Source organism: Mesoplodon densirostris, chromosome 19 (assembly GCF_025265405.1).
Source record: "Mesoplodon densirostris isolate mMesDen1 chromosome 19, mMesDen1 primary haplotype, whole genome shotgun sequence".
Taxonomy (NCBI): domain Eukaryota; kingdom Metazoa; phylum Chordata; class Mammalia; order Artiodactyla; family Ziphiidae; genus Mesoplodon; species Mesoplodon densirostris.
Window position 1 is genome coordinate 38,266,045 of NC_082679.1, and position 102,066 is coordinate 38,368,110.

At 40.8% G+C, this 102,066-nt stretch overlaps 2 protein-coding genes across 3 annotated transcripts; one reads left to right on the top strand and one right to left on the bottom strand.

The window, feature by feature from the left end:
* Positions 1–5,572: 5,572 nt before the first annotated feature.
* Positions 5,573–51,653, bottom strand: PSME3IP1 (proteasome activator subunit 3 interacting protein 1). Its single transcript, XM_060084561.1, has 7 exons — positions 51,432–51,653; positions 40,774–40,915; positions 40,178–40,276; positions 39,643–39,764; positions 34,268–34,401; positions 25,521–25,585; positions 5,573–6,377 (listed from the first exon to the last, which is right to left on the bottom strand). The coding sequence occupies exons 2-7, from the start codon at positions 40,898–40,900 to the stop codon at positions 6,160–6,162; spliced, it is 765 nt and encodes a 254-aa protein (XP_059940544.1). The 5' UTR covers positions 40,901–40,915; positions 51,432–51,653; the 3' UTR covers positions 5,573–6,159.
* Positions 51,654–51,897: 244 nt separating this feature from the next.
* On the top strand, positions 51,898–98,925 carry RSPRY1 (ring finger and SPRY domain containing 1). Of its 2 annotated transcripts, none has more exons than XM_060085107.1 (15): positions 51,898–52,032; positions 66,747–67,251; positions 71,655–71,707; positions 72,398–72,510; positions 73,539–73,665; positions 74,456–74,514; positions 76,415–76,481; positions 77,475–77,606; positions 78,507–78,622; positions 79,567–79,710; positions 84,682–84,793; positions 89,297–89,399; positions 89,751–89,903; positions 93,426–93,530; positions 97,386–98,925. In XM_060085107.1, exons 2-15 carry the CDS (start codon positions 66,902–66,904, stop codon positions 97,480–97,482), a joined length of 1,731 nt encoding a protein of 576 aa, XP_059941090.1. In that variant the 5' UTR covers positions 51,898–52,032; positions 66,747–66,901; the 3' UTR covers positions 97,483–98,925. The 2 variants fall into 2 exon arrangements, with proteins under 2 accessions (XP_059941090.1, XP_059941091.1); XM_060085108.1 differs by lacking the exon at positions 51,898–52,032 and adding an exon at positions 52,127–52,369.
* Positions 98,926–102,066: the final 3,141 nt, after the last annotated feature.

Below are 102,066 nucleotides of genomic sequence, written 5' to 3' on the forward strand. Positions count from 1 at the left end.
GGTATAATCACTTCTACTTGGGGACATGCATTCCACACAAACAGTAATGCAGCTGTTAAACTGGCACAGAACTTGGCACATCGTACACGCTCAATAAATATCTGTGGGGCAGTGAAATGCACGGTCCCTCCCCAGCCTTCTGGGCCCCAGCAGAGCCCATGCTGGCCCAGCCAACAGCACACGGTACCCCACCCTTCTTCCTCGTGGTCCACGCTGTCTTATGTACCCCACTCCACCACAGCAGTGGCAGTCGCTGCCACCCATGTGCTCCTCCTGCAGGTCTCCCAGGCACTGGAGTACACCCTGTGGTCTGCAGCATGTGAAAGCCTCTCTGGCTTCAGGATGCTCAACAGGGCTGCTTCTGTCCCTGCTCCAGCAGCCGTTGGTTTCTATCGCACACCCCACCCTGGGCTTGGGCCCAACCTCACGAAACCAGCTAGGCGACGCATCTCTGAAACCCCAGCCGTCTGGCCTGTTCCCTTCTCTCCTCCAAAGAACACATCTTTCTCTTTTGTCTACCTCCTCCTTAGAGCTCCAGTCAGCCCCTTTGCCACAGGCTCATGTGCAACCAACAACTCACATTCATATTAATAAGCACATTACAGGCATAATCTTGAACCTTTCCACCAGCCCCTGCCTGTGACCATTTCAGAGATGAGGAAACAAGCAGAGAGGCTAATCGAATCTATTAGAGGCAGAGCCAGAACTTAGCTCCAGGTCTGGCCAACTCCACAGAGCCCACACTTGTTCCACTGCACTGAATGTCTTCCCGTGACTATGAGGCAGTCTTCTGCTCAACCTGCTGCTGAATTTGTCCTCCCCTCCAATGAAACTGGGCAGTCAGACATCTCGACCTACTCTCCCAGGTCAGCAATTCTTACCAGTGGTCTGCTAGGCCTGGCTGGTGCGCCAGGCAGGTTCCTAGCTCCAGGTGCGTGGTAAGCTGAGGAGCCGGTGTTTATCTGGTGGGAGCAAGCGAGGGACATCTGTATCCTAGGCTTCCAATGCCTCTTCTGATTCCGTGGCCACCAAAAACCAGCTGAAATATCCTCGAGGGACACCTTCACTTCTCCTGAGAGGGCTGCAGGACTGAAGGGAGCCGTGATTTCCTCAAGGACCTTTGGGAAATCACAGCACAGCAGCCCAGAGGCCAGCTCGGCACTGTGGGCAGAAACCCAGGACCAGCGCATCTGCCTCCTCTGGTTCACACCCAGCCCTTACTCAGGACAGCTGCAAGACTACGTAATGGTTGAAATAACACCACATGACTGCTTCCTTTACCCTCCCGTTTGGTAGCTGAAGTGTCTAGCTGGATGTCAGATCCAGGGAAGTTTGTATCCAACTCAGCCTGTCAAGTTCTGATCGACCAGAGGCCTCTATAGTGGAACAGCCTTCTTCTCCCAGCCCCACATCCCCTCCTTAGCTCTCAGGGGATGGGTGTATTGGGGCGACAACTGATGCAGACCTCTCCCTTACACCTCCCCATGGGAATAATTTACCAGATTGGTGAAGCTATGGAGACTGACATCTACTGGGCCGGGTTAAGGTAGACTCCCTGTCTTGCATCAGGGCCCATCATAAATGCTCCAACTCCAATGAACCACCTACCTCAGTGTGGTGCCGGCAGCCCCCACTTCGCAGCTGCACGAGGGAGGAGACCCAGCCATCTTTCTTCCCCCTTCTCTGCCTGAGGTTGGGTGGATCAGTCAAACAAGCCTTCTACTCCCAGCTGGTTTGAGTTCACCAGGGAAAGGAATGTCCTGAACTCCTGACCAGGCAAATCACCACTTAAAAAACAAACCAAGATAAGTAAGTCCTGGGGATGTAATGTGCAGCATGGTGACTATAGTTAATAATAGCAGATTGTATATTTGAAGGTTGCTGAGAGAGTAGATCTCAAAAACTTTCATCACAAGAAAAATATGTTTTGGTAACTATGTGTGGTGATGGATCATTTCACAATATATACAATTATTGAATAATTACATTGTACACCTGAAACTAATGTTATATGTCAACTGTATTTCAATAAAAACAAACCAAGCCTTGGTGCTGCTATTTGGTTCTTGCACATGGATAGTAGGATGAAAAGTGAACTTGGAAATCTGACTAAAAGGTTCCTTTACCCTTGAATCACCTCCACTGAGGCGTGGGCACTGGCATTTGTTTTAAAGTTTCATTGAAACCACAGAAAACCAGACTTAGAATTAAAGGCTCAAATTAAAATTCTGGTTCTGATACTTACCTGTGTGACCTTGGGCAAGTCACTGAATCACTGTGAATTTCAGTTTCCTCTATAAAATGTAGAGAAGGGCTGTTTCACAGGACTTTTTTTCAGGATGAAAGACACTACAGTCTGCAAACATCTCAAACAGTGCCTGGCTCGTCCATAGCGGACCCTCAGTAAATGCTCACCAATAAACAAACTGATATAAGGGATAATGATGTGCATGACCATGTCTAAAACAGTGAGGGAGATGCCCAGCCGATGGCTAAAGCTCACAGTGGAGGTTGTCTCTGGGTTGTGCTGCCCATGGCTCTGTCAAACTCTGATGCTGGGCCACCTTCTGCCTATTAGTGCTATGACGCTCCCTCTTTCCCTAAACCATTGCTCCAGCAGGTAAGGGAGCAAAATACCAGCCCTTGCCAGCGTCACTAAGGCATAAATGTGCGACTGGCTTCTTGTGTTCAACACTATGAAAGTGTTGCCAAGATCTAGCCTCCCACCGAGCAGAACTTGCATTCCATACTGTTACGTGTAAGTGGGCTGGGCATGCCAAGAAATTAAGAAAGATCCAAGTCCAAGTGATGGTGCACTGCCACTGAGCTCTCTGTCCTTTTTGTTTTTCTGGAGGGGCTTAAGACGACAGCTGAGCCACATACCCACGGTTAGGACACCCGAGCCAAGGAACTGGGTGTGCCTGAGCAATTAACATTTAGCTAAGAGGGAAGCACACGGCAGAAGTGGGTGGTTGGAGCTCTGATGACCAGATCTGACCTGTCGTCATGTCAGTGTTCTACCTGCAACTGAGAAATGCCAGTAGGATGGATAAACCTGCCATAAACCACCACAGAAGCTCTAGACAATCTACCCAGAAATGGGGGAGGCCGAGGGTACAGTACTAATGAGGACGGCTACCATTTTCTGAGCACCAGATACCACACCAAGTACCTCTTATAGATCCTCTTTCACCCTCACTAGGAAGTTGGTGTCCTATCTACTGAGGAGGAAACAGAGGCCTGGAGAGGTTAAGGACTTTGCCCAAGTGATCCAGCTAGCAAATGTCTGGCTCCAAGCTCATAGCCACTGTGGTGTAGCCACAGAAGGAAGAACCAAGTTGATTCCTGAGAGGTAGCCAGAAGGGAAGAACCCACGAGGTGGAGAGGGAAAGAAATGAGGACGCAAGAGACTAGCCTAAGCCACTCCTAGTTAGGGACTTTCAGTCTAGAGTGCTCCTGAAAAAGTCTAGAATGCCCTCCCAACTCTGTGTTTGAGAAGCCAGCTTTCTCTCCTCCTGGGTCTGGGCCCAGGGAAGGCAGACATAAACAGGTCACCAGCCAGCTCTGTGGGTCCAGTCACATTGCCCTCCCTGCTTTTTATAAATGGAAAAATGGATGCTTTGGATTCCATGCTCCCTTCCTCCCCACCCAGGCGGGTGACAGGGCCAAAGGTAGATGCTAGCAGGAAGTGCTTTAGAGAGAGGCCATGGTATGACACAAGCTAGATAATCCAGATAGAGCTGGCAATAGGATTCCTCAGAGACAAGCTTTCTCCCTCACATGGTTCAAAGCTGTAAGAAGACTATCACTCAGGACAACGCAAGCAGGTTTTAAGAAATCACCCCAAACCTGTTTTTATCCCTTATTACCTAGTTATAAAATCCCAATTATCTATTAAGGCAGGAGAGCTGCATCTTGTGATTTAAAGCAGTGTTTCCTTCCAACCCGGGTTTTCCTATTCTTCTTTGGGTTTGAAACACACAGTCTACACTAGATGTTTTCCAAGGTGACTTCCTCTACTGGGAGACCAGACTTCCTCCACTGGGAGACCTGCTTTGCTGGTCATGGTTTCTACAGAGCCCGTGCCTCAGCTCCAGGGCTCTCCGCTAACAGGTACAGCGAAAGATGAAATGATCACCGGTGACTCTCAACTTTTTCTGAGATACCAAGAGCAGAAATCTCAGTCTGATGAGTCTCAACCTCCTTGACACAATCTAGCTGTTACAGTAGATGGGGACGGAGGTGGGAGCACAAGATCCAGTACAGGAAAAGCAAGATCTTATTCTCTGACAGGTTTATTAGCTTTCAAATTAATGTAGGTTTTTAACCCCTGCAACCCTTTGTCAACTTCTCCCAACATCGACAGAGGCAATGAGGTATAGTAATGGCCTCTTAAAAGTCAAACCAGGGACTTCCCTGGCGGCCCAGTTGTTAAGACTCTGTGCTCCCACTGCAGGGGGCATGAGTTCGATCCCTGGGGTCGGGGAACTAAGATCCCGCATGCTGTGTGGTGCGGCCAAAAAAACCCACCAAAAGTCAAACCACATAAAGATGGTGACTTTGGTTCCTCGGTCTGCCTCCTGAAATGATCTGACGCTGCTCTGGGTACGGGCTGTAACAGCAACAGCACGATTGCAGGATAACGAAGCAGAGGAGCAGACGGTGCCACACAGTTTTACCTCAACATCTTGTTTGTAAGGATGGAGCTGATGTGCCTGTACTGACAGTCAGGAACAATCAGCACAGAGTAGCTCTGAAAAGGAAAAAGAATTCACAAGGCATCGGTTATGGGTGAAGGGAAGTCACCATCTGCCAGCGGGCACCAGAGTGTCACTGCTTTGGGAGGGAAAAGGAGTGGGTTTGGAGGAGATCCAGGGGCCTCTCTGCCCACGTTAAAACTGAGTAGCTTCTCTGCCTGCCAGCATCACAGTGTCAACACATTCTGTGTGTGTCTCTCTCCGTCTCACACTCAAGGAAGTAGAAACAATTGACGTAGGAACCCAGCGGAAGAAAGAACCGCCCAGGCTCACTCTTCTGAAGCAGGGGAGCCTACAGCTTTTTGCTGTTGTTGTTAAAAGCTCACCTCTGTTAAAAGGCCTACCTCTGTCCTCAGGGCCTCCATACCTTGTCTCCCCCTGCCCTTCCCTCCCTCCCAAAGGGAGAGCCCCTGCCTCCCTTTAGGGGATGGAGGTGGAGCAGCACCTCTGTATGGAAAGGGAAGAGCAGGAAGGGCAGAAGGTCAAAGCAGAGGAGAGGACAAGTGTAGCACCCTTAGTCTAGAAACAGCTTCCATAGTTAGAAGCCACAACTAGAAATGTAGCCAACAGAGAGGGGCCTCAACAGGTTATAGCTAGAATATGCAGGTGGGTCCCACTGGCTTGCAATATTAGAATTCCAGGAGCTGCCAGAAATAAGTCACCTCATCCACACACCTACCAGCACTTCTGATCTCTGGCTACAACAAAATAAGGCCTATGTTTGTTACTCTAAGGTTCAGAGTCTTAAATGGGATTAGGCGGAGGCAGAAGGAATAGCCAAGGGTAAGGGAAAACTTCACAATGAACGATGAGTGTTAAGTGACACCCCCTGCGGATGTAGTTTAGAACCTTTACTTAGTCACACAACATCAAGAATAGGTTAGTTCCAGGGCAGCGTGCCATTCCATCACCTGGGACCTTCTCTTCCCCCTGCACAGTCCACAACGCAGTATAGTCAAACGGCACCTTCGTCTAGAATAGAATGTTTAAATGATACCTGTTCAATAACTGTCCCTGCTTCTTTGTGGCGTTGGGAAAGGAAAAAAAAGAAACACAAAAACCAAAAAAGCAACAGAACCCAAACCCTTTGCAAGCCGCTTGGCACCTATCTTCCCAGGGCATTCTTAGTGGAATTTCTTCTGGGCCCTGACCTCTGCCCTACTTCATCAGTGAGCACAGAGGCCGTGGGACAGGTCTGGGCATCCGTACTGGAGTAGAAAGAGAAAACAAACACAAGTCGGGCCACAAGTGGATTCTGGCACATTTTTAGATGAGGTTAAAAATGTCACGGTGTGCACAGGGCGCAGGTAAAGGACTTATCTGTGGGAGGTAATGCCTGTAGGCAGAATAAACTGTCCAGTCTACTCTTGGGGAGGAGCTCCCTGCGGTGAGGACAGAGGAACTAGGGGGCCTCGAGGAAGGTGTTGGTTCGGAAGATGGAGGAGACGATCTTGCCGGTGGCGTTGATGGTGCCTTCGCTGTCTGAGCTGGACTCAGAGTCACTGCTCCCAGAGTAGGCGCCCAAACCTGGGAGGATGCCAATACAGACGGCAGCGGAGGGGCAGTGGATGGAGGGACCACTCAGAGATGTGCTTCCAAGAGACACGCAGGAAGGGGCTTCTGCAAAAAAGGAGGCACAGGACTGTTACTTCATCACCCTTTTCCAAAGGTGATGGTGTGCTTTCCATGTGTAGAGGGCTTTATGTTGGAAGCCTCAAAACAACCCTATGCAGTCGACACTATCGCCATCCTCATCTTAATGTCCCTCGTTTACAACTGAGAAAACTGAAGCCACAGCAGAGAACATTTTAAGACCATGCAGAATATCACCAAGTAGCTGGGGCTCTTTTCGCCCCAGGAAACCCAGAGTCACAGCAGCACCTCCATGACAGAAAGCCTCAACCTAGAAAACACAGGACTTGAAGGTTAGAGGAAAAGTTAAGAACTCTCCTCCACCCCTTCTTCCCTGTTTCCAGCCTCATTTAATCACTACAACAACCTGGTATAGAGAGATCCCCCATTTTGCTGATGAGGGAGGTCCAAAACCCGGCTAAGGTTAAAGGCCACTTAGAGTAGAAAACATAAACTAAATTTGAATCAAAAGATAATGTACTAAAATGATCCCAGAGCTCACTGCAGAACAGAGTAAGGGTTGGAGTTCAAACACTGTATCAGGCTGACAAGCATATTACCTTCTAGGGTTTTGCCTTAACAAACCCCTAACACTTCATGTAAATGTGAAAAGGATACATGGTTCCAAGTATATGAAATCAGGAGTAAGCAAAAAATATCACTGAGAAGCAAAGAGAGATCTCCAACAGCCAGTATACATAGTTCATTTGCTTATACAGGAAGTACTAATAAGGGGAGGAAGCTGCTAAAAATAAGTAATGTGAAAACATGGAGATGTAGAAAGTGAGAGCTCACAATGATTGCAGAGGCTACAAGAGGTAACAAGGCTACAAGAAAACAGGCAAATATTTACAATAAGTATCACAAAAGCTAATTTGTTTACGATATAAAGAGTTCTTCCAAAACCAATAACAAACCAACAACTGAACAGAAAACTAGACAGAAGACATAAATAGTTCACAGAAAAAGAAACAAATGACTTTTAAACATAGGAGAAAAAACAATATATGGAGGAATAGGCATCTATATATGTTGCTGAGGGAATGTAGGATAATTCGGCTAAGTCCTTCACACTTAAATGATGTTCATGCAGCACTGTTGACAGTAGAAACCAAAAGGTTCATTAATAGAGGACCAGTGTAATGGACAGGTATTCAGCCATTAAGAATAATAAAGCATCTCTGTGTGTAATGGTATTGAATGATCTCTAAGATACCATGTGTTAAATGAAAGAGGCAAGGGTGAGTACAAGTTATAATCTGGGGGGGGGGACATTAAATATGCATGATAATGTATGAAAAAATACATTAAAAACTGGTAACAGTGGCTGCTCTGGGGAGAGCAACTGAGTGGCTGAAGACCAGGGAAAACTTAACTTTTTATTCCACACTCTTGTGTCCCTTTTCAATTTACTATTAGGTATATATAACTACCTATTTAGACAACTTTTAAGAAAGCCAAATGCCACAATTCAAAGAGTATCCTAGGCCATTTAATTCAGAAGGAACAGCCCCTCTTACCTCTGTAATCCCTGTATTATAGCCAGGAAGGCTGTAGAAGACTGACAGTCCTAATGGCTATCTTCTCCTTATCCATATTCTCCTCATCCATATTCTCCCCAGACTATAAGTCTCTGGAGGGTAAGGGCTCCTTCTTCTCTATCCCATCCCCTGGGCATAGAGCAGAGGGCCTGGCACAGAGCAGGCCAACATTCACAATGTGTGAGAATGCAGGAAAATGCATAACAGAGTTTCACTGCAAATGGCTAAATTTTGGGGGTGGGAGTGGGGGTGGGGGAAATGTGAAAATTTGGGACATAGCATCAAATTATAAACCATTCATTACCTGAACATTCATTGTATTACTATTTTCACACATACAAGGATACTTTCAGTATTCTGTGAGAAAAATCGGGTTGTTTTTAAAAAAAAAACAACCCTGATATCATAAGGGTAAATCAGTTACTTGGAAAAGTAATTTATGTGAAGTTATTCAGTGAAATGTGTCCTTTTATTAAGTATTTCAAGGGTGAATTGAATTTTAGGGTCTATCTTAGAAAAGAAAGATCAAGTTCAGAGTACCTGTGGAGGACTAGAGCCGGCCTAAGGGAAGGATGGAAGCCAGCCACAGAAATGTAACCAAAGGAATCTGGACCACAGGGGCATTAGCAGAGTTTAAGCAAAAGGACCAAATCTCCCAATTATCTAGGAAGTTTCAAGAAAGAAAAGAGATTGCAACTCTAACAAATTTCATTCCAAAAGCAGTTAACTGGGACTTCCCTGGCAGTCCAGTGGTTAAGACTTTGCCTTCCAGTGTAGGAGGCAAATTTGGCAATATTTTTCTAAGTTACAAATGTATATCTGACTCAATAATTCTCCTTCTAAGTACTTAACCTGACATATTGCAAATGTGAAAAATGATGCATGTTACAGGGTTATTTAATGAAACATCATAATAGAGAAAGAATGGAAACAATCTAAATTGTTCATCAATAAAAAATGAAATAAATATACTATGGTACAACCATACAATGGATTACTACACAGCCTTAAAAAGGAATGAAGAAAAAAAAAAAAGGAATGAAGAAGCTCTTTATGCACAGGTATGCTATGATTCCCAAGGTAAGTAAGCAATGAACAGAAGAGTATGTTAATTAAAATAATGATGATGATAGGAAATGCAAAACAACATATTAAGTAAATCCTGCCAAAAACTCAACGGTGAATTGACCAAGCTCTAGACCTAATTACCATTTTACAGGAAACACAGGATATAAAGGAATCCCATGGGGATGCAATTAGCAAAATCTAGAGTGCAGGAAACTCCACAGGGCAGAGGCCCAGTTTCTTCACAAGTAAAATATAAAGGAAACAAAAAATAAATTAAGAAAGAGGAAGAACCCATAGGTTAGATGAGACTTAAAAGACAGATTAGCCTACTGTTAAGATGCAATAAAATGGCAATATTCCCAAACTGATCTACAGATTCAAGCAATCCCTATCAAAATCCCAGCTGCCTGAATTGACAAGTTGATCCCAAAATTCATATGGAAATGCAAGGGACCTCAAATAGCAAAACAATACTGAAAAAGAACAAACTTGGAGGACTGATACTTCCTGGTTTCAAAACTTACTACAAAGCTAGAATGATCAAAACTGTGTGGTAGGGAATTCCCTGGCAGTCCCGTGGTTAGGACTCCGTGCTCTCACTGCCAAGGGCCTGGGTTCAATCTCTGGTCGGGGAACTAAGATCCCACAAGCCGCGCAGCACGGTCAAAAAACAAAACAAAACAAAACAAAACTGTGTGGTGATGGCATAAGGATAGACATACAAATCAATGGATGAGAAAAGTGAGTCCAGAAATAAACCCAAACATGCTGTTCAACTGATTTTCAACAAAGTGTCATGACAATTCAGTGGGAGAAAAAACGGTCCTTTCAACAAATTATTGAGTCAAAAAATTAACACAAAATGGGTCAAAGATCAAAATGTAAGAGTTAAAACTATAAAACTCTTTGAAAAAAATGTAAGCGTAAATCTTCATGACCATGAATTAGGCAACTGTTTCTTAGATATGACACTTACAGTACAAGCAACCAAAGAAAAAATAAATTGATGTCATCAAAATGTAAAACTTTTGTGCTCCAAAGAACACTATCAAGAAAGTGAAAGTACAACCCCACAGAGAGACAATATTTATAAATCATCTATCTGACAAGTGTCTAGCATCCAGAACATATAAAGATCACTTACAACTCAAAAATAAAAAGACAAATAACCCAATTTTAAAATAGGCTCAGGATATGAGTAGATATTTCTCTAAAGAAGATAAACAAATGGCCATTAAGTACACAATGCCAACATCATTAGTCATTAGGGAAACCCCAATCAGAACCACAATAAAGTATCACTTCACACCCAATGGATGGATATAAGAAACACAATAACAACTGTTGATAAGGATGTAAAGAAACTGAAACCCTCATATACTGCTGGTAGAATATAAAAATGGTGCAGCTATGGTGGAAAACAGTGTGGCAGTTCCTCAAAAAGTTAAACATAGATTTACTGTATGACCCAGCAATTCCACTCTTAGGTATATACCCAAGAGAACTGAAAACAGTTTTTCACACAAAAACTTGGACATGAATGTTTATAGCAGCATGGTTTGTAATAGCCCAGACGTGGAAACAACCCAAATGTTCATTAATTGATGAGCGGACAAAAAGGTAGCATACCATAAGATGGGATATTATTCAGCTGTAAAAAGTACTGATACATGCCACACCATGAACTATGAAAACATTATGTTACATGAAAAGAAGTCAGACACAAAAGGCCCTATATTGTATGATTTCATTTATAAAAAATGTCCAGAAAAGGCAAATCCATAGAGACAGAAGTTGATTGGTGGTTGTTAGTGGCTGTGGAGGGAAGAATGGGGAATAACTGCTAATGGGCATGGAGCTTCTTTTTGCGGTGATGAAAATGTTCTGGAATTAGATAGTGGTGATAAATACACATTCTTCTGAACACATTAAAAACCACTGAACTGTATCCTTTAAAAGGGTGCGTTTTATGGTTTGTGAATTATATCTCAATCATTTTTTTAAGCCATATAAGCCAAATACAATGTCTAATCCTTCCTTGGATACTAATTTTTAAAAAAAACAGTTGTCAGATCGGAATAAAAATGGTGGGGTAGCAGGATGTGGAACTCAAGCTCTTCCCACAAATATATCAAGAATACATCTACAAATGGAACAATTCTCATAGAACACCTACTGAACACTAGCAGAAGACCTCAAACACCTGAATGGACAAAAAAGATCTCCACGTACCCAGGTACGACAAAAGGAAAAAAAAAAAGAGAAAGTAGGACGGGTCTGGCACCCCTGGGAGGGAGGTGAAGGAAAGTAGAGGTTCCTACACCCTGGGAAGTCCCCTCATGGGCGGGGAGATCAGCTGGGACAAAAAAGAAGCTTCAGAGGCTCAGAGGGACAGCACAACAACTAGTTAGTGGCAGGCAGGACAGAGAGAGACCTACACAGTGTGTGTCACCACTCTGCACACCCCAACCTGAGAAGCATGTCCACTGGTATGGGCAGGGGATGGGTGCTGGAACACAGGGTTTAGAGGACAGACCTGGGGAGAGGACTGCTGTTGGCTGTGCAGAGACAGCCTGAAGGGGCTGGAGTGTGGGGTGCCGCAACCAGGAGTGTTCGTGGCAGAACCCTGGGCTGCCAGAGAAGTGAAGCGCCATTGTTAAGTGGCATGCAAAGGGGAGGGGTGGGGCCATCATTGCAGCCTCTTTCCCCACCTGCCGTCTCCTGCTTCCTTGGGCTCCATGCAGGGCCCCACCCCAGGCCAGCTCATGCATCCAAGCTGCTCCGGCCCCCTCCCACCAGAGCAGGCTCGCATGCTCTGGCCACTGCCTCAGCGGTCTTGGGAACAGATGCCAGTGGGTTGCCCACACGCAGAGGTAGGGCTGAAATCACAGCTGAGCCCCAGGGGTCATGCAACTTAGGAAGCAGAGCTGAAATCTCTCCCCACGGCTGTGCAAACCGCAGATTTACACCTACACTGCCGGCTTTGTGAATTCAGTGCCTGCGGAACATCTGAACGGACAGCTGGTGCTCCCGTGGCTGGAACAGGTCTGGTCTTAGCAGCTATGGGCTTTGAGGGTGGGTACACACAGGGGTTGGGCCAGGCCAGGGTCTGAGCTGCCTCCATAGCTCCCACAGCAGGTCCAGGTGTGCAACTACTGCAGTCCTGGGACACAATTTCAGTGGATCTGTGCTGGTGGCCTTGTGAAAACAATGTCTGAGAGGCACCAGGGCCAACTGCCGGCATACCCACAACTGAGGTGGGGCCTAGGGCAGTGCCAACAACAGCGTACTTTGTGAGCCCACACAACGGATGAAAGGTGACAAAACAGAGCACACTCACAGGTGAACGGCTCCAGCGGAGGAATACTCAGTGGCTCCTCTCCCAGTGGAAGCACTCCAATCCCGCATACCTCACACCACAGATCAGAAACACAGCTCAGAAATGGAGCTGGGGGCTTCTACTCCAACAACTAGGGAGCAGGCCCTGCCCTGGACAGGGCAGTGACAACCACAGAGCAAAGAGGAGGCCCTGCTCAATAGCCAGTGCAGGCTCTAATTACCACAGCATCAGTCACACCTCCTAGCAAGGGGATAATGGCCTGCATACACTAAGAAAAGAGGTGGCAAGCAGCCATACTAAAAGCAGCCCTCACACCAAAAATATTAAACCCACAGAGGCTACACAGGGATGTTCCCACTTAAAAATAGCCCTCTAAGACCACAGTAGATAACTGTTTCTCCTAAACTCATAGAGCAAGAGAAATATAAGTAAAATGAAGAAGCAGGGGAACCACTCCCAATTAAAAGATCAAGAGAATTCCCATGAAAAAATAAACAATTAAACAGACATCTTCTGTCTAATAGACACCAAGTTCAAAAAGGAGATAATGAAAATACTGAAGGAATTAAGAAAGGCTATCAATAGAAATGTAGATTACTGTAAAAAGGAACTAGAAACTATAAGGAGGAGCCAAGAAAAATTAGATATTTCACTTGAAGAGATGAAAGCTGAAAGGCTATGAATAGTAGAATGAATAATGCAGAAGAACAAATAAGTGATCTAGAAGATAGAATAATGGAAATCATCTAATTAGAACAGCAGACAAAAACCCAAATTTAAAAAAAAAAGAAAGCAATATAAGAGACTTATGGGATAATATAAAGCATGCCAATCTATGCATAATAGGGATCCCATAAGAAGACAAAACAGAAAAGGGGATTGAAAATGAAGAAATTACAGCTGAAAACTTCCCAAACCTAAAGAAGGAAACAGATATCCAGATACAGAAAGCATAGAGGATCCTGAACAAGGTAAACCCAAAAAGACCTACACCAAGACGTATTATAATAAAAATGGCAAAAGTTAAAGAGATGATTCTAAAGGCAGCAAGAGAAAAACAAAGAATCACAAGGGAACACCCATAAGGGTACCAGCTGATTTCTCTACAGAAACATTGGAGGCCAGAAGGGAATGGCAAGGTATATTCAAAGTCCTGAAAGGGAAAAATCTGCAACCTAGGATACTCTATGCAGCAAGATTATCATTTAGAACAGAGAGAGAGATAAAGAATTTCCCAGACAAGTAAAAACTAAAAGAATACAGCAATACTGAACCTATCTTAAAGGAAATATTGAAAGGTCTTCTCTAAATAGAAAGTAGTAAGAATCTATAGGAAAGAGAAAATCACAATTGGAAAGTAAATCACATAAATAAGACAGTACACAGATTAAAAAAAAATCAAAAAATTTCTGTGAAAGTGATGATAACCACAATGAACAGCAAAAGGATGAACATGAAGATGCAAAAGGGGACATTAAAATCATAATATGTGGGGAGGAGAGTAAGAAAATGTAGATTTTTTTTTTTTTTCTAGAATGTGTTTGGGCCTATATGACTACCAGTCTAAAGCAAGTAGACATAGGAAGGGGTTAACATACTTGAAAAACAGGGCAACCACAAATCTAAAACATACAATAGATTCACAAAAACCAAAAAGAACATAAGCATAATACGAAAGAAAATCATCAAACCACAAAAGGAAAAACAAAAAGAGACAAAGAAGAAATATAAAATCAACAGGAAGACAAGGTTTAAAATGGCAATGGATACATATCTATCATTAAATATCTTAAATGTCAATGGACTAAATTCTCCAATCAAAAGACACAGTGATCATCCAAACTGAAAATAAATAAGGGAGCCTGAACCAAGATGGCAGAGTAGAAGGACATGCTCTCACTCCCTCTTGTGAGACCACCAGAATCACAACTAGCTGCTGGACAATCATCGACAGGAAGACACTGGAACTCACCAAAAAAGATACCCCACATCCAAAGACAAAGGAGAAGCCACAATGAGATGGCAGGAGGGGTGCAATCACAGCAAAATCAAATCCCATAACTGCTGGGTGGGTGACTCACAGACTGGAGAACACTTATACCACAGAAGTCCACCCACTGGAGTGAAGGTTCTGAGCCCCACGTCAGACTTCCCAACCTGGGGGGCCAGCAACGGGAGGAGGAATTCCTAGAGAATCAGACGTTGAAGGCCAGTGGGATTTGATTGCAGGACTTTGACAGGACTAGGGAAAACAGAGACTCCACTCTTGGGGGGCACACACAAAGTAGTGTGCACATCGGGACCCAGGGGAAGGAGCAGTGAACCCAGGTGAGACTGAACCAGACCTACCTGCTAGTGTTGGAGGGTCTCCTGCAGAGGCAGGGGGTGGGGTGGATGTGGCTCACCGTGGGGACCAGAACACTGGCAGCAGGAGTTCTGGGAAGTACTCCTTGGCGTGAGCCCTCCCAGAGTCTGCAATTAGCCCTACCAAGCAGCCCAGGTAGGCTCCAGTGTTGGGTTGCCTCAGGCCAAACAACCAACAGGGAGGGAACCCAGCCCCACCCATCAGCAGTCAAGCAGATTAAAGTTTTACTGAGCCCTGCCCACCAGAGCAACACCTAGCTCTACCCAACACCAGTCCCTCCCATCAGGAAACCTGCACAAGACTCTCAGATAGCCTCATCCACCAGAGGGCAGACAGCAGAAACAAGAAAAACTACAATCCTGCAGCCTGTGGAACAAAAACCACATTCACAGAAAGACAGACAAGATGAAAAGGCAGAGGACTATGTACCAGATGAAGGAACAAGATAAAATTCCAGAAAAACAACTAAATGAAGTGGAGATAGGAAACCTTCCAGAAAAAGAATTCAGAATAATGATAGTGAAGATGATTCAGGACTTCGGAAAAACAACGGAGGCAAAGATCAAGAAGATGCAAGAAATGTTTAACAAACACCTAGAATAATTAAAGAAAAAACAAATAGAGATGAACAATACAATAACTGAAATGAAAACTACACTAGAAGGAATCAAGAGCAGAATAACTGAGGCAGAAGAACAGATAAGTGACCTGAAAGACAGAATGGTGGAATTCACTGCTGCAGAACAGAATAAAGAAAAAAGAATGAAAAGAAATGAAGAAGCCTAAGAGACCTCTGGGACAACATTAAATGTAACAACATTCACATTATACGGGTCCCAGAAGGAGAAGAGAGAGAGAAAGGACCCGAGAAAATATCCGAAGAGATTATAGTCGAAAACTTCCCTAACATGGGAAAGGAAATAGCCACCCAAGTCCAGAAAGCGCAGCAAGTCCCATACAGGATAAACCCAAGGAGAAACATGACGAGACACATAGTAATCAAATTGGCAAAAATTAAAGACAAAGAAAAATTATTGAAAGCAGCAAGGGAAAAACGACAAATAACATACAAGGGAACTCCCATAACGTTAACAGCTGATTTCTCAACAGAAACTCTACAAGCCAGAAGGGAGAGGCATGATATACTTAAAGTGATGAAAGGGAAGAACCTACAACCAAGATTACTCCACCCAGCAAGGATCTCATTCAGATTCGATGGAGAAATCAAAAGCTTTACAGACAAGCAAAAGTTAAGAGAATTCAGCAACCACCAAACCAGCTCCACAACAAATGCTAAAGGAACTTCTGTAAGTGGGAAACACAAGAGAAGAAAAGGACCTACAAAAACAAACCCAAAACAATTAAGAAAATGGTCATAGGAACATACATATCAATAATTACCTTAAATGTGAAAGGATTAAATGCTCCAACCAAAAGACACAGGTTTGCTGAATGGATACAAAAACAAGACCCATATATATGCTGTCTACAAGAGACCCACTTCAGACCTAGGGACACATACAGATTGAAAGTGAGGGGATAGAAAAAGATATTCCATGCAAATGGAAATCAAAAGAAAGCTGGAGTAGTGATACTCATTGGATAAAATAGACTTTAAAATAAAGAATGTTACAAGAGACAAGGAAGGACACTACAGAATGATCAAGGGATCAATCCAAGAAGAAGATATAACAATTATAAATATATATTCACAAAACAGGGCCTCCCTGGTGGCGCAGTGGTTAAGAGTCCGCCTGCCGATGCAGGGGATACGGGTTCGTGCCCCGGTCTGGGAGGATCCCATATGCCGCAGAGCGGCTGGGCCCGTGAGCCATGGCCGCTGGGCCTGCGCATCCGGAGCCTGTGCTCCGCAACGGGAGAGGCCACAACAGTGAGAGGCCCACATACCGCAAAAAGAAAAAAAAAAAAAAAAAAAAAAAAAAAACAAGGAGCACCTCAATATATAAGGCAACTGCTAACAGCTGTAAAACAGGAAATCAACAGTAACACAATAATAGTGGGGGACTTTAACACCTCACTTACACCAATGGAGAGATCATCCAAAATGAAAATAAATAAGGAAACAGAAGCTTTAAATGACACAATAGACCAGATAAATTTAATTGATATTTATAGGACATTCCATCCAAAAACAGCAGATTACACTTTCTTCTCAAGTGCACAGAGAACATTCTCCAGGATAGATCACGTCTTGGGTCACAAATCAAGCCTCAGTAAATTTAAGAAAATTGAAATCATATCAACCATCTTTTCTGACCACAATGCTATGAGATTAGAAATGAATTACAGGGAAAAAAACATAAAAAACACAAACACATGGAGGCTAAACAATACATTACTAAATAACCAAGAGATCACTGAAGAAATCAAAGAGGAAATCAAAAAATACCTAGAGACAAATGATAATGAAAACACGACGATCCAAAACCTATGGGATGCAGCAAAAGCAGTTCTAAGAGAGAAGTCTATAGCTATACAAGCCTACCTCAAGAAACAAGAAAAATCTCAAACAATCTAACCTTACACCTAAAGGAACTAGAGAAAGAAAAACAAACAAAACCCAAAGTTAGCAGAAGGAAAGAACTCATAAAGATCAGAGCAGAAATAAATGAAATAGAAACAAAGAAAACAATAGCAAACATCAATAAAACTAAAAGCTGGTTCTTTGAGAAGATAAACAAAATTGATAAACCATTAGCCAGACTCATCAAAAAAAGAGGGAGAGGACTCAGATCAATAATTAGAAATGAAAAAGGAGAAGTTACAACAGACACTGCAGAAATACAAAGCATCCTAAGAGACTACTACAAGCAACTCTATGCCAATAAAATGGACAACCTGGAAGAAATGGATGAATTCTTAGAAAGGTATAACCTTCCAAGACTGAACCAGGAAGAAATAGAAAATATGAACAGACCAATCACAAGTAACGAAGTTGAAACTGTGATTAAAAATCTTCCAACAAACAAAAGTCCAGGACCAGATGGCTTCACAGGTGAATTCTATCAAACATTTGATAGAGAAGAGCTAACACTGATCCTTCTCAAACTCTTCCAAAAAATTGCAGAGGAAGGAACACTCCCAAACTCATTCTATGAGGCCACCATCACCCTGATACCAAAACCAGACAAAGATACTACAAAAAAAGAAAATTACAGACCAATATCACTGATGAATATACATGCAAAAATCCTCAACAAAATACTAGCAAACAGAATCCAACAACACATTAAAAGGATCACACACCATGATCAAGTGGGATTTATCCCAGAGATGCAAGGAGTCTTCAATATATGCAAATCAATCAATGTGATACACCAGATTAACAAACTGAAGAATAAAAACCATATGATCATCTCAATAGATGCAGAAAAAGCTTTTGACATAATTCAACACCCATTTATGATAAAAACTCTCCAGAAAGTGGGCATAGAAGGAACCTACCTCAACATAATAAAGGCCATATACGACAAACCCACAGCAAACATCATTCTCAATGGTGAAAAACTGAAAGCATTTCCTCTAAGATCAGGAACAAAACAAGGATGTCCACTCTCACCACTATTATTCAACATAGTTTTGGAAGTCCTAGCCACGGCAATAAGACAAAGAAATAAAAGGAATCCAAATTGGAAAAGAAGAAGTAAAACTGTCACTGTTTGCAGAGGACATGATACTATACATAGAGAATCCTAAAAATGCCACCAGAAAACTACTACAGCTAATCAATGAATTTGGTAAAGTTGCAGGATACAAAATTAATGCACAGAAATCTCTTGCATTCCTATACACTAATGATGAAAAATCTGAAAGAGAAATTAAGGAAACACTCCCATTTACCACTGCAATGAAAAGAATAAAATACCTAGGAATAAACCTACCTAGGGAGACAAAAGACCTGTATGCACAAAACTATAAGACACTGATGAAAGAAATTAAAGATGATACCAACAGATGGAGAGATACACCATGTTCTTGGATTGGAAGAATCAATATTGTGAAAATGACTATACTACCCAAAGCAATCTACAGATTCAATGCAATCCCTATCAAACTGTCAATGGCTTTTACGGAACTAGAACAAAAAATTTCAAAATTTGTTTGGAAAAACAAAAGACCCCGAATAGCCAAAGCAATCTTGAGAACGAAAAACGGAGCTGGAGGAATCAGGCTCCCTGACTTCAGACCATACTACAAAGCTACAGTAATCAAGACAGTGTGGTACCGGCATAAAAACAGAAAGATAGATCAATGGATCAGGATAGAAAGCCCAGAGATAAACCCACGCACATATGGCCAACTTATCTTTGATAAAGGAGGCAGGAATGTACAGTGGAGAAAGGACAGCCTCTTCAATAAGTGGTGCTGGGAAAACTGGACAGCTACATGTAAAAGAATGAAATTAGAACACTCCCTAACACCATACACAAAAATAAACTCAAAATGGATTCGAGACCTAAATGTAAGACCAGACACTATAAAACTCTTAGAGCAAAATATAGGAAGAACACTCTTTGACATAAATCACAGCAAGATCTTTTTTGATCCACCTCCTAGAGTAATGGAAATAAAAACAAAAATAAACAAATGGGATCTAATGAAACTTCAAAGCTTCTGCACAGCAAAGGAAACCATAAACAAGACAAAAAGACAACCCTCAGAATGGGAGAAAATATTTGCAAACGAATCAACGGACAAAGGGTTAATCTCTAAGTATATAAACAGCTCATGCAGCTCAATATTAAAGAAACAAACAACCCAATCCAAAAATGGGCAGAAGACCTAAATAGACATTTCTCCAAAGAAGACATACAGATTGCCAACAAACACATGAAAAGCTGCTCAACATCACTAATTATTAGAGAAATGCAAATCAAAACTACAATGAGGTATCACCTCACACCAGTTAGAATGGGCATCATCAGAAAATCTACAAACAACAAATTCTGGAGAGGGTGTGGAGAAAAGGGAACCCTCTTGCACTGTTGGTGGGAATGTAAATTGATACAGCCACTATGGAGAACAGTATGGAGGTTCCTTAAAAAACTAAAAATAGAATTACCATATGATCCAGCAATCCCACTACTGGGCATATACCCAGAGAAAACCGTAATTCAAAAAGACACATGCACCCCAATGTTCACTGCAGCACTATTTACAATAGCCAGGTCATGGAAGCAACCTAAATGCCCATCGACAGACAAATGGATAAAGAAGATGTGGCACATATATACAATGGAATATTACTCAGCCATAAAAAGGAACGAAATTGGGTCATTTGTTGAGATGTGGATGGATCTAGAGACTGTCATACAGAGTGAAGTAAGTCAGAAAGAGAAAAACAAATATCGTATATTAACGCACATATGTGGAACCTAGAAAAATGGTACAGATGAACCGGTTTGCAGGGCAGAAGTTGAGACACAGATGTAGAGAACAAACGTATGCACACCAAGTGGGGAAAGCCGCGGGGGGCTGGGAATGGTGGTGTGATGAATTGGACGATTGGGATTGACATGTATACACTGATGTGTATAAAATTGATGACTAATAAGAACCTGCTGTATAAAAAAATAAAATTAAGTTTAAAACATTTTTTAAAAAGGCACAGGGTGGCAGATTGGATAAAAAAACAAGAGCCTACAATATGCTGCTTACAGGGGACACACTTTAGGGCAAAGGACACACACAGATTAAAAGTGAGGTCATGGAAAAACATCTTTCATGCAAACAGAAATGACGAGAAAGCGGGGGTCACAATACTCAGACAAAATAGCCTTTAAAACAAAGATAAAGAAGGACACTATATAATGATAAAAGGATCAATAAAAGGAGAGGATATTATACTTGTCAACATATATGCACCCAACATAGGAGCACCAAAATACATAAAACATATACTAACAGACATAAAGGGAGAAACTGACAGGAATACAACAATAGTAGGAGACTTTAACACCCCACTCATATCAATGGACAGATCTTTGAGACAAAAAATCAATAAAACAACAGAGGTCCTAAATGATAGAATAGAACAGTTAGACTTAATTGATATATTCAGGACATTACATCCAAAAAAAGCAGAATACACACCCTTTTCAAGTGCACATGGAACATTCTCTAGGGTTGACCTGGGCACAAAACAAGCCTAAACAAATTTAAGAGTACAGAAAGTATTTCAAGCATCTTTTCTGACCACAATAGCATGAAACCAAAAATCAACCACTGAAAAAGAAACAAAAACAAAACAAAACAAAAAAACAATTACGTGGAGACTAAACAACATGCTATTAAAAAAACCAATGGATCAACAATGAAACCAAAGAAGAAATTTAACAATACTTTGAGGCAAATGACAATGAAAACACAACCATACAAAATCCATGGGATGCAGCAAAAGCAGTTCTTAGAAGGAAGTTCATAGCAATATAGGGACCTTCTTTAAGAAACAAGAAAAATCTCAAATAAACACCATAATCCACCACCTAAAAGAATTAGAAAAAAAAGAAGAACAAACAAAACCTAAAGTCAGCAGAAGGAAGGAGATAAGAAAGATCAGAGAGGAAATAAATACAATGGAAATTTTTTTAAAAATAGAAAAAAATCAATAAAACCAAGAGCTGGTTCTTTGAACGGGTAAACAAAATTGACAAGCCTCTGGTCAGGCTTGACAAGAAGAAAAGAGAGAAGACCCAAATAAACAAAATAAGAAGTGAAAGCAGAGAAATCGTAACAGATATCACAGAAGTGCAACAAACCATAAGAGAATACTGTGAACAATTATATGCCAACAAATTTGACAACCTTGAAGAAATGTTCAACTTTCCTACAAACATACAGGCCACCAAAACTGAATCAAGAAGAAACAAATAACTTGAGCAGACCGGTCACTAGAAATGAAATAGAATCTGTAATAAAAAAAAATCCCTACAAACAGAAGTCCAGGACCAGATGGCTTCACTGGGGAATTAACCAAATATAGAAAGAAGAACTTATAGCAATCCTTCTCAAATTCTTCCAAAAAACTGAAGAGGAAGGAACACTCCCAATGGGGTGACATTCTATGAAGCCACCGTCACCCTGATACCAAAACCAGACAAAGACACTACAAAAAAAGAAAATTACAGGCGAATATCTTTGATGAATATAGACGCAAAAATTCTCAACAGGGGCTTCCCTGGTGGCGCAGTGGTTCAGAATTCGCCTGCTGAAGCAGGGGACACGGGTTTGTGCCCCAGTCTGGGAAGATCCCACGTGCCGCGGAGCGGCTGGGTCCATGAGCCATGGCCACTGAGCTTGCGTGTCCGGAGTCTGTGCTCCACAACGGAGAGGCCACAACAGTGAGAGGCCCGCATACCGCAAAAAAAAAAAAAAATTCTCAACAAAATATTAGCAAACCAAATCCAAAAACACATAAAAAAGGTCATACACCACGACCAAGTTGGATTCATCCCAGGGTCACAAGGATGGTTCAACATACTCAAATCAGTATGTGGGAGTTCCCTGGTGGTGCAGTGGTTGAGAATCCACCTGCCAATGCAGGGGACACAGGTTTGAGCCCTGGTCCGTCCGGGAAGATCCCACATGCTGCAGAGCAACTAAACCCACGCGCCACAACTACTGAAGCCCGCATGCCTAGAGCCAATGAAGTTAGAACACACCCTCACACCATACAAAAAAATAAACTCAAAATGGCTTAAAGAATTAAATATTAAATATAAGACAAGACACTATAAAGCTCTTAGAAGAAAACACAGGCAAAACACTCTCTGACATAAATTGTACCAATGTTTTCTTAGGTCAGTCTCCCAAGGCAATACAAATAAAAGCAAAAATTAAAAAATGGGACCTAATCAAACTTACAAGCTTTTGCACAGCAAAGGAAACCATAAATAAAATGAAAAGACAACCTATGGACTGGGAAAAAAATATTTGCAAATGATGTGATGGACAAGGACTTAATTACCAAAATATACAAACAGCTCATACAACCAAACAACAAAAAACCAAACAACCCAATCCAAAAATGGGCAGAAGACCTAAACAGACATTTCTCCAAAGAAGGCATACAGACATGAAAAGATGCTCAATAGCACTAATTATTACAGAAATACAAATCAAACCTACAATGAGGTACCACCTCACACTGGTCAGAGTAGCCATCATTAAAAAGTCTACAAATAACAAATGCTGGAGAGGGTGTGGAGAAGAGGGAACCTTCCTACACTGTTGGTGGGAATGTAAATTGGTGCAGCCACTATGGAAAACAGTATGGTGGTGCACGCGCACACACACACGCACATGCAATGGAATATTACTCGGCCATAAAAAAAGAATGAAATAAAGCCATGTGCAGCAACGTGGGTGAACCCAGAGATTATCGTACTAAGTGAAGTAAGTCAGAAAGAGAAAGACAAATACCACGTGATACTACTTATATGTGGAATCTAAGATATGGCACACATCAGCATAACTATGAAACAACAAAAGACTCACAGATATAGAGAACAGATTTGTGGTTGCCAAGGGTAAGGTGGGATGGGGGAGGGACGGATTGGGAGTTTGGAATTAGCAGAGGCAAACTATTAATATATAGCATGGATAAACAACAAGGTCCTTTTATATAGTACAGGGAACTATATTCAATATCCTGTGACCAACCATAATGGAAAAGAATATGAAAAATATATATGTATAACTGAGTTACTTTGCTGTACAGAAGAAATTAACACAATATTATAAATCAACTCTACTTCAATACAATTTAAAAAAACAATTAAGTGATCACAGTGTTGCATTTCAATCTTAAAAACAAAAATCAGGGCTTCCCTGGTGGCACGGTGGTTGAGAGTCCGCCTGCCGATGCAGGGGACACGGGTTCGTGCCCCGGTCCGGGAGGATCCCACGTGCCGTGGAGCGGCTGGGCCCGTGAGCCGTGGCCGCTGAGCCTGCGCGTCCGGAGCCTGTGCTCCACAACGGGAGAGGCCACAACAGTGAGAGGCCCGCATACCGCAAAAAAAAAAAAATCAACTGTTAAGAAAAAAATGTATGGGAAAACTGAGGAAAATGAATACTAATCTGATACTTGATAACATTTAGGAATTATTATAATTATTTCAGGTGTGATAATAGTATTGCAATTATGTTAAAAAAAACAAAGAATCCTTATTTTTTTAGGGATACATACAGAAGAATTACAGATGAAATAATGTGATGTCTGAGATTTGCCTCAAAATACTACAGTTGGGAGATTTAAATGAAATAGGATTGGATGGGGAATTCCCTGGCGGTCCAGTGGTTAGGACTCAGCACTTTCACTGCCGTGGCCTGGGTTCAACCCCTGGTCGGGGAACTAAGATCCTGCAAGCCGTGCAGCGCAGCCAAAAAAGAATAATAATAATAAATAATAAATAAAACTTTCTTTAAAAAAAAAGATTGGACATGTGTTAAAAATTGTTGGGACTTCGCTGGTGGCGCAGTGGTTAAGAATCCACCTGCCAATGCAGGGGACAAGGGTTCAAGCCCTGGTTTGGGAAGATCCCACATGCCACGGAGCAACTAAGCCCGTGAACCACAACTACTGAGCCTGCATGCCACAGTTACTGAAGCCTGTGTGCCTAGAGCCCATGCTCCACAGCAAGAGAAGCCACTGCAATGAGAAGCCCGCGCACTGCAACGAAGAGTAGCCCCCGCTCACTGCAACTAGAGAAAGCCCGTGCGTAGCAACAAAGACCCAATGCAGCCAAAAATAAATTAATTAATTAATTTAAAAAAAACTGTTGAAGGTACATGATGGGGTTCATTATACTATCATCTCAATATTTGAATATATTTTAAGTTATCTATAATAAAATACTTAAAAAAAAAGAGAATATGTGTAATTGCTTATACATACATAGAATAGCTCTGGATATATACATACATACATTAAAAATATATAATACTATTTCCCACTGGGAAGGAGAATTGGATGGAAGAGGACATACAGGTAGAAGGGAGGCTCTTCACTTAATATCTTTTTCAAAAGTAAATTCTAGAGTAAAAAGATATCAGCAACAGTTCACCACTACTGGAGTTCAGTGGATATACTTTTTTAAATAATCATAATTTTTTTGAAAGAACAAAATATATTTTAAAATATCCATTTTTTTGTGTGACAGAGAAATAAATGTAAGCCCTGTTTTATCGATGACCCTTTGAGTTCAGCTCAGAGTCTCAATTCCACAGGGAGTCAGGAGTAGAAGAACTGAAAACACTCTTGAATTTCTTATCCTTGATTCAGTCTTGAGTAACACTCACTTTCACTTATAACTTTGTGCCACCTAATACAGTAGCAGATTTGATCAAATAAAAGGAACCACCAAAGAAAGTGTACTCCTGGAAACTGTATTTAGTAGCCTCTTGGTTCAATCCAATCCAACCAACAGCAGGAGCCAGGCATTCTACCTCTCACTGGTAGCCAGCCAGGTGAAATGAAGAAACTTGACATTTAAGGGAGACAGAGAAAAACTCTTTGTGAGTAGAGGTGATATGACCAGGGCTTTGGCTTTGTAAGCGCTCCTGGGACAACACAATTGTCATTTATCAGTTCCACTGGTTTCTAACATATTACTTTGCAGGGCAGCTGACATATTGCTAGGTTTAAATCCTGCATGGTCTAAAACAGTTTCGTAAGTTAAGTTTAGGTAGGTTTGCTTAGAGATGCACGCATTCCTCCACAGATACAATGCATTCCAGCCTTTTACCATGGTTCACGTATATGATGAGTAAAGAACGAAATGAAAGCTGCCACCCACCTTGATTCTTGTCATCTGGGTCAGGGTCCGATTTCAGTCTTTTCACACTGTTGCCACTCTCTGAGCTGTAACAAAAAAAATATGGTGATTTGAGCTGGGTCCAATCTTGGGGATCAAACTTTGGGAATCAGGAGCTCCAATGACTATTTATATGGGTCTTAGGCAGCCTCAAGGAGCTGAGATGATCTGAAATGAAAAGTCTTCATTTCAGGTTCTTAATCTCCTTCCAGTTATATTATTGTTATAAAGATAATTTAAACCTCTGACCAATTCAAGGGGTGAAGCATTACATCTTCAAGCATCACCAAAACATCAGATTCTTTGTTGTCATCATTCATCTTGGTTAGAACCACAAATGGACTTCAAGAATATCTGGACATGTTTATATATGACAAAAATTTAGTTATTAAAGATTGAAGGAAATATCTTTAGTGACAGGCTAGAGATTCTGAAAGTCACCCAAAAGACCTTCACTAAAAGAATATCTAGAGAATTTACTTCTCTCGCCATGCAGCTAGAAGGCACAATGCTCTCCAGCTCCACTGTTACCACTAATATTAAGTAATGTTTGTAAATTCTTACCTAATAAAAAATTTAGGTCAAAAAAAAAAAAAAAAAAGAATGCACTCCAAAGAGGTAGGAAATGGTCCCAGGAGGAAGGCCTTAATCCCAGAAGGAAGGGATGGTGAACAAAGAAACTTGTAAATAACAATCTAAACAAACAGTCTATATAAAAAAACAGCATCTAATTTGTGGTGTTAAACATGACCATGCTAAAGTTCTGGACAGCATGTAAGGAAGGAAGAAGGTGACTCTAGCTAAAAGTTCTAAGGCCCATGGATAATTTTGCAGGGAAGTAAGATAGCTATTTACTTTAGGTTTTACTAAGTATTCTTGATAAATTGCAAGGTAAGCCACCAAATGAATAGAAATAGAATACAAAAATCCAAACAAGTAGAAAGAAAAGAAAATGAATAGAAGATTTTAAAATTGTAATCAATTTTTATAAAAAGAATACATGGAAAAACAATTTTTAAGTAAAAAGACAAATAACATTAAGATAGTAGAAGCTGGGGAGTCCCCTGGTGACCTAATGGTTAGGATTCTAGGCTTTCACTGCCACGGCCCAGGTTCAATCCTTGGTTGGGGAACTGAGATCCCGCAAGCCATGTGGCATGGCCAAAAAATTAATTAATTAATTTTTTAAAAAGATAGTAGAAATTGTATAAAAAATCCTAATACGTCCAAGCCTACCTATAAAGAGAGTTTACCAGACTAAAATTTAAATCAGCTATTTATGAGACACACCTAAAAATTTAGAAGCAAAACAAACAACTTAAGACCCAGAAAGACTGAAAGTAAAGGAATGGAAAAAGAGTTAACCACGGCAAACACTAACCCAAAGAAGACTGGGGTACCTATATTAATATTAAGGAAATAGACTTTAAGACCAAAAGTATTATAAGGGATAAAGGAGGTTAGTTTATAATGAAACAAAGTTTAATTCACTATGAAGAAATAACAATCCTGAACATCTATGCTTCTAAAAGAGCTTAAAAATATACTATGTTGGGCTTCCCTGGTGGCGCAGTGGTTGAGAGTCCGCCTGCCGATGCAGGGGACACGGGTTCGTGCCCCGATCCCGGAGGATCCCACATGCCGCGGAGCGGCTGGGCCCGCGAGCCATGGCCGCGGAGCCTGTGTGTCCGGAGCCTGTGCTCCGCAACGGGAGAGGCCACAGCAGTGAGAGGCCCGCGTACAGCAAAAAAAAAAAAAAAAAAAAAAAAAAAAAATATACTATGTTCAACAGACTAAAAAAAATCAAGAAATCATTACTATACTGGGAGATTTCAAAAACTCCCCTCAAGTACTGATAGAACAAGCAGACAAATATGTAAAGAAACAGACGATCTGAACAATACAATCAATTAGTTTGTTTTGTTGTACCTACATAGAACCCAGAACAAACAATTACAAAACACAGATTCTCCTCAACTTGGAACATTCACAAAAATTAATCTCAGGAATAGGTCACAAAGCTAGTCTAAAGCAATTTCAAAAGAATCAGCACATATAAACCATAATGCAATTAAGGGAGAAACTGATAACAAAAGATAAAGATCATGTTTCATAGACTCTAAGACACCACTGACTATAAGGTATTAAAATGTGAGGGAGAGGCTTCCCTGGTGGTGCAGTGGTTGAGAGTCCGCCTGCCGATGCAGGGGACACGGGTTCGTGCCCCGGTCCAGGAAGATCCCACATGCCGCGGAGTGGCTGGGCCCGTGAGCCATGGCCGCTGAGCCTGCGCGTCCAGAGCCTGTGCTCTGCGACGGGAGAGGCCACAACAGTGAGGGGCCCGCGTACCGCAAAAAAAAAAAAAAAAAAAAAGGGAAAAAAAAGTGAGGGAGAAACAGGTTCATCTTAGAACCAGTGAAATATGGTTAAGTTACTTCAATATGTTTGGAAATTTAAAAAAATATTTCTAATTCATGAGTCAACAAAGAAATCATAACGGATATTTAAAAGTACTTAGTTGGAAATACAAAATTGTATACAATGAAAGCTGAGGAAAAATTATAGCTTTAGATGCTTATAACTGAAATGAGCTGAAAATTAATTAGCTTGGTATCTGACAGTTGTTTATAACAGAAATAATAAAAGTATAAGTTTGAAGAAAGTAAAGAATATTCCAAAGAAGGTAGAAGATATTAAAGAGCAAAAATTAATAAAATAGAAAAAAAAGAAGTAAACCCAAAAGATCTTTGAAAAGACTAATAAAACTGAGACTACCCTCTCATGAAAATAGTGAAAATAAGAATAAAAGTATAATTCATCAATATTTGGGATGAAAAAAGGACAATTACAGACAGAACAGCAATCAGAAAAAGAAGGAATACTGACAATTTAGCTAACACACTTGAAAAAAGACAAAATGAGCAAATTCCCAGAAAATATAACTAAATAAAACTGACTCAAAAAGACATGGAAGGGCTTCCCTGGTGGCGCAGTGGTTGAGAGTCTGCCTGCCAATGCAGGAGACACAGGTTCGTGCCCTGGTCTGGGAGGATCCCACGTGCCGCGGAGCAGCTGGGCCCGTGAGCCATGGCTGCTGAGCCTGCGCGTCCAGAGCCTGTTCTCCGCAACGGTAGAGGCCACAGCAGTGAGAGGCCCGCGTACCGCAAAAAAAAAAAAAAAAAAAGACATGGAAAAACATAGATAGTCCTATAATCACAAGTTAAAAGAACAGGGACCGGGGCTTCCCTGGTGGCGCAGTGGTTGAGAATCTGCCTGCTAATGCAGGGGACACAGGTTCGAGCCCTGGGCTGAGAGGATCCCACATGCCGTGGAGCAACTAGGCCCATGAGCCACAACTACTGAGCCTGCGCATCTGGAGCCTGTGCTCTGCAACAAGAGAGGCCGCGATAGTGAGAGGCCCACGCACCGCGATGAAGAGTGGCCCCCGCTTGCCACAACTAGAGAAAGCCCTTGCACAGAAACAAAGACCCAACACAACAAAAATAAATTAATTAATTAATAAACTCCTACCCCCAACATCTTAAAAAAAAAAAAGAGAGAGAACAGGGACCAAAGTGATTTTATAGAGTTCTACCAAACTGCCACAAATGAACACTACTATCCTATAGAAACTCCTCCAGAAAACAGAAAAAGAAAGAACACTCCCTAAATCATTCTGTGAAGCTAGGTTTAATCTACACATCAAAATCAGATAAAGTGGGGGAAAAAAAAATACAGGCCAGTCTCCATCATGATTCCAGATGCAACAACCTATACAAAACATTAGCAAACCAAATCCAGCAGAGTTTAAAAAAAAAAAGAAAAGAAAATACATCACTACAAGTTGGGTTTATCACCAGGAATGCAACATTAGAAAAATCTTTATTTTTTCACTGTAACAGTAAAAAAGAAAAATTTATTTTATCAATTCAAAAGCACAAAAAAATTGACAAAATTTAACAACTCATGGCTACCAAAAAACCTCTTATTTGAAACTAGGAACAAAACTTCCTTAACCTTAAAGGATATCTGAAAAAACAAAAACAATAAATATTCTTCTTAGTGGTGAAAAAGTTAAACATTCTGTTTAAAATTAGAAATAAAACAAGGATGTGTGCAGTAATTGTTTCTTTCTAACATTTTACTGGTGGTCCCAGCCAGCACAATAAGATAAGAAAAAGGAACTAAAAGGTATTAAGGAAGAGAATAAAACTGTCATTATTCACAAATGGTGACTCTCTACATAGAAATTTCAAAGAATCCACTGATAAATTATTAAAGTTAATAAGAGTTATTATTAAAGTTAATAAGAATTGCAAGGCTGGATGTAAATATCCCAAAATCAATTGCACTTTTATACACCAGCAACCAAAAAAATATAAAATACCTAGGAATATGGGCTTCCCTGGTGGTGCAGTGGTTGAGAGTCTGCCTGCCGATGCAGGGGACACGGGTTCGTGCCCCGGTCCGGGAAGATCCCACATGCCGTGGAGCAGCTAGGCCCGTGAACCATGGCCGCTGAGCCCGCATGTCCAGAGGCTGTGCTCCACAACGGGAGAGGCCACAACAGTGAGAGGCCCGCGTATCGCAAAAAAAAAAAAAAAAAAAAAAAAAAAATCTAGGAATAAATCTAACAAAAGACGTGTACAACTTTTTTTGGGGAAAAAAAACAACAAAACTATAACTTTATTGGATGACTTTAATTAAAGGAAACAAATAAATGTAGATATATGCCATAGATAAAGACTCAAATCCATAAAGATCTGTTCTCTCCATAAATTTATCAAGCAATTTAATAACATTCCAATAAAAATCCCAATAGGGATTATTAAAGAATTTAAACTAAAACTAAAATTTATATGGAAGAATGAAGTGGCCAAGAATAGACAAGACATCCCTGAGAAGAATGTAAGGGGACTTCTTCTACCAGATATCAGTATCTGTACAAAGCTACAGTAATTACACAGAGTGATACTGGTCCAACAGATCCTAGGAACAGAAAAAAGAATCCACAGACAAACCCGTATAGGTATGGAAACTTGTTATAAGACAGAGGTGACACTGAAGATCACTGAGGAAAGGCAGAAGTATTTAGTAAATTGCTAGAAAATTGGCTTTTCATTTGAAGAAAAAATTGCAATGTGATCCCTACCTCATACCCTTCACAAAAATCAATTCCAGATAGATTAAAGACTAATATGTGAAAGACAAAAATTCTAAAACTTTTACAAGAAAAACTATATTATGACCTCAGGGTAGAAAGAATTTCTTGAACAAAATATAAAAGGCTCTAACCATAAAAAGAAAATATTAATGGATTTGACCACCTTAAAATGGACCACCTTCAAAAGGTACAAACTTCCAGTTATAAAATAAATAAGTACGGAGGATGTAATGTACATCATGGTGACTATAGTTAATGATGTTATATTGTATATTTGAAAGTTGCTAAGAGAACAGATCTTAGAAGTTCTCATGACAAGAAAAAAAATGTGTAACTATGTGTGGTGATGGATGTCAACTAGACTTACTATGGGGATCATTTCACTATATATATATGTATATATATCTCATATTATTATCAAATCATTATGTTGTACACTTGAAATTAATGTGTTACATGTCAATTATATCTCAATTTTTAAAAACTGACCACCTTAAAATTAAATATATTTGACCACTTTAAAGTAAAACGATAAGCTATAAACTGGAGGAAAAAAATATCAGGACTATGTTTAAAAACAAACAAAACCTATGAATCAATAAGAAGAATACAAATAACCCGGTAGAAAAATGGCAATATAAATGAACAGACCTTCCACACAACAGGACACATGAATGGCAAATCAACATATGATACGTCAACTACATTTGTTAACAGGGGAAAGCAAATTAAGACCATAAGGAGATACTATTTTATAAATCACTTTATTGTTGTATTTGTGCTGTCCAGTAGGGCAGCCACAAGCAACATGTAGCTATTTAATACTTAAAATGTGACTAGTGTGGGGCTTCCCTGGTGGCGCAGTGGTTGAGAGTCTGCCTGCCAATGCAAGGGACACGGGTTCGAGCCCTGGTCTGGCAAGACCCCACATGCTGCGGAGCAACTAGACCCGTGAGCCACAACTACTGAGCCTGCGCGTCTGGAGCTGTGCCCCGCAACAAGAGAGGCTGCAACAGTGAGAGACCCGCGCACCGCGATGAAGAGTGGCCCCCACTCGCCGCAACTGGAGAAAGCCCTCGAACAGAAACAAAGACCCAACACAGCCAAAAATAATATAAATAAATAAATAAATAAAATGTGACTAGTGTGGCTAGGGAACTGGATTTTAAATTTCATTTAGTTTGCATTAATTTAGATAGCCACAGGTGCCCAGGGACTAACATATTGGACACACAGCTCTAGAGAAACAGAGGTACATATGTAACAAAGCATGTCCTTGACCTGTCAGCACCATCTGTCATAATTCAAACATTCATTCACAGGAGAATGAACAAATTCTGGTATCTCAAATAATGCACTATTATACAGCAGTGAAAATGAATGAATTATAGCTGGACATACACATACATACACACACACAAAACTGTTTCAATCAGAGAAACAATTTGATTGAAAAACCAAATTCACAGAAGGTGGTGTGTATATAACGAAATCATTTTTTATAAAGTTCAAAACAAGCAAGCTATTATATTGTTTATGGGTACCTATATAGGTAGCAAAAAACAAAAACAAAGAAAACCCCAAAACTACTAAGACTAAAGAAAGGCGGGCTTCCCTGGTGGCGCAGTGGTTGAGAATCTGCCTGCTAATGCAGGGGACATGGGTTCGGGCCCTGGTCTGGGAAGATCCCACATGCCGTGGAGCAACTAGGCCCGTGAGCCACAACTACTGAGCCTGCGCATCTGGAGCCTGTGCTCCGCAACAAGAGAGGCCGCGATAGTGAGAGGCCCACGCACCGCAATGAAGTGTGGCCCCCGCTTGCCACAACTAGAGAAAGCCCTCGCACAGAAACGAAGACCCAACACAGCAAAAGTAAATAAATAAATTAATAAACTCCTATCCCCAACATCTTCTAAAAAAAAAAAAAAATAGAAAGGCAGAAGAATGGTAAACTAGATATAGGAAACTGGCATGAGGATGGCAAGGCACAGAGACAGAATGGGGAGGAGCACAGAGGCAGACTCATATTGTTGATATGCTCTAGGTCTTAAGTTGGGTGATGGGTTCAGGGGGGCTTGTTTTATTACTATGTTTCATAACATACATCAGGCATCAGACTTTCACCAAGCATCGGAATTATCCATGGAACTTTAAAAATTAGACTTCCAGACCTCATTCCAAACTTACTGAGCCACACAGAATTCGTGTGAGGCAATCTACAGTATTAACAAACTCCCAGGTGACTCTAATAATCCCAAGGCTGGGTAGATTAGGAACTCCTGCCCCAGGAGATTAATTTATCACCTTGCTACACAAAACAACAATAAATGATCTAATAGAAGTTGATCTAAGGACTAAGAGAGCTACTTACAACACATTCTGCTAGAAGCAAGACACTGCCTTGCAGTGAGAGGTAACTAACTGACCACCTAGAGAGCCCTTTCTTGGTATAGCCCAGTACAACTGACCCACATCCAAATCCTCAAAGACACTAGGCCAGCAAGAAAGCTTATATGAAAACTTGAAAGGAATAATTCATGGCTGGGGTAACTGGCCCTTTTCAGGCTACTGATAGTCCTCCCCTTGGCTGCTATATCATGACAACATTTTTACATGTAAGCAACGTTCCTAGCAATGTTCCTGGGAACATCAGCAGACAGAAGGTGTGCCAAACCACAAAACTGCATCAACACACTTTCTTCAAAACATGTGGCTGGTCGCCAATATACCATATTGATTTTCCTAATAGTCTGCACTTAAGCTTAACATCCTTTTGCCTGTGGTAGGGTTGGTCAAATTGAAATGACCAGATTTAATCACTTTGGTGCCATTTCAAGACTTGAAAAGAGAGGAGCAAACAAGGCAGTGCTGCCACCCACACCAAACAAGCAGAGCCCCGGCCAGGTGTGTAACCCTGTCACAGCTGCCATGTTCTTACAGATCCTAGTGCCCTTGCCCCAGCTCTTCTCCCTTCCTGGGATATTCTGCTTCCCCGTCTGCCTGTCAAAGCCCTAGCTGTCTTACCTAATCAATCTCTTCTTTCTAAGGCCTTAACTTCCCCAACATGAGCACATATATCCACCTCCAGGCAGTTATTCCTCCTCCATGATCTCATTACACCCTATATAAATCCTTCCATAGAACTTGCTACCTTGTTTGCCTAGAAACAGATGCTCAAGTACTGAACTCCACCTCTCCTGCTACTTTGTGACCCTGGACAAAGGTTCTCAACCTCTGAGATTCTCAGTCTCTTCATCTGATAACAACTTGTACTTCACAGACTTGTTGAGAGGAATGAAAGAAATCATGCATGGAAAGTACTTAACACAATGCCTGGCACATGGCAGGCATCCAATGAAGAGTAGCTATTATGTTGAATGAACAGAGAGACAAGGGTCAAAGGATATAGAAGACACCAAATCTGGTAGGGGAGAGAGAGGTAAGACCACCAAAGAAACTTCACCAAGACCTATGCTTAGGTAACCTTTTGCTCTGGCTACCATTAATCTGGCATTTCAAAGCACACAGTCAGAAGGAGATTAAAGTTGTGTGAATTCGGGCTGACCTCTTATGCTTCACAGCTCCTGCCAACAGCTTTGCCTGGGAGAACTTGGTCTTGGTTTCTGTGGGTTTCACAGCCACTTTCTTCTCCACTTCCTTCTTGTTTTCTTGAGAAATTCCAACCTTGTTGAGATTACTGTGAGTTACAGGTTAAGGGTCAAACTAAGCAAAAAGAAGAGCTACAACAGGACAATGATAAATCAAGAGATGGAAGGCAGATATAACCCGTGAGCACTTCAGCTCTGCCATGGAATGTTCAACCTACTTATTTTAAAAATGCCCTCCCCTCCTTATTCTGCCAGTCAAATCCAGCTGATTTAAAAAGAAATGAAGGGGGGCTTCCCTGGTGGCGCAGTGGTTGAGAGTCCGCCTGCCGATGCAGGGGACACAGGTTCGTGCCCTGGTCTGGGAGGATCCCACATGCCGCCGAGCGGCTGGGACCGTGAGCCACGGTCGCTGAGCCTGCGCGTCCGGAGCCTGTGCTCCAACAGGAGAGGCCACAACAGTGAGACACCCGCGTACCGCAAAAAAAAAAAAAAAGAAATGAAGGGACTTCCCTGGTGGTCCAGTGGTTAAGACTCTGCACTCCCAATGCAGGGGGCCCGGGTTTGATCGCTGGTCAGGGAACTAGATCCTGCAAGCCGCAACTAAGACCCGGCACAGCCAAAAAAATAATTATTTTTAAAAATAAATAAAGGTGACTAGGAGGAAAACAGCAAATCAAGCCCAAAATAATACAGAGAAGCAAACTTTTTCCCTTTGATTCTCAATGAAAATCTGAGTACGGCCAGAAAACCTGCTATTACCAAAGACATGGCCAATATCATGCTTGCTGGAGAAAACAAAGACCTTGAAGAATGCAACAGAAAAAATGTAGCTTCCCTGAAAACATAAAAATATTTGCTTTTTCCCCCAAGGGTAAAATCAAATTTTGCAGTGTCCTATGACTACCAGTGGCATTCAATTTTAGACATCATGAAGACTAACTCCTACTCTGCTGGTGCAAGACAACATCAGAATCACCTTAAGGCTCATTAAAAGACAGAGTCCCTCCCCTGTCCCAAACCTACTGAATAAGGACCTCCAGAGGCCCAGGAACCTGTTTTAAACACTCTCAAGATGATTAAATGAGAAACCCCTGTGCATATGCAACACAACACAGGACTGAAAAGTTGTTTTAAAAGCATAAAACAACCAGTTCACTTGTAATATACTTTTTTCATGCTTGATGTCAATCTCTGGCCCTCAAGCTTTGCCAGTTTCTTTTGTTCTCTCAACCAACCCCCTCCCCTCCTTCCCTTTCATGCTCTCCCACAACATATCAATCAACAGATAAGTACTGAAACATGTATTGGAACATCTTACTTAAGATGCAGTAATGCCTTGCTGGAACAATAGTGACATCTAGTGCCCAAGATATCTAAGAAGTATGTATTATCAGCCCAAAAGGGTGGGGGTAGGAGTATATGGTCTAAGCTATTCCTGTATCTTTGAATAATGGAGAAATTGGGTACCAGAAATTAGGAAATTCTAATTCTGATCACTCTTCAGACACTAACTCGGTTCTTATGGGCACCAGTTATCTTAAACATTTGTAATATTCAATACAGATTATGCATAATGCTCAGTACTATTCTGAGTTTCATCAATTTAATGTTTTTAAGGTCATCATGGAAACTGATAATATGTTAATACTAAATGTTCATTTTTTTAGAATAAAAATGAAGGAAACAGAAATTTCATCCTTCTAGTACAGAATACCAAAACCAATGAGCATGCTGTGATTTTTACCTACAACTCCATCACTAAAGGAAAGAAACTCTCAAAGAAAATTCTTAATATTAAATATTGAAAAATAAAACAAAAATGGAAAAAATATAACAAAACCACACATTTATAATACCAAGACAAAGACAAAAACCAACACTTAACTTTCTATTCTTTTGAAGTGAAGAAAAGCCCTCAACCTCTTCTTTTTTGGTGGGCAGGAAGGGAAGTGGTAGTTATATATATATATATTTTTTTTTGCGGTACGCGGGCCTCTCACTGTTGTGGCCTCTCCCGTTGCGGAGCACAGGCTCCAGATGCGCAGGCCCAGCGGCCATGGCTCACGGGCCGAGCCGCTCCGCGGCATGTGGGATCTTCCCTGACCGGGGCACGAACCCGCGTCCCCTGCATCGGCAGGCGGACTCTCAACCACTGCGCCACCAGGGAAGCCCTATATTTTCGATCCATATCCAAAGCATAAGCCCTTTTTTCCCCTAAGTCCCTCTCTCCCTAAAATGCTTTAAATACACAAACACATCTCAAAAACCTCATGGAATGCATTAGATGAGCATTTTTTTAAAAATCACATTGTTTTAAAACACACATAATATTAATAAATACTGCTCTAACCTGAAAGAAACAAGAGTTCTGTTGTTTACACTGGCACAAACCATAGCTTATTTGTATTCACAAGTATCACATTACAAAATGTATCATTTTATAGCAACCAAGCAAAGCCAAGAACCAGCTCCTGATGTAGAGCTTCAATAAACAAATGTCTAATCCTTCAATTCCTATTTCAACATGACTCTGGCTACATGCATGCTTGGGATTAGCACATCAGTGGGTTGGAAGGCTTGCTTTGCTTCAGTTTTTCTAGACAGTCAGAACGTTCCAAGTTTCCAATAAAAACTAATACCCTGGGCTTCCCTGGTGGTTCAGTGGTTAAGAATCCACCTGCCAATGCAGGGGACATGGGTTCGAGCCCTGGTCCAGGAAGATCCCACATGCCGCGAAGCAACTAAGCCCGTGCGCCACAACTACTGAGCCTGCGCACCTAGAGCCTGTGCTCCGCAACAAGAGAAGCCACCGCAATGAGAAGCCCCCACTCTCTGCAACAAGAGAAAGCCCGCGCACAGCAACGAAGACCCAACACAGCCAAAGATAAAAATAAACAAAATAAATGTGTATATATATTTTTAAAAAGCTAATACCCCTGAAGCCTCTTCAATATTGTGCTGTAATGTTACCAGGACAGAAAAGTATCTTTGGCCTCATGGCTGCCCTGTTCATTCTTCCCTTTGAATTGAAAACCGAAAGGCCTCTCACACTCATACCACACCAACAATACTCTCCAAAATGCTGCTTCGGGAGACACTCTGTCTTATTTGCTTGCCTACCAAATTAAGCACATGAAACAAGACATAATTCAAATGAGAGTGTAATATATTTTTCTCTAGAGGAAAAAGCCAGGTGCCTGAAACAATGCAATACATGTATCAGCCCATCTCAGATATATCAATGCATAATATCATCCTGGGGTCACCACGGAACGGAGTTCGGGAGGGAAGCTTCAGAAAAATCAAGCTCAATCCTACAGTTGGGATGGAGGTGTGACTTTCCATCAACTCCTATCTTAGTGTTATACCAGAATTCCACAAGAAGAACTGGGACTTGAAGCCAGGTCTTTCGCTACCAGTTCAGAGCAGGCTTTGCGGCACCGTGCTGCCGCCTTATCTCGATCACCGTCAGTCACCTTGTCTTAAACCAGATCCCTGGGAATCTGTCCACATTTTTTCCTACATAACTTTTTAATGGAACCTACTGCACACTCTCTGCAAAGAATACCAACTAGCACATACACACAGTCATATCATCAATCTTGGAGGTAAAGCCTGCTCAGTCACACTAGTGAGGTTATTCAACATACAAGCATGAAATACTCAAATTAGCTTTCTCACAGAAGGAAAAAGCTAAGGTGGCCCTTTTAACCTCTCCTATGAGTCATTCATTAATATATTCACATATATACTGAGAACTTACTATATGCCAAGCACAGGAGAAACCAGTGGTGATCAAGTCCTTGTTCTTATGGAGCTTACTTTATATTCCAGCAATAATGAAGCACACAAACCAGTAAGCATATAAATTAAGATTTTCAGGTAGTGACAGAGACCATTAAAAAAATGACATTATAGGGCTTCCCTGGTGGTGCAGTGGTTGAGAGTCCGCCTGCCGATGCAGGGGACACGGGTTTGTGCCCCGGTCCGGAAAGATCCCACATGCAGCGGAGCGGCTAGGCCCGTGAGCCATGGCCGCTGAGCCTGAGCATCAGGAGCCTGTGCTCCGCAACGGGAGAGGCCACAACAGTGAGAGGCCCGCGTACTGCAAAAAAAAAAAAAGTTAAAAAAATAAAAAATAATAAATGACATTATAGTCAGTGATGGGTGTGGGTACAATTTTAGATGGGGTGCTCTATGAGTAACGGAGCTGAGACCCAAGTGTCATGAAATGCCAGCCTTGTAAACTGTGAGGGCAGAGCATTCCAGGCTGAGGAAATAGCAAATGCCTCACAGAGCTCAGTATGAGAGGAACATAAAGAAGGCCAGTAGGCTGGAGTATAGTAAACAGGAGGAAGAGTAGTTCAAGATACAGCAGGGTGGTGGGTTGGCCAAAATCATGCAGAGCCTTGTAGGACCTGGTAAAGAATGCAGACTTAAGACTAAATGCAACAGGAAGCCACTAATGTTTCAAACAGGAAAGTGATATGATCCCACGTATGTTTTCAAAAGTTCCCCAGACTATTGTCTAGAGAATGGATTGTGGGGGAGGAGAGCAGAAGCAGAGACAATTAGATGGTCACAGTAGTCCAGAGAAGGTCTACGACGACTGCAGTGGCAGCAGAGAAAGCAAGAAATGCAAGATTTGGAGTACATTTTGGAGGTAGTTTTTGGCCCAGGCACCTGGGGGTATAGGAGTACCATTACTGAGATTGGGAAGACCAGAAAAAGAAGAGATTGGGAGTGGGGTGGGGAGGGAGGTGGTGTGATGAGGGTCGGGGTAATGAGGCACGGAATTGAGAATTTTGATTCAGCCAAGTTACATCTAGGATGTCTATTAAGACATTCAAGTGGATGCCAAAAAGGCAATAGTGAACCAAAGCAAAGTTCTCTTGGATGCTTTCTCTACCCACCTATGGGGACAAACCAGGCTGTGTCTGTAGGGAAGGTCTTACAAAGGACACAGGAGGGCTGCTAAACATTTCCTTTTAAAATGTAGAAGCCAGTTTCTCCCCTGGATGAGGTTCACTGCATCGCCCACCTGTTTCAGAGTCTAATCCCACAAGGCAAGAATACCCTGGTTCTGACTATCAGGATTTAGGCCTTTAGTTAATCCTAAAGGATCTGGACTTTTGATTGCAACAGATTCCTGCGCGCAACATAACTCTACATATCACTACCAGTTATTCAGAGTCCTAGGAACATCAGTGTTGAAAGGGAACTAGAGATCACCAGGCAGAAGACCCTCATCCTACTTATGAAGAAACTAAAATGCATAGATGTTGATGAGAAACTGACACCTTATACATTCCTCACAAAGTACAAAGGATATTCTGTATTCCTTCAGTTCTTTCAGTTCTTCTTCTCTTCGCTGCTTTTCTATTAGTTCCTGCTGCCGAGAAACCTCATCAAGGAAGTTGGTCTCATCTTCATCTAAGCCTCTTACCATGTTTTCTGAGGAAATAATTAAACAAGGAACACTTAACAGGCTAAAGGAAAAATATAGTCAAATAAGAATTTTCCTTGTCCTATTTTTTAATAAATAGCAGATACTTCAGGGGATTAGAAGAAAGAATTTGTAAACACCAAAGCTTTTGGATAACATGACATAAAATCAAGGCATCTCTCCCATTACTAGATATTAGCATAAAATTAAAATGGGTATCTTGAGTTCTAAACAAAAATGTTCATTGTGGTCTAGATGGTAGAAAGTTGTCTCTTTTCCACCAAATGAGCATCTAAAGACAATTTTATCTAAAGATAATCAAGACAATTTCATGGCTGGTTAATAAAAGTGTTGCACAGGGCAAAAGCGCACCAAAAAGGCCCTGCAGAGTCCCTTGGACACTGTGTTTTCTGAAGCTTACTGAATTTGAACTGTTCTTCATACTCCTGCTGCTTCCTATCTTTCTGTTCCTGTAGCCTTTCATATAGAGACCGAGGGTCATAAACCTCCTCTGGGCATTCTGAAACAAAGGGAGGGGGAAAAAAACATACTTTAGAATCCTTTCATATTATTTTGGAATCACAAAGGATTTTAAAGATAAAGTCAAGTCTCTGCATGATCTGAGGGCAAAGATAACACAAAAATAGTACAAAGTCCACAGCTTCCCTTTGGACCTCAGAGAGGGGCCAGCAGTTCTCAAAGCCAACTATCAATGTTAATAGGCCCATGGCCTGAGACAGTTAACTGGATGAGGGATCCACCCAAACCCTGCATGGTAGCAGCAGTCTCAGCTGTTCAGATCCTGGATCCACCTGAATAGATGGAATAGACTAGCGGAATCTCCTGGAAGACAGTGTGGCAGAGTGGAAAAGGCAAAGATGTGAGGACCCTGGTTCTGCTCCCAGCTATGGAGGCCTTACACAGGTCCCTTGAGCCTCAGTTTCTCTACTCTAAAGCGAAGACATTAATACCCACTTTGCAGGGTTGTAAGGATTAAAGGTCTACAAGCCTCTATACCTTCTGGATCTTCAGGTTTTCGAACTTTCTCCCATTCTTCTTGCCTCCTTTTGCGCCGTTCATCTAATTCTGCCTCAGACACAAACCTCTTTTTGATAACAAGGTTACCATCATCCCCTCCATCCATAATGGAACAATCAGTCTACAAAAAAAAAAAAAAAAAAAAAAAAAACATTTCAAGTGAGAACTGCAATTAAAATTCTAAAGAGAAACAAGAAGATTGAGCTCTGTCTCCCCCAGCAACAGACTTCCTCAAAATTCCTTTCAACCTTGAATTGAGAAATCCTCAAGCAGTTTAATTTACAGACCATTGATGAAAGCACATGATTACATTTTCCTAATGTATCAAGTAGTTTTATCAACATCTATGTTATCTACAAACTCAGCGAGAGGACCTGGAATAATTCTCATGATATGCCACAGTAAATTTTACATTCCAGATTTTTCTCTGTCCCTCTAATATACACAAATTGGCCTCCTGGGCGCGCTGACATTGTTCCTTCTTGAAATTCCTGTTTCATGGATATTACACCACCTTGATTCACCTGTTTTTATTTCCAAGTAGATTCCGAAAGAAGAAACTCGGATATTCAACGAGGCTTAGAGATGAGTCTAGTCCATTCGGCAGGGAAGTGATATGCCTAGAGGCACACAGACCACGAGTGGAGAAAGTAAGACTAGAAGAACCCAGATCTCCCCACTTCAGGTTCCATGTCCTCTGTACTCTACTAAAATGACTCCTCTTTCATCTCTTCCTGACCTTCCTCCCTGTAAACTCCAAATCTGCCCCAGTTAAGATTCTATCCTCCATCCTTCTTTTTTCTCATTCCCACAATCACCTCAACCACTTTATGCACTTTAGGCCCAGAGAAGTTAGGTCATTTGTCTAAGGTGATAAAGGTGGTGAATGGTGGAGCTGAGAATCAAAGCCAGGCCTGAGAGCAAAAATTCATATTCTTACCCACTTCACCATACCCCTTCCCAGAAACCAGGGATCCTCCTTGAGAAGAAGGACATGTCAATTTCAGCTTTCTTCCTATATCAAATTCCAGTGCTGAGAATGTTCATGAAACATTTTTCTCTAGTAAAGACGAAAATGGAAACTGAGAAAATAAATCCAAACATGCAGAACAAAAGAATAGTCTCCGCCTAAATCCTACTGTTGAAATTTAGTTCAACGAAACAACAATGAGAAAATTTTTAAATTTACTAGAAAGAAAACCAAATCAATTGACAGAAGCTGTTGCTCCCACCTAAAGCCCACAACCTGGACACTTCTGATTTAGCATTACTTGATGTCTCCAGCCAGAGGCCTACTACAGAGACAGAATTGTTCTGTCTCTGTGACCATGCCAAAAATTCCTCAAGTTCTGCATAATGACCTCTTATGGAACAAGAGCCAACATTTTCTTAAATCTCTCTGGCAGAGAAAACATCAACTATGTAGAACTCTAATGGATGGGAGAGACATATTGGGCCCTCAATGTCCCCTTTCTTAGCTGTAGCTCTCCTTTCTCACCCTAAATTGGCTGTCCTCTCACACTTATTTCCTGGTAAATAATTCAGAGTGCAACGGGTCCTTAGAGCCCACCTCAAACAATTCTCCATCTGGCAGCAGAACCCACCATCCATACCCAGGAGATTTTCATCCAAGCCATACTTTAAAACTGTACTCCCTTCCAGGCAGCTGACTCTCTCTCTGAGCAGATCTGACTGGTAGGATAGTTCTTCCTTAAACTGAACTGAAATCTGTCTCCCTATAAATTCCACACACAGGTTCAATCCCTGGGGACTACACAAAAGGAGCCAAATCCCTTTTTCAACATGACAATGCTGCAGTTGTTTGAAGACAACTCCCATTTTCCTCCTAATTTGTCGCTTTTCTAGGTCAAACATTTCTAGTTCCTTTAATCTTATAAAATAGAGAATAAAAGTGTCTCAAAGCAGTGAACTTAACAAATTGCACATGATTTAAACCTGGGAAATAAATTTTAGGATATGGTAATGCAACTGGTATGCCAACAAATGCATCTCTTCACTCTCATTACACTTAAAAAATGAAAATATTAATACTGAAAGAACTCTTCTAAAAGGCCAAAATAAAAACCTAGAATCTTACATGCTTCAATCTAAATAAGAATTCAGAGACTCTTAAGATTATTCTTATAATGTAAAATTAAGGAAGTAAAACCATTTATTTAATTTTATAGCCTGTTGAGTTTTTGGAAAAAGAAGAACCTACCTTCATTTAACAAAGATCCCTGAAACTCAAGGGGCAGAGCCTTTAGGATACATGTAAACAAGGGTTTGAATTTGAAACAGAAACTCTAGAAAAATAAGAATCTTCCCAACATTTATCAATTACTTTTGGGAAAAGACAAATTTATGGGATTCCAAGACATTCTTACTCTCCTTTTCATCAATCTTTTTCTCAAAAGTGTTAGAATTCGGGACTTCCCTGGTGGCGCAGTGGTTAAGAATCCGCCTGCCGAGGCAGGGGACACGGGTCGATCCCTGGTCCGGGAAGATCCCACATGCCATGGAGCAACTAAGTCCGTGTGCCACAACTACTGAAGCCCGCACGCCTAGAGCCCGTGCTCTGCAACAAGAGAAGCCACCGCAATCAGAAACCCGCGCACCTCAACGAAGAGTAGCCCCCATTCACCACAACTAGAGAAAGTCTGCACACAGCAACAAAAACCCAACGCAGCCAATAAATAAATAAATAAAGAGATTTTTTTTAAAAGCGTTAGAATTCAATTTCTACCCAAAGAGTTTAGCCTGTACTATTTCCCCATCTTTCACAAATAAGGACAAAATCAAGGATCACCATTGGCTAATGAAAATGAAAACAAGGCAGAAACACATCAAAAAAAGGAAATTTAAAGACAATGGATTTAGAATTTGACAGAGAAACTCTACTTCTCTCAAAGGGTTGATTTCCTGAGAAAACACTCACACAGTAAAAACTAATGAACACTTGTAAAAAATCTGTTCTTTATTTTATTTTTTAAATAAATTTATTTTTTAGTTAGTAGTTTGTGGGCTCCAGAGCACAGGCTCAATAGTTGTGGCGCACAGGCTTAGTTGCTCCGTGGCATGTGGGATCTTCCCAGACCAGGGCTCAAACCCGTGTCCCCTGCATTGGCAGGCGGGTTCTTAACCACTACGCCACCAGGGAAGTCCAAAACTCTATTCTTTTTTTTTTTTTTTTTTTTTTTGCGGTATGCGGGCCTCTCACTGTTGTGGCCTCCCCCGTTGCGGAGCACAGGCTCCGGACGCGCAGGCTCCGGACGCGCAGGCTCAGCGGCCATGGCTCACGGGCCCAGCCACTCCGCGGCATATGGGATCCTCCCAGACCGGGGCACGAACCCGTATCCCCTGCATCAGCAGGCGGACTCTCAACCACTTGCGCCACCAGGGAGGCCCCAAAACTCTATTCTTTAAAGCTAATATAATCCTGACATTCCCTCATTCCCAAAATAAAACTAGATGACCACACCTAATTATAATAAATTTCTGTGAGTTTAAAAGGGCCAAGACTAAACCATAGACTGCTTTATCCATCTCTTTCTTCAATTTGCACATCTTCTGTAGGTCCTCATTCCCTGGCACTTCAACTACTGTTGTTCCCTTCTTGCCTTCAATGCCACCAGTGGCCCTCTGGCTAATTAATTTTTATATTAGGAGAGGTTAAAGTACAGAAAATGTTCATGAACAAGTGGTCATACTCTGGAGTATTCTGGATAATATTCAGAATATTTCTTCTCCAGAAATATTCAGGTCTTTTCAGGATTCAAAACTTCACTGTCAATAAATATTGCCAAGAAGTCAGCTTAACTTCAGACACCTTTCACTACAACCTAATCTAATTCAACCAATATATAACAAATACCTTCTGTTGCAGTCTCCTTACAAGAGGTAATGATACAGGTAATGATGAAGACAACAGACTCTGAGATCAAGAGACCTCAGTTCTGCCACTTATAAGTTGTATGATCCTGGACAAGTCACTTAACTCCTCTGAGCCTTAGTTTCCCAATCCACAGACTGCACTCACCAACGGGGATTAAAATAGTACTGCACAACATAAAGCTTTTGTGAGGATAACAAAAGAATTCATGTAAAGCACTTAGCACAGTGTTTGGCACCTGCTTAAAAACGCTTTGAAAGGTTTGCCATTACTTCAAAGTGCTATGCTAAGCTCTGGTTATGGGAGTGAGAGAAATACTGTCTGCACTCAAGGAGTGCAGGAGAAATAAATCAGTGATATAAACAACCATGATATGTGAAGTGGGAAAGGGACCACAACAGAGATTAGGAAAAACGTACATGTATACATATTTGGTAATTCTATATTTCCCCTTTACTGTGGTTCTCTCTTTTACTGTTTTATTATTAATTCAATTTAAATAAACTCAACATTGTGCTGAATGCTGAACTGTGTCCAGCACTGTGCCAAATTCTATGGGGTGATAAAGAAAATAAACTTTAAGAGTTAGTACTCTTGCACTAGTTAATACCAGATTAATAGTGTATGTAATGAATTACCAAAGTGAACAGTACAGGTATGAGGCAGTAATGAAGGGCACAAACATGGATCAATCAAGTTTCCCAGGCTGAAAACCTGGGCATGTATCTAGACTCCTTTTTCCTTTTTCCCTTACATGCCACCAGTCTCCAAGTTCTGTTATTTCTACCTCATAATGATCTCTTTCTAATTCATCCTCTCCTTTAAGAGTCCTTTCCTTTCTAACCTCTTATTTTCAGGGCCTCATCTTGCATAAACTACTGCAGGAGCATTCCATTAGTCTCCCTGTTTCTCCTCTGGCCCCCATTCCAGCTATTTATTACTCTACTATAGCACTTACCCATTGTGTTTTATCATTTATGACTATTCCAACAGCCCTTTTTATTCACAGTGCTTATCAGCACAGTGTCTGCCATACGTTAAATATAAAGACATACTTACTGAATAAACCAACCATGGAGAGGATTTGAAGAATTTGAGCAGGGAGGAATGCTCTCACATGAATATTCTTAGATACTGTCCAATGTAAATTATAGAAAATGGTAGTCATTAAACAAATATTCACCAAAGCGTCTTTGTCCCATAGGGAATTCTATTTAAACACTATACAACTTGTGCAATAGGAAACACAAGACCAAAGATTACATCATGTTACTATATTAGATAGCTGACGTCTTCTTCAAAAATAACTCTTGTGGGACTTCCCTGGTGGTGCAGTGGTTAAGAATCCACCTGCCGACACAGGGGACACAGGTTCGAGCCCTGGTCTGGGAAGATCCCACATGCCACAGAGCAACTAAGCCCATACACCACAACTACTGAGCCTGCACTCTAGAGCCCACGAGCCACAACTACTGAGCCCGTGTGCCACAACTACTGAAGCCCATGCGCCTAGAGCCCGTGCTCCTCAACAAGAGGGGCCACAACAATGAGAAGCCCGTGCACCGCAAGGAAGAGTAGCCCCTGCTCGCTGCAACTACAGAAAGCCCGTGCGCAGCGATGAAGACCCAAAGCAGCCAAAAATAAATAAATAAATAAATAATTTAAAAATAATTTAAAAATAATAAAAAAAAAAAACTCTTGCTACTTTCCTTTAATTTCAACTGACTAAAAAAATGCTCTCACACTAAGCAATAAATATTTCCCACACAAAGCATTTTTCTCTGAAGAGTCCAGCATTCACTGTTTATTCTGCATTAGAAAGGTGATGAGTACCCACAACTTACCTTCTTCTGGAAGTAGACAGAGAAACCAGAAATTAAAGTGTCTATTTCAAATTCCTACAGCCTATCTAAATTTTCTCTTATTTTCCTCTTTTGTTTGCTAGAATAATTTAAAACAAAACACAAACAAACAAAAGCCCAGGGGTCTGGGGATCTAATTATATAAATTCATTTAGGGATGAAGAGGATTTACATTGAGAATACTTATTTTGTCCTTACTGTGTTTAATTTTAGAAAGAATAAATGCTGCCAACTTTCCTTTACTCACATAGCTTTTCTGCATGGTGACTCAAGTTTAATGATCAAATTAAACATTACATTATTTTTAAAAGGATTGTTTAAGTTCTTCAAATAGGGAATTCATGGAAAACCAAAACCATGCCAAAATCACTTTGTCCCAACTTAAAAGTTTCAAACTGATGCAAAGAGTTTTCAAATTTGCTTGACAGCCAAAGAAACAAAGTTCTTATATTTCAAGCTGAAGTAAATGTTAAACACTGCACTACTGTATTTGTACTGGAGACTGTAGTATTTAATTTCCAGGTTGGTGGGACAGAATGGACTCATACATACCATGCTATACAAGTTTTAAAAAACAAAACTTACACTGCTGCTCCCAAAATAATTGCCACTGCTGACCTGAAAATTATTCCATTTAGCTCGTGCCATGATACAAATTAATGAGATCTGGTTTCCTATGGAACTGAATTTTGTGATGGCAGACTACCTAAGTGTTTACACACTAGCCACCATACCCTCCTAATTTCTAACATTAGATACACTGTACGTGTAAAAATACACCAGGGAGGATCAGATCTCTGTGTTACAGTGTTCTAAGGCTTCCCTTTGGGGAGCAAAAACAATAGGCCAATCTACTTTCTTTCTGTCAGTAAATATACTTAAGTACTGCTCTTCCAACATTTTTATCCTGATGTTCAAGTCACATGGGATTTCAAAACGCAGGACAGCAACTAAGAGGAATTTGCTATCTGGCAAACTCAAAAATATTCCAAATAAAGACTGCTTTCTGGCCAGAAGACACTTCTACCAAGCTACAGCAGTTCAGATCAAGCCAACTTTCCCTGTATTATAAAACTTCAGGGACTCCCCTGGTGGCGCAGTGGTTAAGAATCCGCCTGCCAAGGCAGGGGACACGGGTTCTATCCCTGATCTGGGAAGATCCCACATGCCACGGAGCAACTAAGCCCATGCGCCACAACTACTGAAGCCCACGTGCCTAGAGCCCGTGCTCTGCAACCAGAGAAGCCACAGCAATGAGAAGCCCGCGCACCGCAACCAAGAGTAGCCCCCACTCACAGCAACTAGAGAAAGCCCACAGGCAGCAATGACGACCCAACGCAGCCAAAAATAAATAAATAAATAAATAAAACTTCAGAGAATGACAACTACTAACAGAGAACACTTTGTCAGCACTTATTACTAGACAAAGTAATCCTTAGTCACTCTTCTAACCCTGAGGCTTATTTAACCTACTCCACTAGCAAAGGAGACTAAAGAATCTCAAAATGAGGGTACACCATAAGCAATGTAATTCATATTTAGAATGTTTACTATAAAGAGCAATTTGAAGTAAACTTCTGGTTGTCTAGGCATCTAAAAAACACATAAAGTTAAAAGTTAAAAAAAAAACCTGAATATACATTTATCTTTCCATAGCACAAGAACAAAATCTCATCATATGTGCATTTACCCTGAATTCATCTATATCCACTGGAAGAAAAAAAGAGAGAACTTAAATATTGGTTCCCTTAGCTGATACTCAGCTCCCCAATTCATGTGTGCCTCTCAGAGTATAAACACTTCCCTCACTATGTGTGATTCTAATATTAGTTATATATTTTTACACATTGTGATTCCTAAATGCAAACCAACTACTTCATCTGGGACTCAAAGGAAGAAAAACAGCATCTGTTTCAAAGTTGGAGGAAAATCTGGCCATGCTGGAATTTTGCTGCACTGGTATACCTACATCCAACATGGTGCCTCCCTAAAAGTTTTTCGAGGATAGCTATGATTACACACTATTTTACGATCTGGGCTAACTCTGGAACCTAACCCACACTAAATCATACTCCTTCCCACCCCCACCCTCCAGGCTTTATGTATCTCCTCTCTTAAGGCCAAATTTAAAAAAGAAAAAAAAAGATTTTACATTACACCAATCATACAAGGCCCACTAACTCATTCAGCTGTATTTCTGAAGTAAATCTTTACAGGGAACCTATTATGTGCAAGGCACAGTGCTAGGTAGTAAACTGGCACTACTTTTTAGCAAGTGAGGAACTTGCATTCAATAAAAGGGATAAGGTTGGTACATGAGCAATTTAAGGAAATGTAGAATGAGGTTAAATGCTCTAAGAGAATAGAAGTTAGATAAGGAAGACTAGAAAAAAAGCACAGGGGAAGCTTAATTTTGCAGCTATGACACTGCACAGTGAAAAGTGGTGGAAGTTTTAGATATATTAAGAAAAATAATCTTTAACTCAAGTTTGCCTGAAATGACATATTTCACACTCTAAAATCAAAATCAAAGGGGGCCCTCACTTCCAGAAATAGTGGGCTAGGTAATTGAGACCAAACCCCTACCTCTATGATTAGTAAAACTGGAAGAATTTTTTAAAATAATTTTTAAACAAATAGAAAAGCTAACAAGATGGTAAAGAATTTGGCCAAAAACCCAAGACAAGGTGAAAACCAGATTAAGTCCAATATTCAAACTGGTTTTCATCCCAAGGATTTCTCTGATCTTGAAAGCTGCTGTTTTGGTGCCCTTGTGAAGCAAAACTCAAAAGCAGGGAGCCCAACCAGGGTGTGCGGAGTTTGATAACCACCTCTTTCTCCATCTTAATCTGGTACCCCAAAGAGCTACACCATGAAGGTAAAGGTGAACTGGTAAGAAAAAAAGCAGGAATAATGGGTAACAGAAACAGACCCAAAGGAAATTCACATTCCCAAAGGAATTAACACATATAGATTACAAAACAACTATGCTTACCATGTTTAAAGAAATAAAAAACCAAGCCTCAAAATTAATAGCAGAGAATAAGAAACTGTAAGACAGTGGCATGGCACATTTGAAAAGAAAAAAAAATAGAACTTCAGTAACTAAAACATGCAATAACTGAATTTAAGATTGCAACAGATGAGTTTAGTAACAGGTTAGAAATAACCTATGAGAGAATTAATAAAGAATAAATTATCCAGAATATAGTATAGAAAAATAAAAAGAGTAAGAGGCATAAAGAAGAGAGTGAAAAGGTCTATGTTAAGTCAATAAAGAAGGAAGATAAACAACAGGGCACAAGCAATACATGAATATAAAATGGCTGAGAATTTTACAGAACAATGAAAGACACCAATCCACAAATTAATAAGTGTAATAAACACCAAACTGAACAGAAACAAATCTATAGTTGCATACATCATAATGAAAATGCAGAAAACCAAAGACAAGGACAAAATAATCTGTAAAACGCATCCTATAGTAAAAAGTGACAGAGATCATATTTGAGAATTAAGACAAAGTATGTACAAAAGGTGATCAACAGTGAGCACACTGAAATTGTTTAATTTAGCTGCCACCAAGACATAATTGCACACAACTGAGTCTACGGCTGAACCATGCACTTAAATTACTTCATTTATCAGATACGTGGTTTTCAATTTCTGAAAATTGAAGCTTGATTCAATCAATTGAAGCTGCTTCAATCAAGCAGCAGCTTGATTCTAACCAAAACAGCAAGATTCTTAGAAGCTAAAGGGAAACACTGTTAACCAGGTAAATGGTATTGACATAATTCTTCCTTTCTTACAACCACGAAGAATTTCTCACCTGAGGCACCAAGACCTCAGGTGAGAAAGATAATTGGGCAGCCTCAGCTTTCAGACCCTTACAAATTGTTAACCTCGAGCTCTATTTGAAAGACTGTACAAGTTGCCTTTACCTCAGCTCAATTGCTTGTTATCAAAAAGGGGCCTACACACTAATTCCTCTCAAGGGTTTCAAAAGCAATGCCTTCCAAACCATTTAACGGGGTCCTTATTAACACAGCAATAAGGCAAACAGCTGAATGAATTATCAACAAATCTTACCCAACAGCTGGTACACAAGAGGTCATTGGGAATTCTGACCACCAGACCCGCACTTGGCTTCCTGGGTCCCACCCAACACCCCAGTCCGACTATCTGGGGTGGGGTCCGAAAATATGAATTTTAAAAGGGCCGCAGAAGCTCTTGTTTTCTACTAGTTTAAGAACCAGTGCTCTGAAAGAATAGGTCTCCCCCTTTCCCGCCATGCGCACTGACATTCACCTGGGCCAGCAACTCTCAAACAAGACGCTTCAACCCGCGCGGTCTTAGTTTCCTAAGTTTTCTGCAAAACGAGCACACCGGTTTGTTTTCTATTAGAAGAAAATGAGCTGAGCACATCTACTGGTACATGGTACATAATAAATGTTTCTTCTCCTGCACTAATTCTGTGACTCAATCATTTCCCACCAGGCACCCCCCACATCTCCTGAGTAGCCTGGAGCCGTGCCAAGACCTCTGGGATAGAGCCCGCTCCTCACCTGGAGCCTGGGTGGCCCCACCTGACAGAAAAGGTAGAGGGGAGCCGACTAGAGGCCCGAAGTCCCAGTACCGCTTGAAAGGGTCGGCATCCTCCTCCACAGGACTTGAAGGCATTCCCGCGGGCTCCCTCGGCTTCCCTCAGGCTGGGCCCCGCAAGCCCCTGTCCCCGGTGACTCAGAACACTGGGCGAGAGAGCGGACTGAGGGCAGACCTGGCCCCAAACCTCCCACCAAACGCAGCCCCTCACCTCCGGAGCGAGGAAGCAGGAGCCCAGGTCTCGCTGCCTGGCCAGGGCCCAGGCCGCACTCACTTACCAGCGTGTGGGAGGCGAGACCCCCTCACCTCGGCGGCGCCCACCCCAAACCGCCACCGCAAGGGCCGTTCGCTCTTCAGTAAAAAGAAACAGAAAGAAAGTAAAAACAGAAAAAAAGCAAGAAAATAGCCTTTGCTTTTATATTTCTTTCGACCCTCCCGAGCTTCCTTTACCTCACCGCCACAACACAGCTCCACCCCCCTTCCGGCAGCGTAACCCAATCCGCACCTCTCTTCCTCCCCAGGAGACAGATGGAAATGCGGTCCCTGGAAAGCTAGCGGGAGAGACTTGATTGGGCCATTCACACTTCAGCAAGGTGATTGGCCAGCTCCCTCCAGGGGGGCGGGCCGAGCGGCGATGTCACGTGACGTGGTCTCTGAAAGATGATTGGCTTACAGGAAGAGGGATTGCCACCGAGGAAGGGGCGTTTCCTAGGGGACCGAGGGAGGGCCTGGGCGGTACGAAGCGGGGGTGGGCCCAGCACGTAATGGCAGCGCCGTGGCCTCGCGTCCATCTTTACCGCTCTCTCGGACCTGTCACAAAGGAGTTGCGCCGCCGCCGCCGCCGCCTCCTCCCTCGGGTGGGCCCGGGAGCTGGAGAAAGTCAGTGCCGCAGCCCAGTCACGCTGCTCCGGGAAGCCCCTGGGGACGCGGAGCGGGGGGAATCCCAGGGCTGGGGACGTCAGTGAGGGAGGGGAACAGCCGCCCGAGTCTGCGGCGGAGAGACCGGACTGGGGCCGGAGGAGGTTCCGAGAAGGGGCCTGGGAGGGGGTGGCGTTGGGCAGAGCCCAGGAAACAGGCCGGAGGTCCTCCAGCGAGGCCCGTGCTGAACGCGCCCGGAGAGGTTTCTGGAAGAGGGTGTTCCCCCTTTAGGGGGTTCTTGACCGAGAAGGTTGTTGGGGGTCGCCCTTCTGAGGAGGCCGCGGCTAAAGGGGCCCAGGTGAGAAGCAGGTAGCTCCTGGGAGGCTGCTGCTATTTAAGAGTGCTCTTCAGGGGTGCCCAGGGTGGAGGAGGTAGGTGGGAGGACGCTTGGGGAGGGTTTCCTTTTGTGGAGTTTGAGGTTTAGGTGGCACGAGTGGGAGGTAGACCATAGCCGGGGAAGCTTAGACGTGCCTTAGGGTCAAGAGACGCCTCAGAGAGAGAGGCTAGGAGTTGGGAGCCAGAGCTAGCGGGTTCTACCTCGAAGGCCCCATGTGACAAATGGGTAAGGGCCTGGAGAGAGGGGATTTGCTGCGCGGTTCCGGGAAGAAAAGACCCCCATCCATAGGAAAGCCTGGGTGGGGAATAGTGAGAGGGAAGCGGGAATGGCAAGCGCTTTCCTCTCAAACACAGGATTCAGCCGCTTCTGGGCATAGTGGAGGTGGAGTGGGGGAAGGCCGTCCCACCAACACGCCCTGCGTGACTCTAGATCAGGCTTTTGTTCTACCTGCTACCTCAGTTTCCCTGTCTTTGAGGGCGGAGGTAGAGGCAGAAATGGTCCACTGAGACTCTGGCGTTCTATCCTGTATAACTGTCTGAATGAGGTTGCTCCCCCTGGAGTGTTGTACTTTGAACTTCTGAAGGTTAGAAGTGTCTATTTAACTGACTGAATAGAGTCCCTTAGTTGTCCAGGCCCCTTACCTACCATCTCCTCCTCCTTAACCTCCTTAGGTCTCTTCTGTAAAATAACACAGTGTGTGAAAGTACTTTACAGACTACAAGCTGTGTGAAAGTAAAGTATTGTGATTCTACCATCAAAGGGGTAGCTGTTGAGAAATGAAAGTGAAGGCACTTTCTAAACTGTAAAGCAGTATGTAGATGTTAAGGGATTAGCATTAATACACTTGTTGATCACCTATGGAGTGCTGGGAGCCATATTGTACGGAAAGCTTCAAGGTTTACAGCTTTGTAGGTCATATAATCTTAAACCCATGATTTCAACCCCTGCTTAGATGCGGGTAGAGGGATTTCCAGTTTTGCTCCCAGAGTTTTAATTTACTTTGAACTTCTGATGGTACTGGCAGAAGGTAGCCCTATGATATAATCTTTTCCTTCGGGAATTTTTTTTTCTGACAGCTGAAATTTTCTTGTAGGTAATTTGATCTCAATATTGTAAACTACCTCCCCTTTTCCCATATATATGTATTTGTGGCCTTTGGATGTCTACAGGTAGTGAATATCATGTTTCCTCCCTCAGTTGTGATTTTATAAATGAGACCTCCTCTTTTTTCCGTGAATACTATGCCTTCCTGTAGTAGCCCCAAACTATAGATTATGAGGCGCATTAGCAATTGCGTTTATATTTCTCTTCCACAGTGGTTTTTTCTACTTTTCACCATATATAGTTTGCATTTCCTGGGGTGACATCTTGCCTTGTAGCTCCCTCTGTGAGGTTATACATACTGTGCCCATGTCTGACATTTTCCTAATTTTTGGTTAGTTGCATTTGTTAGAGCTGGTTTAACAAATATTTAGTAATTTGTGATTTTTGAAGTTTTTTTTTTTTAACAAAAAGCCGACTTGAACTTCCTGTTTTTCTAATCTTATGTTCCATGAGTCTTTTTTGAAAAAATCACTGTGGTGATTTTGTGAGCTTTCTGGTTCCCAGGGTACATGTCGTCCAGACCTACTGCTTAAGGTCTGTGTCCTGCTTTTTATGTTTTCATTATTTCTGTACTCCATGATTATTTTTACGTTATTGACTATAGGAAGTGTTCCAGCATACTCTATGTGGACTTTTTCTGCTTTGTCAGCAAAATAACTTTCCAGTTAGTAAATTGGCCAAGAATCAAGAGAAAATAAAAACTTAGCATTTTATGTAGTAGTGTGTTATTCTGTAGTGAATAGGGGAAAACAACAACTTTGAGGTATGTTTTGGCAAGAGTATAATAAAAAAAAAACCATTGTGTGTTCCTAAAGTGAATTTATTACAGTCTGTTTCAACTCATGAGCTTAATTCAGTCTATCAAGAATTGCCTATGCTTTTCCTAATAATGAAGTAATTTGTTATAATGAAATGAGAAGTCATTTTGCATTCTTTAAAATACAACTCTCTTGGACAATCTAGTACCCATATAGTTTGAAAAATTATTAGGAATTCTTGAGATGGTAATCACTATCACGCTACTTTTTTTTTAATTAATTAATTTTGGGGGGCTGTGTTGGGTCTTCGTTGCGCACAGTCTTTTCTCTCTTAATTGCGGCAAGCGAGGGCTACTCTTCGTTGCAGGGTGTGGGCTTCTCATTGAGGTGGCTTCTCTTGCTGTGGAGCACAGGCTCTAGGCACGCGGGCTTCAGTAGTTGTGGCACGCGGGCTCTAGAGCACAGGCTCAGTAGTTGTGGCACGCAGGCTTAGTTGCTCCACGGCATGTGGGATCTTCCCGGACCAGGGATCGAACCTGTGTCCCCTGCATCCGCAGGCAGATTCTTAACCACTGCACCACCAGGGAAGTCTTATTATTATGCTACTTTAAATTGGAAATTTTCTGTTTTGTGGTAGGATTCTTGTAAAGTAAGATGTGACCGTCACAGGGTTGCAAAAGTAAGTGAAAAGTCATTAGACATCACAGACAGGAACCACAGTAGAACAACAGTAATCTATTTCAAAAGAGTTATGGCCGGGGAAGGATGGGTAGTAAAGTATCTATTTAGCTTCTCTTCAAATATTTGGGCATTTTTCAAGGCATTTACCATTGAATTTGGAATGTTTTTTCCTGGTATGCAAGTTAGAAAATTGAAGAACAGAACAGTTATGAAGTAGTAAATGTCATAACTTGGGCCACCAGCTTAGGAGGAGACTTTCACAACTTTTAGAAATGCAAAAAAGTGAATATGTTCCCTTTGGTTTATCTGTTCAATAAGTTGGCTTTTGATATAGTTTTCTTACCAACCTTTATGATTAGAAAAAAAATACATATTTGTTATATTTTACTCTCAGTGTCCATTCCAGAAGGGAATGCTTGCTGGTTCAGTATGTAAAAGCATGTTTAACTGTAGATAAACTATGATATATACAAGGCTAAATGAGATAAAGTTATCTAATAAATAGTGATAAGCTCTTAGAGAATATTCCCCTTTCTCCCTCTCTAAGCTTTTGAAAACTAAGAATGCATTTGAGACAGCAAAGGATTGATGCACTCCTTAAGTTTTTAAGGAATGAACCCTGTATGTAGCTTTCTTATTGCTTGAAATTATAGTTTCCAAGCATCATTTCATGTATATATATATACATCAAGTAGAAGGTTTTGAAATACCTTACTTGGCAGGTTTATTATTACCTCAGTTTAATGTTTCAGTATTAGTTTTTTTTTCTTACCCCTTCTACCTCCTGAAGAATTAAGTTTCCTCTTCTGAGCTCCTTTAATGCAATGATTCTCAAAGTATGGCTCCTACCTGGCCCCTCTCCTTTTTTTCAGTTCTTATTGCTTCATAGTTGTTCATACCTACCTATGCCTAAAGGCTACTTATTAATAACCTACCAAGTAAATTATTAAGGATTACTAAAACATAATATTCATAAACCAAAACTAGCCCAACATTATAGAGTTTATTGTTATCTCTAATACCTTTTTCTCCCAGGAAGTACTGTCATGGGAAACTTGGCACCAAAGCAAAGCTTCTTACATGTCATATGCAGAATGGGGATTCCTACAATATTCAGGAAGGGATGATGCTTATTTGGGATGCATCATCAGTATTGTCTCAAATTGATCTCGGTTTTTCATCGTGTTTCCTCTTTATTTTTCATTAAAGTTACTGTTAGCTTTATCTTTATCAATTTAATTTATGGACTTTCAGTTAACCTTTCACTGTGTGGTCAGGGATATTTGTACCAACAATATTTTGGCTTATTTAAGACATGAATATGTTGCAGTGCAAATATAAATCCTTCATTCCTCTTTTGCTAATGCTGATTTATACAGTCACCTAAAAACTTTCTCCTATGGAGATACTTGAATGTTACTAGGTTCCTTTTCCACTGGAAGAATGGTGGAGCGAGAGGCCTCCTCCTAGTGAACCTGACACTATATGCATGGGCTTCTGTGGCAGGTGCTATATTATGGGTTGGGCGCTCTGTGTTGTCTGTCCTTCATCCGTTTAAGAAGAGCATGAGGGACCTTTTTTCATCTTTGCTCTGTGCCTGGCATATAAGCATTAGATTCATATTTATTTATTTATTTATTTATTTTTTTTTTTTTGCGGTATGCGGGCCTCTCACTGTTGTGGCCTCCCCCGTTGCGGAGCACAGGCTCCGGACGCGCAGGCTCCGGACGCGCAGGCTCAGCGGCCATGGCTCACGGGCCCAGCCGCTCCGCGGCATATGGGATCCTCCCAGACCGGGGCACGAACCCGTATCCCCTGCATCGGCAGGCGGACTCTCAACCACTTGCGCCACCAGGGAGGCCCTAGATTCATATTTATTAAGTGATGTTGTCTCAGCTTCTCAAAGAAATAAATTTTTTTACAGATTTTTAAAAACATTTTTATTGGAGTATAATTGCTTTACAATAGTGTGTTAGTTTCTGCTTTATAACAGAGTGAATCAGTTATACATATACATATATCCCCTTTACAGATTTTAGAATAAACTCACTTAAAATGCTTATTGAATACCTGTTAGGTTCTGGTAGGTATACAGTCGAGAGAGCAATTGAGTGTTTTCAGACACCACTTTAAGTGGATCTCATTAAGGAAAGTGTGGCTATTCATACTGTTTACACATTTTGTTTGCTTTTCTTAATAGCAAAGAGTTTCCTATAACAGAAAAATCCTTTTCCTTCAGATTTGTTAATCATGTATGTGTTTGAATGACACATCTATATTATTTCCTGTTATTTGGTCTCCTGGAAGTGAGAATCCCAAACAGCATGGAGTATTACATTTGTTTTTCTCCTCTGTATGGTAGCCATCATTAGCACTTACCTCAGTTCTTCCTTAGCATTTCCTTTTTTGGGTCCAAGGCACATTTTTCAACCTTTGAGACCAGACAGGGATTATTCATTTCTCCTTTTTTTTTTTTTCCCCCTCTCTTTTTTACTGTTATTTGCTTCTGGAAATCCCTTACTCTGTGCTAGCCGTAAATACTCCTCTAACAGTTTAACCAGAAAAATTATCTACTTTTCCCTCAAAGATGTACTTTCTTAAACCAACTTCAGTGCATAAGAGAAATATCAGAATCATTCAGTGCTTTTCCCAGACATCTTGAAGGTTACAATCCAGGGGATAAGAATACTCTATGTGACTTAAACCTCAAGTGCCCAGTGCCACTGCAGACAGTTTGGGACACCTGGATGACATGTAAAAATATCTTATCAGAGCTGCCTTTCCTTTTGGGGGAAAAGTGAAGTTCCAACCAAATATTTCACAATCTTTCACTTCCCTTTCCCCTGAATATCAGATACCTTAGAGTCTAGAGACAAAAAATGCTCTTGTTAAAATGTCTTTAGGTGGTTTCTGTTTCGACTGGCAAGTGTTCTCTTGATATACAATACACCTTTCTTATCTACTTTGCTACCAAAGAATCTTGTTGCCCTCCAAGTTTTCCCCATTTAAATACAAGAAAATTGTGGTCATTGGGGTGTCCTGCAGGATATTTTAAAAGCACATATATTTCTGGGTAAGTTTCCCTGTCTTGATAGGGTTTGAGTTATACAGGTATACACACTAGACAAAGTTCAGCACATACATGGTTAAGACCTGTACATTTTAGTACATATAAATATAACCTCAAAACATATTGAAGTCCAGTTAGCGATATGCATACTGAATTTTTTAGGGGGAAGTATACTGATGCCTTTGAAATGCATCCAAAAAAATAGGTGGATTGATGATGGATAGAGATGTGTAGAGATGTGATAAAGCAAGTATAGTAATATGTAAATGGTAGAATCTAGGTGGTGGGTATATAGGTGTTCACTGTAAAATTCACCTTTGCTATATGTTTGAAATTTTTCATAATAAAATGTCGGAGGGGCATAATGAACATTACACTGGAAGCTATCACTTGTAATGCATTCACTTTCTTAGGGGAAAAATCCAAAACATTTTCTAAGGAGAGAAAATCATTAATATTTCCAGTGTATTATATATTGTTATTGTTCATGCTATACAATTTAGCCTTTGGGTGGTGGATTGGAAACAAGTGCTGCATCCACTGTTTTGGAACAATGAGGTAAAGACGACAGCAATAGTAATTTTATGCCCAAAGTTTGGTTTTTCTTCCTATGGTCATTCATTTAACCTCTCCTGTCTTGGCAGCACAATCCTGAAGTCTTATTTTCAGAGAAAAGAAAGTGTTCTTAAAGTCACTGAGCTGTATTATGATTGAATGCAAGCAAATATTTGAAGAGATGAATCATTGATTCCTGGACCATTTGTTAGAGAGGGTTAGGCCATTTGGCAGATGTCTCTGTGGTGAGCTGTTTATGATGGTAGAGGTCTGTGTTTTGAGAACCAGACCTCACTCCTTTAACACTAAACTTACTGAGAGCCCAAGTTTGTTTTTTCCCCCTCTCAGAGTGGCTTTAAAACATAAGAAATGTAAAATTAATAAATCATAAATGATATAGAAATGGAAATAATAGTCTTTACTTTCTTTTTTCAAAGGGGGAGGATAAAAATAAATAATACTACACTTCAGAGAAGTAGATTTGCAAAGGAAATGTTTGTAATTATGCCCTTTTAGCAAAATAGTCATGAACAGTGTAATGATTTAAAAAGCATTACCATTTCGATGGTAAGAAAAGTATTTCTTTTTTAAAAATAAATTTATTTATTTTTATTTATTTATTATTTTTGGCTGTGTTGGGTCTTCGTTGCTGCCCGCAGGCTTTCTCTAGTTGCGGCGAGTGGGGGCTACTCTTCGTTGCGGGGCGCGGCTTCTCGTTGACGAGCACAGGCTCTAGGCGCCCGGGCTTCAGTAGTTGTGGCTCGCAGGCTCTAGAACGCAGGCTCAGTAGTTGTGGCGCACGAGCTTAGTTACTCTGCAGCATGTGGGATCTTCGTGGACCAGGGCTCGAACTTTTGTCCCCTGCATTGGCAGGTGGATTCTTAACCACTGTGCCACCAGGGAAGCCCAAGAAAAATATTTCTGCTAAGCAGTGGCATCCAGTGGTATCACTATCATGAAATCAGTTGATGATTGCCACAGCTGCAAATCTGATAATTGTATATATTTAAATTATGTGACTAGCTTTTTTTTTTTTGGTTTCAAAACTGACTTGACCATCTAATGCTAAGTAGTCTTCAAACTTAAGGTGAAGTATATAGGTATTACAAATGTGTTGCCTTTACATAATCTCTAGTCTTACTCATTTTCCATTCCATTCAGTCTGTCAACCCTTGGATAACATTACCCATAAGCAGGGTACCGTCTAGGTCCAGTATGATGCTTCATATGATGGATGTGGTGGGAAATAATAGGGAGCTGTTTCATTGTGTTAGTATGTACCGTACATAATCACTAATGGATGTAACTGTTTTCTAATGGTTATTTTGGCTAACCTCTCCAAAAGACTATGTTCAGAGATAGTCTCAGTTCATTTTTCTGGAAAAGGAGATTAACTTTTTAGACCCCAGAAGAATCACCCTTTAGTGTTTCAATTTGTCCCTTCATTCAGTCCGGAAGTCCTGCCTACAGTGCCAGTTTCTGTGTTGGGTTCTATAGCACAGTGATTTCCAGACCTGGCCACCATCAGAATCACCTGGGGAGCTTTTAAGAAAACACTTGCTTGGGCCACATCCTAGAAATTCAGATGCTGGCTATTTGCAGTAGAACCAGGAATTTGGATTTTAAGAAGTACCTAAGTGACTCTAATGCCCATCACCTTCTGGATTATTAAGCTACAATCTTTTCCAAGGTTCTTTGCCTAAAAGTATAGATAGGTAAAAATTATTTCAGTACAGGGTAGATGAGTTCTATAAAAGATGAGTTTGTTAGTTTTCTTAGTGCTCTTATATAAGACAGATCTGATTCCAGAGCCCCCACCTCCCAGATTATCTGGTTACTTCTGATTAGCTACCTGCTCATTTTATAATAACATCTTGCATTTGGGGATCCATTTTACATGTTGGGCACTGTGCCATGTGTTTTACATGTACTATTTCATTTAATCCTCATAGAACTACTATGAGGTGTAAGAACTATTACTATCTCCATGTTTTTTGTTTTGTTTTTTAAATTTATTTATTTGTTTGTTTGTTTATTTTTGGCTGCATTGGGTCTTCGTTGCTGCATGCGGACTTTCTCTAGTTGTGGTGATATGGGGCTGCTCTTCGTTGTGGTGCGTGGGCTTCGCATTACAGTGCTTGTTGCAGAGCACAGGTTCTAGGTGCACAGGCTTTAGTAGTTGTGGCGCACGGGCTTAGTTGCTCCGCGGCATGTGGGATCTTCGTGGACCAGGGCTCAAACCCGTGTCCCCTGCATTAGCAGGCGGATTCTTAACCACTGCGCCACCAGGGAAGCCCTCCATGTTTTAAAGTGTGTCAGTAGTCAGGATAATTAGAATGCATAGCTGGAAATATTGCAGGGCTGGGACCTGTGCCCAAACTGTGTGACTGCAAAGCCAGTGCCCTTGTACTGTAGGTGGCCTCTGGCATCCCGTACAAGATCTGTACACTGAATGTTACTGTCTTAAAACAATGGTCCTTGGAAAGTGGGCCACATAATGCTTTTTCGAATGAGATAAAATGAAGCTGTCTAAAGTGTAATTGTTTAGCTTCACCACCCAGTCTTTTGCCTAAGGTATTCACAATTTAGTCTCTGAGAAGTGTCATAAGTGACAGCCATTTCCAGATGAAAAGCTACATTTTTTAGTGCTGAATAAATCTGAAAGATCATACATTTTGTTCACTTATTTGTCCTGCTTTTGGCTGTAACCCTCAAGAGTACTCTGTATGCTCATTTCAGAAAAAAATTGAAGAGAACAGCTCTTATTTTTTCCTTGTATGTTTCATAGTCTTTGCTTTGAAATGCCTCCTGGCTTCTCCCCCATAATTAACTTATTTATACCTGGTCTTTGCAGATAGTCCTTCAAAAAGAGTCTTTAGTTTTAAAATATTGAAAATATTTGTATTTTTTTACTCAGTTTCCTTCTCTGACAAATTTTGTAGTTGACATCATTTTCTAGGTCATTTAAGGAAAATGACTCTTTTGGAAAAAATTGACCTGAACTATACTTGAGTTCAATTTGGAAATAGAAAAAAAAAACAAAAACAAAACAAACAAAAAACCCACTACATTTAATTCTCCTCACCTCCAAATTAGTCAGATTTTTAGAAATACCTGTATTATTGGATATCTTCCATTTGCTTTGAAATGTACTAAATGGAAATCTGCATGGATTTAATAATTCTACATTCAGTTTAAATAAGCCTTAACAAAAATAATTTGGATAGAATAAAGTTTAAGACTTTGATGAGGACACGGGGAGGGGGAAGGGTAAGCTGGGACAAAGTGAGAGAGTGGCATGGACATATATACACTACCAAGTGTAAAATAGATAGCTAGTGGGAAGCAGCCGCATAGCACAGGGAGATCAGCTTGGTGCTTTGTGACCACCTAGAGGGATGGGATACGGAGGGTGGGAGGGAGACGCAAGAGGGAGGAGATATGGGGTTATGTGTACACATATAGCTGATTCACTTTGTTATACAGCAGAAACTAACACACCATTGTAAAGCAATTATACTCCAATAAAGATGTTTAAAAAAAATTTGAGATCCAACAAAATTCCTTCCTTTCTTTCTTTCTCTTTCTTATGTATTTATTTTTAAATTTAAAAATTTCATCCATTTGGAATTTTCAAATATGGCTTGTGATAGGAATCTCATTCCCCTTACATGGATAGTTAGTTGTATCCTAACAGATAATCTATATATCATGACTCACACTTTTCCACTGGTTTTTCAGTGTCTGCAAACTTATTTTTAACCCACTGCTTTCCTCACAATCACGCCCAACATTGTTTCTTGTTAGTTATTCTAAATCGCTCTACAAGTGTTAGCATTAAGCTGTAACTTTATAGGATCCCCTGTTCTCTCCCCTTCAGGGCTTTGTTTTCTGAGACTTAATCTCACCTTGACATCCTCAAATCATTGCCGATATTTTTAGTACCTGATTTGTCTCCCTTCCTCAGGTATGCCTTCTCCAATTTAATGTGTCATGTTGGATTGAATCTACTGTTTGCATGTCATGTCCATCCCAACTTCCATACTGATTGCATGGAAAGGTTCTGGAGCTTTAGAGAAGCCAGTGGAATTCCCTCCTGCTCTGATAACATTGAGAGCACCTCCCCAGGAGAAAGAGCGTTCATTCCCAAGTAGAGCTCCCTTGTATCAAATCTTGGACCACTACATTCTGCCATCCGCAAAGTATTAGCTGGTTTAGCCACAGATGTTTATAGACTATTGGTTAAGAAACTATGTTAATCCAGAGTATGGATTTCTGTACAGCCTTAAATGAAATGAGGTCATTTTATATATACTGGTATAGAAAGATGTTAAGGGGGGAAAAGCAAATCATAGAAAATATGGTGATGTTCTAATTAATTTTTTTAAAACCAATTTGTAAGTACATAATAATGGTGTGGAAACAGATTCATGAAGCTTTTAGCAGGGGTTACCTCCGGGAAGGGAATGGGCTATGAAGAAAGCCTTTCAGAAAAGAGCAAAAGACCTTTGCAGCATTTAGGTCTTAAAATGAACATGTATTCACTTTTTATGTTTTTTTGTTTTTGTTTGCTTGTTTGTTTGGGCCGCATTTCGGCATGTGGGATCTTAGTTCCCTGACCAGGGATTGAACCTGTGCCCCCTGCAGTGGAAGCACAGAGTCTTAGCCACTGGACCACCAGCGAATTCCCTCTCACTTTTTATTTTTTAAAAATCACCAAATGTAAAATAGATAGCTAGTGGGAAGCAGCCACACAGCACAGGGAGATCAACTCAGTGCTTTGTGACCACCTAGAGGTGGGATAGGGAGGGTGAGAGGGAGACACAAGAGGGAGGAGATAGGGGGATATATGTATATGTATAGCTGATTCACTTTGTTATAAAGTAGAAACTAACACACCACTGTAAAGCAACTATACTCCAATAAAGATGTTAAAAAAAATCAATGGGGCTTCCCTGGTGGCGCAGTGGTTGAGAGTCCGCCTGCCGATGCAGGGGATGCGGGTTCGTGCCCCGGTCTGGGAAGATCCCACGTGCCGCGGAGCGGCTGGGCCCGTGAGCCATGGCTGCTGAGCCTGCGCATCCGGAGCCTGTGCTCCGCAACGGGAGAGGCCACAACAGTGAGAGGCCTGCATACCAAAAAAAAAAAAAAAAAATCAATGGATGAAAAAATTTTAACCTAATAATTTAAGATTTCAAGGAAGTGACATTAGCTAGGTTACTGCCCAGTGGCAGGCCTGCCAGAAACCTTGGATTCTTACCTCCTGTCATCCAAATTGTTCCAGCAGTGCCTTCTCTGTGAACTTTCTTGTGAGAAGGGCCAAAGCATCACTTTTTTTATAAAACCTAATGTTTGCTGTCTTTGAGATTTTACCACTTCTTTTTTTTTTTTTAATTTTATTTGGTTGTGCCAGGTCTTAGTTGCAGCTCTCAGGCTCCTTAGTTGTGGCATGCGAACTCTTAGATGCAGCATGCATGTGGGATCTATTTCCCTGACCAGGGATTGAACCCGAGCCCCTTGCATTGGGAGCACGGAGTCTTATCCATTGTACCACCAGGGAAGTTCCAAAGCATCACTTCTTTTTTTTTTTTTTTTAATTTTATTTATTTATTTATTTATATTTTGGGCTGTGTTGGGTCTTCATTTCTGTGTGTGGGCTTTCTCTAGTTGCGGCGAGCGGGGGCCACTCCTCATCGCGGTGCGCGGGCCACTCACTGTCGCGGCCTCTCTTGTTGCGGAGCACAAGCTCCAGATGCGCAGGCTCAGTAGTCGTGGCTCACAGGCCCAGCCGCTCTGCAGCATGTGGGATCTTCCCAGACCAGGGCTTGAACCCGTGTCCCCTGCATTGGCAGGCAGACCCTCAACCACTGCGCCACCAGGGAAGCCCCAAAGCATCACTTCTTAAATGTTGCTTTTTGGTCTTTCTCAGAAACCAGCATAATTTATAAGATCAACAGAAATTTATACCAAGGACCCTTTAAAAGAGTTATTTCTGATTTCTGTCTCCTTTTAAGCATTGAAATCTCTTGGTTATCTACCCTTTGGAGGGAATTATATATTATACCCTGGTCCCTGCAGTGATGGGTATGGTATGGTATTACTTCCACTCTTTGCTGTTTCAGAATGTGTTCTTTCATTTATTTATTTATTTTTAATTTATTTTTGGCTGTGCCACACAGTTTGTAGGATCTCAGTCCCCCAACCAGGGATTGAACCCGGACCAGGGATTGAACCCGGGCCACAGCAGTGAAAGTGCCGAATCCTAACCACTAGACCACCAGGGAATTCCCACTGTGTTCTCTTTTAAAAGGTTATTTTCAGCTGAATCCTTGCATCATATTCCTACCTATACTTCAGTCACATCCTTTAAAGTACAACCTCCAAATTTTGAAGACAGCCTGACTATTTTGGGAGAACCAGGAACAACTGTCGTATTGCTTGGCTCAGCCATTGCTGTCTTGGTAGTCTGGAGGGAGATAATGTCTATCCATTGCCTCTCCTCTCTCCTCTTCTTCCCTCCCTCCCTTACCCTGTCCCTCCCCCTCTCTACATATTAGATTAGATTAAATATTATATATATATTTTTTTCCCTTCCATTTTTCCCCTATGAGCAGTAATTAGACTGGGCAAATATTTAAAAGAATTTACTACAAATCTGTCCAAAATAACAGAAATAAGTTTTCTCTTGCTTCTGATCCCACTAAATTATTTTATTTATATCTATTTCTGAGCCAGTACTCAAGATATGAGGATGTAATTGTAAATAGCCAAATGTTGAGCAGAGACTACCAGTCTCTAATCCTATGTACCAGTCTCTAATCCTTATGTGTCTGTTTGTGTCCTTATGGGTCCTAGTCTTCAGGTCTCAACATGATTTTTTACTTTTTGCTACCCGCCCCACGTTAGTCTCCTACTTCCAAATCTTTACTTCTTCTTACACGTAACCAGATTTCCTCAGCTTAATGAAGAGCTGGCTCTATCATTAGGCTTTTTTTTTTTTTTATGATAAACATGCTGTGTGGGATGAGAATGGCCATCCACAAATTCCTGGAGGGTGGGGACTGTATCTTGTTCATCTTTATTCTCCCAGTGCCAGCCTGGTGCCTGATATGAGGTGCTCAGACAAAGATCATTGGTGCATCCCTGTTCTTAACTTTGTAGCAGTTGTGTGCAAAAAACTTATCATTGTGAAAATGTAACCTTGTGATATATATTTACCTTCCCCAAAACAGAGTCTTGCTTACATAACAGAAAAACTCTGTAACTAGTTATATGATTTCTGTAAATTCTCAAGAGTGCCTCCAAATGGGAAATCTATGCAGTTTGGGTAATTTAAACAGAACGCTCTGGGCTTCCCTGGTGGCGCAGTGGTTGAGAGTCCGCCTGCTGATGCAGGGGACATGGGTTCGTGCCCTGGTCTGGGAAGATCCCACATGCCACGGAGCAGCTGGGCCCGTGAGCCATGGCCGCTGAGCCTGCGCGTCCAGAGCCTGTGCTCCGCAACAGGAGAGGCCACAACAGTGAGAGGCCCGCGTACCGCAAAAAAGAAAAAAAAAAACAAAACAGAACACTCTATCCTTTTATTATTATTGTTATAAAATGGGTGCTATCACGTTGGTATCATAACTTTTTTTTTCTGTCCTTTTTTTAAACTTTTTATTTTATATTGGAGTATAGCAGATCAACAACATTGTTACAGTTTCAGTTGTACAGCAAAGCGACTCAGCCATACATATACTTGTAACCATCCTTCCCCATATAGACAAATATCTGTAATTAGATATTTTTATTTGAAACATATTAAAATTTCTCATACACTTAAATTAAGAAATGAGACAATTTTTTTAATCCACAAAAGGAGCCCTTAAAACAGTTGCACACATTCTTCTCATGTATTTCTGTATGGATATATATATTTTTTAAATCTATGGTAACTCCTGTGGTTTACAGGGATATAGTTTAGCAATCAACTTTATGCTATAATGATAGAAAGGAATCACTGGTTGTTAATTCTTACATAAAGACACCTCTTTGCGTCAGAAACCTATAAAAATAACCAAAGATGGTTCTTCATTGTAATCCTAATATCTATAATATCAGACTAGGAAAGTTGGAGTAATTGAGTAGGCGAGAATCTTTTATGCATTTTCCTTTTCCTTTTTTCTTTTAGAACTGCCACTGGATGACCAGGATTCCTTGTAATTGATAATGTTGGAGATCAACTCTGCAACTTGCTTCAGCATTCAGTTGTTAAAAACAAATAGGATGCAGGTTCCTCAAATCCAGATTATGACAACAGTACTTGGAAAACTGAAAACTATCTAAATGATTATCTTTGGTTGGGCTGTGTTCTTAGCGAGCAGAAGCCTTGGCCAGGGTCTGCTGTTGACTCTTGAGGAGCCCATAGCCCGCTTCCTGGGGACTAGAGGTGCCGCTGCTACCATGGGTAATTCCTGTATCTGCCGAGACGACAGTGGAGCAGAAGACAGCGTCGACACCCCGCAGCAGCAGGCCGAGAACAGTGCAGTACCCACTGCTGACGTGAGGAGCCAACCCCGGGACCCTGTTCGGCCACCAAGGAGGGGCCGAGGACCTCACGAGCCAAGGAGAAAGAAACAAAATGTCGACGGGCTAGTGCTGGACACACTGGCAGTCATACGGACTCTTGTAGATAAGTAAGTATCTGGCTCACGGTCACCTCCTATCTAATGAAAAGCCTTCTGCCAGGAACCATAACTTTTGGACTTCTTCCTTTCATTAGGATATATTTGCCAAGACTTGCTGCTCATAGGGCGAGGGGAGAATATTTTATTTCTCCTCTGATGGCAGAGTAAATTATAAGACGTGATGTTTTTACTTGCTAACATCTCCACCGGTCGGGAAATGTGTAAACATTTCTGTAGCAGAAAGCACTTTAAAGCTATGATCTTTATTGGGGAACGTAGTCAGTATGGAGTGAGTTTGTGCTGAAGTTACAAGAGGTAATGGTTTCACGAAGAACTCACTCTTATCTTGCTTGACTATCTACTCCACTGACCAGAGATTCAAGATGAATTGTTTTACCAAGAGCATAGCTGCATGCAACTTCCGTTGGCAATGGAAGGACTTAAGTCAAGGAGAGTTTTCATCCTCCTCCCTCTTTTTTATCCCTTAGTTGGCCCTCTTAGATCCATTTGGGAAGCTTTTAAATTAAAAGAAGCTGCAGGACACACCTGTACCTGTTTTGTTTTCCCCTCTGCTTTGTCTAAGTACGAAATCCCAGATTGAATAACAGTGAAATTAAAGGGCATTGTTCAAGTTGAAAAAAATATTTTAACTTAACCCTATAGCACAGTAGTTAGGAGTAGGTTTTAGAATCATGGTGGACAAAGGTTCAAATTCTAGGCCAGCCCCTTAACTAGCTACATGACACTGAGTAAATTACTTCTTTTAAGCCTCAGATTCCTCATTATAAAAGGAGAATAATACCTTTCTTACAAGGATTATCATGATAAAATATATATAAAGCATCTAGTATGGTGCCTTGCATGTAACAATTGCTCAATAGAAGACAGTATTTTTTTAAAAGTTCTATCTGGGTTCTTTTTGCTTCAGGGTCAGCTAGATTACATATTTAAGTATCTAAATATTTGATAATCACATTTATAAAAACACAGTGTTGTTTATTCCTGAGAAAGTATAGCATAAAGCAAGGTATGCCTGTGCATATTATTCTGAGGTATTTTTTTCCTCATAGAAATAAATTTATTTTGCACATTTTTCTATCTGCCATAGAGCATGCTGGGGGAAGGTAGTTCTTACAAATATTCACCATAACCAATTCAGAAAGGCCTTCCTAAGTTTACTAAAACCTGCCTTTGAAGTAGTTCTGGTACCTGAATTAATTTAATGTAGTCTTTATATGCTTGTGGGAAATATCTGTTGAATATAAATCTATGCCATTTACATCCTCTAAATTCAAGCAAGGGTCTAGAAGCTGTTATGTAAAGTTTCTTCACGGTGACATTTAAAACGTGCTGTGAAATTGTAACGAAAAGTTGTCCTTCCCAAATAAGGAAGTAAACCACAGCAGTGTTATTTAAGCCCATTGGAAAAACAGGTACAGAATAGACTTTGCTGTATTTTTAAAAAGGGTGATTAAGAGAGTGTGGGGGCAAAGCAGGAGGACCTTTATTTCCAAGCTTCAGGAAAATATTACAAATTATAAGAGAACTTGTTGCTAAAGCACATAATCCACTTATGTGAGGCAAGTAGTGTACACTTGAATAACAGCCTAACTTTTACCTTAAACCTGTTTGTACTGAATTATAGTTAAAACTCTTCTGAGAATGGGAAAATTAGGCAGATGCAGAGCAAGTATGAAGGGACATGTTGGAGAATATAATGGCAAAGCGGGGTTCAGACAGTTTGTAAACAGTTACATAGCTTATTTTTTTTTAACTGCTAAAGAAAAGAATTTCTTAACCTGCGAAGTTTATAAGGCTATTAAAACTAAACATAAAAGACAGGACAGATGGGCTTAGTAAGAATATATGTAAAAGGGTGTATGCAGATATTACAATGATAAAATGACCTATATTTATTGTTCTCCTCTCTCCTTGTTACTTAGGAGAGGATGACCTTGATTTGAGAGGACAGTACAGTTCTTAATGGCATAGTGAGAGACCTGCTATAGGAAATACACTTGAAATACACTTATTTTAAAATCATTTTGAAGTTTGATTATTTGGGTTTTTTTTTTGGTAGTAACTTTACCCTCAGATTGCTAATGGTATTAATGTTATTCTCATGACTTTGGAATTTTAATTTGCAGGCTCCTCCTGACGGAAGTTTTTTTCCTCACACTGTGTGTGTGTGTGTGTGTGTGTGTGTGTGTGTGTGTGTGTGTGTTCCCTGTCTTTTTCTCCCTTTCTTTCTGTCACCTTTGTTGTCTCCATCTGGGTCTCAGGGACCTTCAGTCCACAGCTGAACCTAAAAGTGGTGGCTCTGAGTTCCCATCCCACTGTAAGAAGCCCAGGTCCTGCTGCATGGCTTTCTCTGCCTTTTTCTGTCACCAGAGACTTGCAGGTTTATACCGGTTGCAGCTCAGATTATCATTCAGAGCTTTGCAACTCCTTTCACTGAGAGCGGTACCCTGTTCCCACTTTATTTGGTGAGTTTGCTCCATCACTTGCACAGGTGGGGTTTTGGTCCCCATTACCTGCCTTGCAGGCATAAAGCTCCTGGTGACCTCTGTCTAGTTCTTGACCCAGAGCCCAGTAGTCTTATGACTTTAGCTTTTGTCTTCCACCGGAAGTTTCTGCTCTATTTCTGTTCCACAAAGAATTTTGTCGTGTTTTTTTGAGTGTAAGGATGTGTATGTCCTTTAAGTGTGTCTGTATAGAATTCAGGTGCTCATATTCCTTATTGGTCACTGACCTTGTCATATTTTTATTAGTTTGCCCTTCTTCCCTAATCCCATTGTCCTTTTTACCACCCACCTCCAAATATCAGTAGGTAATCATTCTACTGAATTTAAGGTATGTTCTTCCAATATGCCTGGCATATGTTTGTTTATGTCTGTATAGGAAGTTTATAAATATTGTTTTGTGTATGATTTTAAAATTTAACATAACAGAGAAGTCTCTTTGGTTTTAACTTCTCTCAGTATTATATTTGAGACCTATGTTGCTGTATATAAAGCTACAACTGCTTCTGACTGCTACAGAGTATTCCTTTGTATGCTCAAAAGTACTATATTTTGTTATCATATAATCTGGTGACAGTCACTTAGGTTACTACTTCTAAATTTTTTGTTCCTACAAATAGCATTGCAGCAAATAACCTCATATACACCTGTGTAATAATTTATCTAGCATTGTTGAGTATATGCATACTTAATTTCATTATTGCCAGATTGCCCCAGAGCAATGTTTGTATCAGTTAGTTATATCATTTAAGACAATTCTTTTAAATAAGAATTTTCCCTTATTATGAAAAGGCAAAGGATGTGTCAAACACCGGCACCTAATGAGTACCTGAAATGAATTTAGTAATTCGCATATTGCAAGGTTATTCTGAGGATTAAAAGATTGAAGACAATAGTTTTTGTTTTTGTTTTTTTTCACAGTGAAACAGAGAGCCACAATAGGTAAACAAATAAGCAGTGAATATACTCCTTAAATAATTAGATTATCATTGTTTGATGGGAACTATTTCATTCATTATTAAAAGTTCCCCTAGGGCTTCCCTGGTGGCGCAGTGGATGAGAGTCCGCCTGACGATGCAGGGGACACGGGTTCGTGCCCCGGTCCAGGAAGATCCTACATGCCACAGAGCGGCTAGGCCCCTGAGCCATGGCCGCTGAGCCTGCGCGTCTGGAGCCTGTGCTCCGCAACGGGAGAGGCCACAACAGTGAGAGGCCCGCGTACTGAAAAAAAAAAAAAAAAAGTTCCCCTAAAGTACCTCTTTGGATTCCTGAGATCACAGTTTGAAAATCCACTGAATTAAGGGGAAAATGCCATTTTAGAGCAGTGACTAGAAGATTAAGTAGCTCCTTAATTAAGTTTGGTTTCTTTTTCTTCTAACACCATTTTATGAAGTTTAAGCACATAGTGATATTTACCAAAAGGACACTTAAAAATGAAGATGTTACGTAGGCCCTTGCTTCTGTAAGTCCTCATTTGGGATTGTCATCTCCCTTCCTGGTGATTCTTTGAGGTACATATGAGCAAGATGATGTTGGCCTCCCTGGCTTGTCTCTATTGGCATTGGGCCACTAGAGGTAAAGCTGAAAGTGTGCTCTGGGCTCCAGTATTAGTCTCATGCTTTGACTTCAGGCTACATGGTGGTCCTTTCATGTGCCCTTGTGCCCATTTTATTTGTGGGCCATCATAGACAGTAACCTTGGAAATGAGCACACATGGTATGCGTTTGTCCTTATAGATTATAGTTCTGGTTGTCTCCTCCGTCTCTTTCTCTATGCTCACTCATGTACATTTCTTTCTCTTCCTACCCCCACACTTCCAGTTTGAACTTTTATTTGAAATTGTCATTTCTTATTTCTTCAAGTTTGATGTCTTGAATGTTTGTTTTTCAGTGATCAGGAACCTCCCTATTCAATGATTACATTGCACGAAATGGCAGAAACAGGTATTTTTAAAGTTTTTTAAAATACTTCCTAATTAATGATCATGAAGAAGTGTAGCCACTTTTTTTTTTTTTAATAAAAGACTTCAAAAATACTTAACACACATGATGAAGAAAAAAACCCTTAGTCTATGGAAATTTTCTTGTATAAGGACAATAATTAATAAGCACTGTATTTTATCCTGAGTATATGCTGCATATTTCAGTAATGGTTTTATCTCACGAAAATTATTAAAATAAAATTATTTTTGGCATTGACAGATCTTCGACTATAACTCTTCTAGAATGGGGAGGATAATTTTTTTGTCCCTCAATTTCCTAAATGTCATTCTGAAAATAGAGCCAACTGTTTCAGATACTTAATCTTCTTAGTTAAATCCTATGTCATAAATAAGATGCTGGAAACTATTTAATCATAATTTGAGAACCCAGAACCATAGCTTAAATTTTCTTCAAATAAAGATACCCCCAAATCACCAGACTCCTGTAAGTTAGGATTCTTTGTCTCTACTGTGATGACTAGCAATTGATGACCATGTCCATGCCAAATACTAGCTGCTTAAAAGCTATAGGATGTTTCTATTTTCCAAGAGTGTTTCTATTTTAATGTGAAGTCATCTTGTGTTGTAAGTTATATATTTTCACATTTTTAAAATATGGCTCCATCGTATAATCTTCTTGATTTGCTCCTAGATGAAGGATGGTTGGACGTTGTCCAGTCTTTAATTAGAGTTATTCCATTGGAAGATCCACTGGGACCAGCTGTTATAACATTATTACTAGATGAATGTCCATTGCCCACTAAAGTAAGTTAATACTTATCTTTTATGAAACTGACATCTACGCTTAAACACAGGATGAATGACCACAAAGAACGTTTGATATAATGCATTTCTTTTTATATATTTTGGGTCTGTTTTATTTAATGTTAATTTCATTATGTAAACTTGTTTTTTATTACTAATAAATTGCTACATCCTCTTTCTGTCAATAGCTTACTCTAAAACTTTAGTTTAAAATTTTTAAAATGTTAAAAATGGAAGCATTTGTATCTGAAATGGCAATCTTTGAAACTAGAAAAGAATGTTCAGTTGCTGAGCTGATTTTCTTATCTCTCTCCAAACAATTTCCTCATAACAAAAGTTTTTTAAACATTTTCTATTAAGAGAAAACACTGTTATAGCAAAAGCACTTTTGAGTCTTAAACATATTAAATATTGGCATAACTTTGCTTATCCCTTATGTAGAACGAAAGTATCTAACTTTCATTGCCTTATTCCATATGGTCTATGGAATCCTTTTTTTAAAGTTTTGGATTCTGGCATCTTTCATTTGTTTAAGCCTCAGACATTTGGGCCTAATATGGAAAACATGGACAGAGGGAAAAGTCTTTGGCCTTGTCACTGGTGAATTGACCTTTGCCTAGTCTTTTAAAGTCTTTGCCTTTAAAATTCTGGTGATATTTGTTCTTGATTGATTAAAAAAAAAAATTTGTAAGAAACTTTGTACTTCAGTATCACTAAGCCCTATTGTTATCAATCATACTGGCATTTGGGTGGATTTAGTCTGTTTAACGACTCGAGTATATAGCATATATTTGATACAACTGGTACATTTTGAATGAAATGGAATCTAGCAATTCATTTAAGAAAACCTTCAGGTTGATCAAATAATATTTCCCATCAATAATGGTATCCTGTGACTATATCATTTTTGTATGGTCATTCTGAGTTAATTTAATACGTGGTTATTGCTTCTGTGTCAAAGAATTACCTTGAGAAAAAAAACCTAAGTAATATATTTATCAAATCCGTTTGTACATTTTTGTTTTTAGGATGCACTCCAGAAATTGACTGAAATTCTCAACTTAAATGGAGAAGTAGCTTGCCAGGACTCAGGTCATCCTGCCAAACACAGGAACACATCTGCAGTCCTAGGCTGCTTGGCTGAGAAACTAGCAGGTAACTCTGGGAAGCTCCACCAAGGAAGATCTTAAGTTGTTTAACATCAAGGGGAAGATGGCACTGCAGGTCTTTGATCAAACCTGCTTTACCAGAAAAAAGTGTCTCTAAAAAAATAAAATAAAATTGAGCAACAGGGTCTAACTGGAAAAAAATTACTCAAGGCCACAGAGGTAAATGCAAACTAATTTAGCTTTGAGGACTTTCAGAGGGAAATTTAAAAGAAAAAGTTTTCCTTATTTGCTTTAAAATTAAAAATAAGAGAAAAGGCTAAGCTCATATAATAAAGATTGTATGTAATATACATATACACACACTTTATAAAGTTTAGCTAGGCAATAGAGACATATTCGGTAGGAGAAGAAGAAAAGGAACTTTAAATTGGAGCAATTCCTGAGAAGACAAGCAGATTTTTTACTTGTCTGTGAATGTTACCCATTTTAGGAAAGTTAACATCAAAGTATAGGTGAATAACCCAGCTAGTTGTGTCATTTATGGTGGAAGAAACAATGGATTAGAAATCAAAACATGGGTATTGGTTCAGCCTCTGCCATGTGCTCCCCAAGTGCCCTGGAGTAAGTCACTTCAGGAGTGTGTTTCAGGAGTGGGCTCAGTTGCTCACCTGTGAAATGGGGATAGTACTATTCCCTGCCTTAAGCAGGAGGCTTGAATAAGATAATGCACATGAGAGTACTTTGTAAAAGAGCTCTACAATTTTATTGGTATTAGTTACAAATTCAAAATAATGTAACACATTTAATTATATCCAGTGTTTCTTGTATTTATCTAGGTCCTGCAAGTATAGGTTTACTTAGCCCAGGAATACTGGAATATTTGCTACAGTGTCTGGTAAGTGAGACATCAAAGCTAGTTATTCTTAGTCATCTAGAATTGTGCATTTTTCTAAAATTGCCCACTTAGCCACTGGCACAGAGAATGGAATCAGCTATAAATTTTATTTGCAGGTGTTTCCTGAGTGTTTATCTATTCCTTCCTGTGTTTAAAAAGAAGTAAGGGCAGGATAGGAATTTATTGCAAGCAAAAACAGCTGAGTTGGTCTGCTTTTAAATTTAGTCATAAGATAGGTGCTATGATTGGCTTTTTTTGTGTGCGTCCTTAGAGTCTGCCAAATGGTAGTAGGAACCTCCACAGTGGAAACAAAATTACACGGCATTCCAAGCCAGGAAACTGTGAGGTCAGATTCCCAGTGTATATAAATCTCTGTTCCTCCATCCCTCCCACCACTACTGCTCTTAAAACTATTGTTGAGTATTTGATATATCGTCTGAAGCTTGTGGTTTGCCAAGGCTGTGCTATCGGATCTCTCACACTGCTTGACTGCAGTCTTGACTGGTCTGTGTTTTTTAAAGTTATTTTTGCAGGCCTACTGTGCATTGGCCTTTTTTCAAAATCTGAAGGACCCTATTTTTCAGGACCTATATTGTATGTACTTAAAACACTTAACAGTATGCTAAGTAAGCACTGTAGGGATACAGAAGTAGTCTAACAGTCCTTTGCCCTCAAGCAGTTTCCTGGTTAGGGGAACAAAACTACTGAGACAAGATAATTAGCCTCCATTTTATGACAGGATATGATCAAGGGCAAAATAGCTTCCTTCAGACCAAGTGCCAAGGGTTCTGAGAAGGTGGTTGGGAGGTGGGAGAAACGGGTGGAGGGGGCTGGGAGTCATGGGAGGCAGACTTCCTGATGAAGGTGGGACCTCAGCTGGGTCACACCACAGGGCTAGGATTTGTTTGTGCACACAGGAGGAAGAAATGGGTTTCTTGGCTAAGGGCATATCACCGGCAGAAGCCCAGAGCCAAAAATGGCCATGTTCCCAGCATATTACGGAGAATTATCTGATCAGAAGACAGTGTTCAGAGACAGGAGGACATAGACTTAGTAGCCAGGTGGGGAGGGCTCAGGGCCTGAAAAACCAGACAGAGGGAATGAGAATGGATGTGGCAAGAAGCAGGGCGCTAAACAGGCTTTGCAGCAGGGAAGGGCAATGGTTACATGAGCTCTGCAGAACCCAGTTGGGCACCAGAAAAGTGAGTGGAAATCATCTGTTGTTCTAGAGCTCTTTTGCAGGCACCTAGCATAGCTGTGGGGAAGGATGGCTGTGAGAAAATACGATGTTAAGCAGATAGACCTTCCTTCAAATGTGAACACATGTGACATGAACTTAAATGTAACTGAAAGAGCTCACTTGTTGCTCTCTCCCACCTACCATCAGCATTTGTAGAATTCCTTTCAGAGAACAGATTGAAAATGAAGCCATGAGTTGTTAATTTCATTATTTATAATTTTGGAACATGGTAGTGATGAATGGCTCCTTTTAGGGTTCTGAATAAAAAGCCATTTTTAGCTATATTTCTGGGCTTCTGTTTGGCTTGCTTAAAGGAATATAAGAATCAGCATGATTTTATTTAACAAAGCTTTAATATATAAATGTTACTAAGTAAAATAACATAGTACATTTAATAAGATACTTTTGAAATTTCCATATCTATAAACGAACACAGTAACTTCAAGAAAATAATATAAGATTTTAAGAGACTCTATCTTGGTTTATTACTATCAATATTAGCAAATGGATAATCATGGACTTGAATGAGTAAAACTTTTCCTACTGCTCCCAAAAAAAAATCTAGCACATATTGGGTAAGAAGAGGAAATTGATAACTTGCCGCCTCTGCAGGGCAATGATTTTTTTTTTTTTTTTTTTTTACCTTTTGTTGTCTTTCAGAAATTACAGTCCCACCCCACAGTCATGCTTTTTGCACTTATCGCATTGGAAAAGTTTGCACAGACAAGTAGGTATAGTGACTTCTTACATTAATGACCTATATTGCTTGTTAAAAATCTTATTTTTCATAGTTACTGGATGAGCTGATGCTTTTGAACCCCATCAAACATGCATACAGTCTGGGGAATTCCCTGGTGGCCTGGTGTTTAGGATTCTGGGCTTTCACTGCCGTGGCCCCAGGTTCAATCCCCGGTTGGGGAACTAAGATCCCTCAAGCTGTGTGGCACAGCCAAATAAATAAATAAGAAGCATGCATACATTCTGATTTATCTGGGTAAACATCTCAAAGCCAATAAGATTTAACAGTGACAAAGGCAAGAGTTTTCTCACCTAAAGAATCAAAACTTGATGGTTCTGAAGAACCTAGGGGCAGGACAGGAATAAAGACGCAGACATAGAGAATGGACTTGAGGACATGGGGAGGGGGAAGGGTAAGCTGGGACGAAGTGAGAGAGTGGCATGGACATATATACACTACCAAATGTAAAACAGATAGCTAGAGGGAAGCAGCCACATAGCACAGGGAGATCAGCTTCGTGCTTTGTGACCACCTAGAGGGGTGGGATAGGGAGGGTGGGAGGGAGACGCAAGAGGGAGGAGATATGGGGATATATGTATATGTATAGCTGATTCACTTTGTTATATAGCAGAAACTAACACACCATTGTAAAGCAATTATACTCCAATAAAGATGTTAAAAAAGAAATATATATATGTATATATATATATGTGTGTGTATATATATATATATATATATATATATATATATATATATATAAAGAATCAAAACTTGGTGACCGTGATTACCCACTTTTTATAGCTAAAAATTTAGTGATCACATTACTACTTTCTAGAAGATCGAGCTCTTGGGCTTTGTCATTATTATAGTTTCCAGATTCTCTAATTTAATTGTCTCTCCTCACTCTTTCCCTCCATTAATCTACCCAGCAAATCATCCTACTCTTTCATGGTTAATTTAAGGTTTATGTCTTCCCAACAGGTGAAAATAAATTGACTATATCTGAATCCAGTATTAGTGACCGGCTTGTCACATTAGAGTCCTGGGCTGATGATCCTGATTATCTGAAACGTCAAGTTGGTTTCTGTGCCCAGTGGAGCTTAGACAATCTCTGTAAGTAGGAGTTGTCCTTTATTAAAATGCCTGTTTTCATTTCCAAATCCACTTCTTAAGTAGGGTCACAGGTCTTTATTTTGTGACAGTGAGTGTGAGTTTTTCCATATAAGGTCCTCTACTGGTGGGTTGGCTATATTCTAGCAGTAAAGTATCCTAGGGACTCTTCAGACTATTAGATGGAATGCTTCTAATTGCAGCACTCTCCTGTTCAAAAACTTTTACTGGTCCCCTGTTTCCTCCTGCATCCAGGCCATCAATCAGATGCCACTGTCTAATCAACTCTTTCCAACACAAACTCTTCTCACTGTCCTACAAGCAGTTCCCAATCATTCCTACCCCTGGGCATGTTCCCCTCACTTGGAATTCCCTCTTTACTCTTCTCTCTGTCCCAAGTTTGCTCTTCAAAACTCAAGTCATGTCTTACCTATACCGTGAGAGTTGCTCCCAACTTTTCTTTTTCTCCTCCAAGAGCTGCAAGAACTAAAACTATATTACTGCTCTTTCCTCACTCCCCCTCCCACGGGTAGCACTGTGCTAAAGCACAGTTGGACATCTGACCCCTCTGCTCATACTGCAGCATTATGGGGAGTAGCTCAGTGCCCAGCCTGTGTAGTGCCAGTTAAAGAATAATTCTGAAAAAGTACCATTTGGATTTTGCTGCATGCAAAATAATGACTATAGGGAACAGAAATATAAACCTAGCAGTGCTGTCTTTACTAGCATTTGCGTAATTAATCTTCCTATGGCAGTGTAGCAGCAAAGCTAAGGTTATAAGTCTACCAATTCTGCCATTTATGAGCACCTCCACTTCTTAACTAGAATGGCAACTAGCGATGACAGTAGCTTTTTTCTCCACAACAGCCTGCCTTAGAAATGTGCCCACTTTTTCTTTTGCAGTTTTAAAAGAAGGTAGGCAGCTGACCTATGAGAAAGTGGACTTGAATAGCATTAAGGCCATGCTAAATAGCAACGATGTCAGCGAGTACCTGAAGATCTCGCCTCATGGCTTGGAGGTAAAGCTTCCATAGACGGACCATTCTGGGGATAAAATCTTGTCCTCATTTTCCTGCACTGGTTCTGAACAAAAGCAATCCTTGCAAAATAGATGGAAATTTTCTACATACTCAAAGAGTGTTTAGAGGTAGAAGTGGTGGGAGAGAGCGTGTTTGGGATATTATTTACTCTTTCATATCTAACATGGTCCTATACATATAGTACAAGCTATAATGTTTATTGACTGGTTTAAATATGTCTGATTTTCATCTCTGCCATTTTATGCAGTTAAAGGTACAAAGACTAGTGTTTCTAAAAGAGGCCCTTCCTTTTTTAAATCCCTGCATAACCAATTGTTTTCAGTCTAGAGCTTCATCTTTTCCCTGTATGTTGAAAATGTTGCTGATTTGGGGGTGAAGGTTAATGAAAGAGCCGCTTATATACAGGAAGGTACCATTAGGCACTAGACATGTCAAGATTTAAGAGCCGTTTGAAGAATGGCTGCAAATAGTTTCTTTGATCTTACATCTTGCCAAATGCTTTACGTAGTTTTCTGCTTTAGATTATTTTTAGGTACTCCATCTTATACACTTCAATATCCTTCTCTCCCTCATCTCCCTCCCTAACAAGTACAGGTTAAGGCAATGTTTATGCATTTGGAAAAGATTCTACTATAAGAGCAAAGCTCTGTAAGTACTTAAAAATGAAGCCAGTAGCCTTCACTAATTCTTACTTTAAGGTCTTCCAGTCCTTTCAATCTGGAACTCCCTGGAAATTAAACTATAAAATAGAGTGTCCTTCCTTCGGTTTTGTACTTTTTGTCACTGAGAATGCACAGGGAAGAAGACAGTAGTCCACCAGGAGCTTTAATGAGGAAGAATAGATTCTACCTTCAGAGCAGTCGGTTATCTCTGGTGGTCTTCAGGCATTGATGGTGGACTGCCATGCTCTTTTATTTTGCCAGGCTCGCTGTGATGCCTCTTCTTTTGAAAGTGTGCGCTGCACCTTTTGTGTGGATGCTGGGGTGTGGTACTATGAAGTAACAGTGGTCACTTCTGGTGTCATGCAGATCGGCTGGGCCACACGAGACAGCAAATTTCTCAATCATGTGAGTACCTTGGAGACCTGAGCGGATGAGAGCAGCAGCAGTTTTTTTGGCGAGTGGGTGGTGGATACTCATTTTTCAGATGGTTTTGCACAATAATCGTTCCTTGGGCTGAATCACATGGTGCCAAATCCCTAACAGTGGTTTTCTAAACTGATTTAGAAATAGGAAAACACAGGTGAAATTGCCCCTCAGCTGTTTTTTTCCCCTCAAGTTTTAAGTTCATGTTAATCTTCCACCCAGAGTTTAGATGTGCTCTTTTTCCTTTTTTTTTTTTAAATTAATTTATTTATTTTGGTTTTGGCTGCATTGGGTCTTTGTTGCTGCGCGTGGGCTTTTCTCTAGTTGCAGCGGGGGGGCGCTACTCTTCGTTGGGGTGGCTCCTCTTGCTGTGGAGCACGGACTCTAGGCGTGCGGGCTTCAGTAGTTGTGGCGCACGGGCTTCAATAGTTGTGGCTCACAGGCTCTAGAGTGCAGGCGCAGTAGCTGTGGTGCACAGGCTTAGTTGCTCCATGGCATGTGGGATCTTCCCGGACCAGGGGTCGAACCCGTGTCCCCTGCACTGGCAGGCAGATTCTTGACCACCACGCCACCAGGGAAGCCCCTCTTTTTCTTTTTAGGCTCTGCTCCAGCCCCAGCCACATCTTTGGCTCAGTTTTTATATTGGGTCCAGTGATGGTTTTTACCTTGCGTTTAAGCTTTAGGAACTTTGTGGGAATTCTATTCCTTTCATAAAATACTAAATGTTGTCTTGACTCCTCTTACTTTACTTTTACCTTGTAATTAGTAGGCACATTTGTTTTCAATATTCCGTATTTATCTTTTGCTATACAACGCTGTAATTTATAAGGGAAAATTAAGTCCACTAGAGGAAGCAGAATTGGGCTGCCTCTACCTGGGTGTGAGAGATTGGGGTTCTTCGCTTTCCTACAAATGTTAATTTCTTGCCATTTTATACCCTTCTAATGCCCAACCCAAACGGCTTTCTTCTCATAGTCATATTATAAGCTGTTTAGAATTAATCCAGTTTTGATCAGGAATATTTTGTGGACATATGATTTTTACCCTTTGAGCTGGGAAAAGTCCCTTAGATTTTTTTTTTATGTTAATCTAAATAATAGCCTCCCATCCCATATGTAAGGTCCTGGGATGGGTTTTAGAAGTGATCCAACAAAATCAAACTAAACTTGCCTCCCATAAAGCTAGTTTCTAAAGTGCCCTTTCAACAAGGCAGTACAGCATCCTGGAATTGTTCATGGCATTTTACTAAACTCCTTGCTGGAAAGAGACAAATTGGAGGAAGAGGGCCCAGGGAGAGGTCAGGTCTGGATTTTTTGTCCAGGATGGAAAACTGGACCCCAGTCTGCCATTGCTTTGTTGGGAACCTTCCCTGATGCAGCGCCTCCTAGTCCTCTAGGCCTTATTTAAAACCTGGAAGAATGGGGCTTTTTGTGGCACCATGTAGTCAGAAGTAAGTGGGTCTGGAGAACAATGCCAGTTAGTCTTTTAGTGCCCAACTTGGGCACTAATTTAAAGAAGACAGTATCAGTTACACTGACAGCCTGCCCCAAATGATGTCCTCAAGATGATTTTTTAGGACTTAAAAAAAAAATCTTAATTTCCAGAGCACCTTCATTTTAGAGCCTATCATCCAATTCCCACAACAGTCTTTACTGTCACAGTTTCCATTTCACAGATAAGAAAACTGAGACTAAGACTGGGACAAAAAGAAACTAGGACTAGAATTCAGTCCCCTTCCTATTCTACAATAGTTGTGTTCTTTGCATTTGAAAATGGAGAGAGAGAGTCTCAGAGAAGTAGCTAGTCTCATTCGGAAGTAAAGATTTGTTTTCGAACTAGAAGAAATGTGGATTCCTCTCGGGAGAAAGCTTGGATATAAAATGTGCCTCTCCTAATTTGGCAGCACACTACAGGTCTGAGTGTAGTATATTTGAGACTGAATGTTGCAGATTGTTTTTTTTTTAATGGCCAATGAAGCTGGATCATTTTATCTGATGGATGAAACTAATTTCTGCCGTATAGTTGCAAAAACTTTGGCTTCTCAAGTTAAGAGGCTTAACATACTATCTTCCTACCCTCCAGATTGCTTGATAGACTTAATTTCTTTCTTTAAAAAACAAAAATGAAACATTTTTCCCTGATTCAAGTATTGGTTGGTTAGAAATTGGTGAAGTCTGATGTATCTTTCCCCAAATGTAGTATTTTAATGATGTTGCCATACTTACAACTTTGCTTCACATGGACATTGTTCTGGTGATTCTGAATCTTTTTGCCTGTACAGATAGGGTGTGGTTTTATGGAATAAGTCACTCCTAGAATACACGCAGTTTCTAAAACTTTGAAGTCTGTTCATAGACTTATTTTAACTCCTACTGCTTGGGCTTCGGTTTTGAAAAGATGATCAAAGTGTTGGGCTTGGACATAGATCATTAATCTGAGAAGCTAAAGGATAGTTCTTGTTCAGGTCAATTAGAGAATAGTTATCTTGTATATATTTATGGGGGTTTGGGAGGAGCAAGTCTCCAAGGGTGCATTTTGACTTATCTAAAATATCTTTTGCCTTTTCATGGGCATCTACCATGTGACAGGTCTTTCACATACTCATCTCTAATCTTTTTGAGAGTTTGGGAAGGTATTATTCTCCCATTTAAAGATGAGAATGAAGTTCAAAGAAATTAATTTAGAAACTTGCCCAAAGTCACCTAGCCTCCAACTGCTGGCGAAGAATTCAAACCCTGGTCAAGGCAGCCTGTGCTTCTTTCCCTGTTGAAGCCTCTTGCCATGGAGAAAATGACTCTGCTCTGCTATCTTAAACAGAAAAAGAATGACTTGGAAGCCTATTGGGGGCTCCCAGACTATTGAGGGGTTTGGGAACCAGACAGGCTCCAAGGCAGCGTCAGAGACCAAGACACAGGAAGTACAACAGCCAGTGTTTTAGGGACCAGGATGCCAACACTGCTGCCACAAGGGTCCTAACCATTCCTCCATGTGGGGTTACAGACACTAGGTGTCTGATGGGAGGGTCCGGTTGGCCAAGGTCACATCTTACCCCTCCATCTCCAGAGCAGGAGGCAGGACACTGTATCTTCATTACATTCCCCATAGCAGGAAGTGGTAGGGATACTGGACAGCAGAAGAAAGGATGGTGTCCACCACATAGGGAAGGAGTCAATATATTCCCTAAACAACAAACTATGGATAAATGCTTTTTTGTTGTTTGTTTTTAGTAATGTTGCCATTACTAAAGTATACGTGACCAGAACATACAGATCAAAATAATCACCCCAAGTACCAAGCTAGCTACACTGTTCTCTCATTTATCTGCCTCAGCTGATGGAGACCATAGTTATAGTTCTGCTGGGAATGTTTTCACGTTGAAAGAGGGTGTAGTACATCTGGACTGCTCTTTGGTATGTGAGCTCAAAGGGCTTTTTTTTTTTTTTTTTGCGGTATGCGGGCCTCTCACTGTTGTGGCCTCTTCCGTTGCGGAGCTCAGGCTCCGGACGCGCAGGATCAGCGGCCATGGCTCACGGGCCCAGCCGCTCCGCAGCATATGGGATCCTCCCGGACCGGGGCACGAACCCGTATCCCCTGCATCGGCAGGCGGACTCTCAACCACTGCGCCACCAGGGAGGCCCTCAAAGGGCTTTTTAAGGTGTATCTCTGCTTAGCAGAGGCACCTACTTCTTAGCCTGTGGAAGTTGATCTATGGTTAAAATGATTAGAGTTCCCCCTCTGTCTCCAAATGCCACTTTACTGTGAAATTCATCCAGGCATAGAAGACATTGCATGGTAAAGTCTTCTCTTAACCAATTCTTGGTGGCTGGGAATCTTCTAGGAATTTCTTTCAAGTGTTCAGTGGAGGACTTCCTAGGACATTAGAAAGGAAAGATAGAAAAGAATTGCTTGCCTTTGCCTATGCCCCAACACCCCACAAATAAAAAGTAAGTTTTTACTTATTTGTTCAGGCTTTGAAAGGAATAGCAAGATGTTTTTTCTAATGGACTGGTGAATATCTTCTCAGCCTTACGCTGAGAACTTAATGCAAGTTCATTTAACTCTTGAGTAGTCTGAATAGTGCATTCAGAAGCTAATTCAGAAGCCTCACTTTGGAGAACACTCATCCGAATTCAGTATGTTGTGGTCCGAGTAGTCAAGGAGCATCTTGGAGCCCTTTTTCCAATCTATCTCCTCACTGCATTGTCACATAGAATAAGCAGACCATCACCAGGATCTGAGATCTTACTTGGATTCAGCCCACATTTTCAATGCCTTTCTCCACTATAATCTTTCACCATTGAGCCTTAAAGATAGCAGTTGTCTGATACGCATGTTTCCTCTCTATTTTCTATTTCCTTCTTATAAGTGCTCAAAATAATTTCTTAAGATCCCACCTACCCTTTTATGTTAACAATAAAATAATTGTGAAATAATTAAAAGGCAATAAGTAATAAAAGAGGCTGCCAAGGACCTGTGTGATGTTCAAATATCTCAGAATACCTATTAGCTGATTACCCACTATAACCTTCTGTTGTCTCCAGTTTTGAAATCTCTGAGCATTTGGGTGTTTTGAAGTGTACTACATGAAAGAAAGGTGTTTGCCCACACCAGCCTTGGAATCAGAAAATTCCAAGGTCCAAACTTGACTTTTTTAGTAACATGTCCTTGGGCAAGCTGGTTGACTTCTCTGGGCCTTATTTCCTCTTAAGATGGAATATAATACCACCAGCCTCAAGGTGGTTCATGAGAATTAAATGAACTAACAGACGTGAAACTCGGGAAAAATTTGTTGGTGAAGTCACACTCTATTCTGACTCTATGTCAGAATTTTGGTATCTTCCAAGAACTGTAGGCTCTCTCCCTTCATCCAAAATGCTTAGAATTCTAGCCACCAGGTTAATGGAACACAGCAGGCAGAGCCTTGCTAATCTTCTGGGCCCTCTCTCCCTCCAGGAAGGCTACGGCATTGGGGACGACGAATACTCCTGTGCATACGATGGCTGCCGGCAGCTGATTTGGTACAACGCCAGAAGTAAGCCTCACCAACACCCCTGCTGGAAAGAAGGTATTCATTCCTCTCCATCATGAATTTATTAATTAGGTTAAGACATCTGGTTATGATGAGGCATTTATTACGTTAGGCTTTAAAATCTTTTAATGGAAAAAGAGTAAATGTGAAAAGGGATATTAGCTTTTGTATCCCCTACCATAGATGTGAACCGTACTCTCCTGATATTCACCTCTGATGGAGCCCTTCCTTTAGCAAAACATTTCAGACTATAAAATTCTTAATTTAGTGGGAAAATGATCATCTTAAGATTAATATGAATTCTAGTTTCCTCTCTGGGTATATGTGTTAAATCAAAGCAGCCGTGGAGATATTGAGGACACTGAAATTATAATGCCAATAAAATAAGGTTATTTTCAGAGAATTGGCACTGTTCAGTGGACACATTCCAGGGCTCCCTAGGGCAGCTTTTAAAGATGACTTGAGTACTGTTAGTCTCAAACACTTTTGCCCAGCCTCATTTCTCCAGACATTGGGCTCAGGATGCTGCAGGGCCAGGACTCTCAATCAAAGCTCTAGGATTTTAGCAAGAATATATCTTATCAACAGCATGATCTTTTTTGCCCCATTCAGTTTTTGTTTCCAACTGCTTTGCAATATCCAATGTCCTAGACCCATGAAAACATTTATTAATGAAAGATTCAAACAGCGTAGTTAGAGCCACAGTTGATTTGTTAAACACTTATACCAAAAAATTTAAGGTGAGTGTTTACCCCCAACTAAATACAGTGAAAACAGGGCTTCCCTGCTTCAGCACCACTGCACCGGAGGGTAGTATTCTCAAGGGGCCTCCTGGTGCACTGCCTTGTTCTGAAGCTATAGAGTCATATGGTAGGGGATGGAACCTCTGGAAAAATTTTATTCCCAGCATTGGAGCTAGATGGGGGATATAGCCCAGTTTCTTCTCCAAGCTGCCCTCTCTCTGTTTCCTGCCGCAATCAGCATTATAGATGTAAACTGAATTTTCAGGCATGCTAAGAGAGCAGGAATTTGACCCTTGCTGTGAGGGGACAGCTTCTCTTAATTAACTAATAGCATGGAAAGGAAAAAACCTGCAAAGCCCACATAAGCCCTCATTTTAAGGGTTTGCAAGTTAAAGGAACATAACACTTCTTCATTTTTTTAAAATACTTTTCTGATATTTTTTTGTTGTCGTTGTAAATTTATTTATTTTTGTCTGCATTGGGTCTTCGTTGCTGCACACGGGCTTTCTCTAGTTGCGGTGAGTGGGGGCTACTCTTCATTGTGGTGCGCAGCCGTCTCATTGTGGTGGCTCCTCTTGTTGCGGAGCATGGACTCTAAGCACGTGGGCTTCAGTAGTTGTGGCACGTGGGCTCAGTAGTTTTGGCCCGCGGGCTCTAGACCGCAGACTCAGTAGTTGTGGCACACTGGTTTAGTTGCTCTGCGGCATGTGCGATCTTCCCTGACGAGGGATCAAGCCCGTGTCCCCAGCATTGGCAGGCGGATTCTTAACCACTGCGCCACCAGGGAAGTCCCAACACTTCTTCATTAAACAAAGCATAAGATAGAGGTACTGTCTGCAAAGACTGTCTTGTTTGTTTTTTAAATGATTTTTTAAAAGATTTCTTAAGTTTATTATAAAATTTGGAAAATAGGGGTAAAAAGCAAAATGAAACCAAAATCTCATGTAATTCCTCCATCCAGAGATTTCTTTAAAACACAATCTGGTGTGTATATATAGATATGTATTTTTTTTTATTAATTTACCTTTAAAATTTTTTTAAAATTTTTATTGGAGTATAGTTGATTTACAATGTTGTATTAATTTCAGATGTACAGCAAAGCAAATCAGTTATACATATACATATATCCACTCTTTTTTAGATTCTTTTCCCATATAGGCCATTAGAGAGTACTGAGTAGAGTTCCCTGTGCTATACAGTAGGTCCTTATTAGTTATCTATTTTATATATAGTAGTGTGTATGTGTCAATCCCAATCTCCCAATTTGTCCCTCCCCCCACCCTTATCCCCTGGTAACCAGAAGTTTGTTTTCTACATCTATAACTCTATTTCTGTTTTGTAGATAAGTTCATTTGTACCCTTACTTTAGACTCCACATATAAGCGATATCATGTGATATTTGTCTTTCTCTGTCTGACTTACATCACTCGGTATGACAATCTCTAGGTCCATCCATGTTGCTGCAAGTGCATTATTTCATTCTTTTTTATGGCTGAGTAATATTCCATTGTATATATGCACCACATCTTTTTTATCCATTCCTCTCTTGATGGACATTTAGGTTGCTTCCATGTCCTGACTATTGTAAATAGAGCTGCAGTGAACATTGGGATGCATGTATCTTCTCAAATTATGGTTTTCTTCTGATATGCCCAGGAGTGGGATTGCTGGATCATATGGTAGCTCTATTTTTAGTTTTTTAAGGAACCTCCATACTGTTCTCCATAGTGGCTGTGTACCAGTTTACATTCCCACCAATTTACATGTACCAATTTACATTCCCACATTCCCACCAAAAGTGTAGGAAGATTCCCTTTTCTCCCCACCCTCTCCAACATTTATTGTTTGTATATTTTTTGATGATGGCCGTTCTAACTGGTGTGAGTTGATACTTCATTGAAGTTTTGATTTGCATTTCTCTAATAATTAGTGATGTTGAGCATCTTTTTTTTTTTTTTTTTTTTTTTTGCGGTACGCGGGCCTCTCACTGTTGTGGCCTCTCCCGTTGCGGAGCACAGGCTCCGGACATGCAGGCTCAGTGGCCATGGCTCACGGGCCCAGCCGCTCCGCAGCATGTGGGATCTTCCCGGACCGGGGCACAAACCCGTGTCCCCTGCATCGGCAGGCAGACTCTCAACCACTGCGCCATCAGGGAAGCCCAAAGCATCTTTTCATATGCTTTTTAGCCATATGTATGTCTTCTTTGGAGAAATGTCTATTTAGATCTTCCACCCATTTTTTAATTGGGTTGTTTGTTTTTTTGATACTGAGCTGCATGAGCTGTTTGTATATTTTGGAGATTAATCCCTTGTTGGTTGCTTTGTTTGCAAATATTTTCTCCCATCCTGAGGGTTGTCTTTTCATTTTGTTTATGGTTTCCTTTGCTGTGCAAGAGCTTTTAAGTTTAATTAGGTCCCATTTGTTTGTTTTTATTTTCATTACTCTAGGAGGTGGATCAAAAAAGATCTTGCTGCGATTTATGTGAAAAAGTGTTCTGCCTGTGTTTTCCCCTAAGAGTTTTATAGTATCCGGTATTACATTTAGGTCTTCAATCTATTTTGAGTTTATTTTTGTGTATGGTGTATATTTTTTGTTGTTACACTCACTATGCATTGAACAGCTTTCCAGGTTATTAAATAACATTGTTTTTAATGGCTTTTCAATATTCCATTATATAATAGTACTATATTAATCAATGCCTCAAGGTTAGACAGTTACAATTTTGTCTTTTAAAATTATTATATAAAAAAATTATAAACCATTCTGGGTTTTCTCAGGATAAATCCTTAGAAGTGAATGTTCTCTGGCAAAGGGTATACAAAATTTCAAGGCTTTTGCCATATATTGCCAGATTTTCTTCCAGTACCACTGAGGGTCAGTTTTTCTTGTGATCACTTTATAATTTCATGTATTTATCTTTGACAATTTATTTATTTATTTTTATAAATTTATTTTTTATTTATTTATTTTTGGCTGCATTGGGTCTTTTTTGCTGCACTCAGGCTTTCTCTAGTTGCGGTGAGCAGGGGCTACTCTTCATTGTGGTGCATGCACTTCTCATTGGGATGGCTTCCCTGTTGCAGAGCAAGGGCTCTAGGCACACAGGCTTCAGTAGTTGTGGCACGTGGGCTCTTCCCAAGCCAGGGATCGAACCCGTATCCCCTGCGTTGGCAGACAGATTCTTAACCACTGCGCCACCAGGGAAGTCCCTTTGACATTTTAAAAAGCAAAAACTTTATGAGTGAATATGAATGCTTAAAAAAAAAAAACATGTTTGGGGGCAGTTGTTATGTCAGACAGTTTGGTTTGGTTTGGTTTGGTTTGGTTTGGTTTGGTTTGGTTTTTTTGGCTGTGCCTCACAGCTTGCAGGATCTTAGTTCCTGGACCAGGGATTGAACCCTTGCCCTCGGCAGTGAAAGCACAGAGTCCTAACCACTGGACTGCAAGGGAATTCCCTCTCAGAGAGTTTTAACTCTCACCAGAGAGGCAAAAAAATTCATGATTTTGATCTTACCATATTTTACTGATCCCAAAATGCACATTTTCGCCACATTTTCACATCTTTGAAATTGGGATGCATCTTACAATTGATGACTTTTCATAGATTAATTGGCAGCATTTTCCTCTTAATGGTACATCCAAATATTGATGTAAACGGGTCAGATCAGTTGCAGAAGAAGCAAAAACGATGAATATGTTGACTACAGGGCTATAAAAACAGACTTAATACAGTGACATTAAAACCCTGAGACAGCAGAATCTCCATATCCTAACAGTGTTTCACTTTATCCTCTAGGAGACACAGTAGGATTTCTGTTAGACTTGAATGAAAAGCAAATGATTTTCTTTTTAAATGGCAACCAGCTGCCTCCTGAGAAGCAAGTCTTTTCATCTACTGTGTAAGTACCTTCTCTCAGTCAAAAATTTGAGCAGATGCATGGAATGTACTTTTCTCCAGAAAAGAAAAACAAAAGAACTGTCCATTTATGTAGTAAGTTGTGATGAGAAATCACTGTATTTCAAGTAATTGGAGGCCCATTTGATCTTACCTAAAACCCTCCCAGAGTTTGATATAGGAAGATAAGAGCAGGATGTTCTCTGGTTCACAGTCCTGTCTAGGTTAATAAACAGAATGTCACCCTTCTTTCTGCTCAGGTATGACTTATTCCCATTTTCTGAATACCACTTTGTGTATGAGCTTTACTTTGTTTTTATGAATTCTCTTGACCTCTGTTCATTTTCATTTGTAGATCTGGATTTTTTGCTGCAGCTAGTTTCATGTCATATCAACAATGTGAGTTCAATTTTGGAGGAAAACCATTCAAATATCCACCATCTATGAAATTTAGCACTTTTAATGACTACGCCTTCCTAACAGCTGAAGAGAAAATCATTTTGCCTAGGTAAGGAATCTGCAGTCAAAGAGACCACACTGGCCATGGCATAACCAGTGTTGGGCCTTTATGGTCTTAAAGGTATCTATAACATAATGTTGTAATCCTAGCTCCTGTTCTGGCTCAAAACGCAGGTTTGTAACGAGCCCTTCTGCACTATACTTCACCTTGGACTCAGTGTCCCAAGGCTTGAGAGTGGCTCAGTCAACAGTTTCCAGATGAACGAGAAAATGTCACACAGTGACGACAGCCCTGCCTGCAGCGGCAGAGCCTCCATAATATCCCAGGAACAGAAGGGCCACTTGTATCCCAGCTCAGAGATCTGAAGTTCATTCTTAGAACTTCCCTTCACCTTGTCTCGGTGCCTGACAGGGATTCTGAACTTCAGATTCCTCTTAGTGAAAGTGTGAAGTAACACCTTTCTGATCTGTCATACCCCATCATTTTTTTTTATGTAGCCTGTCTTCTTGGATGCGGCCCATAAACAAGTCTGCCTTCTCACATATGCCCTGAAAGGTAAAATTGATCCATCTAAGAGTTCCCCTGGAGGCTGGCCTTGGTTAAAACTGCTTCAGCATTTAGTTAACCACCCCTGCAGAATTAAACTTTCCAAAAGTCAGATGGCAATAGGCGCCAACTGTCGGAAGGTCTTCTTTTATGGGCAGCTTCTCTTGGTACCACATCACTTTGGCGCCCAAAGTGCAGCCTGCCTTGAATAAGAACAGCAGAGTTACAAGCTTGGGCAGTCCTGTAATACACTAGACTTTGTTTTTTGTGACAGTGACACCAAGACAGGAGTTGTTGGAGACTGAGTGGCCTCCTTAATGCGAAGGGGTCCTTTTTTACTCATAGGAATAGTATTCTTTTCTGACTTCAGGGTAGGAGATCATGGTCCTGTTTCTATCTGGCATTTTGTAAATTGTTATATATTGTAAATCCTCTCTATCTCTTCTTCTATTCATTCTTTTTTTTTTCTTCTTAAACTTTTTATTATGGAAAACTTCAGATACACACAAAAGAAAAAAAGAATAGTACAATAAAGCACCGTGTACCCACCTCTCAGCTACAGAAGTCATCTACTCAGGACCACCTGCTTCTCTTACAGTTTTCCCTCATCTCTGTTAATAGCTCCATTGTCATTCCAGTTTCCCTGGCTGTAATCCTAGAGTATCCTTGACAAGGCAGGGTATGACTTTCTGCCATTTCCACGACAGATCCCTCAGCAAATCCTGTGGGCTGTGCCTTCAGTATATATCCCAAATCCAACTACTTGTCCCTCTCCCTGCTACCACCATGGTTGAAGCCTCCATCATTTTTCACCTGGATTGTTCTTGCCCTGCCCTTAAACTGTAGTCTCCCTATTCCTGCCTTAACCCGCTTTGGTCTATTCAGCACAACCTCCAGAATGATTTTGTTACAACATAAATCAGATCATGCACTTCTGTGCTGAAAAGACTCTAGTGGCTTCCTCTCACTTAAGGTAAAAGCTTAAATCCTAGCAGACTCTATATGATTTGTCCCCTCCTCTCCTCCATTACTTCTCTGACCTCCGACCCTCTCCCATATGCTCCTGCTCTTTCAGCCATCCTGGCCTCCTTGCTGCTCCTGAAACATACCAGGTCTACTATTGTAGCCCCAGGGCGTTTGCACTAGAATGTTCTGCTGTCGCAGTGCTTCCTGCTACTAGAATGTTCTGATGTGTGTTTTCCAGTACCACTGAGCAGTTAACTCGATTCTGACACTGTCTACCTGGAGATAGCATCAGATCCCACTGGTGAAGGGCTCAGTCCTGCAAAGACTGCCCTTTTCTCCCACTTTAGATGCCAGTCACAAGTCCAGGTTATGACCAACCAGCTGTAAATTGGAGGCTCCCATGACCTCCTCCTTGGGTTTGATTAATTTGCTAGAGCTACCACCACAGAACTCAGGAAAGCAGTTTACTTCTTACTAGGTTACCGGTTTATTATAATAGTATATAACTCAGGAACACGCTATCTGTGCATGCCAATCTCCCTGCCTCTCACTTGTTCACCAGCCCTGAAACGCTTTGAACCTTGTCCTTTTGGGTTGGTAGGGAGGCTTCATTACACAGGGCTGGTTCATTAAATTATTGGCCTTTGATGATTGAACTCAGTCTCCAGCCCACTTCCCATCCCAGGAGGTGGGGCAGAGGAGAGAGGAGGGAACTGAAAAGTTCCAACCTTCTAATCACCTGGTTGGTTCCCAGTCCCATCCTTAGGTACCTAGGGGGCTTTTTAAAAGCCGCCTCATTAACATAACAAAAGACCTTTCTAGCTCTCTTAACTTATGAATCATCGAGGGTTTTAGGAATCTGTGCCAGGAATGCAGATGTAAACAAAATATATTTTTTATCGTAAATCACAATTTCTCTCCAAGATGCCCGCAAGGCTCACCCTCTCACTCCCTTCATGTCTTCACTTAAATGTCATCTTAGTGAGACCTTCCCTAGCTGCCGTATTTAAAATTATAACTCCCTGCCTCTCACATACACACTCCTTATACTTCTCCCTGCTTTATTTTTCTTCACACTACTCATTAGCATTTAAAATTCTGCATATCTTACTTTTTAATATGATTTATTGTCTGTTTTCCCCCCACTGGAGTGTAAACTCTCTGAAGGCAGGGATATTTTTTTAGTCCTCTCTTCACTGCTGAATCTCCAAAGCTTGGAACAGTGCCTGGCACATAATAAGGCCTTATGTGAATTGAACGAATGTTTCCTCTTTCTCTTGGCCATCCATCAGGCTGTACCTTCAGCAGAGCAGTTCTGCATGTCTGCCTCTCCAGTCCAAGCTGAGTGAAAGTATAATGCGAGGGTTCTAACCCGATGTGTCTGGACTTCCAGGGTGACTATGATGATCTATCATAAACACCTTGAAAATTGTGTGTGTGCATTTTTCTTGGGAAATGCTCTATGCGTTTCCTCAAAATCTTAGAGGTGTGTGACTTAAAACGTTAAAATTTGCTGCTAGGGACTTCCCTGGTGGTCCAGTGGGTAAGACTCTGCACTCCCAATGCAGGGTGCCTGGGTTCAGTCCCTGGTCAGGTAACTAGATCCTGCATGCATGCTGTAACCAAGAATTCTGAGTGCCGAAACTAAGACCCGGCACAGCCGAGATAGACAAGATAGATAGATAGATGATAGATAGATAGATAAACAAAAAAAATTTTTTTTAATTTGCTGGTAAAATAAAAAGAGCACTGGACTTAGAACCAAAAGACTTAAATTTGATTCCTGAATCTGTTTACTGTGTCTGACCTATACAAATCATTTCCTTCCCTTTTCTTTGTAAAATGGGAACGACCATGCCTCCTTCATTCTCTCTTTTAGAAAATCACTGAAAGATTGAAATGAGATGTGTTGTGTGAAAACTTTACTGAACAAAGCTTAGGGAATACATGGTAGACTCACATGCACAGAGCATTTTCAAGGCACTTCTTATGCATCACTGCTAACAGGCCCCATTTATTTGTTGACAAAATAAGTTTCAAACTGTGTTTTCTACTCAGGCACAGGCGTCTTGCTCTGTTGAAGCAAGTTAGTATCCGGGAAAACTGCTGCTCCCTGTGTTGCGATGAGGTAGCAGACACACAATTGAAGCCATGTGGACACAGGTAAGGGGGTTTGTTTGGTCATTGCCTCTTTTGTACATTATATTAGACAAAGTTTCATCCTGTTCCTGAATTGCTTTTTACAGTGTTACCAGTTCCATAGCTGTTCATCAAGGTTGATAATATCCAAAGTGGGCTGAATGAGGAATTAGAGTTTGCCAAGTGGAGATGGAGATGGCAGCACCTCCCTGCCACCTAACCAAATTTCAGTTGTCTGAGATAAGGGCGGCCTGGATCCTATAGAACAGAGTGTCTAAAACATCAGCAAGAGCAGCAAGGAAGACAGTCCCTAAAAAGGCCATCCCAGCTAAGGTTAGAAACGGGAAGAGGAGTTCGGCAGTGTGCTGGCCTTGGCCTAACCCAGGCGTGTGTGCTGATTGTGTATGAGCAATACCTATGCTGATGTTCCAGGCTAGCTCCCTGCAATTCATCACACCCCATACCCTGCCTTGCTCTTATTCTTGACATAGCTTTAGCTAGCAGGTCGCCTACGGGTCCAGAGCCTGGAATGATGGACCCCAGTTTTTCTCCCCCAGGTCTGACTCAGCCTGAGCCCCTGACTCTGCCTCTGTACATTTGCCATCTTATGAAATGGGTTGTTATCTAATCATCTGGTAAGGGACATACATGCAGTGAGTTTATCTCATTTCACCACTAGCTATACCCGTCTGTCTTCTGAAGGAAAGGCACAGTGACTCCAGCTGTGATTATTCCTCTGTATCAACTCTCTAGCCCAGAATGCCTGAGGATCTGGGCTTATTTATCTCTGAGCTTTCTGGCCCTTCTTGGTGGTTTTGTGCATAATAAGGGCTCATGAAAGAGGGCTGAAATCTAAAAACTTAGAACCGGGTATCTTAAGTATGACCACAGTCTCCTTACTAGATATATCCAAAACAGAGTTGGAAGAGGAAATAAAAGAATTATAAGAAAATTTAGCTCCACTTTCAGCAACAACAATTTTAGAAGGGTAGAGGTTAAGAAGAGAAATCTGGCTAAATGGAATGACATGAGCCAACCCCTAGAAGAGACTGAAAATCTAAGCATTCCTGTTACCATAGAAGAAATTGAGATGATTATCAAAGCTACCTTTGCCTCCGCCGCTAAAAGCACTAAGCCCAGATGGTTTCACAGGTGAATTCTTTCAAACTTTCAGGGAATAGATAGATTCTATTTAAACTTCTCCAGACCACAGAGATAATAGGAAAACTACAATATTCTTTTTACAAAGCCTGCATCATAATCATATGAAAAGCTGACAAAACACAAAAAAAGAAAACTTATGTGGGACTTCCCTCACGGTCCAGTGGTTAAGACTTTGCCTTCCAATGTAGGGGGTGTGGGTTTGATCCGGGTCCAGAAGCTAAGATCCCACATGCCTCACGGCCAAAAAACCAGAACGTAAGACAGAAACAATATTGTAACAGATCCAATAAAGACTTTAAAAATGGTCCACATCAAAAAAAATCTTAAAAAAAAAGAAAGAAAATTTATGAATATAAACCTAAAAATCCTAAATAAATTATTACCAAATAGGACCCAGCAACACAACCAATGGGGCTTATTTCAGGAATGTAAGGTTAGTACAATATAGGAAATCAATTCATATAATTTCCCAAATAGGCCAAGGGACAGTGGAGCAGAGAATTAACACTTTCTCCAAAAATGCTGAAAAGGTATTTGTTAAAATTCAGTATCCATCCCAAATGGATAGAATACTGCAAAACAGAAATGGATGTAGGGAATAAAATAGTATAAAATAAGAATGGATGGATACTTCCTTAGCAATATAAAAGATGTATATATCTCAGCCGAACACTAGCATCTTTTTAATGGTGTCACACTGGAAGCATTGCAAGAGATGCTGGGGACAAGACAAGGATACCTGCTATCAGCACTGTGACTTGCATTGTATAAGCTAAAACAGTTAGACAAGAAAGAGAAAAGGGATTAAAACTGGAAAAAGGAGCAAAATCATCATTTGGAGATAATAGATTACATAGGTAGATATCAGGAGAATTGACTAAAAGCCTATTAGAAACATTGTGACAATTGAATAAGCTAGCTGGTTACAAAAAATAACTTAAAACAATAGCTTTCTATATATAAATAACAACTAATTAGAACAAATATTTGAAGGTCCCGTTTACAATAGACAAAAAAAAAAAAGCTTAAGAATACATTCCAAGAAATATATGGTGCCTATCTGAAGAAAACTTTTAAACTACCAAGGAATGTAAAGAAGACTTGAATAACTGGATCTGGTCTTGGATAGGAAGACCTCTTAGTGTCGTAAACGTGACAGTTTTCCCTAAACTCTTAAGTTTTATTTGGTCCATATAAAAAGGACAACATGGGGCTTCCCTGGTGGCGCAATGGTTGAGAGTCCGCCTGCCGATGCAGGGGACACAGGTTCGTGCCCCGGTCCGGGAAGATCCTACATGCCGCGGAGCAGCTAGGCCCATGAGCCATGGCTGCTGAGCCTGTGCGTCCAGAGCCTGTGCTCCGCGACGGGAGAGGCCACAACAGTGAGAGGCCCGCGTACCAAAAAAAAAAAAGGACAACATGGGTTTTCGGGTTTTTTTTTTTCCTTCTGGAAATAGAAATGCTAACTTAAAAGTTTATGATACTAAGGCAAGAAAATTCTGAAAAAGAAGAGTTATGGAGAGGACCAACCCTACCTACCACATCTTAAAATATGTTAAAATAAATGTTAAATTTGCAACAACATGGGTGGACCTGGAAGGTATTATGCTTAGTGAAATAAGTCAGACAAAGAAAGACGAATACTGTATGTTATCACTTATATGTGGCATCTAAAATAAAACAAACGAGTGAATATAACAAAACAGAAACAGACTTACAGATATAGAGAACAAACTAGCAGTTACCAGTGGGGAGAGGGCGGGGGCTAGATAGGGGCAGGGGATTAAGAGGTATGAACTACTATGTATAAAATAAATTAGCTGCGAGGATATATTGCCCAGCACAGGGACTATAGCCAATATCTTTTTTTTAATGTATTTATTTATTTATTTTTGGCTGCATCCGGTCTTAATTGAGGCACGCAGGCTTCTCTCTAGTTGTGGCGTGCGGGCTCCAGAATGTGAGGGTTCAGTGGTTGCAGTGCACGGGGGCTGGCTCTCTAGTTGTGGGGCGTGGGCTCAGTAGTTGCGGCGCTAGGGCTTAGTTGCCCTGCGGCATGTGGGATCTTAGTTCCCCGACCAGGGATCAAACCTGCGTCCCTTGCACTGGAAGGCAGATTCTTAACCACTGGACCACCAGGGAAGTCCCTAGCTTTAATTGGAGTATAATTTATAAAAAATTTTAATCACTATGTTGTACGCCTGAAACTAATACAATAATGTAAATCAACTATACTTAAAGAAAGGTTAATAGTTTTGTCCCAGTATATGAAAAGAATGACACAACAATGGAACAGAAGCCCAGAAACAGAACTGATTACAAAGAAAAATTTAACATATGATAAAGGCGTTATGTCAAATCTGTGGTGAGAGAAGGACTATTCAGCAAATGATATTGGGATAGACGGCTAGCTGTCTGGGAAAAAGTAGCATTGTATCTCTACCTACATATACACATCTGTATGTATAGGCTATGTACATATAGACTTTCTGGAAGAATGCACATGAACTTTTAACTTATTCCTCAGAAGAGGAAGATTGAGGATCAGAAATGGAAGAGAGACTTGCTGTTTATATATTTACTTTTTGGTTTAGCCATGTGCGATTATTACCCTTTCAGTTAACATGCTTGTTAACATTTTAGGTGGAGTCAGCAGATCGTCAGTCTGACCTTCTGAAGCACTGACCTAACTGGCATTTATGTCTTTCTCCTCAGTGACCTGTGCATGGATTGTGCCTTGCAGCTGGAGACCTGCCCATTGTGTCGTAAAGAAATAGTGTCTAGAGTCAGACAGATTTCTCATATTTCATGACACACGTGAAGAGGCATCATGGACTTACTTCTACTCAATTCCAGCCAATGTTGAAAAGAAAAACAAAGAAAAAAAAATCTCTAATCCGTTGTACGCACATTGAAACTTATAGCCATGGCCAGATTTTATGCTAAAAAACGATAGTTTGTCAAAGACAAAATTCTCCCAGAATCTAACCCAACTTGCCAGCCCTGAGAAATTCCTTTTAAGGCCAAGGAAAGCTGAATGCTAACAGCTAGGCCTGCGGTACTTCCACGAGAAACAGTAGGAGACAATGCCCTCCTGAGCGCTGAAACCACACCGGATTTCTCCAGGTTGGGTTCATTTGATTGTTTAACACAGGATGTTTTGTCTCATATTCTAAAGTTTTTATTTTGGGCAAAAGTCATTATGGAGAAGTAAATGACAGCGTTTCTGGGTTAAGCATAACTTCCCATTGGTCAGAGAGCCACCGGTGTGTTAAGCATGGATATTGCAAGACTTGAAGCTATGAAACTAGAATCACACAGGTCAATACTACAAGCAACATGGAGGGCCTGAAAGAAGGTGCACAGACTGTAGGAAAAAACCCAAATTTTTGATATTTCAGTGATTCCAAAGAACATTCTAGTTTTTTTTAACTGCAGAAAATTGGTGGTATTTTCACATTCATGGTGTTTTTATCCAATTTCAGTACCCACATTTTGTGAGGAAAAAATGTTTTAACAATGCAGGAGGAATTCTTAAATTAATCGCAATGTTAGACTGGAGAAAATTTGGTATTTAGGGTATTTTTAGGCTACCATCAAATGAGGTCTCTCTGTTTTTTGTTTAAAAAAATTTTTTTAAATCAGTATTGTTTTTGGAAGTAATATACTTTGCAACTGTTGAACCAGTAGTCTCAAAAACTCTTAGAGGTCAGTCTGAGAGCATGTATTCCTATTGTTTAAAATAAATACATGTTTTTGAATAGTAAATTCAATCATGGATTGTTGACTACGTCTTCATCCAAAGTGTTATTCCCTCTCAGGGTCTCTGGTGAAGACCTTCAAGAGTTTGGTTTTTTCTCCCAGAAAATTGGAAGGTAGAATTGTAAATTCATAGAACTTATTTTATAATGGTGTACCTCAGCAGCTGCCTTTCAATTTATGCCAAGTCCTTACTGAGTTTATACTTGAATAGTAAATATTTCTTCTGAGTTTTACAGTGTCTTAAATTCAGTGCACATTTTTTTCTTCCTTTCCCACCCTTTATTGTTTGTAGTTTATTAAATTGTCCTATTACAGAGCTGATTTCCTTCCTGGCCGTACTTGTTGGGGTGCTGGATTTTTTCCATGTCTTTAGTCTTCCGTAAATTCAAAAATATATATAAATATATATATATATATATATGTTCTCTTCTTTAGCTTGTGGTGAATACAGTAATTTGCATTGAAGAAATAAAACATTTGTTGCCTTTTTTGACTAAGATTTCACAACTTTCATTGGTGCCTGCTGCTAAGCTTCCAAGATACTATACTCTCAGGTTTATACTTTCCGGGGTAGGACAGAATCAAGTATTAGAGTTAAGAAACAAGGTTAATCACTTATTCATCCGGCAAACCTTTATTGGACACCTAGTATATTCTGGGCACTGCACCTATATGGTATACAAAACAGATCTGTTCGTGGCGCTGACATCTGGTAGTGGGGAGAAAACTATTTTTTCCTTATTGTAATAAATTTTTGGTGCCCTGAAAGAAAATAGGGTGCCTTTGAGAAAGAACAAGGGGAACCTAATTTAGATGAGGGGAAAGGGAGAAAACTCACTGAAGGAGTAATATTAGTAAAAACTTAGAGGAGGGACTTCCCTGGTGTCACAGTGGTTAAGAATCCGCCTGCCAGTGCAGGGGACACGGGTTCGAGCCCTGGTCCAGGAAGATTCCACATACCACGGAGCAACTAAGCCCGTGCGCCACAACTACTGAAGCCTGCGCTCCTAGAGCCCGTGCTCCACAACAAGAGAGGCCACCGCAATGAGAAGCCCGCGCACCGCAACGAAGAGTAGCCCCCACTCGCTGCAACTAGAGAAAGCCTGCGCGCAGCAACGAAAACCCAACGCAGCCAAAAATAAATTAATTAAAAATAAAGAAATAAAAAGAAATCATAAATCCATTTTAAAAAAAAACTTAAAGGAGGAAGTAGGACCTAGGGATATAGCCAGGCAGAGAGACTGAGGACAGGCTTCTAGGACTGGGTAGCTAGGTGAACACATTATAGGTAAAGGCCTTAACTAAGGAGGAAAGGAGCTCAGTAGGCCCCAGGATCAGATGGAAGTCCCCTGAACTAGTAAGGCAGGAACTGAGTGGATAGAAAAGCATGCTCCAAGGTTGGAGAGGTCTGGGAACTGCTCGTGAAGGCCATGTTCAGGATTTTGTATTTTATTCTAAGTGCGATAGAAAGCAAAGGAGTTTAAGTATGGAAATATGCCTTGATAAATAAGTTTAAAATATGGCTCTGGCTTCTATTTGGAGAATGGAATTGGAGTGGGGTTGGAAGTGGGGCAGGGCGCCACAGTATAGAGAACAAGCAAAAAATGGAAATAATATAACCAGTAGGGAGACTTTGAAGTAGTCCAGCAGAGAGGTAAAAGTGGTCTGTAAATTCAGTGGAGAGAGAAAAAAGTAGATGGAAAAATAGGTAATTAGTAGTAATTTCTCCAATGAGTCACTGGGGAAATGACCCCGGGGTTCCAGCCAAAAAGATTTTAAGAATTGCTGTGTTTTTTGAATGATATTGATAGAGCAGGATAAAGTCATGGTGCCATTTGCAGAATGCCAGAGAATGATGATTCAGTCACAGAAACCAAAACAATTTCATTAGCAGAAAATGACTTTTGCATGAATTTCAACCATCTTGATTATATAACCAAGAAAACTAAGTAAGATAAGCAGTTTCCAAGATTGTCCATTTTCTTGCTATTTAGTCACATAAAACAATTCTTAATGCCAACCCAAAATGAATGAAGAAATTATTATTAATGGAAAATATTTCATATATACAAGTGAATTTTCTATTTTTCTACAAAAAGTCTGCCATTCTGTTTTCAGCAGAAAAACATCATGTTCTGATTTCCAGGAATATTATTTGACAACTTGGGGATTGGGACCATACATAACTTGATGGTTAGGCTCTTAGGAGTGGGGCAGACCCAGGTTCCAACCCCACTATGCCGCCTATTACCTGTATGCAAGTACTTCTACGCCTTAGTTTCCTAATCTGTAAAATGGAGATAATACTTTTTAGAGTTTTGGGGTTTTTTCTCATAGGGTTTCAAGTATTTTAAAAGGAAACAATGTGTTTTTAAATGTGTAGCACAATATCTGGCACATGCCTGAATAGGTGGGTACCTATTATTCTTTATTCCCATTTGTTCTTAGAGCCAGAGATGAAGTGGACTAAAGAGGGCCACAAATTCTTTGACATTCCTCCCATCTATAAATGAAATTTCTGCCCCCTCCCCTTAAATCTGGGTGGGCTCTATGTTTGCTTGAAAAATTGAATGCAGTGGAAGGGATACTGAGCCAGTTTCCGGTCCCAGGCCATTGAGTGACTGGCAGCTTCCACGTCCCGTCTCTTGAAATATTTGCTCTTGGACCTAGCTGCCATGGTGTGAGAAAACCCAAGCATCCATGGGAAGACCTATGTGGAGAGGAACGGTGACCACCCCCCACCTCCCAGGTCCTCTGTTCAACATCCACAACTGAGCTACCCCAGCCAATACTGATTTGCCAGCCACATGAGTAAGCTTCTTGGAAGAGGCTTCTCTAGCCTCATTCCAGCTGCCCTAACTGATGCCAAGTGGAACAGAGACTAGCTGTCCCTACCAAGTCCTGTCCAAATTGCAGACTAGAGAGCAAAATAATTGAGTTTTTTTAGCCAATAGTTTTCTGGTGGCTTGTAACAGCATTAGATAACCAGAATAGATGAAATCAAGTTTCCTCCTCTGCTCTGATCCCATATATGTATCAGCAGTAGAACGTGTGGGCAAGTTCATTTAGTCCAGCAGAAGTAAGTGTGGTTTATAGAGAAAGTAGGTCATGAGGAAATTGCTGAGTTTGCCTTGAGCTGTGTGACCAGTGTTTGACTTACAGAACTCGGTCCAGTTATTCAGCAAACCTTTCTGGATGCCTGCCTTCTACTTGGTGGTAAGCAGAGGTAGTATCTCTGAGAATTGATCTCACCCTGGACACAACTGTGTCATGGTAACCATTTTTAGTTCCACATCCCACTGATACATAATTTATGTCCATTCAAAAATGTCAGTTTATTCAGGCTGGCCATCTGACCCACAGATCAAACTTAAGCCGTACCTAAAATTCCTCTAGACATGTACCAGACATTTGGCCAAAAAATAAAATGCAACCGAAGCGACACAATGTCTAGTGATCCAATCAGGAGAAAACAGATCTAGGGTATCCTTTTGCAAAATTCGTCAGTTTTGGAGGGGGACTTTTCCTGGAGCAAAGTCACCTGATATAGTTGCTCAAAGTGGTTCTGTCAACTTTTATCTTGCCTAATTACCCAAGAAACCAGTTAGTGCCGAATAATCTTCTTGATGTGAAT

Excerpts from the sequence above, each read along its gene's own strand:
- PSME3IP1 (XM_060084561.1), bottom strand. The coding sequence starts at position 40,900 with ATGGATGGAGGGGATGATGGTAACCTTGTTATCAAAAAGAGGTTTGTG. Across the intron at positions 40,277-40,773 it reads AAAACCTGAAGATCCAGAAG|AATGCCCAGAGGAGGTTTAT; the intron begins GTATAGAGGCTT and ends CCTTTGTTTCAG. Across the intron at positions 39,765-40,177 it reads TGAAGAACAGTTCAAATTCA|AAAACATGGTAAGAGGCTTA; the intron begins GTAAGCTTCAGA and ends TTATTTCCTCAG.
- RSPRY1 (XM_060085107.1), top strand. The coding sequence starts at position 66,902 with ATGATTATCTTTGGTTGGGCTGTGTTCTTAGCGAGCAGAAGCCTTGGC. Across the intron at positions 72,511-73,538 it reads AATGTCCATTGCCCACTAAA|GATGCACTCCAGAAATTGAC; the intron begins GTAAGTTAATAC and ends TTTTGTTTTTAG. Across the intron at positions 84,794-89,296 it reads ACACCCCTGCTGGAAAGAAG|GAGACACAGTAGGATTTCTG; the intron begins GTATTCATTCCT and ends TTTATCCTCTAG.